Source organism: Pristiophorus japonicus, chromosome 17 (genome assembly GCF_044704955.1).
Source record: "Pristiophorus japonicus isolate sPriJap1 chromosome 17, sPriJap1.hap1, whole genome shotgun sequence".
NCBI classification, from domain to species: Eukaryota; Metazoa; Chordata; class Chondrichthyes; family Pristiophoridae; genus Pristiophorus; species Pristiophorus japonicus.
The window spans coordinates 96,032,641-96,176,819 of NC_091993.1; the positions used below are offsets into that span (position 1 = coordinate 96,032,641).

Below are 144,179 nucleotides of genomic sequence, written 5' to 3' on the forward strand. Positions count from 1 at the left end.
GCTGATGTACCTCAACTTAATTTACCCATTTTTGCTCTATATCTCTTGATACCCGTAACTAACACAATTCTATTAATCTTAGTCTTGAAAATGTTAAGGGACGCGTTAATTTGCAACACCTAAAGCTCTGATTGGGTCCCCTTGATCAGAGGACCTGATTGCTGATTGGTCCCCTTGGAGGATAAGACACACCCAGCAGTTTCTCTGGAATATGTAATTAGAACTATCCTGCCTACGTAATCAGTGACTTTACAAAGTGTCATTTGCACCATTCTGACTGCCGACTCCAGACAGAACTGGGCTCACTTGGAACAGACAGGGCTCACTCTCACGGGTTAAGAGCTCCCAACCCCTCAAACAAGTTCCTGCCCCCACCCCCCAAGTTTGTGACCTCCTCCCTCCACCCAAGTTCCTGACCTACTCCAAACACTGCCCAAGTTCCTGACCCACTCATCCCCCAATCCAAGTTCCTGATCTCCTCCCCCCAAGTTCCTGCCCCCACCCCCCAAATTTCTGAAATTATCTCCACCCAAGCTCCTGACCTTCTCCCTCCCACCCCGGCTTCCCGATCTTAACCTCCTTCCCAAATTCCTGACCTTCCTCCACTCCCAGCGCGTCCTGTCTCCGGGCAACGACCCTATCCCTGGCTGAAGGGACGTCGCCCCTATCCCCGGCCGAGTGGCCTGACGCCACTTACCTCGGCGGCGGCGGGGCCCACCCGAAGTCCTCGGCAGGACCCGTTTAACTTCCCCCCGTTCAGCTTCTTCTCCCACCCCCCCACCCCCGTTCAGCATCTTCTCCCCCCCCCCCGTTCACCTTCTTCCCCCCCCCGTTCACCATCTTCTCCCCCCCCTTTCTTCCCCCCTCTCTTTTTCCCCCTTCCTCCCCTCTCTTTTTCCTCCCTCTCTTTTCCCCCCTCACTCTTTCCCCCCCCCACTCTTTCCCCCCCCCACTCTTTCCCCCCCTCTCTTTCCCCCCCCCTCCTCCCTCCCCCCTCACTGTCAGAAACATAGAGAGACACTGACAGAGACAGAGAGAGAGACACACACTGGGGAGGCCCCATCACAGCTCTCTGTTGGAGGGCTCCCAGTGCTGCAGTAGGTAAGTAGAATTAATTTTTAATTTATTGATTGATTTTTTATTATTTTTTTTATTTTATTTTTTTGATTGATTTATTGGTTGATTTATTGATTTATTTATCATTTATTACTGATGATGGCTCTTTATTTGAAAAATTGAAGTGTTTAATGTTTGTAAACTTCCCTTTCCCCCCCCCATCTCTCGTTCTCTACGCCTGATTTATAAGTGTAGGGAAGGTTTTTCTGAGCGTACAAAAATCTACACTTATTCCATTCTAAGTTAGTTTGGAGTAATGTTTCGCTGCCTAAACTTGCAAATCAGGCGTAAGTGGCTGGACACGCCCCCTTTTGGAAAAAAAATCTGTTCTAAAATGAAACTATTCTAACTCACGAGAACTGGAGCAAACTAAATGCCAAGAATTGCAATTTCTAAGATGCTCCATTCTAAACTAATTGTTCCAAAAAAATAGGAGCAACTCAGGCTGAAACTATGGTGGAAAACCAAGGTTCTAGTACAGATCACTGGGGAACACTAGTTGTCACATTCTATCAATCAGAGAATGTTCCCTTATCTTACCCTCTGTTACCTACGTCTCAACCAATTACCGACCCATGTCATAAGGTTACCTCTCATTTCACATGCTCTCATTTTCGCTAATAATCTGTTCTGTAAAACTTTATGGCGGGATCCCTACTGGCCTCATACCTCATTTTTCTGGGACTCCATTCACTGTGCATCTTAAACTTACGAGTCACACTCTCAGTTGTATAACTTTAAGTCTGTATTGCACACCTATCATAATATCCAGTCCAATGATAAACTTTGCTGAAGTATCAGGTATAAAAAGTGCAAGTTAATAACACCGAACCTAGAGTCTGTACTAGAAAGTGTACCTGTATTTACTTGGATCCAAAGGGCTAGTGAAAAGTACCGATGAGATATACTGATGATATAATAATTTATCACACAGTGCTGCTATGACCAGTGGATAAGTTTACTTGTATATTAACAGAAACGTGTTTATTGTAGCCAGCTGAACCACACAACATAAGAAATAATGTCATTATTTTAAAATATTTTTGTACAAAAACCACACAACTCTGACCTCATTAACATTTAGGATAAATTTGAAATATTTTATGTTGCATGTACAGTACATTATTAAAAATTACTTCACAAAAGCTAATTAAAAATGGCATTGATACACTGAGGTCAAATATTGTTTTCATATTAGTGCCCGAGTCTCAGCAGCATGTGCACAGTATAAGGGGAAAGCAAATCTTACTAGTGCGTAAAATCTCAAATCGTGTCCATCTAAGAATTGCAGTAGATTTACAAAAACCTGTTTAATCCATTTGAATTTCAAAATGGTAAGCAAACTTTTAAATAAAGATGTTTCCTGCCAGTTATTGCAGGACAGTTGGCTTGACCGCCGTTAAGACATCGGTTTAAAGGATCAGGTTAAATTTCCTTGTGATGATACTCAAATTGGTGATAACATCATTATTTTCACAACAGATTTTGCAATAAAGCTCTGGTCAATTGAGCAACTTCTTTTCCCTGCCAGTAAGAACTATCAATATGTAAAATATTTCCCCTCTGTCTCTAAAGCTGGAGGTCGGAAGCAAGCATCAAGGGATAGAATGGGGTAACTGGATACAGAATGGGAGAGCACAGTAGAACTACTGGTATCTCTTCTGATTTTCTTTCTTTAAGCAGTTGCAAAAATAAAGCCAATCATTTATTTTTCCCTTTTTATGGAAAGGATCCCAGTGGGTTGCATGGTATGGAACAAAGCTACACACAGCAAGAAGGTATCAGGTTGAATCCTGTCTGGGCTGAGGTAATTGGTCTCAACTGGGACAGCACACTTGGTCTTAGTATCTTCAAACTGGGGAAAATCATCAGAGTTCTTGCTCCTGACCACTGGTGGGACCTGCTGGAAAGTAGACATTGTTTGAAGGTGGGATAGGACCAGCAGTGCTTGTAAATACCCCATTAACAGTCACTTTGGTGAGGTGCTGGAAGGGGCTGCAGTGGCGTGTGGAGCCATACTCCAGCAGGAGTCTTCACCTTCAGAAGAGGAGGTGCAAGGTCAGAAAATCAAATGGATAATGAAACTTTTCTCGGTTGGAATTTCATGAAGAGGCTAGTCCTGTGTTCCAACCAGGCAGTACAAAAATTATTTCAGCCGTTACTACTTGGGCCCCATTTACCACTTCAGCGAACTTTCCATTCATCCTTCACTAAGAGGGATAGTAGCCAGAAATGTCAACCTGCAGACAATTATATTATCTAATATTAGTTGCAAGCAGTATTGGGAAATTATGAAAATACGAGCTAGAGGACTTACTGCTACCACCACAGCTAAATCCAGGTCAATGTATTTTAGTCATCTAGACTACTTCTTTGAAATTGTGGAAAACATTGTGAAAATTGTGGCAGACCCCATGTATCATTTTTTTTCCCTTTATTGGCTCCCAGTCGCCAAAGCCTCAATTTAAAAATTCTCATCCTCTTGTTTAAATCCCTCCATGACCTCATCCTTCCCTATCTCTGTAACCTCCTCCATTCATATTAGCAACCTTCCGTGAACTCTCATCCTCTGACTTTGGGTTCTTCTGCAACTTTCTGCCGCCACCCCCCACTCCCCCTCACCATCGAGTCACAATTGGTAGACATGCTTTTAGCTGCCTAGGCACAATACTCTGGAATTCCAATTTTTACCGCTCTATCTCTCCATTTCCCTCTACTGCTTTAAAACCTACTTCTTTGATCAAGCTTTTGGACACCCTCCTAATATTTCCTTCTTCGGTTTGGTGTCCATTTTGTGATTATGTCTCTATGAAGCACTTTGGGACTTGTTTCTATGTTAAAGGTGCTATATAAATGTAAATGTTGTTTAACTCACTTGCCAGCTGAAAATTTCTTACAGCAGCAACACCACTTTAAATACAATTACAAATGTCTTCTCCCACTCTGAATCTTAAGAAGGCTGAGATTTTGGAAAATCTGACAATTCTTGAAACTTAAGAGTTTATACTAGCCGTTAAGATTACAAATACATGAGTGTCTTTCAGTGTATAGTGCAATTCTCCCAGTATATATGTAGGTGATGAAACTTGAGCTTATTGAAGATGATGGTGAATTCTCTGTTAAATTTTGATATGTCCCCTATGCTGACTGAAGTTCAATGCATCATATCAGTATCCTCGGCAGTCCTTGGAAAGTTGTTCATCTTTCCTGAATCCCTCAATGATCAGGTTTGGATAGCTGAGGATTAGGTTTGGCTGCACAAACTGGACCAGTCTATTCTATTTTGGTTTACATTGACTTTTTATTGCTGTCCACACAATGGGACAATCAATGTGCCCCGTAACTTCATAGCAAGAGCAGCTTTAATTGAGAACAGTGAGAAGATTTGGGGGCACAGGGAGACTGAATGCCTGTTGTAGGTTTTATGGTAGTTCTCAATCGAAAATAAGTTGTCTTTGGCCATATCTGTAATCCAGTGCAACAGACTCAGGCTCTTGGGTGGCATATTCTTTCTGGGGTGATTCGTCCATTTGCAGTAATATATGCAACTCTGTAGGTTTGCTAATAATATTGTATTGGTCAGTTCTCTATAGTTAAACCTGCATGTATCACTGTCTATAAAACATATCACTGCTATTTTAATACATTTGGTTCTTTACCTTTAATATGAGTAATAACTTTATGAAAATACCATGTCATTGATTAGGCTTTATACTTTTGTAAATAAGATAACAAAGGAAAACATAAATAAGAATAATCATTAAGAAGCATCAATCAATACTGAGTCTGAATTACGAAATGTATGCAGACAGCCAATAGGTGCCGCCCTTCACCTGTTGAATATACCAGAACTCTGCACAGTTAGCACCACGGATGCAGTAGCACTTTGAAATATTAACATAAACATCAGTCCAGGGGAGGGGGAGAAAAGAGCCCTTTCAAATAAAAAATTAATATCAATATTCAGATTAAATCTCAGTTGTGATTCTCAATTTTAGTCCAGAAACCAGAAGTGAAAGTCTTATTGCTGGTAATGCTAGTTTTGCAAGTTTGGACGAATATTGCTGGATGCCATTTCTTCGCCAAGGGACAAGATTGTTCCAGTCATTGTTATGGATACGTCGGCTCATTACGATGATCAGGAATTTTGACTTGCAGGAGTGAGGCCTTAAAACTGGCTCGCAACTTCTGATTCTTCTGACATGTACCATTGGTTCTGTGGATGTTCTTTGACCCAGTGTGGCAAGTGTCGCTGTAGGATCAAGAACAGAACGATAAATGCATGGCCTCTCATTTCACATGAAGAAGTTGTAATAGGTCCTACTATGGAATTTTCTGAGTTCACTTTAGCGATTGAGATTCAGCGCAGACAGGCGGGTAGAATGAAACCCGCCTATAATGAGGATGCGTCAGAGTGAAAACGAAGGATAAAGCCTGTTCTTCCTGTAATCCCTTTTTTAAATTACATGTTTCTTCTGTCAAGTACAACGATTCATTTTTACATTCACAAAATCGCAAATTAAAACAAAGGAGACGATTCAGCCAATCTTTTATCATTCATTTAGGAAACAACTTACAGGCACGTGGATCTTAAATGAGTTTCAAGTATTTCCCTAGGCTACCTTGATCGCTTTAAATTGGCCACCAGTTTTAGCCTGCATCTACTGTTTTAGCTCACCTTGAAATAATGTTCCAGGGTGAGCTTTTCTGTGCCACCTAATACCATATTTTTTTTTAGATTCCCTTCTGGTCTCCAGAGTGTCAGCCATGGCTCAGTTGGTAGCACCCACGCCTCTGAGTCAGAAGGTTGTGGGTTCTTAATCCCACTCCAGAGACTTGAGCACAAAAATCTAGGCTGACACTCCAGTGCAGTGCTGAAGGAGTGCTGCAATGTCGGAGGTGCTGTCTTATGGATGAGACATTAAACCGAGGCCCCGTCTGCTCTCTCAGGTGGATGTAGAAGATCCTATTTTGAAGAGGAGCAGGGGAGTTATCGCCGGTGTCCTGGCCAATATTTATCCCTCAATCAGCATCACTAAAACAGATTATCTGGTCATTATCACATTGCTGTTTGTGGGAGCTTGGTGTGCACAAATTGGCTGTCATGTTTCCTATATTACAACAGTGACTACACTTCAAAAAAAAATACTTCATTGGCTGTAAAGCGCTTTGGAGCGTCCGGTGGTCGTGATAGGCGCTATGTAAATCCAAGTCTTTCTTTACTTCTCTGCAGTCTAATCCCTTAACTCCAACTGCTGATGCTATGAGTCAGCCTCATGGATTTTGTCCAATTGAATGTATTCCCTGGGGGTGATTTTCAAATACTACCTCCTCATTTCTCCCCTGAAAAATAGGTGGCTGGCAGAGGAAAATCTGAGGGGAACCATGGACACTTAAGGCCCCCGATGCAATTTTGAGGAGTGCCTATAAATGAGCAGGCAGTATGCCCACCTGTTTTGAACAGGAGACTATTTAAATATGGAAATGTTCCACCCATTTGTACAAGGCAGTGAGCGGCCTAACCAACAGCCCTTAACGGGACCATGGGTGGCCGCTCCACAAAAGGACTCCAAACCTCTTTTCCTTTTATCTGTGTAGGGCCAGGAGACCAGGAATACTCTTCTTGACTCCACAACAATACAGCGACCCGCTGCAGATACATGTTCATGCTGATCTGGGTTCGACTTCACCTCGCAAACCACAGTCCCAATCTGCAGGCTGGCTCAGCTCGGAGCTGACCTAGTTTCTGCCCTCCCACGACCAGCGAGTTGCAGCGCAGCGCCCATTTGCTTGCTGCATTCAAAAGAGACCCAATCCTGGAAACAGCTCTGGCCTATCGACACTCGCTTTGGGCAGCCAGTAGAAATTTTAAAGGGCCCTTTGTGACTTGGTGACTAAAATTGGGCACAGCATTCAAGGTATCTTTTGAGTATTGTGCAGTTTTAGCATGAGATCCTCTGCCTTATAACCAATGTTCCCTGTAAGCTGAGTGGCTGCGGCTTTTCAATGTAAAACCTTAAAGGGACCAGCTGACGCCAAAAGAAATTCGAGCGAGCATTACTTATAATCGTAATTTTACAAGTCCATGTTCCCTGCAGGGAGCCAGGCCTGCCAACAGTGCATATTAGAAATTTAGTCCAGCTTTGGCAATTAATTTTTGACCATTAATATTGCAGAATTATGGGCAGCAAGCATCTGAATTTCCAATATGTACTGTTGCAGGTAAGGGGGCCGAAATTGCCCACTGCTGGAAACAGGCGCACCTGCCGTTTTCGATGTGTTCTGGCCACCCCACTACATGGGGCGGCCTAACTGTCGAACTTCAGTACTTCGAGGATTTTTTCCGAGCGGGGCGGAAGTGGCCTCATCATAAGAGCGGAAGTGGGCTGGGGCAGAATGGCCATCACTAGCGGGACAGAAGTGGGGGCGGGGCAGAGTAGCCTATGCTGTCAGTTATCAGCGCCGCGCTGTTTACGCCATCGCGTCACAACGTCAGAATTGTCGGCCCGACCTAGCATCAATGGCAGTGCCATCTCCCCTTTAAGGGCGGCAGTGCCACCTTGGCACAGAGAGTGTACCGACAGCAAAAGCTGTTGGGGGCACCGACCTGCGGCGGGGCTGCTCCCGTGGGGGAATACCGGGAAAGGGGCCATTTACCGAGCGGCAATTTCGGGAGGGGGTCCCCGCCAGTCGGTAAGGGGTCGGCGTGTGCACGCCGTGGCAAGAAAATGGGCGGAGCTCCAAAACTGAGGGAGGGCAATTTTCAAAATGGCAGCCCCTCCACAGAGACTCGGTAACCATTCTGCTCCGACCCTTGGCTGCCGCTTTCAGACTGCCAGAGACCTTATAAAAAGGGGCAATTTTGGTCCCAAGGTTTCCTGTTAGCAATTCAGACTTGTAAAATGACCCCTGTTATGTACTGCTTAGGAATATATGTTAAGTGCTTGAGTCTACCGTGACAATGTTCCCTGTAAGCTGCGTGGAAGGGAAAGGTCCCATGCAGGCCGATCACCGGCTTCTCCATTGTAAATACAACGCATGTGTGAAAATTTAAACGGTCCACACACTAAAAGAAACAGGCCATGCAGAACAAAGTGCAACTTACAGGGAACATTGACTGTGATCCCAAATCCTTTCCACTAAAGATCTAGCTACTGCTGCACAATACATATGCATGCAAGACACCAGTTTTTCCTTCCAAATTGCAGTACCTTATACTTGCCTCTCATAAATTTCATCTGCTACAGTGGCATAAAAAGGGGAAATTAGGGATGCGTGCAATAAAGGTACAGCAGTTATCATGGGTGACTTTAATCTCCATATAGATTGGGTTAACCAAACTGGTAGCAATACGGTGGAGGAGGATTTCCTGGAGTGTATAAGGAATGATTTTCGAGACAATATGTCAGGGAACCAACTAGAGAGTAGGCCATCCTAGACTGGGTGCTGTGTAATGAGCGAGAATTAATTAGCAATATTGTTGTGCGAGGCCCCTTGGGGAAGAGTGACCTTAATATGGTAGAATTCTTCATTAAGATGGAGAGTGACACAGTTAATTCAGAGACTAGGGTCCTGAACTTAAGGAAAGGTAACTTCGATGGTATGAGACATGAATTGGCTGGAGAATGATACTTAAAGGGTTGGCGGTGGATGGACAATGGCAGACATTTAAAGATCACATGGATGAACTTCAACAATTGTACATCCCTGTCTGGAGTAAAAATAAAACGGGGAGGGTGGCTCAACCATGGCTAACAAGGGAAATTAGGGATAGTGTTAAATACAAGGAAGAGACATATAAATTGGCCAGAAAAAGCAGTAACCCTGAGGACTGGGAGAAATTTAGAATTCAGCAGAGGAGGACAAAGGGTTTAATTAGGAGAGGGAAAATAGAGTATGAGAGTAAGCTTGCTGGGAACATAAAAACTGACTGCAAAAGTTTCTATGGATATGGGAAGAGAAAAAGATTAGTGAAGACAAATGTAGATCCCTTGCAGTCAGAATCAGGTGAATTTATAATGGGGAACAAAGAAATGGCAGACCAATTGAATAAATACTTTGGTTCTGTCTTCACTAAGGAAGACACAAATAACCTTCCGGAAATACTAGAGGACCGAGGGGCTAGCAAGAAGGAGGAACTGAAGGAAATCCTTATTAGTCAGGAAATTGTGTTAGCGAAATTGATGGGATTGAAGGCCAATAAATCCCCAGGGCCTTCATCCCATCCCAGTCTGCATCCCAGAGTACTTAAGGAAGTGGCCCTAGAAATAGTGGATGCATTAGTGGTCATTTTCCAACATTCTATAGACTCTGGATCAGTTCCCATGGATTGGAGGGTAGCTAATATAACCCCAGTTTTTAAAAAAGGGAGAGAGAAAACAGGGAATTATAGACCGATTAGCCTGACATCGTGGGGAAAATGTTGGAATCAATTATTAAAGATGTAATAGCAGCGCATTTGGAAAGCAGTGACAGGATCGGTCCAAGTCAACATGGATTTATGAAAGGGAAATCATGCTTGACAAATCTTCTAGAATTTTTTGAGGATGTAACTCGTAGAGTGGACAAGGGAGAACCAGTGGATGTAGTGTATTTGGACTTTCAAAAGGCTTTTGAAAAGGTCCCACACAAGAGATTAGTGTGCAAAATTAAAGCACATGGTATTGGGGGTAACGTATTGATGTGGATAGAGAACTGGTTCGCAGACAGGAAGCAAAGAGTAGGAATAAACAGGTCCTTTTCAGAATGGCAGGCAGTGACTAGTGGGGTACTGCAAGGTTCAGTGCTGTGACCCCTGCTATTTACAATATACATTAATGATTTAGATGAAGGAAGTAATATCTCCAAGTTTGCAGATGACACTAAGCTGGGTGGCAGTGTGAGCTGTGAAGAGGATGCTAAGAGGTTGCAGGGTGACTTGGACAGGTTAGGTGAGTGGGCAAATGCATGGCAGATGCAGTATAATGTGGATAAATGTGAGGTTATCCACTTTGGTGGCAAAAAGAGGAAGGCAGAATATTATCTGAATGGTGGCAGATTAGAAAAAGGGGAGGTGCAACGAGACCTGGGTGTCATGGTACATCAGTCATTGAACATTGGCATGTAAGTTCAGCAGGCGGTGAAGAAGGCAAATGGCATGTTGGCCTTCATAGCGAGAGTATTTGCGTATCGGAGCAGGGAGGTCTTACGGCAGTTGTACAGGGCTTTGGTGAGGCCACACCTTGAATATTGTGTACAGTTTTGGTCTCCTAATCTGAGGAAGGACATTCTTGCTATTGGGGGAGTGCAGCGAAGGTTCACCAGACTGATTCCTGGGATGGCAGGACTAACATATGAAGAAAGACTGGATCAACTAGGCTTATATTCACTGGAATTTAGAAAAATGAGAGGGGATCTCATAGAAACATATAAAATTCTGACGGGATTGGACGGGTTAGATGCACGAAGAATGTTCCCGATGTTGGGGAAGTCCAGAACCGGGATCACAGTCTAAGGATAAGGGGTAAGCCATTTAGGACCGAGATGAGGAGAAACTTCTTCACTCAGAGAATTGTGAACCTGTGGAATTCTCTACCACAGAAAGTTGTTGAGGCCAGTTTGTTAGATATATTCAAAAGGGAGTTAGATGTGGCCCTTACGGCTAAAGGGATCAAGGGGTATGAAGAGAAAGCAGGAATGGGGTACTGAAGTTGCATGATCGGCCATGATCATATTGAATAGTGGTGCAGGCTCGAAGAGCCAAATGGCCTACTCCTGCACCTATTTTCTCTGTTTCTAACTATGTTTCTATCATCATCATAGGTAGTCCCTCGGTATCGAGGAAGACTTATTTCCACTCTTAACATGAGTTCTTAGGTGGCTGAACAGTCCAATATGAGAATCAAGGTCTCTGTCACAGGTGGGACAGATAGTTGTTGAGGGAAGGGTTGGGTGGGACTGGTTTGCTGCATGCTCTTTCCGCTGCCAGGGCCTGATTTCTGCATGCTCTCGGCGACGAGACTTGAGGTGCTCAGTGCCCTCCTGGATGCACTTCCTCCACTTAGGGCAAAGAACCATAACAAGGACAGATGTCAGGAAATATGCCTTTAAGTTGCTAGAAGCACATATTAAACAAAAAACCTGGACATTTTTTTTTACTGGTCAATGGGTATATCAGATTTGTTGTAACTTAATGCATGCATTAGCAGCCCTGAATGAAGCAAGAGTGGCTAGCTCTGTATTCAAACTTGTACATACCAGGTATTGAATTTCTTTATGAAAACAGTCTGGAACAGAGTTCCATCAACAGAAGAAGTATTGTATGAAGCTTCACTGTTGGAATTCTGTACGGACTTTTTGAATTGATGGAGATTGAAGGGCAGCTGCAATATTTATTTGCTCCTGACATAAATGTGGAGGTCTGGCATGAGTGCAAGCAATTCTTATGGTGCTGCTCCAGCCATGATCTTATAGAGAACTGAATGCGTGGCTACATTACTTCAACCCTGTCGCAGGTGGACTCTGACATGGAGTGGGCAACAACTTCATTGGTCTGCAAGACTTTGAACCAGACTAATCTAGGAGCAAGACATGGATGTTCTCTGCAACCTGTCAAACAGAGCCCCAGTACACCATCGCTGACAGGATACAGGCTTTGAACAGCATTGGGGCTGCCAGCAGCGACAGGAGGACTGAACAAATTGGTCTGAGACCATTTTATTGAACAATCTAAGCTAACAAAATAAGTGTTGTTCTATATACAAACATAAGCATCTTGCTGACTAATCTATTGAATGATTAATATTTAGATTAGAGGGTTTATCAACATTTTCACATTGTTCGCATCAAATTTTGCATTGTAGGAACTTGTTTTTGATTGGGTAAGCAAAATCAAAGGTTTGGAAGGAGAGTGAACTTTCAAAGTTCAGTCACATTAACACCTGTGAAACCACTCTATAATATGAAGTAAATTTGTTACGACATAATGTGCAATATTTTCTCAATAGGTAGCCTCCATCTTAAACACTGGTCTATCAAAGCATTGCATTTCTACCCTGGCTGTTATGACTAAAAATGAATCACATCGGTAAGGTTTAGTGCTTATTAATGAAGCAGCCTAGGAAGCCAATTTGCTAATATTGTTGTGGATTGATTAGCAACTCCAAACCTTAGATTCAGGTTAAAGATTAATTTTGTAGCCCAGCTCTTGTTGCTTCTGTGGTAATAACAGCAGGTTGAAAATCCATAGTGGGCGCACACAGTGTCGGTGCTGGGATGCACCACCTCAGACCTCAGGCGCTGACCCCGCCAAATGTTCATGGGAAGGTCCTGTAGTTAACAAATAAATGATGGGCACCCACACCAATAATGCCAGGAGACGGAGAAGAGTTCTAGTATGAGCACTACTGCAAACCGGGAGAATCGGAGGAGGAAAAGAATGTCTCTGTGAAAGGGTTGGGCAATTGGATGGGGATACAGCATCTCTGTGAATTGGGTCCAGAGGTTAGAGTACATTTGTGAAGTTGGGAGGGGATTAGATGGTTGGATGTGGGAACATGACTATTGCGGTAATTTTTGGGAAGTGATAATCTTGTTGGTGTGTTGAAAATGTGTGTTAGATTAAAAATCAATCAATTCTGAGGTATAAAATTAATTAGTCAAAATACATTAAAATTCTACATTTTCCAGGGATCATACCTCAGTTCTCCCCTATATATGTAGCACCAGTTTTGTTCATTTGTATTTCCCCCTTCAGCCTCTCGGGAATATTTACTGTATTTATGTTCCTCTAATACAAATGAAGGAATGTTGGATATACCTACAGCTTAGGCCACAAAGCTCCCACCTAACTACTTGTTTTTACCTGTCGGAACCCTACAAGCAGAGCCATTCTTAAGTAGTCAGATTTTGGGGACTGTAGTCAACCTTTTTGAAGATGTTGATCAGTGTCTGCTCGTTTTCTAGGCTGGTGTGTATATAATCTCAGGTATTGGACAACATATAAAAGTGCTTTACAGGGTCAATTGAAAGCATGACAGCTAAAACAAGGAACAAAAGGGAAATGGAAGAAGTTCAGATGGGAGATGATGTGTATCTGTAAAGCATGCACTCCCATGTTCCGCCACCAGGGAGCGCATCCCCTGAAGTCCCAAGGGATCCTAAGGCCTGTTCCTCACTCTGAAGTCCTAAGGCCTGTTCCTCACTCTGGAGTGTCTTGATAAAGACTGAGGTCACTGTTACTTTAACCTCCCTGTGTGCAGTCTCATCTGTGTTAGGAACACAATAACTGGCGGCGAGTATATGAATCCAACACAAAGATGCAGCAAACTGTGGGCATCCTGGAGAAGTTCTCGGAGGGTGAGGACTGGGAAGGCTATGTCGAACGGCTAGACCAATACTTGGTAGCCAATGAGCTGGACGGAGAAGGAAGCGCTGCAAAAAGGAGAGCGGTCCTCCTCACGATCTGCGGGGCACCGACCTACAGCCTCATGAAGAATCCACAGATAAGTTGTATGAGGAGCTGTGTACACTGGTTCGGGAGCATCTTAACCCAAGGGAGAACGTGCTGATGATGAGGTATCTGTTCTACACGTGCCAGCGATCTGAATGTCAGGAAGTGGCGAGCTACGTCGCCGAGCTAAGGCGACTTGCAGGACAATGTGAGTTTGATAGCTACCTGGAGCAGATGCTCAGAGACTTTTTTGTACTGGGCATTGGCCACAAGACCATCCTATGAAAACTTTTGACTGTAGAGACACCGACCCTCTGTAAGGCCATTGCGATAGCACAGGCGTTTATGTCCACCAGTGATAACACCAAGCAAATCTCTCAGCACACAAGTGCTAGCAACGTTCATAAATTAACTGGAACTGTGTTTGCGAGCAGAAATGTACAGGGCAGAAACCATGAGTCTGCAACTGCCAGCAGGCCTCAGGTGACCCAGATGACTCAGAGTCTGCAACAAAGGATGAATGCAAGGCAATTCACACCTTGTTGGCGTTGTGGAGGCTTCCATTCAGCCTATTCATGCCGCTTCAAAGGGTATGTTTGCAAGAGCTGTGGAACAATGGGGCACCTCCAACGAGCTTGCAGACGAACTGCAAGCTCTGCAAAACCTGCTAACCATCACATGGCAGAGGAAGATCAGTCCATGGTGGATCAAAGCAATTTCGAGCCTCAGAAAGAGGAGGCAGATGCTGAAGTACATGGGGTGCACACATTTTCAACGAAATGTCCACCTATAATGCTAAATGTAAAATTGAATGGCTTACCCATAGTCATGGAACTGGACACTGGCGCTAGCCAATCCATCATGAGCAAAAAGATGTTTGAGCGACTGTGGATCAACAAGGCACTCAGACCAGCCCTGAGCCCCATCCACACGAAACTGAGAACATACACCAAAGAGCTCATCACTGTCCTGGGCAGCGCCTTGGTCAAGGTCACCGACAAGGGCACGGTGCATGAACTGCCACTCTGGATTGTCCCGGGCGATGGCCGCACACTGCTTGGAAGGAGCTGGCTGGGCAAAATCCGCTGGAATTGGGATGACATCCGAGCGCTATCACATGTCGATGAGGCCTCATGTACCAAGGTTCTTAACAAATTTCCTTCCCTTTTTGAGCCAGGCATTAGAAACTTTTCCGGGCCGAAGGTGCAGATCCACTTGGTCCCAGAGGCACGACCCATTCACCACAAGACGCGAGTGGTACCTCACATGATGAGGGAGAGAGTGGAAATTGAGCTGGACAGGCTGCAACGCAAGGGCATCATCTCCCCAGTGGAATTCAGTGAGTGGGCCAGCCCGATTGTTCCAGTACTCAAAAGTGATGGCACAGTCAGGATTTGCGGCGATTATAAAGTAGCTATTAATCATTTCTCGCTACAGGACCAATACCCGCTACCTAAAGCAGACGACCTATTTGCGACGCTGGCAGGAGGAAATATGTTCACCAAGCTCGACCTGACTTTGGCCTACATGACGCAGGAGCTGGAGGAGTCTTCGAAGGGCCTCACCTGCATCAAGGGACTGTTCATCTACAACAGATGCCCGTTTGGAATTCGGTCGGCTGCAGCAATCTTCCAGAGAAACATGGAGAGCCTACTCAAGTCGGAACCACGCACGGTGGTTTTTCAGGACGACATGTTGGACACGGGTCGGGATACCGTCGAGCACCTACAAAGCCTGGAGGAGGTCCTCCAGCAACTGGATCACGTAGGTCTGCGGCTGAAGAGGTCAAAATGCGTCTTCATGGCAACAGAAGTGGAGTTTTTGGGGAGAAAGATTGTGGCGGACGGCATTCGGCCCACAGACGCCAAAAGAGAGGCTACCGGGAACGCGCCCAGGCCACAGAATGTCACAGAGCTGCGGTCGTTCCTGGGACTCCTCAACTATTTTGGTAACTTCCTACCGGGGTTAAGCAGCCTCTTAGAGCCCCTACATGTGTTATTGCATAAAGGTGAGAACTGGGTATGCGGAAAAAACCAAGTAATTGCTTTTGAGAAAGCCAGAAATATTTTATGCTCCATCAAGCTGCTTGTATTGTATAACCCGTGTAAAAGACTTGTGCTAGCATGTGATGCATCGTCGTACGGAGTCGGGTGTGTATTACAACAAGCCAACATTGCGGGGAAGTTGCAACCTGTCACATATGCCTCCAGGAGCTTGTCTAAGGCCGAGAGGGCCTACATCATGATTGAGAAAGAGGCATTAGCGTGTGTGTTCGGGGTAAAGAAAATGTTTGGCCTCAAATTTGAGCTGGAAACCGATCACAAGCCCCTCATATCCCTGTTCGCTGAAAACAAGGGGATAAATACTAATGCCTCAGCCTGCATACAAAGGTGGGCACTCGCGCTATCAGCGTATAACTATACCATCCGCCACAGGCCAGGCACCGAGAACTGTGCGGATGCTCTTAGTCGGCTACCATTGCCTACCACGGGGGTGGAAATTGCGCAGCCTGCAAACTTGTTGATGGTGGCGCAGCCCGCAGACTTGTTCATGGTCATGGATGCATTTGAAAATGATAAATCACCTGTCACGGCCCGACAGATTAGGAATTGGACCAGCCAAGATCCTCTGCTGTCCCTAATAAAAAACTGTGTACTGTATGGGAGCTGGGCCAGCATCCCCATTGAAATGCAAGAGCTAATCAAGCCGTTCCAGCAGCGAAAGGACGAGCTGTCCATTCAAGCAGACTGCCTGTTGTGGTGTAACCGCGAAGTGCTACCCAAAAAGGGCAGGGAGACATTCATCTCAGATCTCCACAGTACACACCCGGGTATAATAATGATGAAAGTGATAGCCAAATCCCACGTGTGGTGGCCCGGTATCGACTCTGACTTAGAGTCCTGTGTACGGCAATGCAGCATGTGTGCTCAGTTGAGCAACGTGCCCAGAGAGGCACCACTAAGTTTGTGGTCCTGGCCCTCCAGACCATGGTCGAGAATCCATGTCAACTATGTGGGTCCGTTTCTCGGTAAAATATTCCTGGTGGTGGTGGATGCTTTTTTAAAATGGATTGAATGTGAAATAATGTCGGGAAGCACCGCCACCGCCACCATTGAAAGCCTGAGGGCCATGTTTGTCACCCACGGCCTGCCTGACATAGTGGTCAGTGACAATGGGCCATGGTACACCAGTGCCGAATTTAAAGAATTCATGACCCGCAATGGGATCAATCATGTCAACTCGGCCCCGTTTAAACCAGCCTCCAATGGGCAGGCAGAGCGGGCAGTACAAACAATCAAACAGAGCCTTAAACGAGTCACAGAAGGCTCACTCCAAACCCGCCTGTCCCGAGTACTGCTCAGCTACCGCACGAGATCCCACTCGCTCACAGGGGTGCCCCCGGCTGAGCTACTCATGAAAAGGACACTTAAAACCAGACTCTCGCTGGTTCACCCCAACCTGCATGATCAGATAGAGAGCAGGCGGCAGCAACAAAATGTAAACGATGGTCGCGCTACTGTGTCACGGGAAATTGATCTGAATGACTCTGTGTATGTGCTAAACTATGGACATGGTCCCAAGTGGATCACGGGTACGGTGATAGCTAAAGAAGGGAGTAGGGTGTTTGTAGTCAAACTAGACAATGGACAAATTTGCAGAAAGCACCTGGACCAAACGAGGCTGCGGTTCACAGATTGCCCTGAACAATCCACATCAGACACCATCTTTTTCGAGCCCACAACACACAACCAAAGGATCAACGACACCAACCCGGACCAGGAAATTGAATCCATCAAGCCCAACAGCCCATCAAGGCCTGGCTCACCCAGCAGCCCTGCAGGGCCAACAACACGCCAGCCCATCGAGGGCACAGCCAACACACCAGAACAGACATTCGTACCAAGGCGGTCCTCAAGGGAAAGAAAGGCTCCCAACTGCCTCACCTTGTAAATAGTTTTTGATATGTCCTTACTATATAGTATAAATGCACACGAGGCCCATACTTGAGAGAAGGTCACTCTGTGACCAGTTACCTTTATTACCAAGACCTCAAGAGATGAACGTGGGTGGAGCATCCCCTTTTAGATCTGAAAGTCCAGGTTAGGAGTATCTCCCACAAGTTCACCCCTTTGTGTTATTTTATGTTCTCTAGGTGGACAACTTAGGTCAGCTTATACATGGGTTACAATGATAGTTGAATACATGACATCACCTCCCCCCCAAAGTCTTATTGGGATCACAGGTTAAGTCTCTCTGGTGGTTTATGCTCCCTTGTAGAGAGCCTGAGTTGGGGCTCAGGTTGTTGGGCGCTGGCCTGAGTGTCTGCTGTTTGCGGTGCCTCAGGAACTGTCCGGACTGCCCACAGTGACTGGGCTCTCCTCCACTTGGTTCCGGTGTTCGGTCACCTGTGGTGGAGTAAACTCTACGTCGTGTTCTTCCTCTGCTTCTTCTATGGGGTTGCTGAATCTCCTTTTAGTTTAATCCACGTGTTTGCGGCAGATTTGTCCATTGGTAAGTTTAACTACCAAAACCCTATTCCCCTGTTTGGCAATCATAGTGCCTGCAAGCCATTTGGGCCCTGCAGCGTAATTAAGGACAAAAACAGGGTCATTGACATCACTACATCGCGCCCTCGCATTCCTGTCATGGTAGTCACATTGTGACTGACCCCTGCTCTCAACAATTTCTTTCATAGTAGGGTGTATAAGGGATAACCTGGTTTTGAGCGTCCTTTTCATTAGCAGCTCTGCGGGTGGAATCCCTGTGAGCGAGTGTGGTCGGGATCTATTGGCCAACAGGAGGCATGATAAGCGGCTTTGTAGGGAACCCCCTTGGATTCTGAGCATCCCCTGTTTGATTATCTACACTGCTCGTTCCGCCTGGCCGTTTGAGGCCGGCTTGAACGGTGCCATTCTGACATGGTTGATTCCATTGCCTGCTATGAAGTCCTGGAATTCAGTGCCAAGACATCCGGTAGACCATGGGTGGCGAACATTGCCCATAGACTTTCTACCGTGGCAGAGGATGTGCTTGAATTTAAAATGGCACACTCAATCCATTTGGAGTAGGCAGAAACTACAACCAAAAACCTTTTTCCCATGAAAGGACCTGCATAGTCCACGTGGATGCGTGACCATGGCCAGGGGCTAAGGGGGGCTTCCCTTGGGGCATTGCCCAGCTGAGCACACGTGTTGCACCTGCAAACACAAAGTTCCAGGTCTGCACCTATCCCTGGCCACCAAATGTGTGACCTAAATCATGACAACGCCCGGGTGCTCAGTATGAAGTTCTCTGATAAACACCTCTCTGCACCTCTGGGGCATGACTACTCAGTTTCCCCTCAGTAGGCAATCGGCCTGAATCAAGAGTTCATCCTTGCGCCTCTGAAACGGTATAAATTCCTCAGGGCATGCCCCGTACGTGGCTGCCCTGTCCCCATTCAGGACACATTTCTTAACTAAAGACAGTAGCGGGTCTTTATTTGTCCAGACTTTAATCTGATGGGCTGTCACAGGCGAGACCTCACTTTCGAAAGCTTCAACAGCGGTAATAGATGGCTAACATAAGTGCCCACCTCTGTATGCGGGCCGATGCATTCGCATTTATGGCCTTGTTGTCGGCCAAAAGGGACGTTAGGGGTTTCTGATCTGTCTCCAGCTCAAATTTCCTGCCAAACAGGTACTGGTGCATTTTTTTTACTGCATATACACATGCTAGCGCTTCCTTTTCTACCATCCCGTAGCCCCTTTCTGCCTGGGACAGACTTCTGGAGGCATAAGCTACCGGCTGTAACTGACCCTTGGCATTCACATGCTGCAACACACACCCGACCCCATAGGACGACGCATTGCACGTTAAAACAAGTTTCTTACACGGGTCATATAACGTTAACAGTTGGAGCGTAACTATCAAAAGCCCTTTCCTGGCTGTCCCCTCAGACCCAATCGCGACCTTTGCGTTGGAGCACATGTAGCGGCTCTAACAGCATGCTCAATTTGGGAAGAAAGTTACCAAAATAGTTCAGGAGCCCCAGGAACGAACACAACTCCATCGTGTTACGGGGTCAGGGTGCTCTCTGGATCACTTCTAATTTGGACGCAGTGGGTCTGATCCCGTCTGCTGCTACCCTCCTCCCCAGAAATTCTACCTCTGGAGCTAGGAAGACGCACTTCACCTTTTTCAGTCACAGCCCTATCAGGTCCAGTCTGCGTAGCACCTCCTCCAGGTTGTGGAGGTGTTCTTCAGTATCACGATGCATGATGAGGATGTCGTCTTGAAAAACCACCGTCCTTGGAATCGACTTGAGGAGGCTTTCCATATTTTGCTGAAAGATCGCGGCGGTCGAACGAATCCCGAACGGACATCTGTTATACCCAAACAACCCCTTGTGTGTCGTGATTGTGGTCAGCTTCTTCGACTCATTCGCCAGCTCCTGGGTCATGTAAGCTGAGGTCAGGACCAATTTTGAAAAAAATTTGCCACCGGATAGCGTCGCAAAGAGGTCCTCCGCTCTCGGTAGCGGGTACTGGTCTTGGAGTGACACCCGATTGATGGTGGCTTTGTAATTGCCACATATCCTGACTGACCCATCCGCCTTGAGCACCAGCATTATCGGGCTCGCCCAGTCACTGAATTCGACTGGCGAGATGATGCCTTTCCCTCAGCAGGCGGTCCAATTCACATCCTATCTTTTCCCGCATCACGTACGGCACCGCTCTGGCCTTGTGGTGCTCTGGCCTGGCGTCGGGTTTATGTGAATCACTACCTTGGCCCCCATGAAAGTGCCGATGCCGGGTTGAAATAATGAGTCAAATTTGTCCAGGACCTGTGAGCGTGATACTCGCTCCACAGAAGAAATTGCATTGACATCGCCCCATTTCCAGTTCTAGATAGCAGGCCAACTCCTCCCCAGTAGTGCGGGACCGTCCCCAGGGACAATCCAGAGTGGCAACCTGTTCTCCGAATCTTTGTGGGTCACGACTACCGCGGTGCTGCCTAACACCGGAATGATCTCCCTTGTATATGTCCATAGCTGTGCGTCAGTCGGCAATAATTTTGGCCTCCTGGCCTTGGACACCCACAACCTTTCTAACTGTTTGATACTCATCAGGGACTGGCTGGCTCCCGTGTCTAGCTCGATTAATACTGGGATGCCATTGAGGAGCACTTTCATCATTATCGGTGGCGTCCTGGTATATGAACTGCATATGTGCTCCACATGAACTCGCTGAACTTCAGCTTCCAGCGATTTCCCCCAGTATTCATTTGGCCTCAAAGGCTTACATCGGGCCCGTCTTCCTCGTACATCAACCTGGCTGCAGGCTTCCTGCACATACGTGCCAAGTGACCGCTGACGTTGCAGTTTCTGCAGGTATATTGCTGATACCTGCAAGCTCTGGCTGGGTGTTTGCCTCCACACTTCCAGTATGAGCTAGAGGCCTCGTTGTTGGAAACAAAAGGTCCCTTACCAGTCGATTGTCTCTGACTGTCTCTGTAACTGCCCTTAAGTGCACCATTAACAGGTGTTGATGGCCCCATTACTGGCCGCATTGCGATGGCATGAATCGCCGTTCAGCTGGCCATTGTCTCTGTTGAATTCCCCCTTTGGGTTTGACTACATGCTGGGGCATGTCCGATTGCCCTTGTCTGCCTCGAGTACTGTGTGCCGTGTTAACAATCCCTGGTCGTTTGCCGCATTTGAGCCAAGATTTTTGTCATACATCATTCTGGTCTCTTCCTCCCCTGAGATAAATGTCTGAACTATCAGAGCCGCCGCTTCCAAGGTCAAGTCTTTGGTCTCAATCAGTTTCCTGAAAACCCCAGTGTTCCCGATGCCCTCAATAAAAAAGTCTCGCAGCATCTTCGCTCTGCATGCATCTGTGAACTTACATAGGCTCGCCAGTCGCCAGAGATCTGCCACGAGTCAGGAACGCTTTGCCCTTCTCGCCGCCGGTGCGTGTAAAACCGGTGTCTCGCCATGTGCATGCTACTCGTCGGTTTAAGGTGTTCCCCGATCAACTTACTGAGCTCTTCGAATGTTTTGTCCGCCGGCTTCTCTGGCGCTAGAAGGTTCTTCATCAGGGAGTACGTTCTGGATCCACAAACTGTCAGGAGATGAGCCCTGCGTTTGTCGGCCGAATCCTGTCCCAACCATTCCTTAGTGACAAAACTTTGCTGTAGTCTCTCAATAAAGTCGTCCCAATCATCACCAACACAGTACCTCTCTTCTGTGCTGCTAGTGGCCATGCTCGCGTGGTTTTAATCCCAGTTTCTCGTCGCCAATAATATGTCCTTACTATACAGTATAAATGCACACGAGGCCCATACTTGAGAGTAGGTCACTCTGTGACCTGTTTCCTTTATTACGAAGACCTCGAGTGATGAAGGTGGGAGGAGCTTTCCCTTTTATACCTGAAAGTCCAAGTTAGGAGTGTCTCCCACAAGTTCATCCCCTTGTGGTCAATGTTCTCAAAGTGTACAACTTAGGTCAGCTTATACATGGGTTACAATGATAGTTGAATACATGACAGTTTTCACTTTGACTTTGGGTGGGAGTGATGTTGTGTATCTGTAAAGCATGCACTCCCATGTTCCGCCACCAGGGAGCACATCCTCTGAAGTCCCAAGGGATCCCAGCATCCCTTGGGAGCATTGTATGTAAGCCATACCCTAAGGCCTGTTCCTCACTCTGGAGTGTCTTGATAAAGTCTGAGGTCACTGTTACTTTAACCTCCCTGTGTGCAGTCTCATCTGTGTTGGGAACACAATAGGAAAGAAGGCAAAGATCAATGAGAAGGTTTTGTTAGGAGGCTTTTGAAAGCAGCTGCAGAGGGATCAATGGAGAACGTTCCAGAGGGGAGGGAGGGGCATAGCCCTGAAAGAAAAACCATCAAAGTTTGACTGGGGAACAAGGAGTAGCCTGGTGTCAGAGAAGCAGAGGGTGCATGCAGGGACGTACACCTGGAGAAGGTCACCAAGGCAGGTTATAGAGGCATTTTAAAGTGAAAAAGAGGATTTTGAAATGAAAATAAAGTAACATTAGGAAATAAGGTGGTGTTCAATCTTATTAGCTGCATGCCTAAACCAAAGATGAACTCAAATGACCCTTGAATTGGAATGTGACCTTTGGACTGGCATAGCTGTACAAATAGGTATGTGCAGATATTTCTATTTAACCCTTTGTCCTACACAGTTCCCCTTATCTGGAGAAAAATGTGTTTGTAGAAAATACTTTTCGTCATATCATCAAGTTCATCTAGTTCATTCAACTCTAAACCTTGAGGGCTCATGGGGTTGGGGTTAACATGTTAGCATGGATAGAGGATTGGTTAACAGACACAAAACAGAGAGTAGGGATAAACGGGTCATTTTCCAGTTGGCAGGCTGTAAATGGTGGGGTGCCGCAAGGATCAGTGCTAGGGCCTCAGCTATTTACAATCTATATTAATGACTTAGATGAAGGGACCGAGTGCAATGTATCCAAGTTTGCTGACGATACAATGCTAGGAGGGAAAGAACCAGGGTACACAGTCTAAGGATAAGGGGGAAGCCATTTAGGACCGAGATGAGGAGGAATTTCTTCACCCCAGAGAGTGGTGAACCTGTGGAATTCTCTACCACAGAAAGTTGTTGAGGCCAATTCACTAAATATATTCAAAAAGGAGTTAGATGAAGTCCTTGCTACTAGGGGAATCAAGGGGTATGGTGAGAAAGCAGGAATGGGGTACTGAAGTTGCATGTTCAGCCATGAACTCATTGAATGGCGGTGCAGGCTAGAAGGGCCGAATGGCCTACTCCTGCACCTATTTTCTATGTTTCTATGTTTCTAAGCTGTGAGGAGGACACAAAGAGTCTGCAAAGGGATATAGACTGGTTAGTTGAGTGGACAATAAGGTGGCAGATGGAGTATAATGTGAGGGAATGTGAGGTTATTCACTTTGGTAGGAAGAATAGACAAACAGAATATTTTTAAATGGAGAGAAACTATTAAATGTTGGTGTTCCGAGAGATCTAGGTGTCCTCAGGAAACACGGAAAGTTAGCATGCAGGTCATGGGAGGACAGGCGCACCAACATCAGCATCCTCGTCCAGGCTAACATCCCCAGCATTGAAGCACTGACCACACTCGATCAACTCTGCTGGACAGGCCACACAGTTCGCATGCCAGACACAAGACTCCCAAAGCAAATGCTCTACTCGGAACTCCTTCACGGCAAACGAGCCAAAGGTGGGCAGCAGAAAAGCTACAAGGACACCCTCAAAGCCTCCCTGATAAAGTGCGACATCCCCAACGACACCTGGGAGTCCCTGGCCCAAGACCGCCCTAAGTGGAGGAAGTGCATCCGAGAGGGTGCTGAGCACCTTGAGCCTCAACGGCGAGAGCATGCAGCGGAAAGAGCGTGCGGCAAACCAGTCCCACCCACCCTTTCCCTCAATGACTATCTGTACCACCTATGACAGAGTCTGTGGCTCTCGTATTGGACTGTTCAGCCACCAAAGAACTCACTTCAGGAGTGGAAGCAAGACTTCCTCGATTCCGAGGAACTGCCTATGATGAAGGCAAGCAAATAACATGTTGTTCTTTATTGCAAGGGGGTTGGAGTACAAAAGTAAGGAAGTCTTACTACGATTGTTCAGGACTTTGGTTGGACTGCACCTGGAGTACTGTGCACAGTTTGAGTTTCCTTATCTGAGAAAGGACATACTTGCCTTGGATGTGGAGCAACGAAGGCTCACTGCATTGATCCTTCGGATGAAAGGTTTGTCCCATGAGAAGAGATTGAGTAGATTGGGCCTATACTCTCTGGAGTTTAGAAGAATGAGAGGTGATCTCATTGAAACAGATAAGAGTCTGAGGGGGATTAACAGGGTAGATACTGAGAGGTTCTTTCCCCTGCTGAAGAATCTAAAAGTGTGGGGCATAGTCTCAGAATAAGAGGTTGGCCATTTAAGACTGAGATGAGGAGAAATATCTTCACTCAGAGGGTTGTGAATATTTGGAACTCTCTACCCCAGAGGGCTGTGGAGGCTGAATCATTGAGTATATATAGATAGATTTTTGGACTCTAGGGGAATCAAGGGATATGGGGATCAGGCGGGATAGTGAAGTTGAGGTCGAAGATCATCCGTGATATTAAATGGCTGAACAGGTTCTAAAGGCTGTATGGCCTACTCCTGCTCCTAATTCTTATATTCTTATGTTTTAACCTTTTTCTTTGAAGTCTGTATGTTTCCTTTCCTCCTCCTGAAGGTGCTAATCCTTGGTTTCACTTCAATCTAGCAGCCACCCGGTACCTCGCTTAGGTGACCATTTTTCATGTGTGCGCTGGCCATTGAGTTGGTAGGCCATTCGAACATGGATCACTGTCGAGCTCAATGCTTTTCTCACTCTTACCTCCATACACATGCTGGGATCAATAGATAACAATCAAGAGTTGAATCTCTAGCTGATTTCCCCACCCACCCATCCTCTCCTAGGGGAGTTAAGGTCAAATTCAGCTGCCTATTTTCTGCCCCGGCAATGTTTCTTACAATTCTAGTCAAATCTTGTTTGTTTTATTAATCTCTTGACAACTGCAGATGAATTTACTCAACTGGTTCCTGCCATGCCATGCAGACTGGAGACTTTTATGTTTGGAGGCCTTTTTATACATCAAAGATTGATCTGGTCACATCTACAATGCTCAACGTGATGGGAAGTAATATGACTGCTGTCGAAAATTCCAGCAGCCGTCAAGATCACATTTGGATCACTTTTAATTTCAGTGGGACTGGTATTGTTCTAACTTGCTTTGTATGCTACCAGTTTCGGCTGCTAAGTAACACTGCAATGTTTAAGCATGCAATAAACCCCACATCAATTAAGAAGGGATGACAGTCTTATCTGATATAAACTTGTCTGAACACAGATAGATTTTCTACTTTGAACTACATTTCAAGCTGGAAACTGTAGTTACTGAGCAAAATTCTGAAAATAAATTGTAAAGATGTGCAATAAATACCTCTTTGAACTTCAGTACATTAAACTTTGATAAACACAATTCCTTTGCTTACAATTTTGATTACATTATTTGTTACCATTTAGCTTCATCTCGGGTTTTTGGAACTACGCAGCGAACTAAGTGGTTTATCTGTTTTTTCATCAAATAAAATAGTTTTCTGATTTAGTGACAAGATCAATGGTTGCGGCTTACCCAAGTAGTAGTAATTTATGTTCAGGGACCAAAAAGACAGATAAAAGAGATGGGGATGAGCAGAGATGTTGTAAAGAGCTGCACACTCAGCAACAGTAAGGAGAAATAGGATTGCAACAAAGATAAAATATTATTCCCTTTTCCCAAAGAATGTAACTACAGGTATTGCTTTTTTTTAAAAAAGAGTTCTGGGTATTTCTGCTGATGAGGTGGGTGTGTTTTAATAAACATTGAATGCGTGCTTGTTATTAGTCTCTTTTTAGTTCTTTTAGCATGCACCTTATAATTTGCATAAAGTACCATTTTTGCTCCTTGCTGTGGCATAGCTTGAGGACACTAATGCCTCATTAGGAGTAGTTTGAGGTTCTTTGAACAAGCTGCTACTGAGACTCCGCTGCCACAACACACCTGCAAGGAAGCTGTGCAGTGGAAATATCTTTTCAGATTCTCACTAAAAGACCAACAGGCTAACCTCAGGGGTGTGATGATGGGTCCACTGAAGTGTGGTGTTACAGGTCAGCATGATTCAAGAGACTTTTAAACTGGCACTCACCAGCTGGAACTCTTGGTGCAGTGAGTAGATCCATTTTCAGGACTTTGAATTGTTTTCAAAATTTTACATGAAATGGATCATAATGGGAGGGGGGGGCCTTAGACTCAAAGCCAGGCTGACTGGCTGAAAGTGGGCTGGTTGGGCCGTCCACCGCTGTCAATCAGCGTGGTGAAGTCACATCACGTGTGCATCAGCACGCTTTCTCCTTTCTGTTAAAGGAGAGAGATTCGATCATTTATTTTAACTTTGGCCACTGGGCCAGCAGAGAGGGTTTCGGCCAGGCCAGCAGCCTGGCACCCAAGTGGGGATGCCAGGCTGCCTGACTGAACCCGGGGCCAGTATTTTGCCGGCCGATCGGCAAGTCGGCCGGCAAAAATTCTTCCATTGTGGTCGCGGAAGTGGGCCCTCCCCTGTAAAGGTGGCCGCGCTGCCAGACCGCACTCACTCTGCAGACGGTGCACCGGCAGAAAAACCTGCTGGGGGACCGTGCGGTGGGGGATTGACGGATCGAGCTGAAAATGGATAGGTAAGTATTTATTTGATTTTAATTTGGCGGTGCATCTACTTGGGCGGGATGGGGTCCAGGCCAAAAAATACCCAACCTGAATTTAGGTTGGGTCGGTCTGTTGACCCTAAAGCAGCGGCCATTCGATTTTTAGGAATGATCGTCGCAAATGGGCATTAATGGGTCTCTTTGAGATCCTGAATTTTGCCCCAGGATTTCAAAAGTATTGGCTGGAAGGCACGAGTAGCGACTGTCCCAATAGTTAATTTGTATCCAAGCTTGGAGGCAGTTCTTGTGGGCCACAGTGGAAAGAGGGGGAGCACTGTCTGCCCTTTCCTGACTCCTTTCAGTCACAGAGAAGTCCCAATACAGGCTAAGTTTGTGGCATAAAGGTCAAATGCTCCAAAAGTTCTTCTTTCTGCTTTGGAATATCACAAAGGCTTCCTTCAATCCATGTGCAAGTTCCAATACAAACTGTGAGGTGAATTTGTGGCCAAAAGGGAAAACAGTAACTGCTTGAAGGGCTCTGACTTACACTAATATATCACTTGGGACCCTGACTTATGGCAGGCACATCTTTTTACCATAGCCCTTACATCAATTAAATCATTGGTGATGAGCAAACCTGATACCACCTAGAAGGACAAGGGCATCAGGCGCATTGGAACACCACCACCTCCAAGACCCACTCCAAGTCATACACCATCCTGACTTGGAAACATATCATCGGTAAGTCAAAATCCTGCAACTCTCTCTCTAACAACACTCTGGGAATACCTTCACCACACAGACTGCAGCGGTTCAAGATGGCGGCTCACCACCATCTTCTGAAGGGCAATAGGGATGGGCAATAAATGCTGACCTTGCCAGCGATGCCCACATCCCATGAATGAATTTTTAAAAATACATAACATTGGACCTGAACATTATGAAAACCAAATTCTCTGCTTAGATCCTTTCCCCATACTGAATGCAGGGTCCATCATATAGCTGAATCTGAAACTCCAAGGATTAGGATGACAGCTGCCAGAAAGTGCTGAATGAAGGCCAGGAATGTGAGCATGTACGTCTATATACAAGGTTCAGTGCCTAACTTGGCATGATACTGTTTGGTTCATTGATGACATCTGAAGAGGTAGACCTGTAACTGGTGTTTGGACCACTAGGCTCCAGATAACCCTGCAAGCCAATGCCCTAACAGGTAGAGTGGTCAGAACTAGAAATACAGCAGGAAAAGTATCAATGCTTTGTGATGGTAAGCTGCAGAGTTTTAGTTGATTAAACTGACAACAGTACCCCATGTGCACTTTAAGGGCTCTTGTCAACTTAGTGCTTAGGATCTCTGGCTTTGGTAAGTTGCATGTGTCCCATGGGGAAGAATGTATGTTCCATATTAGGCAAACAGACGCACTTTCTAGCAATCTGGACAACAACTAGGAACACTCACTACGACTGAATGGAAGGTAATCATGTGCTTTGAACTGGTGTTCCTCTCTCTCATTATATGAATTGTTATATTGAGCCGTAATTTGCGGCCCCTACGGGTGCGTACGAGGTGCGCATGTTCTCATAGGGACTACGCAAGTTCCGGGTTTAGGCATGCGTGAAAACCCAGAACTTGCGATTTGTCAAGAATTTGTCAAGGGCCTCTGCGGGCGGAGAGTTGGGCGATCTGCCCATCGAAAGCCTGTGAGTTCTGGGGGAGTCCGAGTTCAGGAGATCGGTGAGTTTGGTAGGCCGCAGAGGTCGGTGATTCGGGAGGCCGCAGAGGTCGGCCAGTCAGTAGGCCCTGAGGTTGGCGAGTCGGTAGGCCCTGAGGGTGGCGAGTAGGGAGTTCGGAGGCCGGGAGTTCGGAGGCCGGGAGTTCGGAGACCGGGAGTTCGGAGGCCTCAGAGGTAGGTGAGGTGAGTTGGTGAGGAGCTCGCTTTTCTCTATTTCTTTTTAAGTAGATTTTAAACTAGATAAACCTAACTAGAGGGATGGCAGTGCAGCTCAGTCCCGTGGACTGCACATCCTGTGGCATGTAGGAAGTCCTGGATGCTTCGCGCAGCCTAGACAACCATGTGTGCAGGAGGTGTCTCCAGCTTCAACTACTCGAGCTCCGCGTTTTGGAGCTGGAGCAGCGGGTGGAGTCAATATGATGCATCCGCGAGGCTGAGAACTACGTGGATAGCACGTTTCAGGAGGTGGTCACCCCGCAGCTTAAAGATGTGCAGGTAGAGGGGAAGTGGGTGACCACTAGACGTAGTAAGTGTGCTAGGCAGGTAGCGCAGGAGTCCCCTCGTGAGTCCATTTCGCTTTCAAACCGATATTCACTTCTGAGTATCGGTAAGGACAATGATGCCTGTGGGGAGTGCAGCTAGAGCCAATGCCAAGGCACCACGGGTGGCTCAGCTGCACAGGAGGGAGGGACGAAGAACAAAAGAGCTCGAGTGATAGGGGATTCTATAGTTAGGGGAACGAACAGGCGTTTCTGCGGCCGTTAGACGTGACTCCCGAATGGTTTTGTGCCTCCCTGGTGCCAGGGTCAAGGATGTCACAGAACGGACACAGGGCATCCTGGGGGAGGGAGGGTAAATAGCTAGAGGTCGTGGTTCATATCAGGACCAACGCCATAGATAAAATAAGGGATGAGGTCCTACAGGAAGAAATCACGGAGCTAGGAAGAAAATTAAAGGGTAGAACCTCAAAGGTAGGTTACTACCAGTGCCACGTGCTAATGAGTATAAGAATAGAGGGATAGAGAGGATGAACACGTGGCTGGAAAGTTGGTGTAGGAGGGAGGGCTTTAAATTTTTGAGGCATTGGGACCGTTTCTGGGGGAGATGGGACCTGTACAAACCAGATGGGTTGCCGGGACCAATATCCTCATGGGAAGATTTGCTAGTGCTGTTGGGTATAGTTTAAACTAGCTTGGCAGGGGGATGGGAACCTGAGAACAAATTAAAAAGGGAAGGAAGTAAAACAGAAATTGGATAGCAATAATCTAGAAAACGAATCTGTAAAACAGAGGAAACAGGGCTTAGTATGTAGTCAGCAAGGAGGTCTTCCTGTGCTGAATGGTATATACTTTAATGCAATGATATAGCGAATAAGGCGGATGAGCTAAGAGCACATGTAGACACTTGGGAGTATGACATTATATCCATTACAGAAACATGGCTAAAAGAGGGACAGGTTTGGCTGATCAATATTCCTGGCTGCAGGATTTTTAGACAAGACAGAGAGGGGGGTAAAAAGGGGGGTGGTGGGGGTGTTGTGGTACTGATTAAATAAACGATTACAGTGGTGAGGAGGGATGATATGTTAGAGAGATCATCAAATGAGGCCATATGGGTCGAATTGAAAAATTAAAAAGGGGCGATCACACTGCTGGGCATATATTATAGACCCCCAAACAGTGGGAGGGAGATAGAGGAGCAAATTGTAGGCAAATTGCTGTGAAGTCTAAAAACCATAGGGTAGTAATAGTTGGGGATTTTAACTATCCAAATATTGATTTAGTGTGAAGGGTAGAGAGGGTGCGGAATTATTGAAATGCATTCAAGAGAACTTTTTTAGTCAGTATGTAGAAAGCCCAACACGAGAGGGGGCGGTCTTGGATTTAGTTTGGGGAATGAAGCTGGGCAGGTGAAGGGGTATTAGTGGGAGAGCACTTGGGTGCCAGTGACCATAATTCAGTCAGATTTAAGTTGGTTATGGATAAGGACAAGAATAGGCCTGGAATAAAAGTTCTGAATTGGGGAAAAGCTAATTTTGCTAAGTTAAGGAGTGATTTGGCCATAGTGGACTGGAAACAGCTACTTGTGGGTAAATCAGTGTCGGAACAGTGGGAGGCATTCAAGGAGGAGATCCGGAAGGCTCAGGCCAAACATGTGCCCTTAAAAAAAAAAGGCTGGGAAAAATAATTCTAGAGCCCCCTGGATGTCTAGGGACTTACAGGGGAGGATTAAGAAAAAAAGGGACGCTTATGTCATATACCAACGGCTAAATATTTTAGAAACTTTAGAGGAATATAGAAAGTTAAGAGGCAAAATTAAAAAGGATATTAAGAATGCTAAGAGAGAGCACGAGAAAATTTTGGCCAGTAAAATTAAGGAAAACTCTAAGATGTTCTATAAATATATTAAGAGTAAGAGGGTAACTAAAGAAAGGGTAGGGCCTATGAGACTATGCGGGTAATCTTTGTGTGGAGGCGGAAGATGTTGGTAGGGTTCTTAATGAATATTTTGCATCTGTTTTCACAAAGGAAAGGGGTAAGGCAGATACTGCTATCGAGGAGGAGTGTAATATTCTGGATGAAATAAATATAGTGAGAGGAAATATTAAGGGGTTTAACAGCTTTGAAAGTAGATAAGTCCCCAGGCCCGGATGAAATGCATCCCAGGTTGTTGAGCGAAGTAAAAGAGGAAATAACAGAGGCCTTGACCATCATTTTCCAATCCTCTTTGGACCTGGACATGATGATTGGAGGATTGGAGGACTGCTAATGTAGTACCCTTGTTTAAGAAGGGAAAAAGGGATAGGCCGAGTAATTACAGGCCTGTCAGCCTAACCTCAGTGGTGGGAAAATTATTGGAAAAAATCCTGAAAGACAGGATAAATCTGCATTTGGTAAGGCAAGGATTAATTAGGGACAGTCAGCACGGATTTGTTAAGGGAAGATCGTGTTTGACTAATCGGATTGAATTTTTTGAGGAGATAACTAAGAAGGTCGATGAGATAGTGTGTACGATGCAGTATATGTGGACTTTAGCAAGGTTTTTGATGAGGTCCCACATGGTAGACTGGTCATGAAGGTTAAAGCCCATGGGATACAGGGCAAATTCGCAAGTTGGATCCAAAATTGGCTTGGAGGTAGGAAGCAAAGGGTAATGATTGATGGATATTTTTGTGACTGGAAGCATGTTTCCAGTGAGGTTCTACAGGGTTTAGTACTGGGTCCCTTGCTTTTTGTGGTATATATCAATGATTTAGATTTGAATATAGGGAGTATGATTAAGAAGTTTGCAGACGACACTAAAATTGGCTGTGTGGTTAATAATGAAGAGGAAAGTCATGGGTTGCAGGAGGATATCAATCTACTGGTCAGGTGGGCAGAGCAGTGGCAAATGAAATTTAATTCAGATAAGTGTGAGGTGATGCATTTTGGGAGGGCTAATAAGGAAAGGGTATAGACATTAAGCAGTAAGCCACTTAATAGTGCAGATGAACAAAGGGACCGTGGAGTGCTTGTCCACAGAACTCTTTTTAGTTAGACAACGAAATAAACATAAAATCAAATGCCCCCCAATCTGGGGAACACTCCAAACATTTTTCAAACTGCCCTTTTTTTTTTGTTTGTTTTTTTTTAACTTTTTTTTTGGACTTTTTTTTTCCAATTTTTTTGGGCCATAAAATCATTAATTCTATGTGCCCCCTATAAAAGGGGAGGGGGACGCTTGCTTGTCCACAGATCCCTGAAAGTAGCAGGCCAGGTGGATAAGAAGGCATATATAATGCTTGTCTTTATTGGCCGAGGCATAGAATATAAGAGCAGGGAGGTTATACTTAAATTGTATAATACTTTGGTTAGGCCACAGCTGGAGCACTGAGTGCAGTTCTGGTCGCTGTATTATAGGAAAGACGTGATTGCACTAGAGAGGGTGCAGAGGAAATTTACGAGGATGCTGCCTGGAATGGAGAATCTTAGTTATGAGGACAGATTGGATAGGCTGGGTTTGTTCTCATTGGAACAGAGGAGGTTGAGAAGAGACCTCATTGAGGTGTACAAAATATTGAGGGGCCTGCTCATAGTGGATAGTAAGGGTCTATTTCCATTGGTGGAGGGGTCTATTACGAGGGGGCATAGTTTTAAGGTGGTTGGTGGAAGGTTTAGAGAGGATTTGAGGTGGGTGGGGGGGGCTTCTTTATGCAGAGGATCTGGAACTCGCTGCCTGGAAGAATGGTGGATGCAGAAACCCTCACCACTTTTAAGAGATGGTTGGTGGCACTTAAAGTGCAGTAACCTAGAGCTGGTAATTGGGATTAGACTGGATGACCTTTTGTTGGACAGCGCAGATATAATGGTAAGTACTTGGTAATGTCAAGCCCGTGTAGTGGCTGGTGTGCAACGGTTACCACACATTAAAAAGATCCACCACAGGCATCTTCCACCCCCTCAATTGGAGTTTAGGACTGGAACATCGGGTTCTTCATTGAAACATCTGTGAGCTCATGTGGAAGCAAGTCATCCTCGTTCGAGGGACCACCTATGATGATGATGAATGGTAAGTACTGCAGGGAATAGAATACGGCCAGGGTGATCTCCTGGACTAGTGTCAATCACCTCGATGGGTCGGAGAGGAATTTTTCCAGATTTTTTCTCCCTAAATTGGCATAGGTTTTTATCTGGTTTTTGCCTCTCCCAGGAGATCACATGGCTCCAGTGGGGTGGAGTGTAGATGTTTTCAGAATAAGAGGTGTCGCAGTTGTGTGAGGCAGGCTGTTTGGGCTGGGTGCTCTTTGCCTTTCCGTCATTGTTCATAGGTTTATTTGTAACTTTTAGAGCTGCTGACTAAGGGCCATGCGGCTCTTTGTCAGCCGGCGCGGACACGATGGGCTGAAGTGGCCTCCTTCTGTGCTGTAAATTTCTATGTTTCTATGTTCTTTCGCCTGTTAAAAGCAAGCCTTGTGCATAAGAGTTTAAAAAAAAATCATTTATACATTAAAAACCCTTTATTTTTATTTTTATTTTTAGCCCCTTTACAAGATGAAAATCAATTTTTCATAAAATAAAAATGTTGTTTTAAATGTTTAATTATATTGCATTTTAATTAATTTTAAATATGTAATTTTTAAACATATATTGGTTATGTTAAATGTGCTTTTTATGTGATCCCCATTCATGCAATTCCCAGTCTCAACGCAAAGAGCATGAAGCGGCCAATGGCTGTTCAACAATTTACATAGCCAATTCCTTCTGGCTTTCTAAGCTGTATTTGGCATAAGTATTTTCAATATTTTGTGGAGATAAAACAGCCCCAAATTTTTTTGAATTGTATCCTTTCTATGCAAAATTGCTGCAACTTCAATTCATTGATTGGCAAATGCTGATAAATCATCAGCCTTTTAGATGAAAATAGTTCTACTGAGCAGAAGTTAATTCAGGTGCTTTTTCAGAGTTAGGTTCTTTTAAGATTATATCTCAGCAGGTTGCATTAATTAAGTACTCTGACGCATACATTTGCTATGTATCGAGTATTTGATTTTATTTAATTTGTGATTGAGATTGTTCCAGAAGGACATTATTAAGTTAACAAAAATACTGTAAAGAGATTGTAAAAGCTGGCACAGAGGCAAGATTACAGGAATCTTGTTGTATATTAGTTTGTCCTTTCATTAAATTAACAATGAACAGAAACATAATGGCTTAAAGAGGTCTGACCATCATTCCATGATTACTTTTTAATGAAGTACCTATGTAGAATGCAGGAAACCAACCTCTATTGAATCAGACTTATGTACAGATATCATTCTTTTTGAGGGACAAATTTTGGGCCCAAGTTTCCACATGATTCGCGCCTGATTTTTAGGAGCAACTGGTGGAGAACGGACTATTTTAGAAATCGCAATTCTCCACATTTTTTTTTCTGCAGTTCTAGTCAGGTAGAACAGTTCTAGTTTAGAACAGAATTTTTTCTTCAAAAGGAGGCGTGTCCGGCCACTGACGCCTGATTTGAAAGTTTCCACAGTGAAAATGTACTCCAAACTAAAGTAGAATGGAGCCAGTGAAGATTTTTGTAGAACTGAAAAACCTGTTCTACACATTAAAAAATCAGGCGCAGGTTACAAATTAGGCATCCAGAACGAGGTGGGGGGGAGGCGGGGGGGGAAGGGAACTCATTAAATTCGACAATAAATCCTTATTTATACTTCTACAAATATTATACAAATAAATCCAACCTGAATAAACATTTATAAGCCAAGAAAAGATTAAATAAACCATCTTCCTACCTATGTGAAAGTGCTTCAGCCAGGGAGAATTCTGCAGCCGTTCGTGCCGCTGAGCAGGAGCGGGAGCGGGAGAGAGAGAGAGAGAGGGAGGGAGAGTGAGAGAGGGGGGGGAGGGAGAGAGAGAGAGGGGGGGAGGGAGGGAGGGAGAGAGAGAGAGAGAGAGGGGAGGGAGGGAGGGAGGGAGAGGGGAGGGAGGGAGGGAGAGAGAAGGGAGGGAGAGAGAGAGAGGGGAGGGAGGGAGAGAGAGGGGAGGGAGGGAGAGAAGGGGAGAGGGGAGGGAGAGAGAGGGGAGGGAGAGAGAGAGAGGGGGAGGGAGAGAGAGAGAGGGGGAGGGAGGGAGGGAGAGAGAGAGGGGGGAGGGAGAGAGGGGGGAGGGAGGGAGAGAGAGGGAGGGAGAGAGAGAGAGAGGGGAGGGAGGGAGAGAGAGGGAGAGAGAGAGAGAGGGGAGAGAGGGGGGAGGGAGGGAGGGAGGGAGAGAGAGAGGGAGGGAGAGAGAGAGGGGGGGAGGGAGAGAGAGAGGGGGGAGGGAGAGAGAGGGGGAGAGAGGGGGGGAGGGAGGGAGAGAGAGAGGGGGAGAGAGGGGGGGAGGGAGGGAGAGAGAGAGGGGAGGGAGGGAGAGAGGGGGGGAGGGAGGAGAGAGAGAGAGAGAGAGAGAGAGAGAGAGAGAGGGGGGGGGAGGGAGAGAGAGAGGGGGGGGGGGATGCGAGTGTCGGGTCTGGTCGGGGGGGGAGCAGGAGCTGGCCGTGGGAGGAGCCTCATTCACGCAGCCCCAGTGAGGCCATTCAGCCAGGGCTAGGGGCTGCGTGCTTCGGGCCCCTCCCACACAGTTCAGCGCCTGGAGCTACTGCACTTGCGTGCCGACTGTAGCGCGCATGTGCAGAGGTCCCGGCACTGTTTTCAGCGCCGGGACCTGGCTCCGCCCCCCCCCACAGCTCGTGCTGGCTGCGCCGAGGGCCAGAGGACCTGTAAGTAGGTGGAGAATACCAAGGATTGTTTTAGGCGCGAAAAACGGGCGCCCAGCTCGGAGGGGCGCCCGTTTTTTTTCTTGTGGAAACTTGGGCCCTTTGTGTTATTTATAGAGTTCTGCTGATCTAGGTGTCAGTCTTAGCTCAGTGGTCGCACTTTCTCCTTTGAGTCAGAACTCCAGAGACGTTAAGTGCATAATCTACGGTGATACTGAGGAAGTGCTGCACTGTTTAAGATGCTGTCTTTCGGATGAGACATTAAACCATTAAGCCTGCCCTCTCCGATGGATGTCGAGGATCCCATGGCCCTATGCAAAGAAGAGCAGGGGAGTTCTCCAGATTTCCTGACCAATATTTATCCTTCAACCAACATCACCAAAACAGATGATCTAGTTGTTTATCTCAATGCTGTCTGTGGGATCTTGCTGTGTGCCAATCGCCTGCCACATTTCCCTACAATACCACAGTGACCACACTTCAGAAGTGCTTTATTGGCTGTGTATCGCTTTGGGACGTTGGGAGATCATTAAAGGCGCTCTATAAGTTTGTTTGCTTTGTCATGTGAAGCTCTGCACTGGGAGCGCCAAATTATACAATTTGCTTTCTTTCAGAAGAGGAGAGGAGAAAAATAGGGAAAAATCTGAATATATAAATATTAATAAATCATAAGGGATTTCTCTGATAGTATGCAATCTGTGAGATGTAGTAATTTGTCATCAATGAAAAAGAAAATTCAAAACCTGTAACAACAGCCAGTGACTGGACTATTCGGCATTATGATAAGTCCTAACCCTCTTTTCATTTTCAGTTCCTCACCCTCATTGTTTTTTTTATTATGTGCCATCCTTACTGCCAATACAACCTGGTATATTAGGAAAAGAATCAGCCATAAATAAAACAGTATAAATGTCTGGATTTTTCATCTCATCCACATGTTGGCTACAAACTGTCTCAAAATCTTTTTAGATCCACAGCAAGACATTAAAATAAGTTCGGGTAGGAGCATATTTTACAGGAGATTATACAACAGAAAATGCCACAGTCTATGAAAATCACCAAACCAGGTCCATGGATCTATATTTTCTGCCCAGTTCCGTACAAAATACGTATGAAATGCTTGGTTTGCATCCATAAAAATGTTATGCCCTTTCCACATGCAATCAAGAATGGTGTAAACTTAAAATTCTGCTTTGTAGGAACTCATACATTATAATCGGTTATATCTATTTATTTTAGTTCATTTACCTGATGCACTCTGTCCTCTAGAAATCTGCCTTGTCACCTTTTGCGTAGTCTCACCTGAATAGGGTGTGCCGGCCAACGCACGTACTGCTCTCGACCTCTGCTCTGTGTACGTGGACCACGAAAGGCGCCCTGTCTGTCCAGTGAGCGAGGCCGTCCATTCCTCTGCCTGGTTCGCTCATGCCATGACTGTAGCTCCTCTGATACAACTTCCCTGAGCAAGCCCCTGTTAGGGTATTCTTTCAGAGAAGGCGTCCGTACGATCCTGCAGTGGGATGGAGTAATTCGCTGCACAGTCAGTGAATTGTTCTCATCACTGTAATGGCACTCTCTGTACAGTGGAGGGTTTAAGTATTGCACAGTGGTGTATTGTCGATTTGGGTCATTTTCCCACACTTGGCCTGGCGGATTTCCCTCTGTGCGCTCAACTACTCTATAATGGGAGAAAGGCTGGCTTGGATTGCACTGGTAAAATCCACCACCGTGTAATATGGGTGTTCCCATGTTTGCAGGCAAGTTGTACTTTTGCCAATGTCTGGTTGCTGCTGCATTATATTCATGAGCTGATGGAATATATGTTGGAGTTGAGGTTCCAGAGCTATTAGACTCTGAGCTGGCGTATCCACTCAAAGAATATGGCATCATGTGCAAACTATCATTGTCTTTATTTCCAGGAGCCCGATAACCTGGCACAATAACAGTATAATTTGTCGGTCTTCTCTGGGGAAGCAGGGTGCGGCCTCTTTGATCAGAAGTTGCTGGGAAAGGGCTCACATCCAAATATCTGTGGCATCAAGAAAGGTAAAATTAGTTAGATAGTCACATTAACCTTAAATAAATACTCCAGCCATTCATCTCTCATCTGTCTATAAATCAAAATACAAAACCACTGACTACAGATTAAGGACTCTATAGGAGTAAATTGTTAGCTATGCCTTATAGAAATGGTTGCATCTATATTCTAATGCTGCAACCCAAGGCTACAGGTGCTACTGTATATTCACAATTTCATCTACAAATTATCTACTTAAGGTAGATGCTGGGAGGATACTTCCCCTGGCAGGGGAGTTTAGAACCAGGGATCACAGTCTCAGAATAAGAGGTCTGCTATTTAGGACTGAGATGAGGAGACATTTCTTCACTCAAAGGGTTGTGAATCTTTGGAATTCTCTACCCCAGAGGGCTGTATATTCAAGACAGAGATCGATAAATATTTGGATATTAAGGGAATCAAAGGATATGGGGAAAGTGCGAGGAGGTAGAGTTGAGGTAGAAGATCAACCATGATCTTATCGAATGGTGGAGCATGCTTGAAGGGCCAAATGGCCTACTCCTGCTCCTATTTCTTTGTTCTTAAGTAATGCTATATATCACACTGTTGACCAAGTATGTAGTCAACGTTTTTAATTCCTAGACTCAAAGAATATTTTTGAAGTTAAATTGCTTCGGGTCCTTTTGGTTTTAATATGTTGGACTATTTGTTAATACTTGACGCAAATGTTAAGAGAGTTTTAAATTAATCCCCTAGTTAAGGGGTGGTGGCGATTGATCTATTTTACAGTTTGTTTGAAGGTCTGTTGTATGTGAATCTTTTGTTGTGGTGTAAATTAGATGCCTGCGCCTGGTTAGTTTGATATTGCATGTCAAAAGTATTCTGTAGGTATTCAGAGCTGGTTCAAATTCCACACATAAGCATTCGGCACAACAAGGTTTCAATACTCACACAACTGGCAATAGATAGAAAGGATTTGCTGGCAAATAATATTTATCCCACAGATGAGTTATGTGGCTCCTATTTAGATGCTGAGATGTTGTTTCCCCTGGCTGGAGTGTCCAGAACAAGGGGGCACAGTCTCAGGATAAGGGGTAGTCCATTTAAGACTGAGATGAGGAGGAATTTCTTCAGTCAGAGGGTTGTAAACCTTTGGAATACTCTACCCCAAAGGGCTGTGGATGCTGAGTTTCTGAATATATTCAAGGCTGAGATAGATAGGTTTTTGGAGTCTAGGGGAATCAAGGGATATGGAGATCGGTCGGGAAAGTGGAGTTGAGGTCGATGATCAGCCATGATCTTATTGAATGGTGGAGCAGGTTCGAGGAGCCCTTAAGGCCTGCTCCTGCACCTTTTCTCATATTCTTATGTTCTTATTTGGAGTTTTAGAATATACTTGCACGTAGTGTTTAGTCGGATTGGAACCGATTCCCGTTACTAGATCAAATATATAAGAACATTTATTTCATTCCTCCCTACCTCGCTGTTTGATGGTGGATGCGTCCTCGCATTTCTGGAGTTGATGGTGCACTTGCTGAGTTATGATTCTGATACGGGCCATTCCTCATTTCAAAATGCTGAAAAGATGGGAGATCTCCCAGGACAGAATCTGATGGAGTCACTGCTGGACTGCTGAAAAGTTTAAAGAAAACAAAATTGACGATGGAAATATAAAACTATCTCTTAAATTTCCATGGGTTTAGTAACACACGCAGCATGAATTGTTGCACAAGTGTTGGGGAGTTTTCTGTCAATGGGCCATCGTAAAACCAAATGGAAACAATAAGGAAAAAAATTAGATTATGCACAATGCCTGAACTGTCCAAATTTCCATGAGTTTAGTAACACACTCAGCTTCATTTAAGGTAATGCTAGACATTGCAGTATTGCATTATGCCAAGAATGTTTTGATGCAAAACATATCTGAAGTTTATTGCACTGATACATTTTTTGTGGTTATTACTAAGCCACATAAATATCATACATCTAAACCTTCTTACATTTTCCAACAGGTTTATATCAATAGGATGTAACGAACAGGGTGGGGTAAAGAGGAACCAGTGGATGTGGTGAATTTGGACTTCCAGAAGGCATTTGACAAAGTGCCACATAAAAGGTTACTGCACAAGATAAAAGTTCACAGGGTTGGGGGGTAATATATTAGCATGGATAGAGGATTGGCTAACTAACAGAGGACAGAGAGTCGGGATAAACGGTTCATTCTCTGGTTGGCAACCAATAACTAGTGGGGTGCCGCAGGGATCAGTGCTGGGACACCAACTATTTAGAATCTATATTAACGACTTGAAAGAAAGGACTGAGTGTAACATAGCCAAATTTGCTGATGATACAAAGATGGGAGGAAAAGCAATGTGTGAGGAGGACACAAAAAATCTGCAAAAGGACATAGATAAGCTAAGTGAGTGGGAAAAAATTTGGCAGATGGTGTATAATGTTGAAAAGTGTGAGGTCATGCACTTCGGCGGAAAAAATCAAAGAGCAAGTTATTATTTAAATGGAGAAAGTTTGCAAAGTGCCGCAGTACAACGGGACCTGGGGGTACTTGTGCATGAAACATAAAAGGATAGTATGCAGGTACAGCAAGTGATCAGGAAGGCTAATGGTATCTTGACCTTTATTGCAAAGGGGATGGAGTATAAAAGCAGGGAAGTCTTACTGCAGCTATATAAGGTATTAGGCCATACCTGGAATACTGCGTGCAATTTTGGTTTCCATATTTACGAAAGGATGGCAGTTCAGAGAAGGTTCACTAGGTTGATTCCGAGGATGAGGGGTTTGACTTATGAGGAAAGGTTGAGTAGGTTGGGCCTCTACTCATTGGAATTCAGAAGAATGAGAGGTGATCTTATCGAAACGTATAAGATTATGAGGAGGCTTGACAAGGTGGATGCAGAGAGGATGTTTCCATAGATGGGGGAGACTAGAACTAGCGGGCATGATCTTTTAATAAGGGATCGCCCATTTAAAACGGAGATGAGAAGAAATTTCATCTCTCAGAGGGTTGTAAATCTGGAATTCGCTGCCTCAGAGAGCTGTGAAAGCTGGGACATTGAATAAATTTAAGACAGAAATAGACAGTTTCTTAAAGGATAAGGGGTTATGGGGAGCGGGCGGGGAAGTGGAGCTGAGTCCATGATCAGATCAGCCATGATCTTATTGAATGGCGGAGCAGGCTCGAGGGGCCGTATGGCCTACTCCTGTTCCTGTTTCTTATGTTCTTATTATATATTTTCATTTGGGTTTCTTTTTACAAAAATAATGAACAGCTTAACATGAGCCAACTTTAATTGTCTCCCTTTTAATGGTTCAGTGCTTTGAGTTGTGCATACTTCAAGCCCTTGTTATGTTAGAATTTCCCACCACAGCCTGTAGTACCATACACCCGGTACTGTAGTCCAGCAGTCTGCATGGCCCCCGGCCTGCGAGCACCATCAAAGCAGGCCGTGGAGTGGAAGGAGCAGCGTGGTGGCACACCACTCCAGGGAGCAGTACGTGCTGGAGCAGGAGAGCAACGGCAGTGAAGAGTGACATCATCAAGGGTCCAGGTCGGTGAATGGAGCGTGGGCAGGTACAGTAGGAGCGGCGAGGTCGGGGCGAAGGAGCGGCGAGGTCAGGGCGACGGAGCAGTGAGAGATTGTAGAGGGACGTGATCGGAGCCCAGGAGAGGCATGAGTTCAGGGCCCAGAAGAGCTGAGGGCTCAGGGGCAGCACGGGCCAGCCCACACTGCGATATGTGAGCGCACTAAGTCCGTGCAGCAGAGCTGGTCTCTAGACGTCTTGGTTAATCCTTGCTACTGGACCAAGACCTAGCTCTGTCAAGCTAGGTCTTGGTCCACCACACATTAAAAAAAATCCAAGCACAGGCATCTTCCATCCTTCAAGATTTAGTTCGGACCTGGATTTTTAGGTCCATCATTGAAACACCTATGAACTTTTTGACGTGGAAGCAAGTCATCCTCGATTCGAGGGACTGCCTATGATGATCACACTCGGTGTCAAAATCCTAGAACAAAAGAACCAAATTGCTCTGATTGGCTTGCTCTGCTTCCAGTAAGACCCATGAAGCAGTTGGCTTGACACTTGAGTAGCACTGTGACACATCCAGTCAAACAGCAGGATCCAGCAAAGCAAATGAGGGTCATGACACCACAATGTGTATTCGATCCTGTCTACATACTGCCATGTGTTGAACCCTCTTCTCCACCTCACCCCATAAATTTAGACTGGTAGGTTCAAACAGTTAAGCAGATTGAACATGTGTGGCTGAATGAAACAGACTGTATGCTCTAGTCTTCTGAACCTAGAAGTGGCACTACATTTATGTAATTATGGACACACTGGGGGCAAAATTGCCCTGTGCCCCGTTTGGAGGTGGTAACCTTCCGGGACCGGGATATTAATCGCCCGGACCAGAATTTCCACTCCCCGGCGTGGCATTCGGTCCTTCCGACCCTCAATGGAGACGGAGCGATATTGGAGGTGCTCCGCGTCCATGGAGTGGGCGCTCCCGGGACAGTCCTCCATGCTCCATGTAACGTTAAGGCAGCAGAACGTCCCTTCCCTTCAATTAAAGGGGCGGGTCACTGCGCGCTCTGCAGCTGTCACTGGGTCACCAGGGACGCCCTTGACCAGGCTAACAGCCCGACACCCAAAATGGAGTGCCGGCTGCAGGATGGTAGCCCAATCAAGGCGACGGCCACCTGTGTTGGACCGACAGAAGAGTCATCCGACACAAAAGTATGACAGCTCACAGTGCAAACGGCCTCCCCTTTAAGGGGTGCCCCAGCGGCAGATGTCGGGCAGTGACATCAGCTGGCGCCAGCCTCATGGCCTGCGGGGCACAAAGGGATTGCCGCAGGGCGGTGAGGGGTCGGTGTGCACAGTGATGATGTCATCACTGTGCGTGCGCCAACCTGGGTCGCAAAGCGCAGCGCCAATGACACAATGACTCTCAAACCTCTGGGCTAATTTCCCCGGAGGCGCTATTGACCTCTTTCCCCCAGGCAGTAACCTCGGTGCCCCCCATTAACGCCCCCCAGAGTTTTGGAGGAAACCAGGGCACCACTGTAACCCAGGCAGCAGGAGTAAGATGGCATTTAATGTATCCCAGTTTTGCAAAGGCTAGCAATATAACAAGGGGTTAAATTAAATAAATATATACCTGTGGTTGACAGCTGATAACCTCTCCTTCTAACCAGAATTTTTTTTAACTGCAAACATGTTGGCTATTTAAGTGAAAAGAATTAAGGCAACACATTTTGCGAAAATCTACAGAGGAACCTTTTTGATGACAGATATCTCATTGTAACAGTTTCTTTGGTCATGGCTGAAGTGCCTTCGGAAGTGGAACTCAGACCATGATAAGATGAACACGTGGGCCCAGATTTTCCGGGGCATATGACCACGAGGCCCATGTGCGAAAACGCAGAACTTGCGATCTGTCAAGTTTCAGCTTGACAGATCCACCGCATCCCCGGGAAATGGACATTCGCTGGTGGAGAGTTGGGCTATTTGCCCAATTACTGCCCAGCGAATGCCTGTGGTAGGGGCCTTCTTTTACCAGCATAAGAGTTTTATATGTTTAATTTAATTGTATTTTAATTAATTTTGAACATTTAATTTATTTTTATTTCACTGGTGCGTAATTGTGTTTTTAGGGGATTCCTATTCATGCTTATGGGGAATCTGTACGCAAATGGAATCCCCATAAGCATAATGGGGATTCCCCTTTTTGATTGGTTGGGCCGGCCCACGTGATCCCAGGGGCATTTGCGAATCGCGTGCGCCCCGGGATACGTGGGCCTTTACGCATGCGTACGCGTAGAGGCCCCGGAGCGCAAGAGGTCGAACCTCTGGGACCATCAGGTAGGTTCGTACTTTTCTTGGGGTTCAGAGACATTCGCCCGCGGGAAGCCTCTGACCTCAAATTCAGGCCCGTGATGTGAACTGATTGCAATAGATGAGGTTTACTGGAACATGGGTTAAAAATGAGCGAGTCAGGTGAAAGTTTGTCATCCAAGAAGTAATAGCTACAGAATAATTTACCAGATCAGCCCAATGATTGAGTTTGAATGGGCACCAGAGACAAATGGATGTACTTGTGGAGAGAAGGGAGGGACATGGTGAAAAGATAGGTAAGGGAGTTGATCCATGAAAAATAATTTTTAGACCTAATGGTCTTTTCCCCATCCTGGAAATTCTTACGCTTATAAATGCTCCTTTGTACCAGACTGTACTGTCCAGATTCTGTCAGATTGTTTGCTAATGATTATGGAATAGAATTTCCACAGAGGTTCCTCAAGCTCCCACCACAACTTCAGCGGAAGATCAGTGGAAATTCTGGAGATATGGAGTAAATCTCCGTCTACGCTGTTTTTCCGAGGATTCCCATCGATCCTCCGCTGAAGTCAGGATTGGAAATCGGGGGAACCGCCACAGAAATTACTGACATATGTTTTCTACCAGAAGGTAAAAGGCCTATACTTATAGGACATTACTGCAAGTTCTGATGCGAATATTGGAGTGAGCAAAGTAATGTCAAAAAAAATTAATACAAGTCACAAAACTACTGGGTCCGTGTTTGAACACAACAATCTCAAAGTGGAGGTTGGAATCATTACCCAGATTTAGATGCTGGACTGTTACATGGTTTGTTAGGAAACGCATACAATAGCAACACCAGTCAGAAATGAAATTAGTAATTGTACAGCAAAAAAATGATCAAGTAACTGCCAAAGTAAAGCCACTACATTTGCACAGTCAATGCTGGTTCGATTAATTTCATTTATATGTCAGTTAAACTAACTCCAGGGTTCAATGCCATATTCATTCCACTTTCCAGTTCATAATCCACAAGAATGTCACATATATTACTGTTTACTCATAGATTCTACCAGAATACATGATTACAATGATATGCTGTCAAGCATGCAAAACTGGTTCACATCTATAGATCAACCAGACATTGGCAACTCAGACAGAAACTAACAATGTGTGCAGGTTTCTATTTTGGTTTTGCCCAGTGTCAGACAAATTTGCTGTGGTTACATGGCACACTGGGGCCTGGATTTCTGATTTCCAAGGTGTGGTCTAACTGAAGTATCGGAGATCAGTAACACGTTTTGGGGTCTCGAAATTGCACCAAAAGTGGAAAGGAGGCAACTAATATGAACAGAAAGTTACTATACTGCAATTGGAAACCTCAGGTTATATCATTCAGTGCATCAGTAAATTCAAGGCCCTCGGTTTCTGCAAAGGTTTGCTCAATCTGACATTATATCCAATAGCAGATAGATGGTTTAGACATTTTAAAATCCCAAGGTGGTGTAAAATTGCAAGAGATCATGTTTGAATTTGGAATAAACTCCTAAAATGTCTCACTACGAATGTTAAAGGGAATGATTAAAACTGGTGGATTAGCCGTGGAGTTGCTCCCAGAGAGCTCGAGAATGTCCTGTTTTGTGCTATGTAACATACAATGCAGTATCAAGGCCACTGATTCTAATGCAATTTTATTACAAAGTATTGTGAGAGCAGCAGTGATATTCTTTGGGCTTGAATTGTAAGATTATGTGCATATTTGCATGGAAACTATATGAAAAATGTCTTGATTATTATTAAAAAGTTGTCTAACTATGTAGTTAATTTTATTTCTTGTCTTTTTTTTAAAACCCAGGATAAAGCAGAAGATGGTAAAGAAAATGTTCCAAGTTGCAAATAGGTTGGATGTAGATTATAGGAACTGTAGGCAACAGAAATAGGAAGTTGGTTGGTTATGTAGGTTGGTAGTATTGGGGTTTGGGAGTGGGTGTGAAAACATTGGGACTTGGCTGTGGAATATGGCAGCACCTAGGGTAGGTGGGGAGGTTAGTGGTGTGTCAGGTATAGATGAATCATAGAAGTTTACAGCATGGAAGGAGGCCATTTCGGCCCATCGTGTCCGTGCCGGCCAACAAGAGGCTAATCCCACTTTCCAGCTCTGGGTCCGTAACCCTGCAGGTTACGGCACTTCAAGTGCACATCCAAGTACTTTTTAAATGTGGTGAGGGTTTCTGCCTCTACCATCCCTTTGGGCAGTGAGTTCCAGACCCCCACAACCCTCTGGATGAAGAAATTTCCCCACAAATCCCCTCTAAACCTTCTACCAATTACTTTAAATTTATGCCCCCTGGTTGTTGACCCCTCTGCTAAGGGAAATAGGCCCTTTCTATCCATTATATCTAGGCCCCTCATAATTTTATACACCTCAATTAGGTCTCCCCTCAGCTTTCTTTGTTCCAAGGAAAACAAACCCAGCCTATCCAATCTGTCCTCATAGCTAAGATTCTACACTCCCATCAACATCCTCGTAAATCTTCTCTGTACCCTCTCTAGTGCAGGCTCGTCCTTCCTGTAATGCGGTGACCAGAACTGCACACAGTACTCCAGCTGTGGCCTAACCAGTGTTTTATACAGTTCAAGCATAACCCCCCTGCTCTTGTATTCTATGCCTCGGCTAATAAAGGCAAACATTCTGTATGCCTTCTTAACCACCTTATCTACCTAGCCTGCTACCTTCAGGGATCTGTGGACATGCACTCCGAGGTCCCTTTGTTCCTCTACACTTCTCAGTGTCCTACCATTTATTGTGTATTCTCTTTCCTTGTTAGCCCTCCCCAAATGCATTACATCACGCTTCTCTGGATTACATTCCATTTACCAGTGTTCTGTCCACCTGGCCAGTCGATTGATATCTTCCTGCAGTCCGCAGCTTACTTTTTCATTATCAACCACATGGCCAATTTTAGTATTAACTGCAAACTTCTTAATCATACCCCCTATATTCAAGTCTAGATCATTGATGTATACCTTGATGCTTAGGATGGGAGAGAATGATGTGGTTGACGATGATTTCTACTAGTTTTAGGAGATTTATTTGCGTTAGGAAGGATTTTTTAATCCCTTTCAATATATCCACCACTTGCTACACTGGTCAACCCCACGTGGACTTGAACCCATCCTGGCTAAACCCCTATCCACCACAAGCTAATTAATGATCCCTTCTGCAATGCAATAAGCTGAGTTCCCAGTCACTGCAGGGCGGTTTTAAGAGTAACTTAAGGAGGTCACAGTGGGGTGGGGTCAAGTCATGGATGCAGGAACATGGCAGGGGTGGGGGCTCACGGTTGTGTTGTGGGTTGTTGCAGGTGGATCTCTCACAGTGGGGAGGTAGTAACAGCAAGAAGGAGAAAGGGGGCAGGGTTGCAGGCAGCAACAGTGTCACAACACCATCTTTCCATAAGATACAGCCGTGAGTTCTCAGAGGTAAGCAAACAGTATTACCACCTACCTAGACACCAAGGTTAGAGAACAGGTAAGTTTAATTGTGACAGAAGACTATAACAGAAAAGCATAGATAGGCAAGATGGAAATAGTGTGACAGGAAAAAGACAGACTTGAAAGACTTGCATTTATATAGCGCCTTTCACGACTATTGGACATCTCGAAGTGCTTTACAGCCAATTAAGTACTTTTGGAATGTAGTCACTGTTGTAATGTAGGAAACGCAGCAGTCAATTTGCGTACAAACAAGCTCCCACAAAAGCAATGGATAAAGACCAGATAATCTTTTTTTTGTTATGTTGATTGAGGAACACCAGGGATAACTCCCCTACTCTTCTTCGAAATAGTGCCATGGGGTCTTTTACATTCACTTGAGAGAGCAGATGGGGCCTCGCTTCATCCAAAAGACAGCACCTCTGACAGTGCAGTACTCCCTCAATGCAGTGCTGCAAGTCCCTGGAGTGGGACCTGAACCCACAATCTTCTGACTCAGACATGAGTGTGCTACCAACTGATCCATGGAATGAAGTGTTACTTGATGTAAGAAATTGCATGGTATTGTCATTATGTAAAGGCAGAGGTAAAATAAGCTTTATTAATATATATGCTCTGTATGAATGTAAAACTGAGGCTGGGGAAGGTCTAAAATGACCACTTCCTCAGCTTGTCGAGTTTCAGGGAGATAGCCTTGCCTGGGTGGTGTGAACAACACCCACTTGTGAATCATTCAATCTGTAAATGGGACTGATAGAAGAAGCATTTATGCGTACATCAGAGGATCAAAGGACAATGGAGCATTTAAATCTTTTAGTCTGAAAGTCAAAGAAAGTGAAACAACCCAAACCATGACAGCATGGGAACCGCCACGCAGTCTGGAATGGAACAAAACTGAGAGTGCTGGAATATTACAGACAATTGATCAGGATGTTGTGACTACATTCACTACTGTCAGGACCTAGCTCTGCCAAGCCCGTGTGGTGGCTGGTGTAAAATGGCCACCACACGTTAAAAAAATCCACCCACAGGCATCTTCCACCCTTCAATATGTAGTTTGGGATCTGGAATATTAGGTCCACCATTGAAACACCTGTGAACTCATCCCTTTTTGGCGTGGAAGCAAGTCATCTTCGTTTCTAGGGACTGCTAATGGTTACTTGTTTAATTTCTGTAAATAAATTAGTTCGCTCATTTGAAATCTTAGCCCATCTTGAGTGTAATGTGCTGATATTACCATCTGCCAGAGTGGCTTGCAGAGAAATAAAGTGCAGATGGCACTAGAAGTGCTGTGTGAGGTGTCTGCGGGGAAGAAAAAAAACTGCAGAGCTGCAGCTTCTGTGTTTTAGGGGACATAAGGCCCATTTACAGGACCATTGTAAGAAGGAACAGTTCATAAAATAATTGAATATTACATCACGTTGATGACAGCCAACTCCCAATACACATTGCAAAAAAGAGTCGAGAGCATTTTTTCTTTTTACATTTTAGCCATATTGCAAAATCTTTGATGTAGGCTTTCAGTTTCTGTTCCAACTCTTGCTTGATCAGAAAATGAACTGCGCGAGTCAGCTCAGGGGCACCCTGTCAGCAACCTTAATAGTAATTGCATTGAGATGATATGGAAATCAAATACAAACTATACCTTGACTTGCTACTTAAAGAGGAGCTCCTTTTCACTTTCTCGTACGGTTCATCCAGATTAGACTCCATCCATGCTGTGTCCGTAACAGGTGATTTTTCATAGTCACTGCACTGATAACAGACTGGAGCAAGTCCTTCCAAAGTTTGGGGTGGGGTAGGCCTGCTGGGCTGTAGAAGAGGCAGTGAGGAGTTATTCCTTTGCAACCTGTGCACAGCGGTGAGGAATTCTGATGATGAATGGTGGCTGCGATGCTGTCCTGTTTCTGTGGAAAGCAAACAATAGCATGCATCAAAACTACACAAAAAGAATCATTTAGATATTTAACAGGATTGTTTAATTTTGGTCAACATAAAACATAAAATCATTTTAAATTTGTAACATAAGAAATTATGGAGCCTTTTGGCCCAGCGAGCTCACTGCTTTAAAAAGCTCACTTTAAAACGTTCAATAAGAAACAAATATAAACAAGCTATTAATTATGAATACATATAATATAGTTTTAAGGTAAGTTTGTTACCAAATGCAACGTTACTCTTCAGAATACTTTGAGCAGAAAAAACACAATTTTCTTGTGCAGAAAGTTTGTCTGAGGCCTGAAATTGGTGGACATACCGCCCCTTCCGCCCGCGCACACAGCCGAAAAACGGGCAGACCATGTGTTTGACCAATTCTGGCCCCGATATGTTTAATGTAAAGTCAAATTTATAGAAATTGTGCATTTCAAACCAAAAGAAGGTAAAAAAAATTGGGATATCAATTGCCTAATCTTTTAAAATGTTGTTTGCCTGGATTATCTGATACTACGTCACTTACATTATAGATTTATGTGCAGTAATTAACTTGGTGCATTATAGTTTGATTTAATTCTAATCCTAAACAGCACCAAACCATTATAAAAAGATATTGTACTCTAAATGGCTATATTTCTCAAAAAATTATAGTAATTAAAGTAATAAAAATTCAACATCATTGCAGCCATTTTACAGGCGTAAAACAAATGCAAAAATTACGAATTTAACCCAACAACAGCCTTCGGGCCTCCACTAAATTTGTCTGGGCCTTTTTTTTTTTTAGGAGGCCCTGGTGCCTGCCTGAAATGAAGGTCCTACGCACTTTTCAGCAACCGCTTGCTAAATTTGTTTCAGAGCAGGAGTGTTCCTCCTTTCCTCCACTTTAACACTTTAAAGCTGACCCTTCCTTGCCACCCTCCCATTTGCTTCCTTTCTCCATCCCTGAAATTTCCTGCGGGCTGGGCCGAAATTCGAAAGACCCGGACCAACAATCTGTGTTGTAGTGGCTAATTGGCGCCCACAGCTTGACAGATTTATTCCAGAGAGTTCCAAGGATGGACCTTGGGGTTTTCCATTCTGGCCTGCCATTACTGCCAGTGTCAGAATCATGTTCCTTTTGAGCACTACCAAATTTAGGCCCCATAGAAACTTAGAGCACAGACGAAGGCTATTTGGCTCATGCAGCCTGTGGTGGATGTCTAAAAGGGTTAAAAATACAGGCAAAAATTGATCCTCACTCATTTAATTCAGTCTGTAGTAAATCAATCTTATTTACTTGCAAGGTGTGAATGAACATTTTGGGTGTGAAATTGATCTTGGACGTCGGCACAAAATGGGTGATTGCGAATCGGCAGCTGTTTTACACCCCATCCGAATTCTGATTCGCTATCACCCGTTTGACTCTACAACCCAAAACCAATTTCAACCCCTTTGTACTCAACAAGTTGTGGACTTACCATCTTCCAGAGAACTGTCATCAGAAGCACTCAATTCTAAAAAGAAAAAGGAATTTGAGAAATGAGATTTTAATGCAAGCAAATCAAGTGTTTATTCTTTACATTTCTATTCAAGATAAACAATATGGTTAAACTGATTATAATTTTGGAAAAGAGTAAGTGCTATAGTTCACTTTCAAGTGATTTTTTTTCTACTATTTATCAGATCCACTAGGATAAATCTGATTAAGGAAGAAATCATGGCCTAGAAATTTGATCGTGCCTAAAATCAAGCGTGAAGGGGATGGTGTGCACTTCATCTGCCTTTCATGTAGTTGCAGAGACCATATTAAATTGGTGCTGCTAGATTATTCTGAGCCAGACATGCAACCAGTGCTACTCAAGCTATTCACTGGCTTCGTGCTTATTTGGTGTTTGTGGGGGGGGGGATTCGGGCTTCACTGACACCACTTAAAGGCAGTCAGCACCTCTTGCAGACAGCAGGGAAATGTTGTGAATGTTTAAAATGGCTAGAGATACAGAGGAACAGACAGGGCACCCAGGTATTCGGATGCAGCTTTGAAGGCTGTCAACAGGCTGGGCAACCAAATGGACAGGGGCTTCACTCGGCTTGGTGAAATCTGGTCTCCCGCAGATGGGTATGAGTGTACACACATCACCCCTGTGCTTGCTGACCTACTTTGGCTCACGGTCAAGCAACGCCTCGATTTCAAAATTCTCATCCTTGTTTGTCTCATAATACTCCTGTGAAGCACCTTGGGACATTTTACTATGTTAAAGGCATTATATAAATACAAGTTGCTGTTGTTGTTGTACAGTCCAGTAGCAGGGTATTTGGACAATGTCAATGCAAAGTGATACCATCATGTTGGCTACAACTCTACCCTTGTGACCCCGTGGACCAATGCCCAGCTCGATACCAGAAAGCAAGCTGGGCCAGACTGTCCTGGCAGCTGCTACCTTGTTGCTGTCTGAAGCTGAGCCTTTTCAGGCCCAAGCTCCTTGAGGACGCTGGCCATAAGTATCTCACGATCCCTTGAATGAGGCACCGCAGCCTCCGTGCCCCCATGTTAAAATCCCTGAGACAGCACCTTGTCGATGGAGTAGAATATGTAACAGAGCATTTCAGTCAGGGAGGAGGGAGTCACGTTGGCGTGGCAAATAGTGTGAAGGCCTTTCTGTATGGCACTAAAGCCACAATGCTACTTGAACATCAACAGAGTGATACTCTTTGGATTCATGAAGGCAATCATGCTGTGTCACATAGGGTGATAGAAGTGCAATCAATGATTCCCTGGTTAGGGGGAAGCTTGCAATCAGAGTGAATCCCAAAGGCCGATCCGATTGCTTCCAGATGTCCATGGGGAAAGTGATAAATCTGTTTGATCTAGGAAGCAAGGCATCAGTCAAAGCATGGACTATAGACTGACTTTGTGGATATCCCTTGTGGTAACCTGGAAGGAGCCAGAGCAAAGAAGTTCAGGGCTGCAGTGACCTTGATTGCAATAGACAAGGCGATGCCAGCTGTAGCAGTTGGCTGCAAGTCATCTTGCAAGATGTTACACAACTCTGTGACTGCCTCTCTGGAGAAGCAAGTCCTTCTTGTGCATTATTCCTCAAAGACCTGCAGATACGTTGTTCTGAGCCCACAAACTCCATTGAGAGAGTGAAGATTTCTCCAAGCATACATCCTCCTATGACCTCCCCTTTTAGCTGCAGCTCTGTCCAGAGTGGGATGCCTACAAGTGCTCCATGTCAAAACAAATGCAATGCCAAAAGCCCTTTTACAGTTCCAAGCTTACAATAGCATCCATTATTAAATGAACTTTTAATAACTTTAAGATCAAAATACTCACAAGCTAGTGCTAGAAAAAAGGTCCATACAGTTTAACTGAGGATTCCTTTAAATAATGTTCGAAATGTTCACCTCACAACTTCTCCCACCCATGGTATGGGGAGGGAGTAGGAAGTGGCATTAGTCAGGCAGTAACGTCAGGAAATTGCATTAGTGCCATTACAATACATAACCCTGATTTGCATGTATTATGAGATGCCAGCCTATTTCAGATAGGAACTCTGGCCCCCAGGAATTATTTCACCTTCCCCAGAAAACCAGGATAGTTCTGCAATCAGGGTAAACTGGGCGGCAGAAACGGACACAGCATTCTCTGCTTGCTACTGCCTTGTTTTTGGGGACAAATGGAGTGATGAAGAGACCACAATTACTCCCATTAAGTCAAAATCATAGAATCACGGAATCATACAGCAGAGAAGGAGGCCACTTGACCTGTTGTGCCTGTGCTGGCTTTGAGAAACCGCTGTTCAATTTAATCCCACACCCCAGCTTTCTCCCCATAATCCTGAAAATTAGTCCTCTTCAAATACATGCCCAATTGCATTTTAAAAGTTCTGATAGAATCTGCTTCCACTACTCTTTCAGGTAGTGATTTCCAGATCATAACAACCCTCTGTCTGAACAAAATACCCTAATTTCCCCTCTAGTACTTTTGCCAATTATTTTAAACCTGTGACCTCTGGTAACCGACACAAATGCCAGAGGAAACAGTTTTTCTCTCTACTTGCTCTATCAAAACCGCCGAATACCTCTATTACGTCTCCCCATAACCTTCTCTACTCTATGGAGAACAATCCCAGCTTCTCCAATCTCTCCACATAAGTAAAGTCCCTCATCACTGGTATTATCCTGGTAAACCTCCTCTGCACCCTCTCCAAGACCTTGACATCCTTCCTAAAGTGTGGTGCCCAGAATTGCACACAGTACACCAGCTGAGGTCTAACCAGTGATTTGTAAAAGTTTAGCACGACTTCCTTGTTTTTGCATTTAATGCAAGATTTACAAAGCTAAGTATCTGATATGCATTCTTAACTGTCTTATCAACTTGCCCTGCTACCTTTAAAAATATGTATATATGCACTCCCAGGCCCTCTGCACTTGGATCCTCCACACACCCCCCATATTATTTTGGAGGAAAATAGAGAGATTATTTTTTAGCCAGAAGGCAATACCCACACTCCAAATTGACTGACTGACTGTCATTGTACTTTCCTGGATCTCTAAAGGTACCCGTTCCAAACAATAAACTTGGCACCAAAGTCACATACCATAACGTGCTTCTCAATGTATCAATTGCTTCATTGTAACGTAATGTGCCCGAGGGTATGTAGCCAATCTATCTCAGTCGTGTGTGAATTTTAACATTAGTTTGAAATATTTGAAAATTATAGATTCATTCTTTAAAGGATAGGCATCCTCCATACTGTAGTATAGATTAGCTTGATAGGCCCTGAGGAAATCATGTGCTGGGAAAGCACATGCCTCTGTATGTGGATAGCTCCTGAAAGTGAGGAGATGCTCTAAGGTTTGGCACCCAAGAACCCGAGGCAGTCTCACAAAATGCCAAACTAAGCTTTATTAATAGAGGAAGAGAGTACAAAAGCCAAGGAAGTTATGCTAAAGCTTTATAAAATACTGGTTAGGGCACAGCTGGAGTATTGTGACCAATTCTGGGCACCACTCTTTGGATAGGATGTTAAGGCCTTGGCAAAGATGCAGAAGAGATTTACAAAAATGGTACCAGGAATGAGGGATTTCAGTTTTGTGGAGAGACTGGAGGACCTGGGTTATTCTCCTGAGAGCAGAGAAGGTTGAGAGAAGATTTGATAGAGGTCTTCAAAATCATGAATGGTTTTGATAGAGTAAATAAGGATAATTGTTTCTAATGACAGAAGGGTCGTTAACCAGAGGACACAGATTGGCAAAAGAACTAGAAGCAACGTGACAAAATATTTTTTTACACAGCGAGTTGTTGTGATCTGGAATGCACTATGAACAGTTCTGGTCTCCATATTATAAAAAGGATATAGAGACACTGGAGAAGGTGCAAAAAAGATTTACTAGAAGGATATCAGAACTAAGAGGTTATACCTATCAGGAAAGATTGAACATGCTGGGGCTACCTTCTCTAAAGAAGAGAAGACTGATGTGTGACCTGATAGAGCTCTTTAAAATTATGAGAGGGTTTGATAAGATAGACATATAGAGAAAATGTTTCCATTGCAGGGGAGACCAGAATTAGGGGCCATAAATATAAGATAGTCACTAATAAATCCAATATAGAATTTCGGAGAAACCTCCTTATTCAGTGAGTGGTTAGAATGTGGAACTCACCACCACAAGACGATGAGCAAAGGTGCATTTAAGAAGAAACTGGATAAACACATGAGGGAGAAAGGAATAAAAGGATATGTTGATGCGGTTAAATGAAGAAGGGTGGGAGGAAGCTCGTGTGGTGAATAAACACCGGCATGGTCCTGTTGTACCGAATAGCCTGTTTCTGTGCTGTAAATACTATGTAATACTTTTCAGTGTGTTCTTTCACCTCTTCAGGTTGGATTGTTCTTGCAGCTGTTCATTGCTTGAAGGATGGACCTAATATCTCTGAGTGATCTCAACCATCAAAAGAAAGTTTCAAGTGTGGTAACCTCCCTTTACATTCTCCTCTGGGACTAGGTAGTTTATGTGAATCTCTGCTAGTGATGCCCTTATATTCTTATTGGGTGTGTGATCAGAGACCGTGCCTACAATAATTAAGAACCTAAGTATGTAATGAGAGATTCAATACTACCATTAATGCTATGTATCATGTAAGCTTTACTAAATTATTATTATTTTGACTTTGTAAGTATAAAATAACTAATGAAGAGAGCACTTTTAAAACATCAAAACATGCACTACAAAGTAATACAAATTACAAAGTAATGCTGTGTTCTGAAAGCATATAGGCTACTCAGTCTTAAAGCAATCACTTTGATCATTGATGCTGGCAGTGAGTTGGAGCTTCTGTCTCTAAAATAGTCCACATTGTTGAAGACCTTCATCTAAGGTGTTTTTTTTCAAACAAAAAGAATACATCATTATTACCCAGATCACCAAACAATCCCATGTCCCACTAATAAAATACATTTCATCTCTATTCACAGTTTTGTCCCAAAACACTCTTGAGGGACAGAAGTGAAGTAATGTGCTGTGTTCTGTTGTGACCATCACTACATTGAAATAGTTTGAAATCATATGCTATTTAGTTGGCCACAAATAAATTGCTACAAGAAGGTCCTGCTTGAATTTATCTGGGAGATTTTGAAGACTCCCGCCCAGCGAAGCGAGGCAGTAGTCCCCTGGAAATGGTGGGGAATAACTTATTGCCCTGTTCCTACCGATAGTTCCTCGGACCTACCACTGGGCAACTGAAGAATCTGCCTGAGTGAGGCAGTAGGCCCTTTTAATGTGCAAACTGTAGCCATTTTAGGATATACTGGTCAGAGCATGCATTGAGAATGCTCCGCAAAATATCAGCTGGCAGTCCAGCTGAAGAGCAGTCCAGCAATTAAGTTTTAAATGATTAATGTGGGGCCAGGGCCCAGAAAAATAACCTGGGCTGCTGCCACACCAGGATTCTCACCCCTCCACCCACCTTCTGAGAATGGCTGCCCGAAACTCATCCGCAGTCAAAATCTACCCCCTATGTGCCATTTTCCCATTGATAGGGCCCTCCTCAGCATCACGGTGGATGGTCAAACTTTGCAGCTGCACTGAGAATTCATAGATAAACAAAGCTTCCCACATATATAATTATTGTCAGCCACAGTAGTAATCAAAAGCCCTGAGTATTGCTGCACACGCTAATTGCCTTACTAAAGCTTCTCTGTCAACAGAAAAATCTCACTTACAAATACAGAGTTCCTAACATAATTCAAAATGTACCAGTCAGGGCCTGGCTATCCACACAGCACACTGTGGAAAAGTTAAGATCCTTATAATTATACAATAGTAATTCTGAACAGCTTGAAAAGTGGTGTCGTTACCTAAACATGTTATAAAGTTCCGAGTACTGCAACTGTTCAAAAGATAGCCAACAGAAAGTGTTGGACACAAACAGTGCCTGAGCACCTGAACATAGAAGACCTTGACAGGTCTTAGGAAGGGTCCCACCTGAAATGGTGAAAACATTTTGTTTTATTTCAGATTTCTGGGGTTCACAGATTTTGCTTTTGATTGCTACTGTTCAAATGTTTTTCCTTATAAGTCCATTGCAAACGATACTGTTAGCAACAAGCTGCACTACAATTCAGGGACATTCCAACTACTATAGGGGACCTGTTTATTTATCTGGGGGCAATACATGGCTGAAATGATATTAATTAGTTAATTGTATTATTAGTTGTGATTAATCATTTCTGGTATAGTTATTTCTGTCAGCACACAGTTGTATTGTCATTGAGTTTAATTCACATGGCTATTTGGATGTGGTACCAGAGGGATTCCAGGTGCTCATTGAACCATATCCCAACACAAGTTCAATGCCTTAAAGAGAGAAATCGAAACCAAATTGAGTTCCCAGTTGATAAAAATCAAAAGCAAAATATTGCGGATGCTGGAATCTGAATAAAAACAGAAAATGCTGGCAATCACAGCGGGTCAGGCAGCATCTGTGGAGAGAAAGAGAGTTAACGGATGTTAAGGATGACCCCAAGCTTCTGGTCACCTGTCACTTTAATTCTCCGCTTCACTCCCACTCTGACCTCTCTGTCCTCAGCCTCCTACTCTGCTCCAATGAAGCTCAAAGCAAGCTCAAGGAACAGCATCTCATCTTTCGTTTAGGCACTTTACAGCCTCTAGATTCAACATCGAGTTCCACAATTTCAGACCATAACCTCTGCCACTTTTTGTTCTCTTTCCTCGCTTTTTTTTACAAAAACTTCCCTCTCCCATTTTATTTTTATTTTTATTTTGTTTCTCTCTGTTTCCCATGGCAACTGGCATTTATTCCGAAATTCACAACCTATCTAGACTCACCTTTTGTTTCCTAACTTGCGCTATTACCATCTCAATTCGGCCCATCATCCCCTTTGTCTCTCAAATCTCTTCTGCCTTCCACCCTGTCACAGACCTTCCCTTTTGTTCTTTCCACCTGCTCCCCCCCCTTCACTTCCTTCACAATCTGTTACATTTCAAACTGTTGCCATTTCTGATGAAGTATCATCGACCTGAAATGTTAACTCTGTTTCTCTCTCCACAGATGCTGCCTGACCCGCTGAGATTTCCAGCATTTTCTGTTTTTATTTGGTAAAAATCAATACCCAACAAAAGATGTTACTTCACTACAGTAAAAGAAAACATGAAATAAATTATGTCCCATGCATTCTAATTTCTGACCCTTGAACTCGGGCATTTGCATGTTAATATGATGTGTATGAGCATCTTCGTTACTGGCAACGTTCCTGTACTGACTGGTAGCTGCATGTTTTTGCACACGGTTTATCCAAACACAATTTTGGTCATGCCCTGTTACCAACAGCCTGAGGAAAAAGCTGTCTGTTCCAATGAAGGAAAACAGTTCATAATATTATTGTGGTGACAAGTAATATGCCATAGTTATACTGGAGTCAAGTTAGAATTGTAACATACCTTCGATTACATTACTTGTTTGCATTGCTCTTCCACCAGCCATGTCTCTATATTCATTTATAGCTTTTCTAATATCGTTTAGTTTCTTTTGTTCTTTTACAAAGGTATGTTTTCTTTGTTTTCTTATGTGCCTGCTTAGATTTCCTTCTTGCGACAGACGCTTGGCTGCCTCCACAAACTGTAACTGCAAGGCAAAGTCTCTCTCCAGACAGTCAAGTTCAGAGTCCTAGAAAACAAGAACCAGATTTAAAACAAACTGTATCCTGATCTTTCTTCCCTTTGTACCCATGGGGTTAAACAGTGAAAACCTGGAGAACTTCTTGGTATTTCCTTCAGCTAAAACTGATCAAAGCTGAATGCTCTGGTCTTCTAATAATCTGAATTTTGGGCCCAAAAGCCAAGCCAATTGAGAAAAAAAACACAAGTTTAGGTTAGAATTTGGCTTCAGGACAACAGAATTGTTATGAAAATTCAACTGAGTATTTCAAGGTTACGTATAACACTAGTCATTAGCTGGGATCTTCTGACATTGTTCTCAAACTACACATTACCCTAACCATTTTCCACTGTTGCAACTCTAAACTGTGTTAGAAATAACATATTGGCAAATCTGAGGGATTTTTGTCCGATGGATTACTGTTTTGAGGCTAGGGTTGCAACTAACAAAAAAAAAGTTTTTTAACCTTCCCTCCACTAGATAAAACTTGAATCAACAAAGATGAAAGACATTGGCTGACACTGCTATATTACTGAATTGTGTCTGTACAGATATTCAATCGATCAATGTACCTAATCGGGGACTTGACTCTAAATGAATCTTTGGGGTAGAAATTGGACTTTGTTGCACCCATTTTACCGGCATAAAACAGGCACAACAAGGCCCAATTTTGTGCACCAACATCCTGCGTCTCAAGGAAGCCTGAAAAACAACCGACTCAAAAAGGAATTTAACAGGTGTATCCTCCATTGGACCGTGTGTTCTTGTCTCTGTGCAAGTGCATCGTCGTGTTTTGAAAAAGGTTCAGGAATTTCTGAATCCAAAGATTTTTGAAATGATCAACACTGTCCTAATTTGGTCATTGGGTTTGGATGGCACTCATCACCTTTGTTTTCTTCTGCTATAACAAAGCAGCAATTGGAAATGAAATGAAAACCACTTCTCAAAACAAACCAGGACTTTTTATATAGATGAATGCTACATTATAATTAACATTGGCATCAGTATTAAAGCTTTGGAGAATGTGGTCGTTTGTTTGTGCCTTTGCCAATCTACTGATTTTCATGAGAAGACAATTGTTTCATGCAATGGAATCAGGTTGCGTGTCAAAAGTTAATCTAAAGTGGGCTTCAATCAAACATAGTGAACTACCTCTCCTTTGGGTGTAATTGTCTCCTCATCCAACTGAAAGGTTGTTCCTATACGGCGACGAACAATGGGCGGCTTTTCCCCTTCAGCTAATGGGTACTCTTCTGGCAAATGCCCTGTTAACTCCTAAAGATGAAACACATTGAAACATAAATAGTTGAATACACGCAGATAATAACGATCGCTTGTGTTTATATAATTAATAAACCTAGAACAAAAAATTCCTCAATCAAAACATTTAATGAAATGCGCTTTTGACTTGAGACAACATAAACAAGCTGGGATTTTCGTTCAGGAGTATATCATGCAGCTTACTTTTGTATTAATACCCGTTGCACAATGTACTTCATTACTACAGAATTGGATGCTGATCAAAAGTTTGCCACAGTAAGCACAAGTAAAGTTGTAAAAAAACTGAAATTCGAACCCAGAGGGTATCATTTACTAGTACTCACAGATTCGCGTAAACACAGTTTTTTCAGTTCATCCAAATAAGCCTCTAGTGTTTCTTCAAGCATTTGCTTACGTGAAATGACGGAACGATACCGATCTTTTGTCGGTGACTGAGGACTGTCTGACCCTGTGAATGGAACACCACATTTATGAACTAAGGATAATATTACACAAGTAAACATAACGGGCTCAATTTTCCCCAATGCCATGTTTTGGCGTATTGCAAGAGTTACGCCCATTTTTTTTGGCCTCGACTACTCCAAAAAAATAACTAGCATGTTTCCCCATTCTATTTTTTGAAATTGGCGCCGCACAGCCTGTCCTTTAGCTTCGGGGGATGGAACCTACTGTATGCGCCGAAAAAACGATGCCCCGCCCCCCTTCTGCACATGCGCGAAAAAAAAGGATGTTTTTGATGTTATTGCTATGGGCGCGCATGCCCAGTACAACTCCCAGTCTGTATTCGGCCATTTTTAAAGAGCTAGTTGTGTGTGAGAACTTTAATTCTCATTGGAAAAATTGGAGCTGCAATAGCTCAAGAACTCAGAATTTCTTACAGGATGAAATGAAGGCACTAATTACTGTAATTGAGGCCAGCAGAGGTCACATAAAGGTTTCACCAAAAGAAATGAAGAAACGTTGGAACCAACTTGCAGAAGATTACTCTGCAATGGTGACCACCCGAGGTCTGGAGGCCAGTGCAAAAAGAAATGGCAGGACCTTGGTCAAGTAGTTAGTGTAAGTAATATTTTCATTTATTCAATGGAATTGCAATTGTAAATGTGACCAGCCGTATATGTCCCACCCAGCAGAAAGACACCCTCTCTAAAAAGTTATATTTTCATCTTTGCAGAGGAAGGCGCACAAAACAAAAGGGAAAGTACTCGAACAGGATTAGACCCTGCAAATCTGCATCCACTAACACCCCTGGAAGAGAGGGTCACTGCTTTGACGGGTCCTGCCTGGAGAAAAGCAACCATCACTGCACATCTGGGCCCACACTCGAGGGAGGGAGTAAGTCCTGCAAATTCCACACTTTGGCTTTGATAAATGTTAAGTACATGCTTCGGTTCCTGTCAATGTCTCCATCAGCTACGCTTCGGTTGATGCAATGTGCTATCATTCATCGTGGTCCTTCAAATGAGCCTGCTGCCTGCACTGTGTGAGCCTACTCATGCCACCTTGCCCCCCTCCTCAGCTGTGAATCATTTGTCTGTTCTGTTATATTTTGCAGAACTTAAGGCCAACCCTGACAAGGCTGAAGCCGATGCAGAAGACGATTCAGACACGGACGAGCCTGAAGAGTAGAACATCATCCAATCCCACCTCCAGACCAAGAGCAAGGGGGTGAGGAGGGCGGGGGAGGGGGAGGTGATGGATGAAGCCCACACTTTTGTACTCACTCTGGAGGAGGTGCAGATGCTGCCCGTTGAGATGTCAGGCCCTTTCCTGAGTGGTACGAGTGGTTGGGACATTCCATGGTTTCTCATAGTCTAAGGCTTGGGATTCCAGTGGGGTGCACCAAGGCACACCCAGGGCCCCACCATCCGAGGCTGCTGGTTCCAGTGGGGTGCAGCGAGGTACTCCCAGGGCCCCACCATCCGAGGCTGCGGGTCCCAGCGGGATGCAACGAGTCACACCCAGGGTGAGGAGGGGAAGGAGAGCTCGAAAGCGCTCTCCAGAGGTGCAGAATCTAACGGATGTGGTTCAGATGATGGCAATGAGTGCGGAGAGCATTGACCTTACCCAATCACTCCTGGACACCATCAGTGGGGTGGGTGATGATGTATCGGGACTGTCGGGAGAAGTAACAACACTCTCACGAGAAATGGGAACACTGTCCGGGCACATGAGGGAGGGAATGTTGCAGGCAGCTGATACACTGTCGGCGAACATGAGGGACGGAATGTTGAAGGTAGTTGAGACACTGTCAGGGCACATGAGGGAGGGAATGTCAGAGTTAGCTGCTGCAATAAGGGAACACGCCCAGACCCGGTGTCCATTGACAAAATCAACTGCCATTCCCACTCCACTCCCCAGACCAGCCTCTGAAGAGGTCCAAGCCAGGCCCTCCACATAACCGCCTGCACCCCCCTCCCCCCCACTCCCCCGTCAAGAAGTGTGCATTACCCGAGATGTTTGAAAGAATAAGCTTGGTACCAACCCGAGAAACGCTGCACCACCGCCTGCGGTCACGGGGGCGGGGGAGAGTCAGCAAGACCAAGCGCAGCGGGCGGTCTTAGAATAAGGTGGATGAAAGATGGGTGCAGCCTTTCTTTGCTGCTGTTGTTATTATTATTGTTGTTATTGTTGTAACTGTTCTCAAATTAAAAGTTTTTTGCAAGTTATGTAAGTTTACAAGTTTAAAGGTTTGTAAGTGATCTTAAAGTTTTTCAATGATTTTAACTGAAAACTTTAACGTTTGATACAAGAATAGTTTTATTACAGTTAAGTTAAGTACAAACAAGTGTTTGTTAAACTTTTGAAAAAATATATTTTAAATTATAACTGAATTATTTCCATTATTTGTTACATTATTAACACAACTTTTTGAACTAAAGAAGAATCATTTCCATTAGTTGTTCCATTAACACAACAAAACATTATGGAACAAGCCCAAACAGTAAACATGGTCCATGTGGAATAATTGCCGCTGAGCCTTCAGGCAGCAAAACGTTCACGGATGAGCTGCTGGTGCAAGGCTCGAGCAATCGTTAAAGGGGCACGACGGCCCGCCCTCCTCCACCGTTGTGCTCCGGGTTCAGGTAGTTGCATGGCTTCCTCCTCCTGCTCCTCCTCCTCCTTCTTGTCATCTGCATCTTCCTCATCATCATCAGCCACTCTCACCTCAGGTGGGTCTTCCACTACCAGTTGCTGCTGCCTCATGATGGCTAAGTTATTATGATCGACAATCTCAGGGGAGTATAACAAGTAGCCTCCGGAATGGTTCAGGCATCAGAAATGTTGTTTCAAAATGCCAATGGTCCTCTCTATTATGCTGCGCATCGCAATGTGCGGCATGTTGTATTCCCGTTCAGCTTCCGTCCAGGTTACGCGTAGGGGCATCATGAGTCAGCTGGCGAGGCCGTACCCTTTGTCTCCCAGCAGCCAACTCTGCCCTTCTGGCTGCTGCTGGAACATGGCAGATATAGTGCTCTCACATAGGATGAACACATCATGGTTGCTCCCAGGGTATCTCGCATCAACTGACATGATGCGATGCATGTTGTCACACACGAGCTGCACATTAACGGAGTGGAAGCCTTTTCTATTCCTGTACACCTCGAGTCTCGTCGCTGAGAGTATGCAGAAAGCAAGCATAGGCAGCGGAAGGAGCGTGCGGCAAACCAGACTTTCCTTCAACGACTGTCTGTCCCACCTGTGACGGAGACTGTAATTCCCGTATTGGACTGTTCAGTCACCTAAGAACTCACTTTTAGAGTGGAAGCAAGTCTTCCTCGATTTCGAGGGACTACCTATGATGATGATGATGATGATGACATCTGAGAATCCTCCAAAGGTGCTCGCAAGGCGATGTGGGTACAATCAATGCAGCCCGGTACCTTTGGGAAGCCAGCAATCCTGGAGAAGCCCACAGCCCTTTCACATATTGCCTGGGCAGTCATGGAGAACTTTATGTAGTCATTCCTCCAGGCATATAGTGCAGCAGTCACCTTCCAAATGCAGATATGTGTTGCATGTTGACAAATGGCGCACACATCTCCAGTTGTAGCCTAGAATGATCCAGATGCATAGAATGAAAGCGCAGCTTTTAACTTCACTTCAACTGACAAAGTAGTCCTCCTGACACTTCTAGGTTGCAGGTCTGCTTTTACTAACTCAGAGATCTCGGTTACAACTTTTTGGGGGAAATGCAGCCTTCTGACACAGTCTGCATCACTCAGGTGCAGGTAAGAATGCCTGTCTCGATATACCTGACATGGGCAAGGCCTCCTTGCCATCATCCTACGTGCTCGGAGGTTCCTCATGCGAGGATGTCGAATGAATTATCTCCTCCGCAGCACCATCATGCAGAAGGCTTGCACGAGGTGTGGCATTGTCAGTATTGCCCCCATAATTAAATTGTACCTTTGCAAGAAGCTCAAAACAGCAGGACAAGCTTCTTTGTTGTTTCTCTCCCCAAGGTCGATGCCCTAGTATGGACCACATCCAGGTCTGCGCATGTGCAATAGGCTTGCTTCGAACGGGAAGCTAGGCATTCAAATGAGGACATTTGGGGCTTTTCAAAGTACCACCCCACCACCGACCGAACGTTCCCTCACCGGGCTCGAGGGCCGGCCGACAGAATCTCTCCCGGCAGAATTGCTCCCTCGCCCAGACACAGGGGCTCGGCAAACACCCACCACCCCCCTTCCCCCCACACCCCACCACCCCGCCGCCCCCCGGGGCTTCTTTTGATGCTGCTACATAATGTCCATTCAGTTCGACTTCCACCTCGAGGAGGAATGTTGGCGGCTGTCGGCGGCAGTGGGCGGTAAGGCCATCAATTTGAGGCCCTAAGAAACTTTAAAACAATGTTCAGCAAGCTCACTGACAAAGGCAGTACTAATATCCGGTTGCCTTTTAATGAGTTCTGAAGTGACTCATTGTCAAGGTGCCTATCCCATCTGTCTGTACATTTCTGGATGTTATCATGTCTGAACAACAGTTTGACAGCTCCCCTTATTGTCTATAGTTAAAGATTAACAATGCAGGTGAAAGGCAGCAGCCTTTTTACAACATCACAACCGTCACAATAGTCATCTGTGACTCAAGGGCTTAAGATCCAAAAGCTGGGGATGGGCAAAGAATAAAGGGATCAAGAAGCAACCCTTGTTATATAGACTGATGCTATTTCATCATCTGCAGCAATTATTTTCCATGATTAAATTAATATTAAATCTGCAAAATTAAAGATTCTATCATTTGTTATATGAAATTCATTTACATTTAGTCAATCATTTTGGAGATGGAGCAGAATTTTAGAACAAGTGAATTCTCAACTAAAAGTGCTCCTTGGGATTGTTAAATGAATCACTGTGGAGAGGAAATTGTTGTTAAACAATTGTTTCTTACAGACATTACGCTCTGTAATTTTCTACTAACGTAGTGAGGTGCAACGCCATAAAAGTTGCATTGTGTAACAAGCTAAGTCATTATAGTCATATCCTGTGGAATCCTATATCAGTCAAAAAGGATACCATCAGAACTGGAAAATGATTTCCATGAGACTTGCATGCATCCAATATGAGTGACATTGCCAGCGTTGCAATGGCATCATTCAATTCATCAAGTCGCAACCATCGCACCACCACACCTTCGCCGCAAATATGCAGTCTCCAGAGAATACAATTACTACACCAACAAAGACATACCAATCCAGGCTGACTTGAACAACCTACCACCAACCCGTCTCAAATCTAGAAGGCCATTTTGGACTGTTGCCGAAGCCCTTCAGCAATTTCCCCTCAGCCTTGATAACCAATGGCGAAATGCTTGGAAGAACTGCAACATATGGAATGGTTTCCTTATAGAAGACCCCACAGTACAACCTGAAGGTTCAAACCTTCCTCACAAACAGTGGACAACCATCAACCGCTTCAGCACTGGTCATGGTAGATACTGCCACCTTCTCCAGAGATGGAAGATGAAAGCATCCCCATCATGAGAGTGTGGAGCACATCACTGAGCACTGCCCTCAGAGTAATTCGCAGGCAGCCTACAAGATAGCCATGCTGTTACATCAGAATCTTTGGCCTGGATATCCAACTTAGATATTGATATTTGATTTTCTTTGCTACTGCCATACAAAAGAAGAAGAATAATTCACCAAGTACATCCCTGAATTTATTTTTAACAATCATTGTAGCAGGCGTTGCAGCTACTGTGGCACAAATCTTTCTGGTGGCCAATATGAAAGGGTACATTCACCAATCATTCTCAGTTTATGACATTATCTTATCCCTTTGTTTGGATTATTATCTTCTCATTCACTGACAGCCATTCAACATACTCTGTTTATCAGAAGTCACTATCTACTACTTATCATCAACATACTTAATGCATGCTATCTTCATAGATATGAATTAGCAACAAACCTTTAGAAGACGAAATCAAAATGATAAAGATAAATGTAAAATATCAGAACGTCTGCAGTTGACTGAAGCACAGACAAATTCCAATAACATGGGTAATTTGCCAAATAGAAGCATTTTTTTGAAGAAGAGTTTTCAATAACAATTACACAACAAGCTGCTTCTTTTCCTATTCATATTAAAGTTTCATTTTTCTCCTTAACACTGACACACAAAATGTATTCCATCACAGAGACACGAGGGCCACGTTTTACAGCCTCTGCTCGATGGGAATGGGGTGGTCATGGGCCAAAAATGGCACCACTATTCCCATTCCCAGTCTGGCTTCCGCCATCTTTATTGGGGCCTTCACACGGGCGCCCCGACTTTCAATATGCCAATCGAGGTCCTATGAAATACATAAGACTCTGATGCAAGCTTCAGCTATCAATCATAGAATCATGCAAATTTACAGTACGGAAGGAGGCCATTTCGGCTCATTGTGTCCACGCCAACCAACAAAGAGCTATCGAGCCTAATCCCACTTTCCAGCTCTTGGTCCGTAGCCTTGTACCTTACGGTACTTTAAGTGCATATCCAAGTACTTTTTAAATGTAATGAGGGCTTCTGTTTCTACCTCCCTTTTAGGCAGTGAGTCCTAGACCCCCACCACTTTCTGGATGAAAAACATTCCCCTCAAATCCCCTCTAAACCTCTTACCAATTACTTTAAATCTAGGCCCCCTGGTTGTTGACCCCTCTGCTAAGGGAATAGGTCCTTCCTATCCACTTTATCTAGGCCCCTCACAATTTTATACACCTCAATGGGTAGAGCGTGCATGTTGTTCCCATTGGTACTAGACGTAGAGCAACCTAACCAGTGCTTTTTACAGGGACTGCTGCAGAATGCTCAGAAGAAGGTAGGTACACGTTTTTTTAAAGACATTTTTGTGGGACATGAATGCTCCTCCTGGCCCCATAAATATCTTCTGGGCCACTGACAGTCAGTTCGTTAATACTTCTGTTAAATCAGAAACAAACAAGTTAAGTCGCACAGTGTCATTTCATGACCCAAATGATGGTGTATAGCTTACAATGGGAAAGTAATTATTGTGCAGTCTGAAATCCAGTGAATTCATATCATTGCATATTTCTCTGTCTTCATCTGCAAGTCACAACACAGCACTGAAGTAAACAGGACTCTGTCAACTGAGCAGTTGAGAGTTTATGCCTCATTTCAAATTATATTTGATTGTAGCAGCAAAGACAGGTTATGACTTGTTTTTGCCAACATGTTAAGATGAGTAGAAGTTTGCCAAATGACAAATGGTTTTTCTTAATAAAAGATTGGGTAATACTTGAGTTGTGGAAATTATCATGTCATTGCGGTCCAAATTTTACTTGTGCACCAGAATATTATATAGAAGTGTATGTCATTAAAATACCTTAAATTTCAGAAATCATATATATTTTACATCCAGTGTGTAGTTCTTTGTTTTAAACAGACAGTGTTATTGCAACAAAATGTCCTGAAAGCTGCATCTACTGCATCACAACAATATCTAAACTATATTAAAAATCTTACATCTGCACACACTTCCTGTGTTAACTTTACCCATTATGGTTTCCTATGTCCACATCTATAAGGGAACTGCCGATGTGAACTCATCACCTTGTACTTATACCCTCCCACCAGTGGTGGTGCTCTAGCACCTCAATGTTGTGTTTTGCAGAGAAACTCATATGCTCCAACCTCATCTTCTCTGCTTCCCAATTTTCCATAGGTTTTTCTCATTAACTATAAATATTATTATAAAATCAAGGTATAATCAGAAATGCTTTCCAGCTGCCTAAGTCACGTTTATTTAAACAACAGTTGTTGTCTCATTCGAAAGTTTTGAATATGAAATAAGCGAATTCACAATTCCCAACTGAGCCACAGCTGTCCCTTCAATAAACATGAGTGGGGCAGCTTGAAAGCATTTTTGATATGCTGCCGATATCATAACATTATCAGTATATAAAATCTAAGAGATAGTTTTTCATACATTTCATTAGAAAACAAAACTACAGTTTGTGGGATTTACATAAATTCTATAAGTTGTGGCTAAAATTATTAAGCTGAATAATGTTTTTAAACTGATATTGCCCTCCCGCCTGTTTCTTGTCCTGAAAGTGTTGACCCTTCCAGGGGAATGGCTTCTTGTTCACCAGGAACCCTCCAGCATCAAATGGTTTTTCTTGATGTGTGTGCCCAGACAGTGCGTGTCGGCAGGCGAACTGTCCATAGAGGGTATTCCAACCATGCCTAACCTGTTAGAAACATAGGAACAGGAGTAGTCCATTTAACCCCCTGAGCCTGTTCTGCCATTCAGTGAGATCATGGCTGATCTGTGACCTAACTCCATAAACCGGCCTTTGCCCCAAATCCGTTAATAGCTTCGGTTAACAGAAATCTTTCAATCTCAGAGTTAAAATTAACAATTGACCCAGCACCAACTGGGGAAGAGAGTTCCAAACTTCCACCAACCTTTGCGTGCAGAACTGTTTCCTAACTTCACACCTGAAAGGCCAGGCACTAATTTTTATGCTATGCCCCCAACCAGTTTCTCTCTTACTACCCTATCAATTCCTTTTACTATCTTGAAAACTATGATCAAATCACCCCTTAACCTTCTAAATTCCAGGGAATATAACTCTAGTTTGTGTAATCTCCCCTCGCAATTTAACGTTTGGAGTCCAGGTATCATTCTTGTAAATCTATGCTGCATTCCCTGCAATGCCAATAGGGAATTATAGACCGGTCAGCCTGACATCGGTAGTGGGTAAAATGATGGAATCAATTATTAAGGATGTCATAGCAGCGCATTTGGAAAGAGGTGACATGATAGGTCCAAGTCAGCATGGATTTGTGAAAGGGAAATCATGCTTGACAAATCTTCTGGAATTTTTTGAGGATGTTTCCAGTAGAGTGGACAAGGGAGAACCAGTTGATGTGATGTATTTGGACTTTCAGAAGGCTTTCGACAAGGTCCCACAAAAGAGATTAATGTGCAAAGTCAAAGCACATGGGATTGGGGGTAGTGTGCTGACGTGGATTGAGAACTGGTTGGCAGACAGGAAGCAAAGAGTAGGAGTAAACGGGTACTTTTCAGAATGGCAGGCAGTGACTAGTGGGGTACCGCAAGGTTCTGTGCTGGGGCCCCAGCTGTTTACATTGTACATTAATGATTTAGATGAGGGGATTAAATGTAGTATCTCCAAATTTGCGGATGACACTAAGTTGGGTGGCAGTGTGAGCTGCGAGGAGGATGCTATGAGGCTGCAGAGTGACTTGGATAGGTTAGGCGAGTGGGCAAATGCATGGCAGATGAAGTATAATGTGGATAAATGTGAGGTTATCCACTTTGGTGGTAAAAACAGAGAGACAGACTATTATCTGAATGGTAACAGATTAGGAAAAGGGCAGGTGCAAAGAGACCTGGGTGTCATGGTACATCAGGTTGGCATGCAGGTACAGCAGGCGGTTAAGAAAGCAAATGGCATGTTGGCCTTCATAGCGAGGGGATTTGAGTACAGGGGCAGGGAGGTGTTACTACAGTTGTACAGGGCCTTGGTGATGCCACACCTGGAGTATTGTGTACAGTTTTGGTCTCCTAACTTGAGGAAGGACATTCTTGCTATTGAGGGAGTGCAGCGAAGGTTCACCAGACTGATTCCCGGGATAGTGGGACTGACATATCAAGAAAGACTGGATCAACTTGGCTTGTATTCACTGGCGTTCAGAAGAATGAGAGGGGATCTCATAGAAACGTTTAAAATTCTGACGGGTTTAGACAGGTTAGATGCAGGAAGAATGTTCCCAATATTGGGGAAGTCCAGAACCAGGGGTCACAGTCTAAGGATAAGGGGTAAGCCATTTAGGACCGAGATGAGGAGAAACTTCTTCACCCAGAGAGTGGTGAACCTGTGAAATTCTCTACCACAGGAAGTTGTTGAGGCCAATTCACTAAATATATTCAAAAAGGAGTTAGATGTAGTCCTTACTACCAGGGGGATCAAGGGGTATGGCGAGAAACAGGAATGGGGTACTGAATTTGCATGTTCAGCCATGAAATCATTGAATGGCGGTGCAGGCTCGAAGGGCCGAATGGCCTACTCCTGCAGCTATTTTCTACGTTTCTATGTTTTTAATATATCCTTCCCAGTGTGTGGTGCCCAGAACTGAATGTAGTACGTAAGAACATAAGAAATAGGAACAGGAGTAGGCCATACGGCCCCTCGAGCCTGCTCCGCCATTCAATAAGATCATGGCTGATTTGATCATGGACTCAGCTCCACTTCCCCGCCCACACCCCATAACCTCTTATCGATTAAGAAACCGTCTATTTCTGTCTTAAATTTATTCAATGACCCAGCTTCCACAGCTCTCTGAGGCAGCGAATTCCACAGATTCACAACGATCTGAGAGAAGAAATTTCTCCTCCTCTCTGTTTTAAATGGGTGGCCCCTTATTCTAAGATCGTGCCCACTAATTCAAGTCTCCCCCCTCAGTGGAAATATCCTCTCTGTATCCACCCTGTCAAGCTCACTCATAATCTTATACATCTCGATAACAACACCTCTCATTCTTCTGAATTCCAATGAGTAGAGGCCCAATCTACTCAACCTTTCCTCATAAGTCAACCCCCCCATCCCTGGAATCAACCTAGTGAACCTTCTCTGAACTGCCTCCAAAGCAAGTATATTTCGTAAATATGGAAACCAAAACTGCACGCAGTATTCCAGGTGTGGCCTCACCAATACCTTATATAGCTGTAGTAAGACTTCCCTGCTTTTATACTCAATCCCCTTTGCAATAAAGGCCAAGATACCATTGGCCTTCCTGATCACTTGCTCTACCTGCATACTATCCTTTTGTGCTTCATGCACAAGTACCCCCAGGTTCCGCTGTACTGCGGCACTTTGCAATCTTTCTCCATTTAAATAATAACTTGCTCTTTGATTTTTTTTCTACCAATGTGCATGACCTCACACTTTCCAACATTATACTCCATCTGCCAAATTTTTGCCCACTCACTTAGCCTGTCTATATCCTTTTGCAGATTATTTGTGTCCTCCTCACTCATTGCTTTTCCTCCCATCTTTGTATCGTCAGCAAACTTGGCTACGTTACACTCAGTCCCTTCTTCCAAGTCGTTAATATAGATTGTAAATAGTACTCCAGGTGTGATCTAACCAGGGCTCTGTATAGCTGTACCATGACTTCATATTCTTCCATACACACACAATTCCAAATCGGGGTCAAGAAAGGAAACCCAGCTGGTTTTCCCCTCCCAGAACCAACAGCCTACGGTGATTAGTAGTGCCCAACTGCTGCTTTGCTGTTCTGCCTGAGATCAGTAACTCAGGACAGACCAGGAATTATAACTGGGGCATTCTGCGATGTTCCCTTTAAGCTGTGCGGCCGTGCAGCTCTCCAGGTTCTCAAGCAGCCAGTGAGCCGCCTTTTAAATTGAAAAAAACGCACATGCGAGGACTTTTGAATGGCCCACAGAGCCTATTAAAGGGGGCTGCAAAAACATTACGGGGAACATTGGCATTCATTTCGTTATGGTTTCATGGTGCACCGCACAGTGCCATTCCCATTAGCAAATTTCCTATTCCTTTTACTAGTACTGGGACCAGCCAGAGGCAGACCTGCCCCCAGGCCATATTAATGGCCTGGGACAGGAAAGTCCAGCACTCCTGGGCTTCAGTCCAGTGCCAAAGAAGGGTGAGCTGCCCTATATTCTTTAAACGACGTCATAGATGTTATAGCAGTGCAAATAGTGAGGAGGCAGGAGGGGAAAGTAGAAAATGGATACGGTTGGTGTGGGCAAAAGCACAGTCAGAGAGTTTTAATGATGACTTTGAAAGCAGGAAGAGTCCTCTGAGTGCCATAATGGGATTAAATATGGATAACATTGAAAAAGCATCAAATTGATTGGTAATCTTATTACTGCTCCAAAACCTATACTTTTATAGGTTAGAAAGGTGTCTGTTTTCCCTGAGTTGTAATCTGTATACTAAAAATAGGGCAAGGTTCATACCATTTTTCCAATAGTTCTTCAATGATGTCCTACAGCCTTAGTTTTTCAAATGCTAAACTTGCAATTTAGCATAATTCACTATTTCCTTTTAAGCCTTTCATCAACCTGTCTGTTAATATTCTTCATATTTTTATTTGTGAAATAATGCAGTTTATTGTCATCTTCCATACCAACTGAATTCTAAGAATTAAATTGTAACAATTATTATAATTTATATGATATGCCACTTATTTGTGCTCATCTGTTTCAGGCATTTCCATGTCCACAGAATCATAGACTCTTACAGCCCAGAAAGAGGCAATTTGGCTCATTGTGCCTGTGCCGGTTCTTTGAAAGAGCTGTCCAAATTAGTCCCACACCCCAGCTTTTTCACCTTCTATTTCCACGACTATTTCAACCAGTGCATTCCAGATCTCAACAACCCTGTGTGAAAAAGCTTCTCCTAATTTCGCACAAAGAACTCAATCAGGTTAGTTAGACAAAATTTGCCATTAACAAATCCATGCTGGCTGTTCCTTATTATCTATGCTTCTGCAAGTGAGAATTAATTTTGTCTTTGACAATGGTCTCCAGTAGTTTTCCCACCACAGACATTCGACTGTCTAGCTTGCAGTTACCAGGTTTATCCCTCTCCCTTTTTTTGAATAAAGATTTAACATTTGTAATCCTCCAGTCATCTGGCATGACTCGCATATCCAAGTAGTTTGAATGATTGTGGTCAGAGCTACTGCTATCTCCACCCTTGCTTCCCTCAGGAACCTAGGAAGCATCTCATCTGGACTGGGTCATTTGTTAACTTTGAGTGATGCCAACCTATTTGTAACCTCCTTTCTATCTATTTTTATACTATCCAATATCTCTACTTCCTCCTCACAGATGCAAAGTATTCATACCTCAGTCATGCCCTCTGCTTTCACAAGATTTCCTTCTTTTTTCCTAATCATCCCCACCATACCTTCAACCATAGGTGTGGTAGCACTCTCGCCTCTGAGTCAGAAGGTTGTGGGTTCAAGTCCTACTCCAGAGACTTGAGCACAAAAATCTAGGCTGACACTCCAGTACAGTACTGAGGGAGTACTACACTGTCGGAGGTGCCGTCTTTCAGATGAGACGTTTAACCGAGGCCCCGTCTGCTCCCTCAGTTGGATGTTAAAGGTCCCATGGCATTATTTCGAAGAAGAGTAGGGAAGTTATCCCTGGTATCCTGGCCAATATTTATCCCTCAATCAATATCACTAAAACAGATTATCTGGTCATTATCACATTGCTGTTTGTGGGAGTTTTCTGTGTGCAAATTGGCTGCCATGTTTCCTACATAACAACAGTGACTGCACGCCAAAAGTACTTCATTGGCTGTAAAGTGCTTTGGGACACCTGGTTGTGAAAGGCGCAATAGAAATGCCAGTCTTTCTTTTCTTTTTTATATGTTAAGATTTTGGGTTCCTTTTATGTTATCCACTAATCTTTTCTCAAATTCTCGTTTGGTCTTCTTGTATCCTTTTTCAATTTTCCCCTCGACTCTCCTTATTCTGCCTGGATTTCGACTGTATTCTGCACCTGACATTTATCATAAACTTCCCTTTTCTGTTTTATTTTAACTTCTATTTCCTTTGTCATCCAGGGGGCTCTAGCTTCGGATGCCTCTTTTTACCTTGTGGGAATATGCTTGGTGTGTACCTGAACTATCTCAGCCTTCAAGGCCTGCCATTGCTCATTTATTCTTTTCCCAGCCAATCTGTGTTTCCAGTCCACCTGTGCTCGATTCCTTCGCAAATCACTGAAATTGGCTCTCTTCCAGTTGGTTATTTTCACCTTTTATTTTTCTTTGTCACTTTCTGTAACTACTTTAAACCTAATTATGTTATGATCATAATTACCCTGAAGTTCTCCCACTGAAACACATTCCACTTGCCCTTATTACCTCGAACTAGATCCAGCAATGCTTCCATCCTCATTGGGCTAGAAACATACTGATTATGAAAGTTCTCCTGTACACATTTTAGGACTTCTTCACCCTCTTTGCATTTTGCTGATGAATAAATCAGTTTACCACTTTTTGCATCCACTGTCTAAAAGTTCAAAATCAGCTATACCATGAGTCAGATGCAAAATAAAGGTCCTCTTCTTTACTCACCAATGTACCTTCATCTTAAATGGAAGAAAAACACCCCTCACTGAATCACTGAGATATTTCCATTTCCCAATACTGCTGATTAATGCCAGGTTATATGTATTAAAGAATAAAGTTTGCCGTGATCTAATTGTTGGTGTTAAAATTATTAATTCCGTGATATTCTACAAAAGCTATAAAACAGAAGCATTTTTAGTTGAAACAAAATGTCTGTTTGACCAGAGCTGGAGGAGTGATTCTGAATATTGCCAAATGTGCTATCTTCATCCACACTAATCTAAAAGGCTGCAGCTACATATTCCTGGTGCTCTCCAACCTACCCTTATTATCAAGGCACTACACGATACATTGTCAGACACAATAAAATCACTGTTGTTACTGTCCCCGATAGAGATGAATCATGCTTTCACTACTCCAGTACTTTTTAAAAATCTTTTTGTTTCAATTCATTTTTTACAGAAGAAACCTTTTGAAGAAATATATACATTTTTAGTATTGGAAATTTCCATTAAATTAAATGCGTTCAATTTGGATACATTGCTAATCTACAACAATATGCTCTGCTGCAAGTTATCATTGATAAGGTCATTGAAATTATACTGTGAGCTATTAATGTATGAAGGCCTTTTGTCTGAAATTCTTCTCTCTAATATTTTGGCACAGGATTATCCTTTTTATTTTGAGGAGGTTGGGACTTCTACTAAAATAACAGAGGGTGGAATTTCAGGTGACCATGTTAAACATTTGTACCCCAGTTTTAAAAATAATATTAAATTGGGTACAGAGCATGTACACGTAATGGCAAAGAGCATTTTCTTAATGAGTTACACTGGCTTATGAGACTGTTTATTCAGACACTAATTTATTCACTACATTCTGTAATGTTTGCTTAATAAATTGGTTGAAGGGAAACCCTGTCCTCTGCAGCAGTGTTAACACAACTAAGGCCCTTCTACTGTACTCAGATTACAAGAGAACCTTTTTAAAAGTGTTTACAATTTCAATGTACAAAGGCTGAAGAATTTACTTGCATAATAACATTTTAGCTTCAAAGAAGCAGAGGTCACAAGGTCTTAGCTTTGATTTTTCAACAATTCTTTTTGAGTGATGTAGCATTTTTAATCGACATTTGCAAATTATCATAAAATCCATGTGAGTAAAATGTCAAAACATGCAACTAAAACTATACCAAACAGAGGTATGGGAGGAATATTCAGCAACTCGGCATAGAAAGTAAAAGTTGTATAACATAAACTACCTCTTCACTATTGAAAGCAATCATTGCAATGCTACATTAATTTGGAATGCAATCTACTGTGAAACATATATACGTAATAAAATGGAACAAATCAGCCCTGAAGTTATCCTAAACCTGCAGCAGTCTCCATAATCTTGTGACAGCTAATGTATCCACACAAATGATTCCTATTTTGCAAATGGCATGGGACCCTATCTATGCTAAACTGCCCTCACTGGTGAAAATATCTCTCCATTGCATTAACTGCACTATCTGATGTAGAAGAATATCAAAGATGGGCTGTGAGACAGGATCTCAAACAGTTTGAGAATAATGCCATTTTGTCCTTGCTTATTCATTAATGGTGGCCACCAAGTGGTAGTCTCACCAATAATGACGACACCTGACAATATACAGGAGGTGAACATCACACCTCTTACAAAAGCAAAACACTGCGGATGCTGGAATCTGAAATAAAAACAGAAAATGCTGGAAATCTCAGCGGGTCAGGCAGCATCTGTGGAGAGAAACGTCGACCTGAAACATTAACTCTGTTTCTCTCCACAGATGCTGCCGGATCCGCTGAGATTTCCAGCATTTTCTGTTTTTAATCACACCTCTTACAATGCCCAACACCAAAATCTTTATAGCTCCTGATAGCTACTGTTAGAGGCAGTGCAAAACCCAGCCCTCCATCTCTGTTACTTTTCAACAGGCTCAATAGGCATGCTGCAAGCAAAATCAGGGAGACTGATGCTTGTAGGTAATGGATCTCAATGTGAGAGCTGCTTCCAAGATACACAAAAATGATATAAAATCCAAAACTAAACCAAGGAAGAGAATGAACTCATCTTGGTAGTTATGCAAAGAAATTAGGGATAGGCAGAGCAATTAGGGATGGGCAATAAATGCTGGCCTTGCCAGCGACACCCATATCCCATGAATGAATATGAAAAAGAGAGCATGAGATAGACAAAAAAAATCTAAAGCCTTAGGACTGACTAAGAATATTATTTGGGAAAAACATTTAATACTGAAATACAGACTTTTCTTCCAATGAGATTATACCTAGAGCAATAAAGGAAGGGGAAATTAAATGGCAAAACAATGCTAATGAGATGAAGTAAGCAATACACAATAATGAAGAAATGGGTTGATCCAATCAAGAATAAATAATATTGTAAAAAGAAACAAAAAACAAGTTACCTGACTGGAGAATGACACCACTGTCAGAATCACTGGCTTCATCTTTGCTTTCCATCTCCACGAAAGATTATATTATCTAGTCTTCCTTTGGTCCAGAAATAATTTATTCCAAGAAGAATTAACCTATTTACCTATAATTACATAATAAAATAGCTTCATTATTATGTTTAACTTGTTTTGATATAAAATACACAAAGATTGGAGAGTTAAAAAATATATATTTTCAGAGAATATTATTGTTGTTTTTCGCTATCAGGCTCCTGCCCACGTTGACCCAACTACTGACCTCAGTGATTGCAAATGAACAATTAAGCAATTGTAAAATCAGTGGCCAGTATCTTACTTGTCCTCGATGCCTTTCATCTTGTTCTCAATAACTAGAAATGGCCGTGAAAATAAGCACACTAATGCAAAGTCCAAATCTTGTACATTGGTGCACATCAAGAGATATGCAAATAATTCCAAATGTGCACCTGCAACCACAGAGGGAATATGTACTGATGTTATCATCATCTGTGCCTAGCAGTGCTTGGTAGAAAAGAAAACAGCAAGTTTGGCAGCAATGCTTTCTTTACATAACAAGCAGGTGCCAAAGCCTGTTTTGAACAAAAGTCCTTAACATGTATACAGGGTATGCTTCACATTCATATATATTGAATTAGCCAACTATAAAATCAAAATTTTTATTGATTTTATTAAATGTCAGGATTTTTATTAACTTTTTATCATCCCATCCCATTGTTATCTAAATGCCAATGTAATTTGCAGCTATTTCTAATCTGTTTCCCCAAGGTCCTATGCAAATGTATTTCTCACCGTTACTGTTCTCCAAAATGTCCTCTTACTAATTTCTGTTCACATCAAAATTCAGCAATGTATTGAGTTTCTAGAAATGTTTTATTTTGAGAGGTCATCCATATATTTAATTAATAACCAGAATCTGGCTGCCAAGGTTTGTTAGTGGTTGGAAATGGCTGCTATTGCAATCCAAAAATGGCTTGCATTGAAAGCCTTCTTTATTAATGAGATCTTACATTTAAATAGCATTCCTCATAATACTTTACAAAGGATAGTGGATTGTGCCAAGCAAGAAGTAAAGGAATTGGGGGGGAGGGGTGGGTGGGGAGAGGGGAAGATGGGATAGGTGTGCCTAAGTTCCTTATAAGGCAAAGTGATTTTTGAAAACAGATCCAGAGCGATGTTGGAGGGGGAGATAAGCAGTAATCTGGAATCAAGGATTGGAGGATGCAGGTTGGAAAATATGGCTGATTTCCCAAATAAGGTGTGATGTACCATGGATAGATAATTAGGAGACACTGTTCATAGTAACAGTAGCAAAAGTGTAAATATATAACTAATAACTATCCTACATTACATTAATGACTACAATCTAAAAGTACCGCATTGGCTGTAAAATGATTTGAGGACATCTGTTGGGCATAAAAGGTGCTATATAAATGTAAGTCTTTCTTTCTTTTCTTTCACTATCAAGATGTTTTTTCCAACAATCATCTGAGTTGTTTTATAATTCTTATTATTAAACTTACACCTTTTCTCCAAAGAGCTAAAACTATAACATGAATACTTTCTTAACTAATTAATTCCAATCACTTACATTAGTCTCCATCTGGGGATGGGGATTGAATGCTACAACACACAGGTTAAACACTAAAGCTCACATAGGTCATTCACCATACACTCCTTTACTGAATTTTCATATTATGCAATAAGGAATATTGCTGCACTCTTTCCTGATGTATCTGTTCTACAAAGGCCACCTAAATATTCCAGGTCTCTATGGGTCCAGGAGCCTGGGCTAACCAAGGGAGGCACGTGTCCCAGAAATCCCTTTAACCACCTTTCCACAACAAATCTATTGTTGAGCATGAGAGTAAAGCTGTGAGCAAATCACAAGTTGAAATTTTTCAAATTAATGGTGCAATATTAAGTCAGCAGACATGTCCCATCATATTTAAACCTGTCTGACTGAAATGCCTGGGGTAACATAACAGCCAGATTTTTAGTACATATGATTATATGTCAAGAAGTAAATCTAGGCAACTGATATTGTTTCTGCAGGAAAGAACTCAACAGGAAGTTAAATGTTACAGTGCATGCAATGGGACATAATTAGGTTAATCTTTCTATATTTTACGGTGCACCCATTTTGTCCCATCTTGTCTGCATGTGCTTTTGTTCTGCACTTATTGTTTGGAGATTTACCTGCACACGTCTGCCTGCTATAAGCCACAGAGCATAAGAGTATGTAAATTATAGAGATTTGGATTTAGATTGTACACAAGAAAGAAAGACTTGTTGTAGTCAGTGATTTCTTTTGGATAACACTGGGATAGAACATAATGGCAAAGCTTAAATTGTTAACGTGAACATCCAATGGCATCATGGAGTGGAGCAGGGATACAAATTGTTTCAATGAATTATCTGGTTACAACAACAACAACTTGCATTTGTATAACGCTTTTTAAAAAGAAAGACTTGCATTTATATAGCGCCTTTCACAATCTCAGAACATCCCAAAATGCTTTACAGTCAGTAAAGTACTTTTAAAACGTAGTCACTGTTGTAATTTACAGCAGCCAATTTGTGCACAGTAAGGACCCACAAACAACGATGTTATAATGACTAGATTATCTGTTTTAATGATGTTGTTTGAGGGATAAATACTGGCCAGGACACTGGGGTGAACTCCCCTGCTCTTCTTCAAAATAGTGTCATGTGATCTTTTACGTCCACCTGAGAGATGAGACGGTGCCTCGGTTAAACATCTCATCTGAAAGATAACACCCCAGAAGATGTAAAGCACCCTCAGTGTTGCACCCGAAGTGTCAGCCGAGAATTTGTACTTAGTCTCTGGAATGGGACTTGAACCCCACAACCTTTCGACTCAGAGGTGAGAATGCTAACATTGAGCCAAAGCCCCATTATTCAAATTAAGTAAAGTGAATTCAAAACCAAAGTTTCAAAAATACATTGTTAGATGGGTAAGTAGAGACATCTTCGTAAACAACCTGGGAAAGTGTCGCCTCAGACATAGTGTACCCACTACACCACCAGAAGAATAGATGCCTCACTCACGACTCCCACTTTGGACTGTATATGTTTCCTCTTGTACAACCAGAATCACTTAAGGCGACCAGACAAATGGATATGTCGGAGACTGTTACTCATGGAAACTGAATGCAATCAATCATGTCACACACAAAAAAAGTAGATTCTTGGGAATGAATCGTAAAATTGTCATTCACTTGAGGGTTTGGGTGATGTCACAAAGCAGGAGTTTCAAGCTAGAGCAGTTTGTGACAGTCTTTTGAACCCAAAGATTAAAATGCAATCTTCAACTCATTCACAATTTTTTTTTTACTGAGTGCTTTCTTTTCTCCCGAACTATATTCAGCCAGACATACTCAATCAGTACGGTTATCAAGGTTGTGATGGGGGAACATAACACCCTCGGGTTCTTATAGTGATATTCAACCTGAAGGTAAATAGGATTGCTTAATAGGTATTACACCTGCCTATCAGTTACTCCCTCCCAGACACTGAACAATACTGAGCTGTACAAAAGTCTGGTGTGCCAGTGGCAAAATAACCCAGCGAGCAAGCCATTCACCATTTTCTTGAAGTGCAGATCCTTGCAGAGCTGACTCGTCTGACTGATCAAATTTGGGATTCGGAGTGATGCAAATTCCTAATGATTTGGAGCTCATCCTCATCGCTCAAACCACCAGTATTGTTCATGTTTTAATAAAAACAAAAAAAAACGCAGGTGCTGAAGATGTGCAACAAAAGCAGAGCATGCTGAAAATATCAAACAGGTCAGTCAGCACCTGTGTGGCTGCTGACCGACCTTCATGTTTGGTTTGGATTTGAAATTACTCTAAGTGTTTAGTGCTGAGTAAAATTAGTAGCATTGTGACTCTTGCACTGGATAACATAAACCCAGCTTCAAAAAGCGGTGGGCAGTTGGCGAGGATGAAAGGACACTGCAACAAAAACAAGCAAGGGTTTCGGCTGTTCGGGTTGTTTCAGACATTTCAAAACAACCCAGATGGCAGACTTCACAACACTTGAGCCTTCGAGTAATCATATCTCTAGAAGGTGTGCAGAGGATCAGGTTCAGGTATTCTATTACAAATATATAATTACTAGCTAGCAATCCGCCAAAATACATTTGGATTCTAATGCTGTTATACTGCAAAAGAAGTGCTTACTCTAGTTGAATAAGTAACACTTCACTTGCACCGAGTCTGTTATAGTAGGATACCTTGAATATCATCTCACACTGGCCGAAGAATCTGCAGTGGCACTTGAAGTTTGAAGGGAATCGTAACACTCGATTTGTATAAAGTAGCCCCCCAGCTGTATATATATATCAACCTTACTATGGGTATTAAGCTGCCGGTCTGGGGCTTATCAGATTCTCAACCATAATAAGTTTGACCGGATTCCATTCAGGCTGTGTTAACTCCAGGTATTTTACTGGATCTGGTGATGCAGTGTGAAAGCTTATTCATAGCTGGTCGAACATGAACCAGGAATATTGATCCCAGCGGAATCAGTACACCCTGTTAGCAATTTGATGCTGCATTCCTCTCAAAACCAAACTAAATTTATTTCCCAAAGTCTAATGGCTGCTTTAGAGCCAGATGTTGTGCTATTCCAAAGCGTAAGTGAACAGCATAATTAAGGGCATAAAATGCCCGATGGTGTTCTGATAACAATGGATGCCAGCAAACAAAATTTTTAAAAGATAATGAAAATTTAAGTCGAGTAGGACTTTTACAATAATTATATAATTTCTGAGAGTTTTAAAAGCATAATTTTTAAGCCTTTTTCCAAAAAGCTGTTGAATCTTTCTCCCCCCCACCCCTATTAACTGTCTGTGGGGCATTCTGCATATGTTTGAAACTGTCTGAAAATAATCTCAGCAGATTATAAGGTTAGAATGTTGGATCTCCAGCAAGGAGACCCAGTTTAAATTCCTGTCAAATGATATTGAGAGGGAAGAAAGATCTGGAGCACATCATTCGAGCATATCCCTGACATGACAATCAAGGAGCGGCACTTATAACAACTGCAGAGCTACGTTGAGTCACCCAACCTTCCAATGCAGACATATAGTGCAAGGAATACCCTGAAGGGATAAATAATTACAAAAGAATAAAGAATCTTAAGACATTCTCAGAAACCATTACAATAAAGATTCCAGGAATTGGGGGTGATGTGCCCTTTTCACCAAACCAAACCTTGGTCTCTCTCCCTACTCCTCTCCCTTCTCCTCCTTTGAGTACCCCTCGTTGTTCCACCTCTCTCACTTTTCATTTAAAGTCCTCATTTCTCCCCCGCCGTCCTACCTCAAGTTTCTACCCCAGATGTCCTCCTTCCTTTCTCTCCTTAGCCTCAGCACTGATCAACTCTTTATCCTTGATGATTTCAAACTTCATGATGACCCCCCCCCCCCTTGTCCTCTCTCCTTTGAATTTACTATCCTCCTGTAGTCCCTAAAACTCTTTCTTCATATAAACTCTCCAATGCATATTCACAGCTGCCACCTTGAACTTGCCACCTCCAGCAGCTCAACTACTCCTATGGTTTTGATCACTCATAAGGCCATCTTTGACCGTTTCCTTATGTCCCTCACCACCCACATACTCCTAGCCCTTTTCAAACCCACTTCCTTCTTCATCCACCCCTGGGGAAAAAACTCTCCCAAGTCGCTTACAACTGCACTTTGAAAATGATGTCCTTGGTCTTTGGCATTCACCATGATACTTGTGCAGCCATCAAATTGATGAATGACTCCCTCATCTCCACCACTGCTCATTTGTCCCTAAGAAAATCTTCATTCTCTCCAGTGCTGGTCATGCCCTCTAGTGTGGCTCCAATCTTCACTGCCTCACAATTCAAGGGGTGCAAACTTGAGCATACGTAAGGCGCAATTGGCTGATGCATCCATCAGAAGATCTTGCTGGACCACATCAAACACTATTGGGACTCGCTCTCCTCTGCCAAAACCATCCTCTCATCCAGAATCATCCTGGAGAGCAAAGACAACCCTTGGCATCCTTTTCTACTAAACACATTTTCATAAAGCCCTCTCCTCTGTCCCTTCTATCCTCAACTCCAACAACAAGCACAAAGAACTCATGGATTTCTTTGTCACCAAGATTGAGACCATCCATTCAGCTGCCTCTTCTTCTCCCCGCCCTAATCTCATCTTTCTCAACCTTCTTTCCCATCTTCCCCCATACCCTCTCCTTACCCATTTTAATCACCTTGACCCCATTCCCATTAAACTGCTGACCACCTAACTTCCAATCCTGCCCCCCCATGTTAGCAATCATAATAAATGGTTTCCTCTCCTCAGGAACTGTCCCCTCCACTTTAAAAACTGCCGTCATCACCCCTTCCTCAAAAAACCCACACTCAACCCATCTGTCCTTGCAAACTACATTCACACTTACTACATTCTCTATGACTCTGACCATGATGCACTATCCCTCCTCGTCCTCCTCAACCTCTCTACAGATTTTGACATGGTCAGCCACACCATCCACCTCCAATGCCTCTCCTCCGCCGTGCAACTCAATGGGACTACCCTGACTTGGTTCCATTCTTATCTATCCGATTGCAGCCAGAGCATTTCCAGCAATGGCTTCTCTTCCTTCCCCCGCAATACTACCTCCAGATTCCCCCAAGCATCTATCCTGAGGCCCCTCCTCTTTCTCATTTATATGCTGCCCCATGGCAACATCATCCACAGATATAGGGTCAGTTTCCTTCTATAACGATGACACCCAGCTCTACCTCTCCACCACTCCTCTTGAAATTCCACTGCCTCTATGCTGTCAGACTGCTCAGCTAACATCCATTCTTGGATAAGCTTCAAGTTCTTCCAGTTAAACATTGGGAAGACCAAAGCCATCGTCTTTGGCCTCTACCACAACTTTCTTGCCATCGATTCCATGCTCCTCCCTGGCCATCGTCTCAAGCTGAAGCAGAATATTGCAACCTCAAAATCCTAATCGACCCTGATCTCATACCATCACTATCACAAAGACTGCCTGCCACCATCTCTACTACAAAAACAACAACAACTTTCATTTACATAGCGCCTTTAACGTAGTAAATGTCCCAAGGCTAGCTGAGCCCATCTGTTGCTGAAACCCCCATCTATGCCGTTATCACCTCCAGACTCAACTAGTCCATTGCTCTCCAGCCTAGCCTTTCGTCCTCCACCTGCCATAAACTTTAGCTCATCCAAAATTCTGATGCCCATAACCTAACCTACCTCAAGTCCCACTCACCCATCACCTCTGTCCTCACTGACCTACATTGGCACTTTACCATCTCAAATTTAAATCCTTTCAGGGCCTTGCCCCGGCCTATCTCTGTAACCTCCTCCAGCCTTATATTTCTCATCCCCAAACATTGCGTTCCTTTGACTCTGAACTCTTGAGCTTCCTGGCTCCCTTTGCCCCATCATTGGCAGCCATGCCTTCAGCCATGTAGGTCCCACACTCTGGCATTCACTCTAGGGACTTGAGCACATAATTCCAGGCTGACACTCCAGTGCAGTACTGAGGGAGTGCTGCACTGTCGAAGGTGCCATCTTTTGGATGAGACGTTAAACCATGGCCCCATCTGCTCTCTCGGATGGACGTAAAAGATCCCATGGTACTATTTTGAAGAAGAGCAGGGGGAGTTATTCCCGGTGTCCTGGTCAATATTTATCCCTCAATCAACATAACAAAAACAGATTATCTGGTCATTATCACATTGCTGTTTGTGGGAGCTTGCTGTGCACAAATTGGCTGCCGCGTTTCCCACATTACAACAGTGACTACACTTCAACAAGTGCTTCATTGGCTGTAAAATGCTTTGAGATGTCCGGTGGTCGTGATAGGTGCTATATAAATGCTCTCTAAACCCCTCTACCTCCGTTTAAGAGATTCCTTAAAACCCATTTCTTTGACCAAGATTTTGATCACCCATCCTAATATTTCCTTCTTTGGCTCAGTGTCCATTCTCTGATTATGTGGACATTTTTCTATACTGAAAGCATTATATAAAAGTAAGTTGTTGTGAAGTTTTACTACAGGCATCATTTCAATAATGTTATCAGTGACCATGCACAAAGAATACTGGTCCACAGGGCTCAAATATCATGGGTGGGAATCACACATTTACAACCCCTCCTATGCATTCACAGAGCTATCCTAAGATGCCTCAGCAAATTACTGCCATGGTCCTGCTCCCTGCCCCCACACTACCAAAATAAGCAAACAGCTGTGATGATTTAGCACTTCTAATTCACAGTAAGGTCTCTGTTTGACACATGCCCGACACAAAATTGTTCCCTGCAAGTTTTCTCTTTTCAAGTGCTGTTGCAGAAAGAGCGAAAGATAGGTCATCACAATGGGAGTAGTGGTGGCAGGAAAAAAAAAATTTTGTGGTTGTACTATCTTGCTGCAGGAAGCATGCAATCTCATCAATGAAAAAAAGCCCCTCCCCCACCAAAGTTTGCTCCCTGCCATCTCGTGAATTCGGGAGACTGACCCTTGCTGGGTCTGTAACATAAATTCCTGATGACACTTGGGCTTTTGAAAAACAATATGCATTATGTGACAGACACAATACCCAAGGCATAATGCCAGTGGTAAGCACAAAATAATTAGCCACAAAATATGTAAATTTCATCTATTTAATGACTGCTGTTTATTTTGTTAAGCAGTCTTTGTTAAAAGCAGTCATCACCAGACATTAACAGCATTCATTAACTGTGAAAGTTAACTGGTTGTGAGACACCGTCAAGTAATAGTCATATCCTTGTACCAGTGCAGTCTTCACTGCTGAGATATTCTTATCTCATTTAAAAATTCAATTAGCCTTAGTAACAGGATACGATGGTGGATCATTACTTTTCAAATAGTTCAGTGTTGACTGTTTCTTAGTTACGTGCTTATCAGTGATTACCACATGAGCATACCAAAGTGTTCTTAAGTGCGATTGTATCAGTATTTACTCATTCACTTGAATCATTGTTTAGTCAGTGACAACATGTTACTCAAAAGAACCATCACACAGACGTCTAGGTCTGATTGGGCAATTTAGACCAGCTGTTTAAGGATGGTCATCCTCACATCAAGCCATCGATAGAGTCGTAAAATGTTCCATTGTCAAAGAATATGGCACAAAATATAAATTTAAAAAATTAGGAATCCAGATATTTTAATTTGATATGTTAAGCTGCCATTCCATGGTCCTATTTCATTCCATTACACTGTTTCTATAGTGAAAGGCAACTGAATAGAATAACTATTATGCAGGAAGAAAACCTGCAGTTTAACTTGTTTTTAAATGTAGTTATATTCCACTCTCCAACTCGCAGCGATATAGCTCACATATTAAATCATTTAAGAATGTTTCTCTCAGGCTTTTATCCCCATTTTCCTGAAGGCAGTCGCTTGTGTTGGGGTACAATTCCATGGGCAATGGGGACCGTCAAGTACCTCAGCCAAGCAAACATTTACCTTGTGTGAGCCTGGACAGTGAGTGCTGTCAGCTTAATCTGTCATGGGGTTACCATCCAGTGTGCTAATAGTTGAAACAGTATTTAATCAAAGATGAATAATAATAAAATTAAAATACAGAAACACATCTGTACAAACCTAAAAGCACAACTATATCAAGTTTCCAACAAAGGAACCTCAGTGAATAAGATTAATTTACTGCTTTTCAGTTCACTTAAATTATAGTCATGAAAACAGACCTACCTAAAGTTCAATGGTTGTTCTGACATTGCATATTGTTCTTTGAGCAGTGATTCTCCTTCAATTTATGTTACTCTCCAGAGCAATTCAAACATTCAAATCTTCCTCAGTTCACACAAGACCCCACACTTATCCTTAAATGTTATCACTGTAAACGCTTTGGTCGTAAATCAGGTTTACTATAATTTCAGAACTATTCTGCTATTTTAACACAGCCGTAATATATACCAGGACCATCACCAACTGCTGACCTTGCGAACTGCCTGCACATTAAAATGTCTAAAGTTATTTTATCAGCTTTGCTTTGAAGCAGTGATATGAACTGGCAGAAACATAGTAAAACTACACCCTAAAGGTGTGCCCAATCTGTAAAGGCAAACAGTCTATAAGGAGCCAAAGTGACTATACGCTTGGAATCTAAATATCCTTACCTGCTTGTGCGAAACGTGCCTTTAACATAAGTCTAAATCGCCACAAATAAAGTTATCCAGCAGGAGAAATTTAGAATGTATGACAAAAACGGTTTCTTTTGAAGAGCAGTTCACGGTAATCCTCGGCAAATAAACAGCTGAGTTGTCTTAATTCACTGTCTCCAGTACGTACACTCCTGGAAATCACTAACCTGTTGCAACTTGAGTGTGAGGGAGGAGCACAATGTAAAACCTTATCAGCACTAAATCATCCAACTAAAACTACAGGATTAAACAAACACCAATAGTGGAGCCAGCCAACAATGTCGACGAATCTCCTTGTATTACTTCTTTCATTAGCTGTATTGATTAGTGAAACAGCATAGTCCAACACTCCCTTTATTACATTAGTTGTTGTTTTAAATCATTTCATAAATGTAACTTTACGGTGTAAATTAACCCACCCAATTGGTTCTGTACCATGTGATGTGTCATACATTCCAAATGCTACATTAATTCTCTCCCACTCAAACCAGCACAGCATAGTGTTACACATTTCACACAGTGACTGCAGACAGAAAACCAGGAGACTCGAACAGTATTTTCTCATTTTTTCACAGGATACACAGTAGTACAGAGCATATTTAATGGGCAGTTTTTTTGGTGTGTGCATCTTGGAAACCTATCTTGCCCTCGAGAACTACTTTGCTATCTTTTCCCAAACCCAAAACCAGACAACAGAGAGGAAAAGAATAGGGCAGAGGGTGGATTATGGTTTGAATTCTGACACTGAGAGAAGGACCTGATGCATAAGTCATTGAAGGTTCATGACCAGTGCTGCAAGGTTATTGCAAAAGAAAATCAAATGTAATGGCAGGACAATTAAATATTAAATAAGAAGTACTATCTTTAATCTGTATCACGCCATGGCCAGGCCACATCCAGAATACTATGTCCAGTTTGATCTCCTCACATGCTGGAGGATATAGAGACAATGGAAAACATTTAGTGGAGAGCCATTAAATTGATACCTAATTTAAGGACTCTCAAGCTTAATAAAAGGATTAGACTTCATCGATGTGGATCCAAGGTTGATATATTAGGAAGGGGCAGGGGTATAAGGATGAGTTATCTAAGCTTTGAACTAGTTTCGATGCTTAGAGTTAATTTTTTTTTGAGAATCGTCGACGCCAAGGATCATTGCTGGCACATGCAGTGACTCTAGATTCACTGTAAGCATCCAAAGGCGAGTTGGAAGGGTTTCTGAGAATGGCCTCCACAATCTATGTATAGAAGGTAGAAGGGGGTTATGTCACTCAGTGACCATAGGCTCCTGGAGTTTGCTTGATTGCCATTGGGCTTCCAAATGGAATTTTCCAGAGTTCTTTCCTAAATTGGTCTAACAATTTTTCTCTATTGGTTTGCCTTTCCCTGGAGATTGTGTGACTGTGTGACTCCATCCCTCTCTCTGGCAACTATCTGAGGCTGAACTAGACTGTTCGCAACCTTGGACCTTGGGAAACAAATTGGAGACAAAAGCAAAAGGCAGAAAGGAGATGAGTAAAGGTGGAGGGCAGAGAAACCCAAGGCAAAAAACAAAAAGGGCCACTGTACAGCAAAATTATAAAGGGTCAAAGTGTAATAAAAAGGCAAGCATGAAAGCTCGGTGCCTCAATGCAAGGAGTATTCGGAACCCAGGAGAGGGCTCTGAGCTAGTTAGAGTGGGTGAGAGCTCAGATGAACAGGACCCCAAGAAAGAATGCAAAAGGCAGGAGGCAACAGAGCAGAGTAGCACTGGGGTAAGTGTAAACCACAAGGTGATAGGAAGGGACAATATGTATGAATATAAAGGGGCTGCAGGAGGGGTCAAAACTAAAAATCATGGTTTAAAAACTAGTATTAAAACACTCTACCTAAACGCACACAGCATTCGAAATAAAGTAAATGAGTTGACGGCACAAATCATTACAAATGGGTATGATTTGGTGACCATTACAGAAACGTGGTTGCAGGGGGGCCAAGACTGGGAATTAAACATAGAGGGGTATCTGACAATTCGGAAAGATAGACAAGAAGGGAAAGGAGGTGGGTAGCTCTGTTAATAAAGGATGATATTAGGGCAGTTGTGAGAGACGATATTGGCTCTAATAAACAAAATGTTGAATCATTGTGGATGGAGATTAGAGATAGTAAGGGGAAAAAGTCACTGGTGGGCGTAGTTTATAGGCCCCCAAATAATAACTTCACGGTGGGGTGGGCAATAATCAAGGGAATAATGGAGGCATGTGGAAAAGGAATGGCAGTAATCATGGGGGATTTTAACCTACATATCGATTGGTCAAATCAAATCGCACGGGATAGCCTTGAGGAGGAATTCATAGAATGCATACGGGGTTGTTTCTTAGAACAGCATGTTACAGAACCTACAAGAGAGCAAGCTATCTTAGATCGGGTCCTGTGTAATGAGACAGGAATAAAAACGATCTCTGAGTAAAAGATCCTCTCGGAATGAGTGATCACAGTATGGTTGAATTTGTAATACAGATTGAGGGTGAGGAAGTAGTGTCTCAAACGAGCTTACTATGCTTAAACAAAGGGGACTACAGTAGGATGAGGGCAGAGTTGGCTAAAGTAGACTGGAAACACAGACTAAACGGTGGCACAATTGAGGAACAGTGGAGGACTTTTAAGGAGCTCTTCCATAGTGCTGAACAAAAATATATTCCGGTGAAAAAGAAGGGCGGTAAGGGAAGGGATAACCAGCCGTGGATAACCAAGGAAATAAAGGAGAGTATCAAATTAAAAACCAATGCGTATAAGGTGGCCAAGGTTAGTGGGAAACTAGAAGATTGGGAAAATTTTAAACGACAGCAAAGAATGACTAAGAAAGCAATAAAGAAAGGAAAGATAGATTACGAAAGTAAACTTGCGCAAAACATAAAATCAAATAGTAAAAGCTTTTACCGATTTATAAAACGGAAAAGAGTGACTAAAGTACATGTTGGTCCCTTAGAAGATGAGAAGGGGGATTTAATAATGGGAAATGTGGAAATGGCTGAGACCTTAAACAATTATTTTGCTTCGGTCTTCACAGTGGAAGACACAAAAACCATGCCAAAAATTGCTGGTCACGGGAATGTGGGAAGGGAGGACCTTGAGATAATCACTATCACTAGGGGGGTAGTGCTGGATAGGCTAATGGAACTCTTCATTTTAACCTTCATTTTGATTGGACCAAGCAAATTGGCCAGGGCAGCCTTGAGGAAGAGTTATAGAGTGTATCCGGGATAGATTCCTTGAACAGTACGTGGCGGAACCAACCAGTGAGCAGGCTAGCTTAGATCTTGTACTGTGTAACGAGACAGGATTAATGAATGATCTCACAGTAAAAGATCCTCTAGGAATGAGTGACCATAACATGGATGAATTTCAAATTCAGTTGGAGGGTAAGAAAATTGGTTCTCAAACTAGTGTCCTAACCTTAAATAAAGGAGACTACAAAGGTATGAAGGCAGAGTTGGCTAAAGTGTACTTGGAAAATAGATTAAAGTATGGGACAGTTGATGAGCAGAGGCAGACATTTAAGGAGCTATTTCATAACTCACAACAAAAATATATTCCAATGAGAAGGAAAGATTGTAAGAGAAGGGATAACCATCTGTGGCTAACTAAGGAAATAAGGAATGGATTCAAATTGGAAACAAGGGCATACAATGTGGCCAAGACTAGTGGGAGGCCAGAGACTTGGGAAACTTTTAACACCCAGCAAAGAACAACTAAAAAGATGATAAAGAGAGGGAAGATAGACTATGAAAGTAAATTAGCATGAAATATAAAAACAGATACAGGTGTGACGTCCGAAATCCGGACACCTCGGGACCGAGGCCAGTCTGGAATCCGGGTAGTTCCAAATTTTGGAACGTCTTTGCCTGGGCCGAGGAAGGTAGGTGGGGGGGTTTGGTCGGGCCATGTGAGGGGGTTGGGGGGGGGGGGGTGGGTGGTTGGTCGGGCCGCCGGAGATCGGGGTGTTGGTTGGGCCGAGGCTGGGTGAGGGAGGGGATGTCGGGCCGAGGCTGGGTGAGGTCGGGCGGCCAGAGGTCGGGCTGAGGCCAGGCGAGGTCAGGCGGCCAGAGGTCGGGGGAAGTCGAGAGGCCGGGCAAGGTCACGCCAAGGCGGGGGGAGGCCGGGCGGCTGGAAGTCAGGCCGAGACGGGGGGAGGTTGGGCAGCCAGAGGTCGGGCTGAGGCCGGGTGAGATCGGGCCGAGGCCGGGGGAGGTCAGGCCGAGGCTGGGGGAGGTCAGACCGGGGCGAGGTCAGGTGGCCGGAGGTCAGGCCAAGGCTGGGGAAGGTCGGGCCGACGCAGGGGAGTCTCCGGATTGAGGAAAATGTTCCAGTTTCCAGACAACTCCGTCACAGATCAGCCCAGTGTCCAGATTCCGGAACATTCGGATTCTGGAACCCCGGATTTTGGACGTCGTACCTGTAGTAAAAGTTTCTACAGGTACATAAGGAGGAAAAGATTGGCTAAAGAAAATGTTGGCCCCTAGAAGATGAGACTGGGGAATTAATAATGGAGAATGTTATGTATGCAACACCTTGTAACCAGCATTCTACTGGCACCAGAGGGCGCATCTGTTGGAGTCCCAAGGGATCCCAGCATCCCTTGGCAGCACTAAATATAAGCAGGCCTCCCATGCTGTGCTGCACTCTGGAGTCAGAATAAAGAGATTAAGGTCGCACTTACTCAAGTCTACAGTACTCAGTCATGTTGCTTTTAGACATAACAACTGGCAACGAGTAATAGATAACGAACCATCACGCGAAAATGCAGAGAACTGTTGGTATCCTGGAGAAATTCACAGAAGGTGACGATTGGTAAGCCTTCGTGGATAGACTCAACCAATACTTCCCGTCCAATGAGCTGGAAGGGAATGTGAACGCTGTCAAATGAAGGGCGATCCTCCTCACCGTCTGCAGGGCAACAACTTATAGCCTCATGAAGAATCTTCTTGCTCCAGTGAAACCAACAACCAAGTTGTATGAAGAACTGTGTACACTGCTCCAGGAGGACCTGAATCTGAAGCAGAGCATTCTGATGGCAAGGCATCGATTTTACACATGTCAACGGTCCGAAGGCCAGGAAGTGGCGAGCTACGTTGACGAACTAAGGCACCTTGCAGGACATTGCGAATTCAATGGATTCCTGGAGCAAATGCTGAGAGACTTCTTTGTGCTTGGCATTGGCCATGAGGTTTTCCTTCGCAAACTATTGACTGTTGAAACACTGAACCTGAGCAAAGCCATAACGATAGCCCAGGCATTCATATCCACCAGCGATATCACCAAACAAATTTTGCAGCATAAAGATGCATTGGCAAGTACTGCACACAAAGTAACGTCGTTTTCAGGCAGAAATGCATATGGCAGAGCGTACACGCCTGCAGCTGCACGACCTCAGATGACCCAGAGTCCGCCATCAAGCGTGAATGGAAGGCAATTAACACCTTGTTGGCGCTGCGGAGGTGATCATCGAGCCCATCAATGCCGCTTCAAACACTATGCGTGTAAAGGCTGTGAAACAATGGGACACCTCCAGCGAATGTGCAGATGAGCTGCAAACCCTGCAAACCACCACGTTGCAGAGGAAGACCGATCCATGGCGGATCAAACTGAACTAGAGACTCGAACCGAGGAGGCAGAAGTGTACGGGGTACACACCTTCACCATGAAATGTCCACCAATCATGTTAAAAGTTGAACTGAATGGAATTCCAGTATCCATGGAATTGGACACGGGTGCGAGTCAGTCTATCATGAGCAAAAAGGCTTTCGAGAAGCTGTATGCAACAAGGCACAAAGGCCCAAACTGAGCCCTATTCATACCATGCTGAGAACTTGCATTAAAGAGCTGATCCCTGTAATTTGCAGTGCAGCAGTAAAAGTATCCTATGATGGAGCAGTGCACGAACTCCCACTGTGGATTGTACCAGGGGATGGCCCCACATTGTTTGGCAGAAGCTGGCTGGGAAAAATCCGCTGGAACTGGGACGACATCCGAGCGCTTTCGTCCGTCGACGACACCTCATATGCCCAGGTTTTGAGCAAGCTCTCGTCGATATTTGAAATAGGTATCAGCAATTTATCTGGGGCGAAGGTGCAGATCCACTTGGTTCCCGGTACACGACCCCTCCACCACAAAGCACGTGCGGTGCCATGCATGATGTGAGAGAAAGTGGAGATCGAGCTGGATGGGCTGCAATGAGAGGGCATCATCGCACCGGTTGAGTTCAACAAGTGGGCCAGTCCGATTGTTCCGGTTCTCAAGGGCGATGGCACGGTCAGAATTTGTGGGGACTATAAAGTAACGATTAACCATTTTTCGCTGCAGGACCAGTACCCGTTACCCAAGGCAGATGACCTATTTGTGATGCTAGCAGGAGGGAAGACGTTCACCAAATTGGACATGACCTCGGCCTACATGACGCAGGAGCTGGCGGAATCTTCTAAAGGCCTCACCTGTATCAACACGCACAAAGGTCTGTTCATCTACAATAGAGGCCCGTTTGGGATTCAATCGGCCAACAGCTATTTTTCAAACGAACATGGAGAGTCTGCTAAAGTCGGTTCCGCACATTGTGATTTTCCAGGACGACACATTGATCACAGATCGGCGCACCATCGAAGACTTGCAGAACCTGGAAGAGGTTCTAAGTCAGCTAGATCGTGTGGGACTCAGGTTGAAACGCTCGAAGTGTGTTTTGCTGGTGCCAGAGGTCGAGTTCTTAGGGAGAAGAATTGTGGCAGATGGCATCAGACCCACCGACGCCAAGATGGAGGCCATCAAGAACACGCCGAGACCACAGAATGTGACGGAGCTGCGGTCGTTCCTGGAACTCCTCAATTATTTTGGTAATTTCCAACCGTTGTTAAGCACCTTGCTAGAACCCCTACACATGTTGCTATGCACAGGGAGATGACTGGGTATAGAGGAAATCACAAGAGACTGCTTTTGAGAAAGCTAGAAATCTGTTATGTTCCAACAAACTGCTTGTTCTGTATGAGCCATGTAAACCTTTAGTGCTAGCTTGCGATGCGTCTTCGTACGGGGTCGGGTGTGTGTTACAAGCAAATGAATCGGGAACATTGCAACCGGTCACTTATGCATCCAGGAGTTTGTCCAAGGCTGAAAGGGCCTACAGCATGATTGAAAAAGAAGCTCTGGCATGCGTTTATGGGGTGAAAAAAATACACCAGTATCTGTTTGGACTTAAGTTCGGTTAGAAACTGACCATAAGCCGCTCATATCGCTATTCTCAGAGAGCAAAGGTATTAATACCAATGCCTCTGCTCACATCCAAAGATGGGCGCTTACGCTGTCTGAATATAACTGTGTAATTTGCCACAGGCCAGGCATGGAGAATTGCGCTGATGCTCTCAGTCGGCTATCATTGCCCACCACCGGGGTGGAAATGGCACAGCCTGCAGACTTGCTCTTGGTGATGGATGCATTTGAAAATGAAAAGTCACCCATTACGGCCCGCCAGATCAGGGCCTGGACCAGCCAGGATCCTTTACTGTCCCTTCTAAAAAACTATGTCCTCCATGGGAGCTGGTCCAGCGTCCCAGCGGAAATGCATGAAGAGATCAAGCCATTCCAGTGGCGCAAAGATGAAATATCTTTTGTGGGGTAATCGCGTGATATTGCATAAGAAATGCAGGGAAACGTTCATACGCGACCTACACAGTACCCACCCAGGCATAGTATTGATGAAAGCTATAGCCAGATCCCATTTGTGGTAGCCCGACATCGACTCAGATTTGGAGCCTTGTGTGCGCCAATGCAACTCAACTCTCAACTGAACAATGCACCCAGGGAGGCACCGCTAAGTTTGTGGTCATGGCCTTCCAAACTGTGGTCTAGGATCCACGTTGACTTCGCTGGCCTGTTCCTAGGCAAAATGTTTTTGGTTGTTGTGGATGCTTATTCAAAATGGATTGAGTGTGTAATAATGTCTGTAAGCACGTTCACTGCCACCATCGAAAGCCTACGAGCCATGTTTGCCACGCACGGCCTGCCTGATGTCCTTGACAACGACAATGGGCCGTGTTTCACCAGTGCTGAAATCAAAGAATTCATGACCTGCAATGGGATCAAGCACATCACAGCTGCCCCGTTCAAGCCAGCATCTAACTGCCAGGCAGAACGGGCAGTCCAAACCATCAAGCAAGCTTGAAACACGTGTCAGAAGGCTTCCTGCAGTCCTGCTCAGCCACCGCACAAGACCCCACTCGCTCACCGGGGTTCCCCCTGCCGAACTGCTCATGAAAAGGGCACTCAAAACAAAGCGCTCTCTAGTCCAACCTGATCAGTGACTAGTGGGGTACCACAATGTTCTGTGCTGGGGCCCCAGCTGTTTACATTGTACATTAATGATTTAGACGAGGGGATTAAATGTAGTATCTCCAAATTTGCGGTGGCAGTGTGAGCTGCGAGGAGGATGCTATGAAGCTGCAGAGTGACTTGGATAGGTTAGGTGAGTGGGCAAATGCATGGCAATGAAGTATAATGTGGATAAATGTGAGGTTATCCACTTTGGTGATAAAAACAGAGAGACAGACTATTATCTGAATGGTGACAGATTATGAAAAGGGGAGGTGCAACGAGACCTGGGTGTCATGGTACATCAGTCATTGAAGGTTGGCATGCAGGTACAGCAGGCGGTGAAGAAAGCAAATAGCATGTTGGCCTTCATAGCAAGGGGATTTGAGTACAGGGACAGGGAGGTGTTACTACAGTTGTACAGGTCCTTGGTAAGGCCACACCTGGAGCATTGTGTACAATTTTGGTCTCCTAACTTGAGGAAGGACGTTCTTGCTATTGAGGGAGTGCAGCGAAGGTTCACCAGACTGATTCCTGGGATGGCGGGACTGACATATCAAGAAAGACTGGATCAACTGGGCTTGTATTCACTGGAGTTCAGAAGAATGAGAGGGGATCTCTTAGAAACGTTTAAAATTCTGATGGGTTTGGACAGGTTAGATGCAGGAAGAATGTTCCCAATGTTGGGGAAGTCCAGAACCAGGGGTCACAGTCTAAGGATAAGGGGTAAGCCATTTAGGACCGAGATGAGGAGAAACTTCTTCACCCAGAGAGTGGTGAACCTGTGGAATTCTCTACCACAGAAAGTTGTTGAGGCCAATTCACTAAATATATTCAAAAAGGAGTTGGATGTAGTCCTTACTACTAGGGGGATCAAGGGGTATGGTGAGAAAGCAGGAATGGGATACTGAAGTTGCATGTTCAGCCATGAACTCATTGAATGGCGGTGCAGGCTCGAAGGGCCGAATGGCTTACTCCTGCACCTATATTCTATGTTTCTATGTTTCTATCTCCATGATCATGTCGCGGGCAGGCGGCATCAATAAAGCATGTACCATGATCGCGCAACTTTGTCACGCGATATTGAAGTCAATGACCCTGTATTTGTCCTCAACTATGGACATGGTCCCAAATGGCTTGCTGGCACTGTCGTAGCAAAAGAAGGGAGTAGGGTGTTTGAGGTCAAACTTGCAAATGGACTAACTTGCAGAAAGCATTTGGACCAAACCAAACTGCGATTCACAGACAGCCACAAGCAACCTGAAGAGGACACCACCAACTTCGACCCTCCAATACACACACAAGTGGCAACCGACATCACGGTTGACCACGAAGCTGAACCCATCATCCCCAGCAGCCTAGCAAGGCCAGCTACGCAGCAGCCCAGTGAAGGCCCAACCAACTCACCAACATCTGTGTTCGTACCGAGACAATCGACTAGGGGGCGGAAAGCCCCAGATTGTCTCACCGTGTAAATAAGTGTACTATTGACTTTGGGGGGGGGGGGAGTGATGTTATGTATGCAACACCTTGTAACCAGAATTCTACCGCCACCAGAGGGCCTACCTGTTGGAGTCCCAAGGGATCCCAGCATCCCTTGGGAGCACTGCATAAAAGCAGGCCTCCCATGCTGTGCTGCACTCTGGCGTCAGAATAAAGAGACTAAGGTCACACTTACTCAGGTCTACAGTACTCAATCACGTTGCTTTATTTGAGACATAACAGAGAACAGCGAAATGGCAGGGACGTTAAACAAAGATTTTGTATCGGTCTTCACAGTAGAAGACACTAAAAACATCCCAATAGTGGATAATCAAGGGGGCTACAGGGAGGGAGGAACTTAAAACAATCACTATCACTCATGAAATAGTACTCAGTAAAATAATGGGACTAAAGGCAGACAAGTCTCCTGGACCTGATGGCTTACATCCTAGGGTCTTAAAAGAGGTGGCTGCAGAGATGGTGGATGCATTGGTTGTAATCTACCAAAATTCCCTGGATTCTGTGGCGGTCCCAGCCGATTGGAAAACCATAAGAACATAATAAGAACATAAGAACATAAGAATTAGGAACAGGAGTAGGCCATCTAGCCCCTCGAGCCTGCTCCACCATTCAACAAGATCATGGCTGATCTGGCCGTGGACTCAGCTCCACTTACCCGCCCGCTCCCCATAACCCTTAATTCCCTTATTGGTTAAAAATCTATCTATCTGTGACTTGAATACATTCAATGAGCTAGCCTCAACTGCTTCCTTGGGCAGAGAATTCCACAGATTCACAACCCTCTGGGAGAAGAAATTCCTTCTCAACTCGGTTTTAAATTGGCTCCCCCATATTTTGAGGCTGTGCCCCCTAGTTCTAGTCTCCCCAACCAGTGGAAACAACCTCTCTGCCTCTATCTTGGCTATCCCTTTCATGATTTTAAATGTTTCTATAAGATCACCCCTCATCCTTCTGAATTCCAATGAGTAAAGACCCAGCCTACTCAATCTATCATCATAAGGTAACCCCCTCATCTCCGGAATCAGCCTAGTGAATCGTCTCTGTACCCCCTCCAAAGCTAGTATAACCTTCCTTATAAAAAGTAGGCAGACAAAAAGTAGGAAACTATAGACCAGTTAGCCTAACATCTGTCATTGGGAAAATGTTGGAGTCCATTATTAAGGAATAGCGGGACATTTGTAAAAGCATAATTCAATCAAGCAGAGTCAGCATGGTTTTATGAAAGGGAAATCATGTTCAACAAATTTGCTGCCGTTCTTTGAGGATGTAATGAGTAGGGTGGATAAGGGGGAACCAGGGGATGTGGTATATTTGGATTTCCAGAAGGTATTCGATAAGATGCCACATAAAAGGTTACTGCACAAGATAAAAAGTTCACGGGGTTGGGGGTAATATATTAGCATGGATAGAGGATTGGCTAACCAACAGAAAACAGAGAGTCGGGATAAATAGGTCATTTTCCGGTTCGCAAACAGTGACTAGTGGAGTGCTGCAGGGATTGGTGCTGGGTCCTCAACTATTTACAATCTATATTAAAGACTTGGATGGAGGGACCGAGTGTAATTTAGCCAAGTTTGCTGATGATACAAAGATGAGTGGGAAAGCAAATTGTGAGGAGGACACAAAAAATCTGCAAAGGGATCTAGACAGGCTAAATGAGTGGGTAAAACTTTGGCAGATGGTGTATAATGTGGGAAAATGTGAGGTTATCCACTTTGGCAGAAAAAGTAGAAAAGCAAATTACAATTTAAATGGAGAAAAATTGCAAAGTTTTGCAGTACAGAGGGACCTGGGGGTCCTTGTGCATGAAACACAAAAAGTTAGTATGCAGGTACAGCAAATAATCAGGAGGCAAATCGAATGTTGGCCTTTATTGCAAGGGGATAGAGTATAAAAGCAGAGAAGTCCTGCTACAACTGTGCAGGATATTGGTAAGACCACACCTAGAGTACTGCATACAGTTTTGGTCTCCGTATTTAAGGAAGGATACACTTGCATTGGAGGCTGTTCAGAGAAGTTTCACTAGATTGATTCCGGGGATTGACTTTTGAAGATAGATTGAGTAGGTTGGGCCGTTACTCATTAGTGTTTAGAAGAATGAGAGGTGATCTTCAAAACATATAAGATAATGAGGGGGCTCGACAAGGTGGATGCAGAGAAGATATTTCCACTCATAGGGGATACTAAAACTAGGGGACATAATCTCAGAATAAGGGGCCGCCCATTTAAAACTTAGATGAGGAGGAATTTCTTCTCTCAGAGGGTTATAAATCTATCAAATTCTATGCCCCAGAGAGCTGTGGAAGCTGGGCCACTGAATATATTTAAGGCGGAGATAGACAGATTTTTGAGTGATAAGGGAATAAAGGGAGCGGGCAGGGAAGTGGAGCTGAGTCCAAGATCACTTTGAATGGCGGAGCAGACTCGATGGGCCAAATGGCCTACTCTTGCTCCTATTTCTTATGTTCTCATATAGTCACTTAATGTACTCATAACAAATATTTTTCTGCACTATTTTCTGCGTCTTTCTGATGAGACGTTAAACTGAGACCTACCCACTCAGGTGGATGTAAAAGATTTTGTGGCACTTTTTCAAATAAGAGAGATAGGTCTTCCATTTTCCTGGCCCACATTCATTAACAACAACAACTAATTCATCCCCCGACTAACATCATTGAAACAAATTAACCAGTCAGTCATTTCATAGCTGATTGTAGGTCGTTGCTGAGCACAAATTGATTGGCGCATTTGCCTACAATACAACAGTGACTGCATTTAATAGTTTATTGGCTGTAACATGCTTTGGAGGATCTTGATAAAATGAAAGGCATGATGTCAATGCAAGTCTTTCTTATTTCTTTCTATTTAATGCAGAGAGTCGTTTAGTTTGAGCACATTAAACATTCATACAAGAAGAGTGCTGATTATAACTTTTAGGGGGAGAAATTGCTCTGTGCCCCGATTGGGGGTGGTACACCGGGCGCTGCTGTGGCGCTGAGGAAAGCGCTACACGGATGCACCGCATAGTGTTGGCGCGCTTCAATGCCCCGTTCACTTCGATTAAAGGGGAGGGCCGCTGCGCACTGCAAGGTCTCTGATGGCCTCCATTGGGCCACCAGGGCAGTGTGCGACCAGGCCTGCAGCCCGACATCCAAGACGGAGTGCCAGGCTGCAGGATGGTGGCCCGGACCATGCTAGGGCCACCATTGTTGAGCCGACCCAAGAGTTGGCAGACAAAAAGAGATGGTGGCCTGGGGCACTGGCGCACTCCCCTTTAAGGAGCGCCCCATGAGCAGATGTCCGCTGGCCTAGCCGCCCGCGGGCCCATTTCCCCCGCAGGGCGGTGAGGGGTCGCCGTACACGGTGATGATGTCATTGCCGGTTGCATGGTGGCCCGCGACGCTAACCGCGGGGCACGGCACTGCCATGGCAACGCCTCCGCAAACTCCTGGGCTATTTCCCGGGAGGTGGTAGCGCCCCCTCCCCTGGGCAAAAAGTGTCTATTGTACCCGGAAGCACTAACGAGGCTATAAAAGGAGGCAATTTTGCGCCCTTAGTCTTTTCCCCCTTTTTGGACATCCAGCACAAAAACTGGATTATCCAGTTCAGAAGTGGCTGCAGCAAACATTCAAGTGGTTCTGCTGTAACGGTGGTGTACTCTTGAGGAGAGAGCTATCTCAATTTCCTTTGTGGTCGAGGTAACTATGTTACAATGTCCGCAACACTTGGGTACAAATAATATCATTTGAGACAGAATATTATTGTCGAAGAATGCCTCCTCCAAAGAAATTCCAAAAGTGAGTAAATGTTCTTGTGCTCCAAAATTACAGGAGTCAAAGTAAATTATATTTTTGTGTGACTCTTAGAATATATACAAACAATGAACACAGCCTGCATCAATAAAGATCTTTCATGTTTTTATTCATCTAGTAGCATTTTATTCTTCGTCCCTTCCCTCCTTTAAGGTATTCCAGTATCATACAGCATTTTAGCCAATAGTCAAACTAATTCTGGGTCCTTGTTGATGATGCTCTATGGCTGGCCACAAGGAGATCCTGTTAAACATGTCACATGGCCTTGAAAAACCACTGAGTAGCCAGCCGGGAATGGAGAAGGGGTAAATGGTCCCAGAAACATCTATAACCTGTACCAGCAATATCTTTTGTAAGGGGGCTGCAGGTAAGAATTTGTTTACAAAACAGTTCCTCTTTGGGGTTTGCACCATGATCCCAGCCTGGTCCCGCAGGTGGACACCAGGTCCGTTGTTGGTAAGAACTCCTGATATGTGGAGTTCCTGCTGCCCCATCTTGCATTAGTCAGCTGTGGCTCAGTGGATAGCCCACTCGCCTCTGAGTCAGACGGTTGTGGGTTCAAGTCCCCTCCAGGAATGTGAGCATGTAAATCTAGACTGACACTCCAGTGCAATGCTGAGGGTGTGCTGCACTGTTGGATAAAACATTAAACTGAGGCCCTGCCTGACCTCTCAGGTGGATGTAAAAGATCCCATGGCACTATTTTGAAGAAGAGCAGGGGCGTTATCCCCGGTGTCCTGGCCAATATTTATCCCTCAATCAACATAACAGTTTATCTGGTCATTATCACATTGCTGTTTGTGGGAGTTTGCTGTGCACAAGTTGGCTGCCGCATTTCCCACATTATAACAGTGACTGTACCCCAAAAAGTGCTTCATTGGCTGTAAAGCGCTTTGAGTCGTCCAGTGGTCGTGAAAGGCGCTATATAAATCCGAGTCTTTTTTTCTTTTAGTCTGAGACCCAGTGTGTCTGGATCCAAGCCTAATTTAAAGCAGGAGTGCATCAGAAACCCAGGTGAGTTGGTGAGACCAGATATACCCCCAACCAACAGTGGAACTGAGGGTGATGGAATCATTTTTTTTTTCTATGCAGCAAACTTACAACGGGTGTCCTCCCATGGATTTTTAAGGCCATAGTTAATAAGAAATTCATGTTTATGTCGGAGAGTGTGGGTCCTAATTGGCTTTGTTTTCTGAAAACTGTCCCTCACGGCATTTGGTGGGATCAGCTCCCAATTTTGCACAGTTCATGAACTGTTCTATCCCAAAGCATTAAAAACAGATAATTGAAACATTTTATTTCTCACTCAGGTTTTTACACCACGAATCCTTTTCAGTGGGAATGGTAATTAACACTGGAATGCTTTGATTGGATCATCCCAGTCTGTTACCTGGAGCTGATTTACTATTGTTTCTTGTAATAGATACTCTGAAACTCATAATAGCCAGTCATACAGCTGCCTCTGTGTACAGATTAATGAATCTGGCTCAGTTGTGCTGGAGTCCCTCAGTTTTGGTTTGAATCGGAGCCAGAATGCCAGCCCTCTAATGTGCACTGCTTTAAACAGCACTGATTTGACATCTGGAACGAGGATTGAGAAAGGTGGTGGGGGAGGTTGTCAGTTGGGGTTGCTGCTCATAAGAAAGTAGTTACAAAGCAAAATACTGCGGATGCTGGAATCTGAAATAAAAACAGAAAATGCTGGAAATCTCAGCGGGTCAGGCAGCATCTGTGGAGCGCATCCAGTCATCCTTCACTTTAATTCCCTGCTCCACTCCCACTCCAACATCTCCGTCCTCGGCCTCCTACACTGTTCCAATGTAGCTCAATGCAAGCTCAAGAAACAGCATCACATCTTTCGTTTATGCACTTTACAGCCTTCTGGACTCAACATCGAGTTTAACAATTTCAGACGATAACCTCTGCCCATTTTTGGCTCCCTTCCCAAAGCCACCCACCCTGCCCCGACCTTATGGGTTTTTTTCTCTGTTTTTTTTCTTTTTGTCTCCAATGGCAGCTGGTCATTATTTTGCCATTCACACCCTATCCAGACTAACCTTTTTCTAACTCCTGCCATTACCATTTCAATTCGACCCATTATCCCTTTTGTTTCTCTCATCTCTCCTACCTTCCCGCCTATCATAAACCTTCCTTTTTGTTCTTTCTTCCCCTCCCCCTTTCAGTGCTCCTTAAGATCTGTTCTATTTGAACATTCACCAGTTCTGACAAAGGGTCGTCAACCTGAAATGTAAACTCTGTTTTTCTCTCCACAGATGCTGCCTGGCCCGCTGAGATTTCCAACATTTTCTGTTTTTATTACAGAAGAAAGTAGTGATGGGTGTCTTATTGGGAACTACGGAGAATGCCAAGAGAGGTACAGAGGATAGCTGCGGGCTTAGCAATGGCAATTCAAGCTTGGAATGGAAGGAAGGCAGAGGAATTGTGATGGGTTGGGGTCGGGATTAAGGGGGGGGCAAGCTACTGAAGAGGGGAGAAACAAAATGTGGTATGACTGGATGACAGGAAGGGGAGGAGTCGACGGAGGGGCTTGAGAGTGATCAAGAGGAGAAAAGGAGCTAAATATAATGGGCTTGCCAAAATGTACATGCAAATGAACACAGGAGGAATTCGAGTTACTGAGTGAAGTTGCTCCAGTTAAAGTGGTGACTCCAAAAGGGGGAAGAGGGGAAGACTTAAGACAATACAATGGACAATTTGGTTGGAGACATAATGGTAGGATCTAGTGTGCAGAAGAGGGGAATCAGTCATAAGCCATTACCAGGTTATTTTGGCATAAAACACATCCCTGAAGTGAGTCTTATTTTAATTGGAAACTATTTTGAATCTGTGAATCAGATGCGGTTTATTACATTTTGCAGCTCAGAACTATGGAAAACATAATGCTGAGATTTGGCTTCATGTTCCATCTGCAGCAATTAGATTGAACTGAAACCGAAGCAGCGCGAGAGCAGTGCTCCTACTGCGAGAGAAGCCCATCAATACAGACCATTTCCTATTTTTGTTCTATTACAGGGCATTGACACTGGGTAAACATGGTTAGTAAACAAAAGAAGGCACAATTGTACCATTAGATGCAACTCTGCAACTGCATGTTTCAAAAGTTCAATTCAAAATTAAACACGTGCGAATAGTTTCTCTGTTCATCATAAACATACCTACATGATTAATACAGCAGCATTTAAGTGGAGTATTTGATGTGCATTGTTCTCGGAAGTAAGTTTTATAAACCCGCGATAAAACAACAAGATCTCACTATCACTTAATGTTATTGCTCTGCATTTTCTTCTTAGTATACTGCCATTTTCACACTTGCACCAATGTAAGCAGTAATGTTTAGACACTGATGGGGCAGGAAAAGATAATTGGGTTTGGGCTTCAGAACTACCCCATTTTTCATCTTTTAGCGTTAGTGGAGATAAAACCACTAGCATTATTCCATATTGCAGATTTTCAGTATGATTTTGAACACAGCCAGAATCCTATCTTGGACTTCAACTGTGCATTTGAATGGCATTTGGAGGGGAGGTTCACTGCCGACAACCAGCCCCTACTAAACAATTCAAATAAGCTTCCTGCTGTCTCCCTAATGACAGGCATAGGTGTTTCTCACCTAATCAGTGATAGCTAGTCATTCGAATAACCTCATTTGGCAGTTCCTCAATAAGTGGGAAAAAATAACTACGTGGCAATTGTACTGATTTGTCGCTGTTTATCTGTTACCACCTGTAGGGAAGAAAATCAAGGCCATTCTGTCTCTGCTCATTGCTGGATATCAAGAAGACTGTCACAGTGACTGTAATAATAACTAGACTGACTTCAGTTGTAGCAGTATTGTATATTATTTTATCGCATTCTGGCTGGAACTTCCCTCCCCTGAACATCCACAGCAAATAAGCTCAATTCTGTTCTCTGTAGTACTCGTTATTGTAAAAAGAAAGACTTGGATTTATATAGCACCTTTCACGACCACCGGATGTCTCAAAATGCTTTACAGCCAATTAAGTACTTTTGGAGTGTAGTCACTGTTGTAATGTAGCAGCCAACTTGCACACAGCAAGCTCCCACAAACAGTAATGTGATAATGACCAGGTAACCTGTTTTTTTGTAATGTTGATATTGGCCAGGACACCAGAGATAACACCCCTGCTCTTCTTTGAAATAATGCCTTGGGATCTTTTATGTCCACAAGAGAGCAAACAGGACCTCAGTTTAAATCTCATCCGAAAGATGGCACCTCTGACAGTGCAGTGCTCCGTCAGTACTGCACTGGGTTGTTAGCTTAGATGTTTTTATGCTACAAATTCGTGGAGTGAGACTTGAACCCACAACCTTCTGACTCAGAGGCACGAGTGCTACCCACTGAGCCACAGCTGACACTATATTATATTGTCACAAATACAAAGATAAACTTGAAAAATCAGGAGTAACTCCAAGAAATTTCCGGGCCTATGTCAATATTCAAGGTTAGATTAAATGGGTGATGGAATGGGATGAAGTGATTTGGGAAAAGGGTAGGTAAATGCGATTTGGACTATTTTCTTGCATGAATGGTAAACGCAGGCACAACTGGTTGGACCGAAAGGTCTGTTTGTACCTTCTATGGAGCCAAAATTGGTGGACATACCACCGCATACTGCCTGCGGACCGCTGACATACCGCCCCAAATCGTGAAATTGATCAAAAAATACCTACATACCGCCCGGTGGGAAATTCATCAATGACATACCGTTGGGTGCTTTGCATACTGTCCGCCCATTCACACCGCCGACATACCAGGCAAAATTGCCAAATTGATCACTTACCACCGACATACCGCCGACCCTGAAGACCGCCCTGGAGAATGTGGTTTTAAGTCAATTTTCAGTCGCCGGTATGCATCTTTACCTGTGAACATGTTTCATCTCTCATCCCCCCCATCTCACCCACCCCCCAGTCTCTTCACCCCACCCCACAGCGATCTCCCCCCAAGTAGCGATCTCCTCCAAGTAGTCATCTACCTCAAAGTAACCATCTCCCTCCAATTAGTCATCTCCCCCCACAGCAGCGATTTCCTCCCCTCCCCCGCACATACCTGCACAGTGCTCTCAGGCCAGCAGTCTCTGTCGATTCTGGTCGGTGCCCCTCGGGGGGGCGGAGCTTCGCAGCAGCATGCGCGTGCGCACAACACGGGACCGAGCGAAAATTGCGCACACTCCGCCCAGCTGTACCTGGCAGTATGCAACGACATACCACCGAGAAATGGGCGGACCATTAGTTTTCACCAATTTCGGCCCCATGTATTTCTATGTGACTACTAAAATATATCTTGTTTGGCAAGACCATGTGATTTTAGGTGGAGGAGTTCGTTGTTTGGTTGTTCAGCTATTAACGAAATGGTATGAGAGAATAAAGGGAGAAGACATTTTAATAGCATTCATTTATATAGAATATGAGAATAGAAATAATTTATTTGTATACCAATATATGAGTTGCAGCTAGCAAATTATTTACTAAAGATATTACATTAGGTAATCTTTATTTATTAAAAGTGATGAACGTTAAAGCAAGTTCTGAGTCAAAACTGTTCCACATTAAGGTAAAATTTGGATTTTGGTTGGACAACTCAGATTTAGAATGGCATGTACATTTTTTTTCTTTGAATTTACAGAGCAAATTTCATGGAATGTGTCTCTTCTATCCTGTGCAATTTATGGCACTGCAGTGTGTTCATGTTCTCTTGTGGTCAAGTAGCTATCCATCCATCTCGAAGAAAAGTTATACCTGGAATGTTAAACTAATTTTTCTCTTTGCAGATGTTGATGGAGCTGCTGTGTATTTCCAGCATTTTCTGGTCTTATTTCTTTGCAGTCTATTGGGGGAATGTGTTTGTGTTCCCTGTCACCATAACATGCTCTGAACTTTTTTGAGTATGGAGAGAGATCAAAATCCAAAATCTAAATTTAGCTACATTTACAGGTATATTATGACAGCAATTCTAGAATAGTTTATGAATTTCATCTCAATCCTAAAATGTTTATTGGTCTGAAATGCACCCGGTATATGTTTTCTTTTGTTTAATTAACATATATACACATTCTTTGAAATAGGTACAATACTTCTTTTTAAAAATGTGATAAGAACATATGGAACAAGAAATGCAATTCAGCCCACAGTCAGGTTGCCCCATTTGGGACTCCATCCAAACCCAGTCACTCTCCTGAAGAAGGTAAAAACCACAGAAAACACGCAGAAAGTTAAAAAAATATTTTCCTTACCCTTAATAGGCAATTGACTGAAACATCAATCTAACCCAAACCAACACCACTCAATAGCAATCTGTTACTTTAACAGACAGCCAACAACACAAATTACTATACATGTCTACTTGATCATTTAGGTCCACAACTCGTTCTTACAGTTTTTAATCCCATCACAGTAGCAGACAGTTTGGCTGAGTGAAAACTGAAGCAATCAAGCGAGCGAGCAAACATGGAGTGCTGGTGTGCCTGAGATGCACTGTTTGATGCATTCCTGTGGTTTCCAATAGCAGATTTCTATCTTTAGTTCAAAGTGGTCAAGTAACTGCAATCTAATAATTTGCCTCAGTATCCGTAATTTGGTTTGCTTCCATCTGTGAGCTGTGGCTCGGTGGGTATCGCACTTGCCTCTGAGTCAAAAGGTTGTGGGTTCAGGACCCACTCCAGGAACTTGAGCACAAAATCTAGTGATGAGGGAGTGCTGCAGTGTCAGAGGTGCCATCTTTTGGATGCGACGTTAAACCGAGGCTCCGTCTGCCCTCTCATTTTGACACTATTTTGAAGAAGTGCAAGGGAGTTATCCTTGGTGTCCTGGCCAATGTTTATCCCTCAACCAACGTAACAAAAACACCTCATCTGGTCATTATCACATTGCTGTTTGTGGGAATTTGCTGTGCACAAGTTGGCTGCTGCGTTTCCCACATTACAACAGTGACTACACTCCAAAAGGACTTCATTGGCTGTAAAGTGCTTTGAGACATCTGGTGTTCGTGAAAAGCACTATTTGAATGCAAGTCTTCCTTTGTTAACTTAAGCTTGTGAAAATAATGAATAACAATTTAAAGATTTATCCATAAAAATCAAAAATTGAATACCCTAATCGTTACTGGAATATCACATGACTCATATTGGGATGTCAAACACTTTAGTGGCATGTATGTATTTTAAGGCATTTCTTCATAATTTGTTACTCAAGGAACCTAAAGTAAACTGTTACCCATTAGTTTCTCACATGTCAAGAGAACAGTAAGCAGAAAGTGAGTTGAGCTTTTTAATATCTGTTCACTCAACAGAAGAAAAAAACTTGTTAGGTATTTATTTAAATGGAATCAAATGTACTTGACATTATCATTATTTAGCAAGTTGTGTTTCTATTGATTTATTAAACATTGGTCCGGATTTTCCTCTCAGCAGCAAAGGAACAGCTTTTACCATTCACCTTGTGTAAAGTTGCCCACAGACTTGTTGCGGGCTTGTCAGCGGAGATTTCTACTAATCCAGCATCTGATTCAATGCAGCACCCTCTATAGGGGATCTGTGGTGCCTGTGAGCAGCAGCGAGACTCTTTAGCCAATCAGATTGAAGTATCCTTACTGAGCCACTCAGACTACAAACCAGGAAGTAATAGACTGGAAATATAAATTACTTTTAACTCATTATTCAGAAAGCAAAATAAAGATTGGGACATATAGATGATATTAAAGGAGAGAGATAAAAGAGAAAAACAGAAAAACTAAAAAAATATATTTACATTTTTAATTTTTTAGAATCTCCAACATTAATTTTCTTCTGAGGGAATGAGACTCCACACTTCTAAAATTATTTTTTCAGAGCCGCAGAGGTTGTTCAGCAGTAATCATCACTTATTACGCTGTTAAATACTCACTTACTCCACACTAGCCCTAACTTTTCCAATCATTTTTAAAGCGCTACAAGTGGGCAATTAACCCAGCTTCACACTGTTACATTGATCTTTGTGCAAATTCTATTGTAGAAGACTACAACAGGGCACCCTGTGGAGGAGCAGGGTATCACTGACAGCAACCTCTAGATTTCCACGTTTAATTGCTCATGTGCGGACGCCAGAAGTTGCTGTCAGATTTGCCCTATAATAACGGCGAGGGCTGATAGCCTTGCTGTTATTATTGCAGCAAAATCTGGGCCAATATGTTCTTGTGTCTTTCTGCGCTCTTGCTAACAACTCTGACTGGAATTCCTATACAACAGCAGGCCACAAGGACAACTTTGTTCCAAATTCTCATTTATCTCAATAGAAGGTCAGATGGACTATATATGACCCAAGATAAACAGCACAATCTGTATCTCTGTGTGCCCTGAGAACAAGATCCCTTTGTTCAGTAATTGAGACAGTTAGTTACATTTGATTTTTCTATGGTAGCAGAAAGGCACATGCCAATATTTACATAAGTGACACTTATGCAATAGATTCTTCTTATACTTCAGGAGTATAGGATAGTGATCACTTTTATTCAGTTAAAACCAAAGTTCAAAAACACAAAATCCATTCTCCCACCTTTAAAAAAACCCTAAAATACCACAAATTGATTTGATTCAATGTTATTCTTATTTAAAGTCTAACCCCACCTCCCACAGTTGAAGGATGTTTAAGTCATAACAACTCAAGGCTTCAAGAACTGCAGCATATTGATCCTGACTGTTCTGTAGCAAGTGGCATTCCCAGGTATGTCACTGTACGGCTACACCAAGTACATGGTATTAAAACAGCTTGGAATTCAGAATCGGTCTCAACTACCTGAAGATGAATAATGCTAATCTAACCACTGAAGTGATAAGATGTTGATTTAAGCGGCTTGCAGAATTACAATGGTCCTTCTATTGATGATCAACCATTTTAGCAAATTACAACAATAAACAGAAACCGTCAAAACTTACGTACATCTCATCTATCAAAACTAAACTTTCTCAGTATGTTGGAGGTTTACAAGCTTAAAATGAGCCAAGTTCATTGATGAGGAAACCTGCACAGCATGTATGTATTTTTGAAATGTATTTCTCATGTTGCGAGTTATAAATTTGTACATGCACATATAACTAGTGGCACAATAATATCATGGTGCACAGGACTGTTAGAGTGGAAAAATTGAAAGTTTATATCAAATGTTCCATGAATATTTCTAATTAATACTAAATAAATATCTTGCATTTATATAGTGCCTTTCACAACTTCAGGATATCCCAAAATGCTTTGTAGCCACTGATACACTTTTGAAGTGTTGTCATGTTTTAATGTAGGGAAACACAGACAATTTACACACAGCAAGGTCCCACAAACAGCAATGAGATAAATGACCAAATCATGGTGTAGAAACTGGTTATGGCCCGTTTTTGTCTGCCTTGCCAATGGTGCGTGCTCCTGGCTCCACGGCAACATTTTTGGAAATGTTTTTTTTTAACTCTCCCTTTGTTAGTAGCTGCTACTTATGCTGCATGAGAGGACAGAAGGATCTTTGGTTTAATGCCTCAACTGAAAGACGGAACATCCAACAGTCCAGCACTCCCTCAGTACTACATTGGAGTGTTAATCTAGATTAAGTGCTCAATGCCTGGAGTAGAGTTTAAACTTACAATCTTCTCACTCAAACTATTATGTCAAGCCACCACTTAACAAACACATCCTTAATTCTCTCTTCACTCCTCCATCAGCATCAAGACTGCTTCAATGAGGAGTGTCGAAGAGCATGTCGATAGCAGCACTCGGTAAACTTGAAAATGAGGTGCCATCCTGGGGAAGCTACAATGCAGGACTGTATGCATACAAAAACAGCATGCTATTGATGGAGCTAAGTGATCACACAACCAACAGACCAGATCAAAGCTCTACAACCCTGTCACATCCAGTCATGACTGGTGGTGGATAACTAAGCAACTAACGGCAGGAGGAGGCTCCATGAGCATCCTCATCCACAGCGAGGGTGGAGCCACCGTCAGCCTGAAGTGCCAAGTGGATGATCGTTCTCGGCCTCCTATTGAAGTCTCCACCATCACAGATGCCAATCTTCAGCCAATTCGATTCGGTCCACGCTGCATCAAGAAATGGCCTAGTGCACTAAACACAGCAAAGACTATAGGACCCGACAACACCCCGGCTGTAGTGCTGAAGACTTGTGCTCCAGAACTAGCCATGCCCCTAGCTAAGTTCTTCCAGTACAGCTACAACACTGGCATCTACCCAACAATGTGGAAAATTGCTTGTCCACAAAAGCAGGACAAATCCTACTTGACTAATTACTGCTTCATCGGCTTACTTCTAATCATTAGCAAAGTGACAGAAGGCATTGTCAACAGTAATATCAAGTGTCAGTTACTCACAAATAACCTGCTCATCGATGCACAGTCTGCTAGGACCACTTGCCTCTAGACCTCATTACAGTCTTGGACACAAGCTAAATTCCAGAGGTAACCACGACAACAAGACAGCATTCAATCGAGTGTGGCCCCAGTAAAACTGAAGTCAATAAAGATAAGGGGGAAATTCTCCAATGACTTTACGCATACCTGGCACAAAGGAAGATAATTGTGGTTGTTAGATGCCAATCATCTTAGCCCCAAGACATCGCTGCAGAAATTCCTCAGGCCAGTGTCCTAGCTCCAACTATCTTCAGCTGCTTCATCAATGACCTTCCCTCCATTATAAGTTCAGAAGTGGGACTGTTCACTGATGATTGTACAATATTCAGCTCCATTGGTAATTCCTCAGATAATAAAGACTATGCCCACATGCATCATCATCATCATAGGCAGTCCCTCGGAATCGAGGAAGACTTGCTTCCACTACTAAAGTGAGTTCTTTGGTGGCTAAACAGTCCAACACAAGAGCCACAGACAATGTCACAGGTGGGACAGACATTCTTCGGGAGAAGGGGGGGTGGTGGGACTGATTTGCCGCATGCTCCTTCTGCTGCCTGCACCTGATCTCTTGCAGCATTGAGATTCGAAGAGCTCAACGCCCTCCCGGATGCACTTTCTCTACCTAGGGCGGTCTTCGGCCAGGGTCTCCCAGGTGTCAGTGGTGATGTCGCACTTCACCAGGGAGGCTTTGAGGGTGTCCTTGTAACGTTTCCGCTGCCCACCTTTGGCTCGGTTGCCATGAAGGAGCTCTGCGTAGAGCAATTGCTTAGGGAGTCTTGTATCTGGCATGCGAACCAAGGAGCCCTAGTAAGCATTGCTGAATCCTTCACTATAAACATCAACATCCTGGGGTTCACCATTGACCAGAAACTCACCTGGTCCAGCTACATAAATGTGGTGGCTACATGAGCAGGTAAGAGGCTCACTATTCAGCAGCAAATGGCTCACCGCCTGACTCCTCAAAGCCTCTCCAACATCTACAAGGGACAAGTCAAGAATGTGTCGGAATAGTCTCCACTTCTTGGATGAGTGCAGCTGCAACATCACTCTATACGCTTGATACCATCCAGGTCAAAGCAGTCTGCTTGGTTGGAACCCTATCCACAAGCTGAAATATCCAACCCCCCCCATCTACCATATACCCTGGCTTCAATCTGTATCATCTATAAGATGCACTGCAGCAATTTGCCAAGGCTTCTTCGATAGCAGCTCCTAAAACTGTGACTTGCAACACCCAGAGGGATAAGGGCAGTTGCTGTGCAGGTACACCATCACTTTCAAGTTCCCTTCCAAGTTATACACCATCCTGACTTGGACACTAATCGCTATTCCTTCATTGTCATTGGGTGAAAATACTGAAACCCCCTATCTAACAGCATTGAAAAAGTACTTTTACCGCATGGACTGCAGTGGTTTAAGAAGAAGGTGCACCACCACCTTCTCAAGGGCAACTAGGTATGGACAATAAATGCAGGCATTGCTAGCATTGCAAGTATATAAACTATCTAGTCAATGAAGTTCCTGCTTCTGCTTGTGCTCTGTTGTGGAATCTTTGCTGAGGGGTACAGTGGTTGGGGGAAGGAACAGCAGAGGTTGAATAGCCATGGCATCAGCCACCTTTTGAGTGCATTGCCCATATTTTTGCTGAGCCAACCAATGTATTGTCACCCTGCATTTCCCAAAGATATGGGCACTTCCTGCAACAAGTGTTATGTTGTGCAGAATTCTTTGGTACTGGCGACACATCCTTTGGATGATTGTGTAGCGTTATCGAATTTTTTCCATGAAGCGATGGGAAGTTGTACCTGAGTAGCCACATGGCTGTAGTCAATATTGCTCTGGGAATGCAACATCTTTCAAAAATCCCTGTGTGTCTGCTCCTGGTGTATTCAAATGCTGAACTGAATGTTGAAGCAGGGTATCTGTGACCTCCGTTGTGCATTAGTGAGTCACCCTTGCCACGTTTCCTGGGCCTCCCTGCTGCTGTTGCACCTCCTGCTGCCACTCCAACATGTCAAGAAAAATGAGACTATCTGGTACCTGTGCTGCTGGCTGGACTGAACCAGTTGAACCAGTCCTCATAATGTCTCCTGCTCTGTTTTGCTCTGCTCTACACTGGGCCTGCGTTAGCTCCCTTCCCCTGCCTTAATGCCAATCATTATAGTGGGAGTCATTAGTGTGATGTGAGCTTGAAGACAAGCATGAGTAAATGTACACGTTTGCCTTTCATTGATGCTTAACAAGTTGTTAACGAGCCAAAAACATTAACAATAGGTCTGTGTGTTAAAATGCATTAACCCAAATTCTCCAGATGCCATTTAGGAGCTTGGGCAAAAATGTCACTTTTGCTTTTGCACAGAAGAATTTGCATCGAGTTGCATATTTGACAGTTGTGTCTCCTTTCCCCCTCCCCAGAATAGATGAAACCTGGACATCATTAAAGAACTTGACCAAGAGATTCCGCTTTGAGTCCAATCAGCGATCTGGCTGCAAATTGCTTTCAAAATTGCACCAGTTTTAAAAAGTGTTTTTTTCCCTCAAGTTTCCGCTCATACTCATTTGCATATCACCGAATGAAAAATCTTTCATGAACCAGCGCATTTTAGAAATATTTTTTTTTAAATTTGCGTTTTAAAATATTCCTTGATATATTTAAGAATAGTAACCTTACAGTTTTATTAATACAGCTGAAAATAGGTTCATCACAAAAAAATAAGCAGTTTTAATCAGAGTGTCTAGTTCACTACCTGTCAGTAACCTGATTTTAAATAACGTAAAATGACTTTAAAAAACTATACAGAGCCATTTACTAGTTGTGTTACTGTACAGACGTCAGTTTTTTAGTAATTTTTTTTTCATAGAATCATAAAAATTTTACTGTACAGAAGGAGGCCATTTGGCCCATCGTGTCTTTGCCAGCCGCAAAAGATCTCTCCAGCCTAATCCCACTTTCCAGCTCTTGGTCCATAGCCTTGTAAGTTGCGGCACTTTAAGTGCATATCCAAGTACTTTTTAAATGTGTTGAGTGTTTCTGCCTCTACCCTTTCAGGCAGTGAGTTCTAGACCACCTTATGGGTGAAAAAGGTTCTCTTCAACTCCCCTCTAATCCTTCTACCAATTACCTTAACTCTATGCCCCCTGGTTATTAACCTCTCTGCTAAGGGAAATAGGTCCCTCCTATCCACGCTATTTAGGCCCCGCATAATTTTATACACTTCAATTAGATCTTCCAAAGAAAACAACTCCAGCCTATCCAATCTTTCCTTATAGCTAAAATTCTTCAGTCCTAGAAACATTCTCGTAAATCTCTTCTGTATCTTTTCTAGTGCAATTACATCTTTCTTGTAATGTGATGACCAGAACTGTATGCAGTACTCTAGCTGTGGCCTAACTAGTGTTTTATACAGTTCTAGCATAACCTCCCTGCTCTTATATTCAAAACCTCGGCTAATAAAAGAAAGAATCCTGTACGCCTTCTTAACCATCTTATCTACCTGGCCTGCTACCTTCAGGGATCTGTGGACATGCACTCCAAGGTCTCTCTGTTCCTGTACACTTCTCAGTATCCCACCATTTACTGTGTATTCCCTTGGCTTGTTAGCCCTCTCCAAATGCATTAACTTACACTTCTCCAGATTGAATTCCATTTGCCACTTCTTTGCCCACCTGACCAGTCCGTTGATGTTGTGTCCTGCAGTATACAGCTTTCTTCCTCACCATCAACCACACAGTCAATTTTTGTATCATCAGCAAACTTCTTAAATCATGTCCCCTACATTGAAGTCTAAATCATTGATATGTATCACAAAAATCAAGGGGTCTGGTACAGAGGTTTGCGGAACCTCACTAGAAACCATCTTCCAGTCACATAAATACCCATCGGCCATTACCCTTTGCTTCTTGCCTCTGAGCCAATTTTGGATCCAACTTGACACATTCTCCTGGATCCCATGGGCTTTTACTTTTCTGACCAGTCTGCCAGGTGGGACCTTGTCAAAAGCTTTAAAAAAAAGTGCCTATTAGTGTCCTTGAGTCTAAAAAAAGCTTCATTTTAAGAGCCTCCTCGAAGACCGGGAAGTGGGCACAATTAGCGTAAATTCACAATGGTGATTAATTCGATCCGGGGGCATAGTCAGTTTTGTGGTCGGGGTCGGCTTGTCAGTGTCAGTTGTGTAAATTTCAGAAAACATGTTGGCCAAGAAATTCGGTTCGGTAGCACTACGGGCGCCGAATTGGGACCAAAATGGTTTCCGAGCAGGGCGTGCACAGATCTGGTGCAGGCCACACCGGACGCCACCTTGGTGACGGCGGACGTTAGGAGCGTGCACGAGAAATATGGTAAGTACACCAGCACAAAAGATCAGGGAATTTCAAGCACAAGTTACATCCAGTGTAAATTGCGTTTTCGTGATCTTTTATGCTGGTTTAAACTACATGGCGCTGGAAAAAAGAAAAATTCTGATTTGACACCGGCGCTGCCATTTTCGGCGTCATCGCTGGAGCTACCATACTCTCCTAACCTCGCACAGCTGAACATGCATTCAGCAGCAGGAAGGACCGCCACCCACCCCCACCAGTGACATTTAATTGCATCATTGACAAATTTCAGGTAACTTGCTTTTTGATTTCTACTGGCTCTGTGTATGTATGAGGAACTGTTTGGAGCTTTCTAGCATTATGTAAAGTTGGTGAGGTGACACGGAGCGGTGCTACAAGTGGAGAAGTCCTTGCTTATGACTTCAAGGGTTCTGGTCAGATCACTTGCTCCCAGTCATGGGTGCTGCAGTTGTCATCTCCCTTGACCGGTAGTATGACAGGGAGATGGAGCAGAGGCAGCGAAGAAGAGGACAAGCTGCTCACAGAGGGAGGAGGGGTAGAAGGTCTCAGCAGGAGGCCTTACCCATCTCGGGTCTTCTGAGAGCAATTCTCTTATCTCAACCTGAGCCAGGAACAGTGTCTGAGGCATCTGCACTTTACGAAGGACTCACAGAACTCTGCCACCTCTGCAGCCTCACTCCAGGGCAAGTGCTGCCAGTGGCTGTGAAGGTGACTGTGGCCCTGAATTTCCTTGCGTCGGGATCCTTCCAGGCTGGAGCAGGCGACATCTGTAATATCTCCCAGTTCGCTGCATAAGAGAGGTGACAGAAGTTCTTTATGCCAGAAGAGGGGACTCTGACCAGAGAGAAGCAGACAGAGCATGCACGTGGCTATTCCAGGACAGCAAATCTCCCCATTGTGCAAGATGCCATCCACTGCACGCATGTGGCTTTGCAGGCATCATATCTAAATGCTGAGATGTACCGCAACTGCAACGGTTACCACTCGCCGAATGTGTGTGTGACCATGCTCAGTATATCATGATGGTGAATGCCCGGTATCCTGTCACATGAGACATTATAGATCAGACCATTGGTTTCCTTAAACAGCGCTCCCGCTGCTTGGACTGATCTGGATGAGCCCTCCAGCACTCACCGGAGCATGTGTCTCAAGATGTCATGGTCTGCTGTATCCTCCACAACCTGACCATCATGAGGGGAGAGCCCTTACCACCAGGGATACAGCCACCAGCTCAGGAGCAGGAGTAGGAGGAAGCAGAAGAGAAGGAGGTGGAAGCAGAAGGAAGGAGGCAACCCAGACAGTCCATTTCTGGCCGGTACCGACCGCCGTATCCGGAGTCAGATCTTTTTTAGGGATCACAGGCTACTGCAGAGATTTCATAGAAGATTATGCAGCAGCCACAGCCCCTCTACTCAGGTTCCTACACAAAGGGGTTGAGTGGGAGTGGGATCAAGGCTGCCAAGCTGCATTTCTTCAGTTGAAACAGAACCTGCAGAAGGCACTTGCACTGGGGCTATTGATGGGGGAAAGGATTTCTATTTAGAAATAGCAACCAGCAGGGACAGTCTGAGTGCAGAGCTTTTACAGGAAAGACACGGACAGCTGAGACCGGTGGTGTACTCCTCTAGAATCCTTGCAGAGGTGGAGAAGGGGTACTCCAACTGTGAAAGGCATCTGTTAGCCACTCACTGGGCTGTGAAAAGAGCACAGGTTTTCACAGGAGTATCCCCTATCACACTCCTCACCCATCACACCCCGACCCAGATGTTGTTAGATGGGAGAATAAAGGATGGAACAGTCAGCAGTGCCAGGATCACTCGTTGGACCCTCCTCCTCTCCCAAATGGCCATCGGGGTCAGGGGCCTCTGAGAGCCCAGGCTCGCAGATAACCTCATTTATGCAGGGGAGTCACACAGATGCTCAGGAGAAGGGGTTTGGGATACCGACTTTGGATTTCGGGCAGGGGTACATCCCACAGGCCGTGAGATCTACGTCGATGGATCCAGTTTGGTGTCCGCCGGTACAAGGTTCACGGGTTGCGGCGTTTGGGACCCCAAGGCAGGCATAGCCTTGGCGATTAAACTCCCCAGCACCCTGAGCGCCCAGCAGGCTGAACTGTCAGTGGTGATGTACGTGGTGACTCACCCCAAGGAATTCCCCACCCCGTACACGATTTGTTCGGATAGTATGTTTACTTGCAACTCGTGTACGGAGTATCTGGCTATTTGGTCACGCAGGGGGTACACATCCGCAGATGGGAAGCCCCTGGTAACCAAACCCCTGCTAGTAAGGATAGTGGCAGCCCTAAGGAACAATAGGGACGTCTACATCCACAAGGTTAAGGCACATTCTAAGACAGAGCCCAGGGCAGAGGGTAACCAGCGGGCGGACCTCCTGGTCAGAGAAGGAGCCAAGACAGGTCGCTTCTGGGACCCGTATGAGAAAGGCAGGGTGATAACAGCTAGAGGCAAGCCAGGGAAACAAGGGAGTGCAGGGGTAGCAGTGGCCCCGGACCTGAGAATGGTTCAGGTGCAGGACCCCGTCCTCAAGGCTGCGATAGCAACCATCCTAAGTGGAGGAAAGGCAGAGAGCCCATACAGTGCCGCTGATATAGCTGTCAAGGAAGGGATGCTGTTCAAAGGGGATAAGTGGGTGGTTCCAGCACAACATCAGCGGGAGTTCCTACAACTGGCCCATGAAGGTCCAGGTGCGGGACACCCCGGGCCAGAGTCCACCTGGCAGAAGGTGGAACAGGCAGCATGGTGGCCAGATCTCCGGAACGACGTCCGTGATTTCTGCGCAGCCTGTCTGGTGTGTGCAGCCAACAACCCAGACCCCCAGAAAAGGAAGGCACCTATGGGGCACATCAGGCGGGTAGAGGGACCATGGCAGTCGATCCAAATTGACTACATAGGGCCCCTACCAACCGTCCAGGGAGGTTTTAAATATTGCCTCGTGCTGGTGGATGTGTTTTCCAAGTGGGTGGAAGCCTTCCCTTGCCGAACAGCTACTGCATGGGGGACGGTTAAGATCCTGGTCCGGGAAGTGTTCTCAAGATGGGGTCATTGTGTCAGCCATGAACTCATTGAATGGCGGTGCAGGCTCGAAGGGCCAAATGGCCTACTCCTGCACCTATTTTCTATGTTTCTATGTTTCTATGGGATATCCGGGATCGCCTGTGGTATGATTGAACGCAACTCCTTTTCCCATTTGTCCCACACCTTACCTTCCCTCTGTTACTGACCAGCACAGTGTCATCTTAGCCACAATACTGAAATAAAAGCCACCACAAAGCAAATTTTCCAATCAAACTTTATCCATACATCCATCCGATATTACATCAAAAATGTAACTAATCACTCTGGTGCATTCCCTTAGTGACTGTCGCACGTGCGCCTTTGCCTATCCCAGTGCTCCTACGCAGCGCTATCCCAGTGGCTACAGCATGGCTGGTGAAAGGCTGCTGATTTTCAGTGGGGGCAACTGCAGAAGGCCTTGCAGGATGACCTGGAGGAGCTGTGGGCCTAGTAGGCCCGACTTCAGACTGCACCACCTCGGCATGGGGGCAGCAGTCTGGGCTAGCTAGCTGACAGGCAACAGCAAAGGCACTAGCAGAGTGGCAGTGGTGGGAGGATGAATGCTGTATCCCGAGAGAGGACAGCAGGGTCGGTCTCTATGGATCCATTGCCACTTTCAGGGACAGCACCTCAGGAATCCTAGTAATCTGCTGGAGTACAGAGTACTGGACTGCTGTGACACCCTGCAAGCTCCTTTCCACACAGGTAAGCCCAGACATGATGGTGGCAGTCTGTGCTTGCATATGTTCAGTCTGAGCTTCCATTGCAGCACTCAGATGTTGGGTGGCTTGTGCTCGTGCTGCAATGGAAGCTGAGACTCCAACCAGCAGGCACTGCATCATGGTTGGGTTCACAAGTGCGGTAATGGATTTTCCCAGCTCTTCCACGCTGGAAAGGATGGGTTCAAAGCTCCACCTAAAGCCCTGTGCAAGGCTAGAACTACATTCCTCCATGCTCCTTGACTATATTCAGGCTTTCTGGCAGGCTTGCCAATGCACCAAACATTTCATTGTGCATACCCATCAGCGTTCTTCTGTAGGCCATCCCATCGAGGTCTTCATCTGAATCCTGTGCAGCAGAATGAGTGCGAGACCATGCCCTTCGGGGAGCTGGCACCTGAGCTACCCTTTTCCCCTGCCCAGGCTGCAGGCCACTGATGCCCGTGTCTCACCATGTGCAGATCCCACGTCTAACCTATCCTCTATAGTGTGTGGATTACAGCTAGTAATTAGGAAAGCAAATGGAATGTTGGCCTTTATTGCAAGGGGGATGGAGTATAAAAGTAAGGAAGTCCTGCTACACTTGTACTGGGCGTGGTGAGATCATACCTGAAGTACTGCATACAGTATTGGTCTCCTTATTTAAAGAGGGATATACTTGCATTGGAGGCAGTTCAGAGAAGGTTCATGAGGTTGATTCCTGAGATGAAGGGGTTGTCATATGACGAAAGGTTGAGCAGGTTGGGCCTCTACTCATTGGAATTTAGAAGACTGAGACGTAATCTTATTGAGACGGATAATATTCTGAGGGGGCTCAACAGGACAGGGTAGATGCAGAGAGGATGTTTCCTCTTATGGGGAAGTCTAGAACTAGAGGCATAGTCTCAGAATAAGGGGCTGCTAATTTAAAATGGAAATGAGGAGGAATTTCTTCTCTGAGGGTCGTGAATCTTTGGAATTCTCTGCCTCAGAGAGCCATGAAGGCTGCATCTTTGAATATATTTAAGTTAAAAATAGACAGATTTTTGAAAGATAAGGGAGTCAAGGGTTATGTAGTATTATGTAGATAAATGTGAGGTTATCCACTTTGGTGGCAAAAACAGGAAGGTAGAATATTATCTGAATGGTGACAGATTAGGAAAAGGGGAGGTGCAACGAGACCTGGGTGTCATGGTACATCAGTCATTGAAAGTTGGCATGCAGGTACAGCAGGCGGTGAAGAAGGCAAATGGCATATTGGCCTTCATAGCGAGAGAATTTGAGTATAGGAGCAGGGAGGTCTTGCAGTTGTACAGGGCCTAGGTGAGACCACACCTTGAGTACTGTGTGCAGTTTTGGTCTCCTAATCCGAGGAAGGACATTCTTGCTATTGAGGGAGTGCAGTGAAGGTTCACCAGACTGATTTCCAGGATGGCAGGACTGACATATGAAGAAAGACTGGATCGACTGGGCTTGTATTCACTGGAATTTAGAAGAATGAGAGGGGATCTCATAGTAACATATAAAATTCTGACGGGATTGGACAGGTTAGATACAGGAAGAATGTTCCTGATGTTGGGGAAGTCCAGAACCAGGGGTCACAGTCTAAGGATAAGGGGTAAGCCATTTAGGACTGAGATGAGGAGAAACTTCTTCACTCAGAGAATTGTGAATCTGTGGAATTCTCTACCACAGAAAGTTGTTGAGGCCAGTTCATTAGATATATTCAAAAGGGAGTTAGATGTGGCCCTTTCGGCTAAAGGGATCAAGGGGTATGGAGAGAAAGCAGGAATGGGGTACTGAAGTTGTATCATCAGCCATGATCATATTGAATGGCGGTGCAGGCTCGAAGGGCCGAATGGCCTACTCCTGCATCTATTTTCTATGTTTCTATGTTTCTATGGGGAGAGGGCAGGGAAGTGGAGTTGAGGCTAGGATTGGATCAGCCATGATCGTATTGAATGGCAGAGCAGGCTCAAGAGGCCAGATGGCCTACTTCTGCTCTTATTTCTTATGTGGAATGTCAGTATTTGAGCTAGTGGTTGGAAGTATGAAATCGAGTGATGGTGTTTCTTCTTCTTCTTTTGGACTCTCCTCTTCCTCTTGTTCTCTGATTACTGGCTGGGCAGGCTGCAATTCTTGGATGTCTGAAAAGTGAAAGGCACAATGGTAGGGTTGTGGTGAGGTGAAGGCAGGGAAACCAATAGCTGCATGCTTACACCATGTGCAGATTTTAAATCAGTAGAGGTCGTGGGATAAGGGAGAAGTGGGATGTGAGAAGGAGGATAACGTATGTACCTTGAATTCCTTCAGCCCCGTTGCTGGCCACAGGCTCAGCCATGGCCCTGCCAAGAATGGCCATCACTGTCTCCTCCAAGGGGTGAGTTGATGCAGGGGAGCCTGTCCCCCACCAATTAAGCTCTGCTGCCTGCGGTTATGCACCACCTTTTTCTGCAAGAGAAAAGGAAGTGTGCCAGTGAATGTGGTGTAATCTGTTCAGAGGCTGTGCCTGTCATGGTCCAATAGCTGACAGTGTGTTCAAGCTGTGAGATGTGGGTGTGAGTCTTGCAACAGTGGTAAGTGTGTGCAGGTGAGGTGAAGTATGAGTGTGAGGCACGAGTCGTGTTTGGGAGAGATTGTTGGTAGGTGACTGATGGGGTGTGGTGCATTGAGCAGTGTGTGAGGTTAGTGGTGTAGATGGTGGAATATGGCATTTGAAGACAAATTCACTGACCTTGACCACTCATGTGAGGTCATTAAACCTTGTCCTGCACTGAATCCAGGTCCTTGGGGCTACACTGCTGGCATTGACCACATTGTCTATTTGCTCCCGCTGCATCTCGACTGTTGCCTGGAGAGGCTCCTTGCCCCCTATGGGAAAAGGACCTCTCTCCTGTGCTGCATTGGAGAATCTCAGAGATCTCTGGCCTGTTCAGCCATTACTCAATCTTGGTTTTCTGATAGCAGCCTTCGCAATCACTTCCAGCACCTGTTAAAGGGAGGTGCCTTCTGCCTGCAAGAGGCGCAGACTGTCTTTAAGTTGTGCAGGCTAACTTTAATTGGAGCTAGTCTTGCACAAACTTGAGCCCCCTACTGAGTGTTCAGCCACTCAGCAACGCATTCAGTACTTGGCTGAACGCTATAATCATGCAAAGTAGCAGGCAGCACTAATTTTCCGCGCTGCCTGCAATCCTCCTATCGCATCACGATCCCTGCACTGGTTTTTGGGGGCTACCGATTTTCTAGGCCATTAAGTTTTCCCTCTTGCTAATATTAGCTTCATTGTCTGAATAAAATACACTAGTTAAAACTTGATTCCAACTCATTAGCTCATCTATATTTTGTTGACGGTTAGAAAAGGTAAATGTTGTAATGGCTTACATATGTGAGGCAGAGATTCTAATTTCTAACACCCGTGAGACACAGATAGAGAAAGACAGAAGGGCAGATTTTCAAGTTGCCGCCTGAGTGTAAAACCAGCATTGGAGATTGGCAACCTTATATCGATACCACCCAAAAATCTACTCTAGAATGTCTTTCCTCATTCTAATTTGATTTTTTTTTTAGAAGAATAAGAAATTTGAATTTTGAAAGTGAACAAAACCTCCGGGGAAATAGATGGGAAAATAAAGGTAGAAGAGTTAGAGGAGAGTCGGGAAATAGATTGAGAGTGAGTGATCCTCTGGCATTCTGGTCTCTTGCCATCCAATCTTGGAGATGGCAAATGATACTCAAGGAATGAATGGATATTTAAAGGTGAAGTGAGTAACAGATAAAAAAGGGGCGATGAGTGAGTTCAATAGAGATGAGGTAGGACTAATGATGAGTGTGAAAGATGGGAGAAATCACGAGCAATGGAAAGAAGGGATGTGGTGACAGCTGCTGAGGCCACATTTTGCATGCAACCCCCAACTCAAATTCAACCTGCAGTCATTGGTGGGTACTTTCCCTAGCACACCATGTGATGCCACCCACCATCTCACACCAAATAGAAAAGTAGATAAAACGAAAAGAGAAGAGAACAGAGAGAGAGAAGTAAAAAGAGTTAGCGAGACAGAAGCAGAAAAGGGAAAAACAGAGACTGAAGCAGAAGAGGGGAGATAGAGAGAAACAGAGAGAGACAGTTTCTCTGACTTAACATCTGTAATACCATGTGAGAGCAACAAGAATACAAAAAGAATATAGAAATTCGCTCTCCCAAATGGCTCAGCCGGAAAGCACAATGTCCTGATGGAACTGAACCATACATATCAGCGATGTGCGAGTTGGATCACTTATCTGAGCGGAGTTAGAAACAGGGAGGATACAATATACTCCAGAAATTCTGGGCTACCAGGAAAAACATCAGTTCAATGTTCTCACAGTTAGTCGCTGTCCAGTGGCTCCTACTGGGAACGGCATCTCCGTGGACATCACGTGAGGACATATTTGAAAAGTCTGCTGATATTCACTGTCTGGGCTCACATGAAGAAAGGCCACTTTGGTGAGGCACTATAAGGTGCTTGCACTGAACGCCGGTAAAAGTCAGTGCCTACGGCATGGGGAGGGGAGAGGTGAGGAAGAGGGGAGAAAACTGGAAGAAACACAGAAAAGAAGATCACCTGTAAGAAACCAGTATTGGGTCCTGTAGATTAACCGTGAGAAAACATTGCAGCTTAATACAGCGCTGAGGAAAATAACAGACGGGCAATCTTTTAGTCAATGTCCTGACCTCACCACCAAGTTACAGATTCAACAACCAACCTCCCTCAGATATCAGCATTAAAGAATTAAGAATCCGTGGATGGAATAATGAGGTGAGGCACTGCATAGCACCTCATATATACTGAGCATTTCACCTGGGGCTCAGGAAAAACTGACGCTGTTCACCTTACCCCACTATCAAGTGATCAGAGACCAGTGCCCGCGGCAGTGCCTCACTGCAACTTAAGTAAGTGCTTTGCGGTGATCACCATCAACTGATATCATAGTTGATACATAAGTCATGCACAATGTGACATATCTTCAGGGCTTTTCTAAGGTCAGGTTTACTGACATTTTTCTAGTTCTATTAGAGCTCTGCCAAACCAAATTTCAACCAGCCCATCACCCATAATAAGCAGTCACTGAAAAAGACAAAAGGCCATTGTACTTGCACCGAAACTTTAAACAGCTAGTCAATAACTGACCATTATCAAGAATTTCACATTTATTTTAAGAAACTGCAACTGTTTTGCTCTAACGATGTTTCTCGCAGGACTGTATACTGGACCATTACTGTTTACAAATGTATGTACAATGTTTATATATAACTTTATAAATATTTAAAAAAAAACAGATCTTCACTCTCATATTGACATTATTATGGGTTAAGTTTGTTTCAGATTCTCAGCAAAAAGCACCTTGTTTACAAGAAAGCATATCTTACTGTGAAAAGATTTCTGTAGGCACACACACACTTTACCTGACACACTTCTGAAATCAGTTGAAGTCTGCTGTCAACTTATGTAAGTTTTTTAACAGGAGCGAAGTAGTCACGTCACTGAGCGAAGACATTGTAACACACAGTTGTTCATGTGCTGCATCCCAACTGGTCTGCTACTGAGGACATCTGTCTCTGGAATGTACCGTGTCTCAGAAGAGGGGGAAGGGGGTGTGCAACATGAGTTGTTGTGCATGTCATGTACTGTATACTTACTGTAGAAGAACAACAAATCTAAGGCAATATGTGCTAAATAATTTCATTAAGACTCTACTACCTGCCAGAAGTGTATCCTCGCATGAAACATTACCAGCAAAATTGTCCCTCATCCCGTACTGAAAATCTGCTGTTCCACAAGGAGCAAGAGCTTATTGATTGAATGAGATCCTTCAAGCAGCACTTAAGTCCCCTGGGGAGCATTTTTTTCTCCTTTAAAGTACATTGTACAATAAAAAAGAATGACATCTAGTACGATTACTGAAAGTTTCCCATGCGTAAGTGCATTCTGCATGTATTGTGGGCAGGGGACGTGCGGGAGTAATTATACTGATCAGTGAATCAATGTGAAAAGCTACAGAAATTTCTTGTCCCCTTGTATAATACTTTCTCTGTAGAGGCTTCAGAAACTGTTGCAAATACTCCTATTGCAGGGATTGTGCAGGTGTCAATTTGCACTGACCAATGCAGCAGTCCTTCAGAAATCTAGTACCCGTACTTTGAATAGAGTCTGGCGTACTGTATCTTCACAGATAAAATAAAGCAGTGATCCAATTGGTCGAGAGAGTGGAGGGGGTGGTGACATCAAAGCACATTAAAAGCTTGCATTCCATGAGCTGAGCCAGCAAATACCGCAGCTCTTCATTCACTGTGACACAAATAATTGCCATAGCAACCAGCATTCAGATGAGGTTGTGCAATAATTTAAACCTTGGGGGAAAAAATCCGCCTGAAATCAATACTTTTGTCACAATTGTTAATTTATTTGTGCAGAGGAAACCAGCCTAATAACACTTTTATTGTGAGAAACTATTTATCTATCCAATTGTAAAATTTAACTTCCCAGTATATTGTTTAAAATGGAGCAAGGGAACTCAAGCTGATTAAGAAATTTGGCTGCACTTTGTGCCTTAATCAGTTCTTGATTCCCTGTACCAGCAGAAAACATTGTGAGACATTCATTGTACCCAACACAATTACCTGTTATAGAATTACATTCTAAAGACTCAAAGCACTGAGGCATTGAAATGGAAAGGGAATGATAAACTGATTTCAAATGATTACAGAATATTCATATAAAATATAACGGTCATTATTTTTTAAGTTGAAAAAAATTTACAAATGCCTCGAGGACTTTAAAAATGCAATTTATCTTATAGTTATTATTAACAGTGTAACTAAGCAGAACAAGTGATTTCTCTTCAAGTTAAAAATCACACTTTCAATGGGGTAGATCTTGGCATGTGAGAGGCCCATTCCGGGTACAAAGCTGGGCCCAAACAAAAAAGTTTGCTGTTGTGGACTCGAACTTCTAAAAGCAGCTCTGAATACCTGTACATCAAAGAGAGGCATGGGCACATTTCAAATCCCGATATATTTATGGTTCTTAGGCTTCAGCCTCATTCACAGGCACCGGGTGAGCTGCAGGGTGCCAAACAAGCATCCCGGTGAAGCTCGCACGATTCGGCAAAGGAAAATGGGCCAGATCTGCCGCCAGGAAGGTAAGTCGCGGAGGGTGAGGGTTCTGGGGCAGCAGCGGCCCAGATTATTTTTAATGGGCGCAGAGGTGAACTCCTGCTCCTCGGGGGCCTACAAGAATAAATCAAGACTTACCTTTGTTGAGCCTCTGCTCTTTCATTGCCCGTGGAAGTAGTTGGACCAGTTCCTACCTAAATGACAATCCAGATCCTATTTACATCATTCAACTCCAATTTATTTTGTAAACGGGTGGGCGCTTTAGGCACCCAGAGGTAAGCCCCTTTTAAAATGGAGTCAGCTACAACAGCAATGTTGACCCCATTTTGAGGCTGTTACCACCCCATTAACGTCAGGTGAAGAGTGAAAATCGACCCCAATTAATTTGATAAATGTTCCGACAAGCTTGTTACTCTTGTTTCTACAATGATGATTAATTTGATGCATTTTCTTCAGTTCCTCCACTCTGCATCTTTCAGATATTAGTGGTCAACCCAATCCCTTTCTGACATACTTTGGCAGTAGTTTACCCTATAAGGTGGTGCAGTTAAAACGAGTTATTTATTAGGCAGCTCGCCCCTCGAGAATAATGAATTTTGGGGTACTGGCAGCAGCTCTCAGGTGAGTTTTTGGGGGTGGGGATGTTGGATCGGACAACGAGGCCGGGGGGGGGGGGGAAGTGATCGCAGGGAGTGTGGAGTCACGGGGAGCATGCCTGCTCTGCCTGACTCCACCTAGCTTTAAAAAAATAATTAAACTTACCTTTCATTGGCGACCGCAGGAGCTGCTGAAGAGTTCTAAGCGGAACAGGTCCGACCCCCTTCGCCGCTCATCGGTAACAAATTTTGTAAAGGGGAGCTTCAACAGCTGTTAAGCTCCTCATTAACATATTTAAGGTTGGGGGTTCAAAAAGAGCTGGAGTGAGCCACTGCAGCTTCCAGCGCGAGCCGACACAAATGTGCAAAGGCTTCGAGGTGGGCGACTGGGTGACTTCATCAGGATCCAGGTCGCCGTTTGGAGCATGGGCAGGAGCACCAGCAGGGCCCTGGTACAGCAGAGGAGCGGGAAGGTCGTGGTGGACACTGCGATATGTGTGCGCACTAGGTCCGTGCAGCAGAGCAGGTCTCCAGTCGTCCTGGTTAACTCTTGCCACTGGATAAAGGCCTAGCTCTGTCAAGCCCGTGTGGTGACTGATGTGCAACGGTCACCACACGTTAAAAAAATCCATGCACAGACATCTTCCACTCCCTCAATTGGAGTTCAGGACTGGAACATCGGGTTCTTCATTGAAACATCTGTGAAATCATGTGGAAGCAAGTTATCCTTGTTCGAGGGATCGCCTATGATGATAGCAGACTTAACATATTTAAGGAGCTTAACGCCTAATTTAGGTGTCCACGCGGGATGCCTAAAAACAGTTCCCACAAATTTAACAGTGGGACCAACGCCTGCACAGATTCAGCGCAGGCTATCCCACTGCTAAATTGGTATGCTTTGCATCCGTTTTACACCCGTGAAATAGGCCCAAGTGCTGCACTTGCTACAAATTCCTCAGTATGTTTTCCCGGGGTATGTGCAACAACTAATGTGAAGTATATCATTGTACAACATGAGATATCTGTACAGGAGAAAGCACAGCTGAAGAGAAGTACCACAAAGTTTAATAAAAATCTTAACATTGAATCAGGATTAGGAGCATGTTATTAGGAGGGCTGCCAAAATTTACCACACATGCTGACATTCAACCTTCTACTAGCATGGGGCATGATTACATTTTTTCATACAATACAGACATTCACTCTGTGGAGTGGAACAGGACATCCTAAGCAACAGATGCATTCATAGATTGCAATGTATACAGACTATTTCTTCTGAGCAGACCAGTGGAGTAGGTTGCTAACACTGCAGTTCAAGAATACTTGCACGCTTTGTTTGCTACTGTTTCTTTAAATAGACAAATCTCCTCATTCATTTTCATTGCAAGGGCAATGGCCACCTCCATTTCTTAATGTACATACACTGAATTCATTATTTTGTTTGCTGGTGCATGTATATTTTGTATCAAACAAAATAAATGAAGGCCTTGTAACAATTGAAGGCTTAAGGCAGCTCCTGAATTCCTGCGTAATTTGGCTGCACCCACCTTTAGCTCTGGGCTGAATTGTTATCCTCATTAAATATTCCTCAGGTTGGAAGGTATATTTGCTGTGCAAGATAACAACAATTATGAGCCTCGATGTGGCAAGCTCTATTTAATTGTGTTTTTATATGCCAATGTATAATGCAGTGGGAGGAGGGGGAATTTTCACCGTCTGCCCGGAATGGCGGAGCTGCTGCCCAAAGCCATTTTCAGGTTTGGGACTCATTTGAACGCAGTTGGTGAGAAGTGAGCATCAAACTGGAGCTCTGCTTCAGCTCGCTCGTTGTGGTCAGCTCCTCCTGACCAGGCATAAATAAAAGGAAACAGAGGTTTGGAGCTCTTTTGTGAAGTCCCTTTAAAGACAGCTGGTTAGGCCCCTCACTGCCCGGTACAAGTGGGTGGAGCATGCGTGGTGGACAGCCCACTCACTTGAACAATTGCATTCTGGGTCCAACAATGGTCGAGGACCCCCATTTGCATATCTAAACAGATCCTGCCTGAAACAAGCTGGAGTACTATGCGCTATTCATGTTGCCCAACTGAGCATTGCACTGGGCTTCAAATACAATGGAGTGCAGTGACTGCTTTATAGGCAAACCATAGGATACAATTACCACAGTAGAAGATTTGACATTATGAGGGAGAAATTCGGGAACGCCCCATTTGGGGCGCTAACTTTTGAAAGTTGAAAAAATTAGCGGCAGGTGCTAATGTCTTTCAGCTTTCAAAAATGTCTGTGTTTGCGCTCCAGGAAGGAAGTTGAATGCTAAATGAAGTGCTCTGCTTCCTTCCTGGAGCGCTACAGGATGCAGGCGGGGCGGTAGGTGCGTAGCGCTGCACAATGGGCCGTGCAGAGCTGCCACGTTCAGAGGCTCCTTCCCTCCTTTAAAGGGAAGAGCCACCGCTGCAGGCTCTGCATTGGGACCAGGGATCCTGCAGCCGCAATCCGATCGATCAACCCCATACACTCCAGCAGAGTGCCGGGCTGATCGATCGTTGCCGGAGAGGAATCAAAATAATGGAAAAGCACCATTTTTGAAATATTGTAGTTACCTCAGCCACCTCCCCTTTAATTTTCGCCCTCGAAGCGCCTGGCCTCCTGGTCAACGCCTCCTGCAGCTGCCGGTGTTTTTGCCCTGCAATGCTGCAGGGGGCGGAACCGAAGCTCAGGTCTGGGGCTCTCCTGCGGCGATACGCTCAGCGCTGACGTAACGACCGCCGGGCGAAGGAAATCAGGGCGCAACGTCCCACTGCCGCCACAAACCTCCCGCTGAAGTTAGCGGGAGTCGTTCATCTCGCCGCGCCCAGTCAGGTAAGTGGTTAGCGCCCAGTTATCGCCCCCGGAGGCGATATTGGGAGGCGTTAAGGAGGCCAATTTCTAGGCCAAAGTACTGTAATTGGAGCATTTTATTTCATCCATTTGGAATAGATCCAATATATTCGCACCCATGAGGAAATTTGAACTGAAGTGAACTGTTATGGTTTCTTTACAAATACCAAATTTGATGCTCATTGATGCAAGCGAGTTTGGTCTTTTCATGAGAAAGCCTCGCACCTGTAAACAGGTAAAACACATCTCTCCACACACACACCACATTTTCTCCATTCTAAGTTTGACATCATAAAGAATTATGGCAGATTTATATCTGGAATCATAACTACAAAGATATGAATATTTATTTTACTTTTGTTTTGAAACCTTTTTTAACTTACATGATTGGGAATGGCACATCCAGTTCCTTATGGTCTAGTGTAGGGAAGGGAAACAGTTCTGGGCCTACATATTGCCTATCCATTTTTCATGGCAGCTTGGAGATGGAGGATATATGTTGTCCAGAGCAGTGTCAGTGGCCTCGATTTCCCTAACCTCGGTGGGTCCATGGCGGGCGATGTCGGTGGCGGGTCCCGGCCTCGCTGCTGGTTTAGAGAGTTTACTCTAAACACTTGCAACCTGCACAAAGCTCAATCTGTCTTCGAAATGCAGTAAACAATAGCTTTTGAGCTTGGAAAGTGAACAGCTGTGAGATGGGAGCTTTTATAGCATATTTGCAGCTGTCAAGTAATGAATTGATTCCGTGGTCATTCAACTCCCAACCTGCTTATCTGACATGATCCCCGAGCAGCAAGGACCCCATGGATGACCTCGTAAAATGTAAAGGTGAGCTCAAAATACTTCTTACAAGGTCATAATGATCTGAATTGCATCCTCCGCCGCTGCGTGTTGGGTCTGTTCAGCGTTGACAGACCCGATATCTGGGAAAGGCGTGTGGTGGCAGCTTGACAGCGGAGTCCTGACCCGCTGTCAAAAAAAAATTACCACCCCACCCACCACCGAATGCACCCGCTGACCCCATGAAAAGTTCCCCCCCAGTGTCTCTGAGGGACAGGATAAGGAGGAGATGGGGTGATTCCAGGAGGTGTACAGGTAGAATTTATCTGAGTGGTTAAAGTGGGGCAGAATGGTGTTGGCAGGCAGAAGTATTCGAGCAGAGTAGAAGTAGACCAAATTATGCAAAATTACTGTCTGTGCAGGCGCTGGTATGTTTGCCCAGGTGTACGCAGACAGACTTGCTAGCTCATGATTTGATCACAATACTGCTCAGGTTTGCACTTCTGCAATTCTTGACATGTGCATAATTCCATATGCTTCAATTGGTGCTCACCTCTGCAGTGTACCACATGGTGTAGCAGTTACAATCTTAAGGGTGGCTTAAACAGGAAATTCCACCCGAACTTACTCCCATTGATCTGCCTATTTTGCCGATGTCATTTTACATGTACATTTCCTGCCAATCTTATTAGAATGTAAAAAGTGGCTTAAAGAAGTGGAAATCAGTGTAAACAATTGGGCCTGAGGAAAGCACTGAACTCACACCATATATGCCTTCTGTAAATATGAAAATTAACATTTCAAGCCATCCAACCATCATTCCTGCACATTAGGCACAGCATGTTTAAGAACTAATAGTGGAGGTTTTTCAATTTTTAATGTGATTCATACTGATGCCATAAAAATGCATTCAAAGAAACAGAAAATACAGTACATGTCTCAGTGAGGATAAATTAAAAAATCGCAATAAACACCAGACAAAGTCCTGGTAGGCCTAAAATTCTGGGCTTCATTTTATGCGCATTTTGAACTAGTGTCAGCTGTGGCTCAGTGGGTAGCACACTTGCCTCTGAGTCAGAAGGTTGTGGATTCAAGTCCCACTCCAGGGGCTTGAGCACATAAATCTAAGCTGACACTCCAGTGCAGGGCTGAGGGAGTGCTGCACTGTCAGAGGTGCTGTCTTTTGGATGAGACGTTAACCGAGGCTTTGTCTGCTCTCTCAAGTGGCCGTAAAAGATCCCATGACACTATTTTGAAGAAGAGCAGGGAAGTTATGCCCGGTATCCTGGCAAATATTTATCCATCAATCAATATAATAAAAACAGATTATCTGGTTATTATCACATTGCTGTTTGTGGGAGCTTGCTTGTGTGCAAATTGGCTGCCATGTTTCCAACATTACAACAGTGACTACACTCCAAAAGTACTTCATTGGCTGTAAAGCGCTTTGAGATGTCCGGCGGTCATGAAAGGCGCTAGATAAATGCAAGTCTTTCTTTCTTTCTATAATTGCAGGAAATTCATGTATACTGCTCTTTAGACTGGGGACAGAGCCATTATATTGAGCCAAGGTTTGTTCGGACACAGGGATTGCACTTGCACCTGAGTTTGCTCGATCGTTTACACCAGGTATTTGCTGTACGCCCTGATTACACATGTTCTTGAGCGCAGCTACATAGGAAATTCCAGCCCAGTGTCTGGTCTCAGTAACTTCACAATTTAAGTCAATAAAGCACAAGTGAGTGTAAATTAATTGTATTATTTGAAGTAAGTGTCCATCTGTGTACCATGTTTTCCTGCTCTGTTCCTGGTCTTTCCTGGATCTCTCTGGTCTCTGTCTATGATCTTTCCTCAACCTCAGCAATTTTTGCTATTGCTTCCTGGGGGCCCAAATTCAGGCACGCCAGAAAGCTGGCGCACCCATGATTTTTTATCTTTTTTTTTTTACGGGCGAGCACGATAAGGCGGCCTTCCGAGCAATTTTCTCAACTGTAAACCTTTTTTCGCGTTGGACCGGAAGTCAGTCATAGCGGGGGCGGAAGTGCAGCGGTAAGTCCTGGTGAGGGGCAGAAGTTGGAGCGGGACCGAGTCTCCGCCACTGTCACTCAGCAGTGGAATGGAGATGACATCACAACGCGTGTGCATCATCATGCTCTCTCCTTCACTTAAAGGGGAGAGAGCGTTCGGCATTCAGAAACATCGGCCCACTGGGCCACCAGGGAGGGTTTCGGCCGGGCCAGTAGCCTGGCACCCAAGAGCGGGTGTCAGGCTGCCTGTTGGCGGCCCAGCTGAACCCGAGGCAATAATTGGCCGACCGATCGGGAAGTCGGCTGGCAAAAATAAAAACATGGCAGCCGCGGCAGTGGGCCCTCCCCTTGAAAGGCCGCTGCTCTGCCGTGCCGCACACAGACAGAGCAAGGTGCACCGACAGAAAAAGCTGTCGGGGGCACCGTGCTGTGACTCATGGATTTTAAAAAATAAATTTGGGGCGGATTGCAATGGAGGTGCGAGATAGCGGCGGTGTGCGCTTTGATGACGTGCTTGCGGCGGTCAGCAGCAGCGAGGCGGAAGTGGGGACAGGCCAAAAATCCCTGAGCTGAATTTGGGTCAGGGCAGCCAATGGACTGCAACCCAGCCGCCACTCGATTCCACCACATGGCCACCGCAAAACGGTGGTAACGGGCCTTATCTGGACCCTGGATTTCGACCCCCTGATGTTTTCCTAGCGTCTCCAGCAACTTTCAGTCCTATCCAATTCCGCATCCTTCATCAAGTGCTACATTCAGCAGTAACACTGTGTAAATTGAAGTTTAAGACACCCCCAGAGACAGATTTTGTTTGGTTCCCTTAACTCCATGGAATTCTTTTAATTTTTTCAGTGAAATTCTAAGTAGAGAAAAAGGATGAAATTGAAGTCAGTGAGAATGAGTGTAAGATGGCTGCCGGTTCGCTATTGCCCATTTTGCTCTATTGCCGAAGGCCAATTATACCCCCATTTAGTTTAGTTTTTATACTTTTTAAACGAGAAAATCAAGCCTAAGCAACTCATACCCGTGTGTCTACAACAATATATTTTTGGGGTGGGTTGGGGTTAGTGAAGGAAAAAAATTGGTAAAGAGAAAGTAATCCTTGGTAACATTTCTTTTAGGATAGCTTTCTTATTTTAGATTTATTTTTTGTTGTTTATTTTAACATAGTTTCCTCAAAAGAAGCATTGCGTATTCAAATACAATAGTCTTGGGAGCACTAGCTTTGTGTTGTCACGGCTGCCTTGATGAGAGCTTAGCCCAGACTAGTATGCAGAACCATGAAGCTGTTTCCCAGGGGATGAGAAAACAAAAACAAGAAACTTTTCCTCGACTACGCCTAAGCCACTTGTTCTAGTTCACATTAAGCAGAGGCCTGTGAGTAGGTCACGTACCGGCTTGCTCGCTCTGGGCAGATGTGTAGCTTCAGGAGACAATTATCGCACTAAAATCTAAATGACTAAATATCTAGATAAAGAGAAAGTAATTAGTCGTAGCCAGCATAGGTTTCAGAAAGGAAGACTGTACTTGATAAACCTGTTGGAGTTCTTTTGAAGAGGTGTACAGATATGGTGAGTGGGGAAAATGCAGTTGGTGGAGTGCACATGGACTTTCAGAAAGCCTTTTGACAAGGTTCCACACAGGAGATTGTTGGACAGGGTTAAGGGGGTATGGGATTAGGGGATGTGTAACAAATTGGATTAAAAACTAGTTAGAAAGGAGGAAAGAGAGTAGGAATTAAGGGTAGTCAGTGTGGTTGGAAATGGTGCCCCATAGAGTTCCGTTCTGGGACCACTTCTCTTCGTTTTATACACCAATGGTTTGGGTATCGGGCTAGAGCAATTGGTGTCTGTATTTGCAGATGGTACTATAAATGAGGCATAGTAAATAATTCTGAGGATCAACAGAAGCTGTAAAGGTATATTGATAAGATGGTGGACTGACAAATAAATGGTAGCTGGAATTCAATGTCAATAAGTGTGAGGTGGTTCATTTTGATTATTTAAAGAAAAGGAAAAGTAATGATTATACTTTGAATGGGAGAAGGCTAGGTAAAGTGAAAGAACAGAGGGAGGTCATGTTCACAAGTTGTTACAAGCAGCAACTCCAGTGGTTAAGAACATAAAAAAAAACTAATGAAAAGCTAGATTGTAATAGCAAGAGGTCTGGAATATAAAATTCAAGAAGCAATGGTGGATCCAAATAAAATCTCAGCAAGGCCGTAGTTGGAATACTGTATACTGTATTGGGCTCCACACGACAGGACATGGATTTTTAGATTTAATAGAGGTGTTTAAAATTAAGGAAGGATGGAACAGGGTAAATAGAAACTGAGGGGGAAAAATTCGACTGCTTTACGCCTCCCGTTAGTGCCAACAGGGGGCGGTAATGGGGCGCTAAGGGTTTACCGATCGGGCACAGCAAATTCACCGATGCCCACAAACTTCCCAGGCGGTTTTGCGCTGGCGATAACACTTACCGTCTTGGTCTCTAGCGCCCGCTCATCGTGACATCATCTGGTGTGCAGCACCCCGTTACCACCACGGAGCAGAAACTCACTCTTGCCCCCTGCCTGAGTGTCTGCTATCAACAACGGCAGGAAGAGGAGGCGGTATACAGTCGGATGGACGCTGGTGGAGCGGTATTTAAAGCCATCAACATCCGGTTTATTTGTAGTCGGCAAACAATGCTGTCTTGTCAGGTTGAGATCGGCAAATAGCCAATTTGAGCGATTTTATCGTTTTTCAGTTTCAGGAGGCTTCTGTCTCATAAAAATTATTCAGTATCATTCAGGTGAGATTTAAAAGTGCTACATTTCCATCCGTTAATGGGGGCTGTACTGGAGCTCGCCTTCCAGCACCAACGTCGGAATCAGCAGAGGCAGAGAGAAAGATTGCAAAATGTGGCCAGAGGGCGGAGGGCCAACAGGGCTCTCAACAGGAGGCCTTACTCTCCCAGGTTATTCCAGGGGCAGTTCTCCTACATCAATTTGACCAAGGAACAGCTCCGCTTCACCAAAGACATGATCACAGAGCTCTGCCACCTCTTGGAACGAGACCTCCAGTCTCAGACCAGGGTTACTACAGATCTCTTTAGAATAAATACGTGGCTTGAGCAGTGGTGCAAGAGGGAGGGATTCAAATTCCTGGGACATTGGAACCAGTTCTGGGGGAAGTGGGACCTGTACAAAAGGGACGGTCTGCACTTGGGCAGGACTGGAACTGATGTCCTAGGGGTAACATTTGCTAATGCAGTTCGGGAGTGTTTAAACTAATATGACAGGGGGATGGGAACCTATGCAGCGAGATAGGGCGAAGTAATATGGAGTCAGAAACAGATGGTAGAAAGGTAAAAAGCAATAGTGGAAGGCCGAGTAAACAAAGGCAAGAAACAAAAAGGGCCACACTACATCATAATTCTAAAAGGACAAAGGGTGTTAAAAAAATAAGCCTGAAGGCTTTGTGTCTTAATGCAAGGAGTATCCGTAATAAGGTGGATTAATTAACTGTGCAATTAGATGTTAACGGATATGATGTGATTGGGATTACAGAGATGTGGCTCCAGGATGATCAGGGCTGGGAACTCAACATCCATGGGTATTCAACATTCAGGAAGGATAGAATAAAAGGAAAAGGAGGTGGGGTAGCATTGCTGGTTAAAGAGGAGATTAATGCAATAGTTAGGAAGGACATTAGCTTGGATGATGTGGAATCTATATGGGTAGAGCTGCAGATCACCAAAGGGCAAAAAACATTAGTGGGAGTTGTGTACAGACCTCCAAACAGTAGTAGTGATGTTGGGGAGGGCATCAAACAGGAAATTAGGGGTGCATGCAATAAAGGTGCAGCAGTTATCATGGGTGTCTTTAATATGCATATAGATTGGGCTAACCAAACTGGAAGCAATGCGGTGGAGCATTTCCTGGAATGCATAAGGGATGGTTTTCTAGACCAATATGTCGAGGAACCAACCAGGGGGGAAGCCATCTTAGACTAAGTGTTGTGTAATGAGAGAGGATTAATTAGCAATCTCGTTGTGCGAGGCCCCTTGGGTAAGAGTGACCATACTATGGTGGAATTCTACATTAGGATGGAGAATGAAACAGTTAATTCAGAGACCATGGTCCAGAACTTAAAGAAGAGTAACTTTGAAGGTATGAGGTGTGAATTGGCTAGGATAGATTGGCGAATGATACTTAAGGGGTTGACTGTGGATGGGCAATGGCAGACATTTAGAGACCGCATAGATGAACTACAACAATTGTACATCCCTGTCTGGCGTAAAAATAAAAAAAGGAAGGTGGCTCAACCGTGGCTATCAAGGGAAATCAGGGATAGTATTAAAGCCAAGGAAGTGGCATACAAATTGGCCAGAAATAGAAGTGAACCTGGGGACAGGGAGAAATTTAGAACTCAGCAGAGGAGGACAAAGGGTTTGATTAGGGCAGGGAAAATAGAGAATGAGAAGAAGCTTGCAGAGAACATTAAGACGGATTGCAAAAGTTTCGTTAGATATGTAAAGAGAAAAAGGTTAGTAAAGACAAACGTAGGTCCCCTGCAGTCAGAATCAGGGGAAGTCATAACGGGGAACAAAGAAATGGCAGACCAATTGAACAAGTACTTTGGTTCGGTATTCACTAAGGAGGACACAAGCAACCTTCCGGATATAAAAGGGGTCAGAGGGTCTAGTAAGAAGGAGAAACTGAGGGAAATCTTTATTAGTCGGGAAATTGTGTTGGGGAAATTGATGGGATTGAAGGCCGATAAATCCCCAGGGCCTGATGGACTGCATCCCAGAGTACTTAAGGAGGTGGCCTTGGAAATAGCGGATGCATTGACAGTCATTTTCCAACATTCCATTGACTCTGGATCAGTTCCTATCGAGTGGAGGGTAGCCAATGTAACCCCACTTTTTAAAAAAGGAGGGAGAGCGAAAACAGGGAATTATAGACCGGTCAGCCTGACATCAGTAGTGGGTAAAATGATGGAATCAATTGTTAAGGATGTCATAGCAGTGCATTTGGAAAGAGGTGACATGATAGGTCCAAGTCAGCATGGATTTGTGAAAGGGAGATCATGCTTGACAAATCTTCTGGAATTTTTTGAGGATGTTTCCAGTAGAGTGGACAAGGGAGAACCAGTTGATGTGGTATATTTGGACTTTCAGAAGATTAATGTGCAAAGTTAAAGCACATGGGATTGGGGGTAGTGTGCTGACATAGATTGAGAACTGGTTGTCAGACAGGAAGCAAAGAGTAGGAGTAAATGGGTACTTTTCAGAATGGCAGGCAGTGACTAGTGGGGTACCGCAAGGTTCTGTGCTGGGGCTGCAGCTGTTTACATTGTACATTAATGATTTAGACGAGGGGATTAAATGTAGTATCTCCAAATTTGCGGATGACACGAAGAAGGGTGGCAGTGTGAGCTGCGAGGAGGATGCTATGAGGCTGCAGAGTGACTTAGATAGGTTTGGTGATTGGGCAAATGCATGGCAGATGAAGTATAATGTGGATAAATGTGAGGTTATCCACTTTGGTGGTAAAAACAGAGAGACAGACTATTATCTGAATCGTGACAGATTAGGAAAAGGGAAGGTGCAACGAGATCTGGGTGGCATGGTACATTAGTCATTGGAGGTTGGCATGCAGGTACAGCAGGCAGTTAAGAAAGCAAATGGCATGTTGGCCTTCATAGCGAGGGGATTTGAGTACAGGGGCAGGGAGGTGTTGCTACAGTTGTACAGGGCCTTGGTGAGGCCACACCTGGAGTATTGTGTACAGTTTTGGTCTCCTAACTTGAGGAAGGACATTCTTGCTATTGAGGGAGTGCAGCGAAGGTTCACCAGACTGATTCCCGGGATGGCAGGACTGACATATCAAGAAAGACTGGATCAACTTGGCTTGTATTCACTGGAGTTCAGAAGAATGAGAGGGGATCTCATAGAAACGTTTAAAATTCTGACGGGTTTAGACAGGTTAGATGCAGGAAGAATGTTCCCAATGTTGGGGAAGTCCAGAACCAGGGGTCACAGTCTAAGGATAAGGGGTAAGCCATTTAGGACCGAGATGAGGAGAAACTTCTTCACCCAGAGAGTGATGAACCTGTGGAATTCTCTACCACAGAAAGTTGTTGAGGCCAATTCACTAAATATATTCAAAAAAGAGTTAGATGTAGTCCTTACTACTAGGGGGATCAAGGGGTATGGCGAGAAAGCAGGAATGGGGTACTGAAGTTGTATGTTCAGCCATGAACTCATTGAATGGCGGTGCAGGCTTGAATGGCCGAATGGCCTACTCCTGCACCTATTTTCTATGTTTCTATGTTTCTATGTTTCTCATTGGCAGTCACGATCACTGTTGCCCTCAAATTATATGCCAGCGGATTCTTTCAGTGTGCAACAGGAGACATATGCTGCATTCACAACCTCACAGATGCTCTCTACAGAAGGAGAAGGGACTGCAGTTCCTTCCCCCATCACCAGAGGGAAGCAACACGAGTGTGCACGTGGCTTTGCCAGGATTGTGGCCTTCCCCATGGTGCAGGGCACCATTGACTGCACCCATGTCGTTTTGCGGGCACCTCATAACAATCCTGAGGTATTCCGTAACCGCAAAGGCTACCACTCACTTGGTGTGCGACCACACACATCGAATCCTCACCATCGATGTCTGCTATCAGGCAGCAGCCACGATGCCTTCAGCCTGCGCCAGACCGGTGTGCCAGCTCTCTTCCAGCCATCACATGAAGCTCGTGGCTAGCTGCTGGGAGACAAGGGCTATCCAATCTCCACCTGGCTCATGACTTCCCTTCGAAACCCCAACACTCCTGCCTAGCTCTCATATAATGACAGCCTTGTTGCCACCAGGAGCATCATTGAACAGACCATCGGAGTGCTCAAGCAACGGTTCCAATGCCTTGACTGCTTGGGAGGAGCCCTCCAGTACTTGGCTGACCGAGTGTCCCTTTTCGTCATTGTCTGCTGCATGCTGCACAACTTGGCTATCATGCGGGTGCAGCCATTGCCACCAGGAATAGCTGCAGCACCTCAGGAGGTTGAAGAGGGAGACGAGGAGGACGAGGAGGAGGAGGAGTAACAGGAGCACGAACAGCAGTGACGGAGGTGGCAGCCACTCAATTGGCCTGTGGAAGGTGGCCTGTGACCGCCTCATCAGACTTCCGCTCCAATGAATTCCAGGCCACTTCCCGGTTGCTCAGCACATCCCCATCATTCCATCAATTTCTCATTCCACATCACTCCCTAAAGCTGTAATGAGACACAGCACCAAATCTGCCACATTGCATTAATACATTTACCCAAATTCAGTAACCACATACATAAAACAACAGTATTAACCAATCACCCTTGTGCAAACCCTTACTGCCCATCTTTACAGTGCCTTTTCCTAATCTACTGCTCCTACATAGTGTCTCCCCAGTGGCTGCAGCATGGCTGGTGGAAGACTGCTGAGTGTCAGGGCCAGAGACTATAGATGGCCTTGAAGGATGCCCTCGACCAACTCTGGGCTTGGAAGGCTCGGCTGTAGACTGCTGCATGCTGCACAACTTGGCCATCATGAGGTCACAGCCATTGCCACCAGGCATAGCTGCCCACTTCAGGAGGCGGAAGAGGGAGACGAGGAGGACGAGCAGGAACAGGAGCACGAACAGCAGTGACGCAGGAGGCAGCCACTCAATTGGCCTGTGGAAGGCGGTCCGTGATCGCCTCATCAGACTTCGGCTCCAATGAATTCGAGGCCACTTCCCTCAGGATGGGCGACGGCAGTGCGGGCTGGCTGGATGACAGGTGTAGTGGCAGATTGGCAGTGGTGGGATCAGGAATGCTATCATCGTGAGAGAGGACAGCATGTTCCTGCTCCACTGACCCACTGCCACTCCCCTGAGGCAACACCTCATCCCCACCAATCTGCTGGAGCACAGATTGGTGGCCTGCTGCGACACCATGAGATCCCCGGTGGCTTGTGGTGGGCCCAGCGATGATGACAGCTGTCAGAGCTTGCGTGGCATCCAGCTGAGATTGCATGAGAGTAGTCTGAGACTCGACGTCACCAACCATTGACTGCAATACAGCACGAAGACATTGCGTGGCTTCCGCCTGTGCTGCAATGGAATCTGCCACATCGCCTGTGACACGCGTCATGAGATCTGGGCCCCCAGGATCTCTCTGGGAGTCTACCATCCTCTGCAGACTGGAAATGATGGGCTCCATGGTGTGTGCAGAGCTCTGTGCAATGTTGGAGGCTGGCTCCTCCACGCTCCTTGCCAATGCCGACAGGCTCTCGGGCACCCTTGACATTGCACTGATCATTTCAGAGTGCATGGCCATCGCCCTTCTTGTGAATGCCTCCCCAACAAGACCCTCATCTGAGTCCTGTGCAGTAGAACTCGCACGCGAACTTGCCCTCTGGGGAGCTGGCTCCCGAGCTATCCCTTCCCCCTGGCCTTGCTGCAGCCCGCTCATCCCCAATGCATCACCCAGTACAGACCGCTCTACTAAAGTTGCCTCTAAAGATCGCGTAGTACCAGTCTGAGGTGGTGCCTGAGGGTAAGAGATGCAGTGACGCATGCCCACCACCTGGTGCCCAATGAGTCACAGCACTCGCTCGTCTAGGGAGGTAAGCTGCTGGAGATGCACATCACCCCCGCCTGTTCTCTGCTGCTCCCTCCTATTGTGTGCCATCGAGTGAGTGAGTGAGTGAGTGAGAGTGCAGCTATGTGTTTGGTAGATGTACATACCATAGAAAAAAATAAAGACTTACATTTATATAGCGCCTTTCAGACCACCAGGCATCTCAAAGCGCTTTACAGCCAATGAAATACTTTTGGAGTGTAGTCACTGTTGTAATGTGGGAAACGCGGCAGCTAATTTTCACACAGCAAGCTGCCACGAACAGCAATGTGATAATGACCAGATAATCTTTTTTTGTTATGTTGATTGAGGAATAAGTGTTGGCCAGGACACCGGGGATAACTCCTCTGCTCTTCTTCGAAATAGTGCCAAGGGATCCTTTACATCCACCTGTCAGAGCAGACGGGCCTTCGGTTTAACATCTCGTCTGAAAGACAGCACCTCCGACCGTGCAGCACTTCCTTAGCACTGCACTGGAGTGTCAGCCTAGATTTACGTGCTAAAATCCATGGAGTGGGCCTTGAACCCACAACCTTCTGAATAGCTGTAATTGTAGGCAAGTCCTGAGATGTGGATCTGAGTTTTAGTCGGTGGAGATGCCTGGTGGCTGAGTGGTAGGGATGTGCTGGTTTACACAGTGTGTACAGACTGAGGTTCAGCTGCTGGTATGTAGGACCTGTTGAAGCATATACTCACCCTGATCAGCCGAGTGAAGTCATTATATTTCTTGCGGCACTATGTCAGGCTGCGTATGACCACACTACTGGCAGAGACCTCCTGGACCACTTCCCTCCTCATTGCCCTGAAGACCTGGGACAATGACCTCCTTCCAGTGACCGGGAACAACACTGCCCTCCTTGGTTCCACTCCTGCGACCAATGCCTCCAATGCCTGGTCGCTGAAACAGCGAGCTCTGTCCCTGGGACTGGGATCAGCCATGAGAATTACCGAATTCAGTTGCTTGCAGGTCACCTTCACAGCCATCAATGTTGATAATGAGGATCTGTTCAATGATGGAACCTCCCCTTTAAGAGCTGAAAGTAGCCATTGTCAATGATCATTCCTGATTGTATTGCACCTGAAATTCATTATCGCTCGGCTGGTATAGCCCCCGTAGTGCCCTAGTCATTAGTGCTTGATTTAATGTTCCAGTTCTTTTCTGGAGCGCTAACAGCCAATTTAGTGGGAGCTCAGAATCATTAGTGCCTGGCGTTACTTTTCTAACATTTCAAGGCGGTACCGAATTTCTAGCCCAGATCTGACTGTTTTCACTGGTTGAGGGGTCTAGAATGTGAGGGCATAAATATAAGACAGAAAGTAAGAGATTTTGGACAGAGAGCGGAATAAACTATTTACACAAAGTGTTATGAGGTTGTAGAATTCATTACCTGAGTTAGTGACTGAAGCAGAGATCATGTCAACTTTTAAGAATAGGTCAGATAGGCGATTGAAGGAAAATGAGACAATGGGATTTAGGCAGTGCTTTTCCCTACTTCGACACCTGTCTCAATCCCGGCCTCTGACATGACTTTCCGTTGATTGGGCTTGTTAGGCCCGCCCAGCGGGTTTCCTGGCCAATTGAAGGAAGCCGGTCATCAACTTATTTACTTAAAGGGACCATGGCCAGATTCATTTTGACAGTTGTGCTGTCAGTGTTCTACAGCATTGAGGTGCTGCAAACACTGACAATGACTGCACCAAGGTGCAGGGCTGCACCCAGGCTCTCCCATGACTCTCTTCATATGCTTATGGAGGGAGCCAGAGTATGCAGGGAGGTCCTCTTCCCTTCTAATGGGTGGAAGCGATCTCCCCAGCAGATCAACACAGCCTGCTTGCACATTGCGGAGGAGGGCACAAGGAGGGATGTGGTTAGGAGGACCTGGGTGTAATGCTGCAAACATCTCAACCATCTCAGTAGATCATGAAACATTACTGCAAAGCCACACTTATACTGCTGTGCCATTTATCACATCCTCATTACTCTGCCTTCGACACCCTACTCCTGCACATATTACTCACACCAACTTACCTTGTACCTCCGCTCATCGCTCTCTATTTACATTATCGTAAGAACATAAGAAATAAGAGCAGGAGTAGGCCATACGGCCCCTCGAGCCTGCTCCGCCATTTAATACGATCAAGGCTGATCCGATCATGGACTCACCTCCACTTCCCTGCCCAATCCCCATAACCCTTTATTCCCTTATCATTTAAGAAACTGTCTATTTCTGTCTTAAATTTATTCAATGTCCCAGCTTCCACAACTCTCTGAGACAGCGAATTCCACAGATCTACAACCCTCTGCGAGAAGAAATTTCTCCTCATCTCAGTTTTAAATGAGCAGCCCTTTATTCTAAGATTATGCCCTGTAGTTCTAGTCTCCCCTATCAGTGAAACCATCCTCTCTGCATCCACCTTGTCAAGCCCCCTCATAATCTTATCTGTTTCGATAAGATTACCTCTCATTCTTCTGAATTTCAATGAGTAGAGGCCCAACCTACTCAACCTTTCTGTTATGTCTGTAATGTACTTATGAATGACTCCATGAGGCAATGTGTTGTACTCAAACTGTAATGATCATGGTCCTTTATTCGTAACTCCAGAGTGAGGCACAAGTATGGTGGGCAGCCTTTTATACTGGGTCCTGCACACCTATGCAGGTGACCCTCACGTCTCCCACCACTGTGCCCTCTGGTGGACAGCCTCTGCCACAGGGGCAGGAAATCCTGGTCTCCACCAGTTGCACCCTCTAGTGGTGCCAGCATAGTATATACACTTTATTGATAGTGCATCAGGTAACAAGTCTCCATCTTATGCAACTATACAGTGACTACACAGACTCTATAGTCAGCATATATAACACTTTCCTCATAAGTCAATCCCCCGTCATCTCCGGAATCAACCTAGTGAACCTTCTCTGAACTGCCTCCAAAGCAAGTATATCCTTTCGTAAATATGGAAACCAAAAATGCAAGCAGTATTCCAGATGTGGCCTCACCAATACCCATATAACTGTAGCAAGACTTCCCTGCTTTTATACTCCGTCCCCTTTGCAATAAAGGCCAAGATTCCATTGGCCCTCCTGATCATTTCCCCATCTGACTAGCCACCTCTCACACTC

General features: G+C 44.4%; 1 protein-coding gene across 2 annotated transcripts; it reads right to left on the reverse strand.

The window, feature by feature from the left end:
- Positions 1–4,392: 4,392 nt before the first annotated feature.
- inavab (innate immunity activator b) lies at positions 4,393–86,970 on the reverse strand. 2 transcript variants are annotated; one of them, XM_070858952.1, is made up of 10 exons: positions 86,770–86,970; positions 76,545–76,675; positions 59,808–59,932; positions 59,356–59,478; positions 57,987–58,212; positions 50,501–50,536; positions 48,754–49,015; positions 39,252–39,404; positions 37,058–37,784; positions 4,393–5,368 (listed from the first exon to the last, which is right to left on the reverse strand). In XM_070858952.1, the coding sequence occupies exons 2-10, from the start codon at positions 76,597–76,599 to the stop codon at positions 5,285–5,287; spliced, it is 1,791 nt and encodes a 596-aa protein (XP_070715053.1). In that variant the 5' UTR covers positions 76,600–76,675; positions 86,770–86,970; the 3' UTR covers positions 4,393–5,284. The 2 variants fall into 2 exon arrangements, with proteins under 2 accessions (XP_070715053.1, XP_070715054.1); XM_070858953.1 differs by lacking the exon at positions 86,770–86,970 and adding an exon at positions 86,342–86,454.
- Positions 86,971–144,179: the final 57,209 nt, after the last annotated feature.

What these genes read in the sequence shown, in the direction of transcription:
- inavab (XM_070858952.1), bottom strand. Translation starts at nt 76,599, where the DNA reads ATGGAAAGCAAAGATGAAGCCAGTGATTCTGACAGTGGTGTCATTCTC. An exon ending in AACAAGTAATGTAATCGAAG is followed by an intron (nt 50,537 to 57,986) that starts GTATGTTACAAT and finishes TTTTCTTTTTAG; the next exon opens with AATTGAGTGCTTCTGATGAC. An exon ending in ATCCACCATCAAACAGCGAG is followed by an intron (nt 37,785 to 39,251) that starts GTAGGGAGGAAT and finishes TTGATGCCACAG; the next exon opens with ATATTTGGATGTGAGCCCTT.